The sequence below is a fragment of the Pan troglodytes genome, chromosome 10 (genome assembly GCF_028858775.2).
Source record: "Pan troglodytes isolate AG18354 chromosome 10, NHGRI_mPanTro3-v2.0_pri, whole genome shotgun sequence".
NCBI classification, from domain to species: domain Eukaryota; kingdom Metazoa; phylum Chordata; class Mammalia; order Primates; family Hominidae; genus Pan; species Pan troglodytes.
The window spans coordinates 64,282,209-64,404,104 of NC_072408.2; the positions used below are offsets into that span (position 1 = coordinate 64,282,209).

At 41.9% G+C, this 121,896-nt stretch overlaps 1 protein-coding gene, 1 long non-coding RNA gene and 3 pseudogenes across 2 annotated transcripts; 2 read left to right on the forward strand and 3 right to left on the reverse strand.

Moving 5' to 3' along the window:
- Positions 1-3,507: 3,507 nt before the first annotated feature.
- On the forward strand, positions 3,508-4,572 carry LOC101058642 (uncharacterized; annotated as a pseudogene).
- A 22,984-nt stretch (positions 4,573-27,556) lies between these two features.
- LOC473397 (ovostatin homolog 2) lies at positions 27,557-120,945 on the forward strand. The gene is given in 28 exon segments (XM_063786184.1): positions 27,557-27,794; positions 28,267-28,423; positions 60,017-60,084; positions 79,857-80,025; positions 80,841-80,925; positions 84,481-84,598; positions 88,635-88,755; positions 89,508-89,617; positions 89,959-90,117; positions 90,810-91,037; positions 92,510-92,564; positions 93,682-93,827; positions 94,185-94,334; positions 100,027-100,197; positions 101,018-101,162; positions 102,558-102,663; positions 103,099-103,327; positions 103,573-103,702; positions 105,274-105,396; positions 106,967-107,091; positions 110,430-111,264; positions 112,036-112,182; positions 115,791-116,394; positions 117,691-118,058; positions 118,127-118,321; positions 118,324-118,385; positions 118,960-119,072; positions 120,489-120,945. Coding segments are annotated over 28 exon segments (5,304 nt in total). The 5' UTR covers positions 27,557-27,587; the 3' UTR covers positions 120,667-120,945.
- On the reverse strand, positions 54,641-55,836 carry LOC134807574 (ran-binding protein 6-like; annotated as a pseudogene).
- LOC107967443 (ran-binding protein 6-like) lies at positions 56,521-56,841 on the reverse strand (annotated as a pseudogene).
- On the reverse strand, positions 106,130-113,885 carry LOC134807575 (uncharacterized). The gene is made up of 6 exons (XR_010148331.1): positions 112,080-113,885; positions 111,342-111,492; positions 110,720-110,816; positions 107,086-110,181; positions 106,638-106,813; positions 106,130-106,558 (listed from the first exon to the last, which is right to left on the reverse strand). It is a non-coding gene; the product is annotated as an uncharacterized LOC134807575 (long non-coding RNA).
- Positions 120,946-121,896: the final 951 nt, after the last annotated feature.

A 121,896-nucleotide genomic window follows, 5' to 3' on the forward strand; every position in this document is an offset into this window, starting at 1 on the left:
GCCTTGGGGGCTTCCTTGCCAGGGCTCTCCCCTCCCCTTCCCCTCCTAGGGCAGTTGACCTGGCCTCATCTCTCAGCATCCAGCAGCCTGCCTTGGGAGCTTAGGGGCCTCTTCTGCTGAGCCTCTCTCCCTCTTTGTGCCTTCCTTCTTGACCCTAAGAAGAAGGGCACTGGGTCTTTCCAAGGACTCCGGTAGCTCAGCTCACCTAGGTGCTCAGTGATCCTGGGAAGAATAGCAAACACCACCCACACCCCCAGGCCCTGCTCCCCTCCAGCCTAGGCAGGTGCATTCCCTCTGCTGCTCACTGGCAGTGCCTGGTTCTGGAACTCAGCACACACAAGGGCAGGGCTGGCTTAAAGGTTTTCATTTTAAGTCTCTTAAAATTAAAGGATTTTATTTTAAAGAAATTAAAATTTCTTCCATTTCTCTGAAGGAATGAGGCCTACCCATGCTAGGTAGGCAGCTCCATCAGGCCTGGTGGTAGGGGCCGTCTGTGGAGGTCAGGAGTGTACCCGCATGCCTGCTCCCCTCCACAGCACATTGTGGTTCTCCCACGAGTTTATCTGAGTTCTCCTGGTCTCAGCCATGTTTTATCCTGTGTCATCCCCACGGTAAGGAACTCCTTGCCTTTGCCCGTTGTGTAAAACTCAACTGCCATTTATTTGTCCTTAGATCATTCTTTTGAGCTTCAAGGGATGCCTGGGGTCCTGTTTCAGGTCTGTGTCAGTTCTCTTTATTGTCCTTTGTGATTTTGCAGACTTGATCCAATGCCATCAGTCCTGTTTTTCCAGAATGGAGTTCCTGGCTTTTTGTATTCACCCGTCATGTCTCACCATTTCATGTGCCTCTTGGATGTCTGGTGTGCTTCATGTGTCAGAGTGAGTCTCCCCAGTAGAGTTGGGGTGCCCTGAAGGCAGGGCCTTTATCCCCCCTTCCTAGATCCACCTGCAGCCACACACACGGAAGACCTTCCCACCGCACAGATAGACTCGAGAAGCCCCGTCTCTGCTCCCATTCTAGTCCCAGCCGGACCACGCTGAGGTCAGCTTCTTAGTGGCCACAGACATTGCCCATCCCAGGTTGCCTCAAGGCACCAGGTCCATGACACCAGAACCCTTTCCCGCTGCTGTGACAGGAGTGCTGAAGGTGTGCAGAGCTGGGCTCTTGGACTTCTTCTGTGTGATTTTTGGCTGCCAGGCTCAGGGAGCAGCCAGGTTAGTGGCCGTGATAGGCACAGCAGCCCTGAAGAAGGGCCTTGGATGCTGGGAGGGACTGAGGTGATAGGGTAGCCTATGGGGGTGGCACCAGGCTCTCTTCCATGCACCGCCTCATCTCCTGTCTGCTTCCCCTCCCTTCTCAGCTCCCTTTCTTCCTCATTGTTCTCCTCTTCCTTCCCCGCTGTGCTTTGGGAGTTATCTCAGTCGCAGGCATGCCCTCCCGCCACCCCATCTCCAGGGGAGAGGTCGGAAGAAATTCCTCATTGTTGGCTTCATACTGCCATGGGTTACTTAGAGGCTGGGGCATTTTTGAGATCAAAGGCTGCCGTTAGAGATGGTCAGAGAGCATTGGTGGCATGCAGAGCCACAGCAGAGACCACCTCCAGGACTAAGGAAGGGAGATGACAGTCAGTGTGCACCTGCTGTGTGACACATGCTGTCCACAGGGCCTGGAATCTGGCAGCAGAGGGAGCTGGGTGCTGTGGCCTTCCCAGCAATGAGCTGCCCTGGAGATGAAACCCCTGCACTGTGACACCCTCCCTGGTGTGAGTGTACCATGGGGTCTGAAGGAGGAGGGGCAAGGTTGAGGGCTCTGAGTGGCTGATCTTGACAGATGATGGATGTGTCTGAGAGGGGAGAAGGCCCAGCCTTGCATTCTTGGGAACAGGTGCTGATTGCCTTCAGGGCTCCAGCCTCTTTTCTCGGCCTTTTCAATGCTCAGACACCCTCTTCCTTGCCCTCACCCCTGCTCTTCCCACATCTTCAAAGCTGAAGGAGTCTCCTTATTCTGGAGGTAAGGAGCAGTGAGGGAGAACTGCCTGTAAGTCAGCAGAGAACTGGACAAGGGTGCCTAGCCTTGCGCCTGGGTCAGGTCTGCAGGTGCCTTCTACACCAACCTTGTGCCTAAGTGCCAGGTTTCCAGCTAAATGCTCAACACATTTCTTCACCAAAAAGAGAGCTGAAATGAATGACTGTGGGGTTCTGTCTTGTCCATTCTGATAATGATGACAATGATGACAACAGCATCCAACACCTGTAGAATGTTCACTAGCCACCAGGCACTGTTTCTTATGTTAACTTAGTTTTTTTTTGCAATGATCTTGAAGGGATACATTTAACATATATGAAAAATGAGTTGCAGATAAATTGAGTCGCCAAGGGCTCTGTTTACAAGCATGCCTCCCCGCCATCCTGTCCTTAAAATAGTGATTCCAAGTTAGTTTTCATTAATGATCCATGAGTGATGGCCAGCATGCAGCACATAGTTTCATGTGGACATTTCTCTCTCTGGTTTATGACCACTGCACGGGGTGGATGGTTATTATTATTGGGAATAACCGTGTATCAGAGGGCAGTTCTTAGCCTGGAGAATGGGAAATGGAAAGGACCAGAGATTCAAAGAAGGCAATTTACCCAAGGTCACACAGCCCTTTAAGGCCAAGTAGAGCCTCCTAAGCATTTCTTGCCACACTCTCCCAGGCCCACCCACACCTCTGTTGCAATAGAGGGCCCCACTACCCAGGAGAGCAGGTCTAGGGCACAGTGCCAAGCCTGATGAATGTCCTTCATACCCTTTTCAAACAACAGGCTACGATTAGGCCTAATTATAGGGGCCTGGTCCCTTAATATTCTTCCTGGCATGTCTCTTGCCAATCAAATCAGTGCCATCTGCAGTGTGATTCCTGCTTTAGTGGCATCAAGGGGAGGAGTTAATTCAACCCAATGTAAATAGATTCTGCCCTCACTTTGCAATTCAAGGAGTGTTTTTCCCTCCTGTCCCACACCCCCACATGCACCTCCTTCCTTCTGGCTCCCTAAGCTCTAGCCTGGGTGAGCAGGGTCTGGACACTCTATACCTAGAGTCACTAGCCACTGCCCAGTCTGTGTCAGAAGCAGGCCTCGAATTCCTCAGGGTTAGAGTGGGAAGAACCCATGTGTGCACATTTGCGTTTCCAACCTGGGCACCATTTGGCAGCTGATTCGGGCAATTCTCTCACCACCACCACCCTGCCCATGTACCCCTGTTTCCAGCCTCTATTTCCCTCTTCAGCCAGGGATCCTTTCTTGTGTACCCAAGGTGAGGAGCTGAACTGAGATCGTGTATGGACAGGGTTCCTGGCAGGTACCCAGCACCTTATAAGGGTTGAAGAAATGTTGCCTCTTCTCCGAGCTCCTCCATTGTCCCTACCAAATCCCTGCCCCCTCCCTCCCTCATTCACTCAGCAGGCATCAGCAGAATCCCATCTCCTATGAGCTCCTGGCCTCCCACCAAATGCTTTGTCTCCCATCCCCCTCCCCACCTCCCCGAAGCTGTGCACACAGTTGGGATGAGGGCTGTGCTGTCTCAACACCACGCTACCTGTGGTGAGTGGGTGCCGGTGGGCGTGGGTGGCTCTGATGCTCTGGCTCCCACCCACAGGCACCACGACTCCTGCGAGGACCCAGCATTCCCTGGCAGGTCAGACCTATGCCTTGCCCGTCATCCCACCAGACCTGCAGTGAGAGGAGACCGTCCGGCAGGTGGCAGATGCCTGGCAGTGCCTGCAGAAGGTCTCCAGAGACATCTTCGGCAGGTGGGAGCTGCCACCCACCCCCACCTGATCAGAGGGGGTGGTTCTGGGCAGTCCTCTCTCCAGTCCCAGCAATACACCCTCTGGGAGCAGCTCCTTTGGGGATTCCTGGTCCTGGAAGACCCAGCTGGCTTCCCTGGGTGGGAGGGGCCAAGGTGAGAGCCCAGATTGGAAGCTTTTGCTCCTGAGAGCCTGAGAGCTCACTCCCTTCCACCCCACTTTGCCCCCTGGTTTCCTGTGGTGGCTCTGCTCTCCCAACTCACGCTCTTCCTCCCACGGCGAGGGGGCTAGTCCTTCACTCCTTCCTGCAGCCAGAAAATATTTACCCAACAGTGACTGTGAGCGAGGCACTGAGCAAATCTCTATAGATCCAGTGATGAATAAGGCAGCGTCCCTGTCCAACTGGAGTGCATATTCTGGCAGGAGAGACAGACCTAAATAACCAATGCATGAGCGGTTGTTTAGTTACAGTTGTGATAAAGCCTATTTATAATATTCACTAATATGCATATAGCATTAACCATGCTCCACCATTGATCTGAGTGCCTTAACTCATTTAACCCTCACCACATTTTATGAGCAGGCACTGCTGTTATCTCCATTTTATAGATGAGGAAACTGAGGCACAGAAAGACAGAGACTTAGCTGAGTGGCAGAGCCAGGGTTCAAAGCCAGGGATCGTGGCCTTGGGTTCTGTGGGTTATGATCACCTCTGTGGAGGGGAGATGAGGTTCTGCGAGGCTCATCATGGGGGGCCTGGCTGGGTCAGGGAAGGTGGATGTGAGAAAATAGCATTTGTGGTAAAACCTGAGGGTGAGTGGGTAGGTCAGGGAGAACATTCCAGAAAGAAGGAAGCACATGACCTACAGCCCTGAGGTGGAGGACCTGAAAGGAGGCCAGTGTGGCTGCAGCGCAGAGAGGCCGTTGAGGAAGCCGAGCTGGAGGGCTGCGGTTCTTGTATCGGCAGCGCTGACCCCGCACAGTCCTTTGGCTCCAGTGACTTTTCACTCAGTGTTTATCTAACTCGAGTGAGTGAATAGTGTTTGCTGTTTCCTGCAAAGGTCCCAGGGGTTGTTGGGTACACAGGTCCTGTCTTTGGCCGCAAGCAACCTGAAATGAGGCTTGGTCTTCTTCCCGGGACCTCAGGCTGTGCCTCTTGAGGGACCCCAGCACGAAGTATGTGACTGCCTGACTCAGATCCCTCTCCTGATGCAAGCCACCCTCACCCTGGCCCACACCTGATTGTCGCCAGACCTGGAGTCCCTGCTCCTTCACTGTGCAGCCTCCTCTTCTGTCATGAACTGGAAGCCCACCTCTTCCTGGAAGCCCTCCCAAACTAAAAAATGGGGGATGAAGCATAGTCATTGCCTCCAGATCCTCTTAACTATTCTGCCTCTCCCCTGCCCACTGACTTACTGGCCTGCTTCAAGCCTGTCTAGAAAGTCCCTGTAAACAAGAGGCTTTGCACTGAACTGGCTGAGAGGTTGCCTTGGAGCTGATGCCTTGGCTCAAATCCGGCTTCCCTGTTTGCTTGCTCTGTTCCCTTGGCAACTTACTCAATCCCTCTAAGCCTCAATGTCCTCATCTGTGAAACTGTGGTAATCATGGTATCTTCCTGATAGAACTGTTGCAAAGATTACATAAATTAAAACATGCAAAGGAATGGAACAGTGCCTGGCACCTAGGAAGCCTTCAGGAAATGCTAGCTCTTGCCTGTTGATCTCTACTCGTTGACTGCCCATTGAATGGTGGCCATTCATCAACTTGCTACCAACAGTTACAGAAAGTGTTGGACGCTCCTTTGTGCTTATTGTTATGCTAAATGTGCCCAAGGGATGCCTCGGCAAGAGGACGGAAGTCTTTAAGAGCCATCAGCCCCTGATTATGGCCGCCTCATGTCCAACGCTTGGAATGGAGGGGAAAACTATTCCCTCAGAAACTGTTTCCTCATCAAGATGAGGACTGCATGCTTGCCCTTCTCGGAGGGCAGCCTTAGATTTTGGTGGCTTTCCTTTCCCATCCTGGTACTAGGCACCTGTAGACAGTTGCATGTCCCCTGCCCAGGGATGGGATGAGGAGAAGGCAGGAAGGCATATCCTGGGGAAGGGAGTGCTGAGTTCGTTGAGAGTGGGTGCAGGTTCTCCAAGTGGCTCGCATGGCCCAGGGAGGGGAGGATGTCTCTCAGGAATCCTGGGCCTGTGTCCCAGCTCCCTCACACCTGAGTTCCAGGTCACCACATCCATCTCCCACCGTGTACTCCCCATTGTGCTGGACCCTGAGAGACACCAAAGATGTGGCCAACACGGTGTCCTTAGGAGCTTAGAGGCTGGAATGGGAGAGCACAGGGCGAGGCTGATTCTTCATTGCATAGCATGAATCGCACAGGCCTCCAGGGGTCTAGAGGGGAGAGAAATCACTAAAAATTGGTGGCACCCTGTCAGTCGGAACTCTCCAGACCAGGTTGAGCAAAAAGTAACTAATCAGTAGAGCAGGCTTCGGAGTTCCAGGGCTTACATGATGTCATCCAGGCCTGGTTTGCTTTCCTTCCATGTCAGCTTGCTTCTTTTGGGCTGGCTACATTCCCAGACAGGCCTTGCTCTCGTGGTGGCGAGGTGACAACCAGTGGGGCTGGACTCATGACCCAGGGTTAGGTCTGGCAGGAAAGAATGCTCTCCTTTGTCCCCACTTCCTCCAGAAGCCACACTCACTCATCCCACCTGGCTTGGTCCTCGTGTCTGTCCCAGAATCCATCACTGAGGCTGGGGACTATGACACACTGATTGGCTTAGACTGAGGAGCTCTGCGGGCAGTCTGATCTGATGCTCATGAACTGAGATGGATTCCCCAGAGGAAACAGGGCCATTGCTCGAGTAAGGAGGAAATGGGTGCTGGAGAGGAAAACCACGTGCCTACTCCACACAGGGCAGGCTCCTGGAGGAGGGGGCTAAGGTAGCGAGGCTGGTGTGCAGGTCCCGGGGTGAGGTCTAGAAATGGAGGCCACAGGCTTGGAGAGAAGCCTGAAAGTGGCTGGGAACTCGGAGTATGACAGGCTGCCGGGGAGGCCGGCCTGCACAGGAGCTGGGGCTGGGACTTCTGCACGGGAAGCACAGACAGCGCTGCCTCTCCCTTGCACTCAGCTCCTTCCCTGCAGAGCAGGGGGTTGGAGACTGACTTTCCACATGCCTGTGGGCCTGGTCTCTCTGGATGGTGCCACAGGAGCTTTGCCTTGGTTCCTCTGCGTCCTCCACGGTGCCATGGGAGGCTCCCTGGCAGGGTGTGGGGCAAGGCAATGAGTGAAGTTGGGATGAGTGAGTTAAGGCCCATGGGGTACTCAGGACAGGACTTCAGGTTTGATTCAGGAGGGTTAGAGATTGGGTCCTGAGCAGGGCAGGGATGGGTCAGAAGAGTTTGGGGAAGGTTCATCAAGCACCTGTCACAAAGGGGACAAGAAGGGAGAGAGAGAGCAGATGGCAGAGACACCCAGAGGCTGTTGCTGTAGTCAGGACATGGCGGGGATGAGGCTGCAATCAGGGGACTTGCAAGCAAGGAGGGCTGGGTGAGACATTCAAAGGGACCAACCACAGGATACACTGACAGATTGGGAAGGAGAATGAAGGAAAGGGAGGAGTCAGTGATAATTGGGAGTGGTGTGGGGAGCACCCACACCGCTCCTCCTCCACCTGCCCCCTTCCTGTGGCAATGGAATGGGCGAGTGTGTGGGCTTTTCATTTCCCATGGGCTTTTTCAATGGGAATGTGACCAGTTTAGAACCTCCCCCTTTAAATGTGCTTCACCTGCTCGGAAACCACCTGCACAGAAGAGACAGGTGGGTAGAGGAGAGACTGTCTCTCTCCTCCCCACCACCCCATCTCATGCCCCAGACTGGACCCTGGCCTCATTGGCACCTGTGCCTTGTGACGCAGGCAGGTGAGCTCCTGGCAAATTAGCATTCCTGGCCATGCTCTCTCCTCCTGCTCTGTCGCAATGGGGGAGCTTGCAGAGACTGGAGGGAATGAGAAGCACCTCCCAGGCTCTCTTCAGCCCCACCCTCCAGCCCCTCCCAGCCACTTCTTCCTGTCCCTGCATCTGCCCCCTCCTCACCTGGGAGAAGCTAGGCCCCAAAATATTGGGCCAGATATGTCACCTGTTCCCAAGATATAGATGACAAGGCAGGGCGGGGGATGACGGGTGTTGAGACGGCACGGGGAAGAGGAGGGGACAGACTTCGTGTGTGGAAGTTTGGATGCTGTTATCTGCCTTTTCCCGTCAGCCCCTGCCCAACATCTTCACCCAAGAAGCTGCACCACTGCCCAGCACCTTTCCTCAGAAAAAGGGGGAATTTTCTCTGCAAGGCTCTTGGTCCTTTCCTCCCTCTCTTTCTCCTTCTTTCCCCACTCCCCTTCCTTTCTTCTCCCTTTCTCCCTTCCCCTTTCCCCTTGTCCTTACTTCCTCCATCTGTCCTTCTCTCTCCTTCTACTCATTGGCATCTGGTGGCCCCCAAGTGGCCTGCATAATGAGCAGATCATTCTTTATTTTTTATTTCAATGGTTTTGGGGAGCGGTATACACTACATCCAATGTGTGGTCTTTTATCCCAGAATGGAGAAGGTAAAGGTGAAGGCGAGAGCCCCGGTTCAGGGTCTGCTTCCCTGGGGTCATGACAGAGGCAGGGGAGGAGAAGCAGCGAATCTGGGTCAGGAGTGGGCGCTTTCTGCTCCCTTCTCACCATCAGCCTCTAGGGACTGGCATGATGATGGGCCAGGGCCAGTGGCAGCCCTGCAGAGGTCAAGGGCCAGCCTGGCTTCATAGGAAACATTCTCATGGGGAATGGGGATGTCGTCTTTGGAGGCGGTGGAACAGGGAGCCCAAGCATGGTCCTGGCCATCCCTCTGCCACCCCAAGAGGAGCGTGGTTCCTACAGCGGCTCCTTGAAAGGCACAGCTCCAACCAGAGGCGCTGCTTGCTGTTGCTCTGCTGTTTCGTCCTCCGTGGCGTTCTCTTGCAGAGTGTCTGTCTCCTAAGCCTGGAGCTTCCCTCTCCGTGATCTGCTCTAGACCGCCTCCTCCCTGAAATTTCGCCTACTTTGCCCTGCCCACTTGTGGGAGTTCTGGGTTTCCTGAGTGCCTGAAGCCCCTCACTGCTCCCCGTCTTGCAGGCAATAATAGCAAATGCTGAGGACCTAGCTGTGTCAGCCAGGACAGGAGCACCAGACATCACCAGCTCCTTTTCACCTTCGAGGTAATTCAGTGACGCAGAAGTGACCATTCCTGTTTTTCAGTGGAAGAAGCTGAGGCGTTGACCTGTTAGTGACCTCCTTAAGGTCATGCTGCTGCTAAACAGATGTGAAACCCAGGCTTGCGGGGCGTTGTGCTTACTGATGTTCCTTTCTTCCCTCCCGGGATCCCTGAATCTCTTTGAGAGTGGTTGTGTGTTGTCTGATTCGTCTCTGGCTTTCACGACCCCAGCACTGTGCTTTACAAACTGAATGCACTCAGGTTATCTGTTGAACAGTGAGGGGTGGGGAGGAAAGGAAGAAAGTGAAGGACGCATTGTACAGATTATTTTGACCTTGGAGAGTCGACGACCATGTGTCTTAGGGATGATCTTCTTGTGAAGTATTTTTCAGGGGTCTGTGCATTTCCTGATTTTGAAAGTTGGCCTCTCTAGCTAGCTTGTGGAAGTTCTCATGAATGATATCCTGAAATATGTTTTCTAAGTTGCTTCCATTCTCCTAATCCTTTTCATTAATGCAAACAAGTCATAGATTTGGTCTCTTTACATAATCCCATATTTCTCGGGGGTTTTGTTCATTTCTTTTCATTCTCTTTTCCTTATTCTTCTTGACTGTCTTATTCAGAAAGCCAGTCTCCAAGCTCTGAGTTCTTTCCTCAGCTTGGTCTATTCTGTTGTTAATACTTGCAATTACATTATGAGATTCTTTTAAAGCATTTTCAGGTCTATTCGGTTTGTTCCATTTTTTTCTATACTGGCTATATTGTCTGTCAGTTCCTGTATCATTTTATTGTGATTCTTAGCTTCCTTAGGTTCAGTTTCAACGTTCTCCTGAATCTCAGTGATCTTCATTCCTATCCATATTTCTGAATTCTATTTCTGTCATTTCAGCCATATCAGCCTGATTAAGAACTCTTGCTGGAAAGCGAATGCAGTCATTTGGAGGAAAGAAGACATTCTGGCTTTTTGAGTTGTCATAGTTCTCATGCTGGTTCTTTCTCATTTTTATAGGCTGATATTCCTTCAGTCTTTGAAGTTGTTGTCCTTTGAATGGGATTTTGTTCCTTTTATTCTATTTGATGACTTTGGGGGTTTGATTGTGGTATAAGGTGGGTTTGATTTACTGGCTTCATTTCTGGAAGATATTAGAAGGCCAAGGCTCAGCTCAGGACTCCTGAACTGCATGCACTAGTGCAAAGGGACAGGTCTTAGGTCCTGGCTTTGTTCCCTGGCTCCTCAAGGTTAGGAACCTGATGTGCTGGAGGGACCAAGGTGCTCCCAGACTGCTGGTCACAGCATTCTGATGGGTGGTGCCAGCCAAAGCATTCTGCAGTGCAGTGGCAGCAGGATTCCTCCTCATTAACACATGCCACCACCAGCAGCAGCTCACACATGCCACCAGCAGCAGCAGCAGCAGTGAGGTGGGGTGCATGCTTGTCAGCTTCAGCAAGGTACTAGCAGGTGCTGAGGTGCCAGCCTCTGTGCAGGTGTTCCCAGCAGCAGTAGTGGCAGCACAATTCTATGGGACAGGGGGCCCCTGCTGGTGACTGTATGCTTTCATGCCGATTGTGATGTTAGCATGGGCATAGGGGACTGGTGGGTGCAGGACCATGTGTGCCCTCTGCACATTCGTGTGGATGGCAGTGGCCACTCAGGGCAGGGGTGAGTCTGCTGTTCTCCATGGCTAGTTTTACGTCAGCAACAGTGTTGGCACGGGCACAGGAGCAAGGCACCAGCAGGAGCTGGGCTGGTGGGCCCTCTGCCTGCAAACACTTCAATGACAGTGGCAGTGTGGCAGGGAGGAGGGGCGTGATGTGCACTCATGCCAGCGGTAGTGGCATGGTAGGGTGCGTGTGCACATGCACATTGGTGGGGGAGGAATGCAAACAAAGCAAAGTCAGGGGTGATCATGGGTGAGTGTATATCAGCAAAATGGTATGGGAGAGGCTGCACTTGGGAGGGAACGGGCAGGCTAGTACATGTCCATGAGGGCTGCTCTGTTGGAGCACTGTATTGGTCAGGTGAAGTCCACCAGCTCAGGAGCTATAATGAAGGCCCCCAGGAGGTACTTGGGGGCTGCACTGCAAGCAAGTGCAACCAGTCTGGGCCCCAGAAGAGGCCAGCAGACAAAGGGATGCTCAGGTTGGACTGACCTCATCTCATTTTCAAGACTGTCCCGCAGGGTTCAGGTCTAATACTTTCCCTAAGGCTAAAGTCTCCTATGGGAGCAAGTAAAGCCTAGGAGTGTGGGGGACCCTGGCCATGCTCCATTACAGACACTCCTGCAGCAAACTCTATGGGATCCACACTGACTGAAATTCTGCCCTGCGATGATTAATATTAAGTGTCAACTTGATTGGATTGAAGGATGCTAATTATTGTTTCTGGGTGTATCTGAGCATTTCTGGGTGTTGCCAGAAGAGATTAACATTTGAGTCAGTGGACAGGGAGAGGAAGACCCACCCTCAGGAAGACCTACCCACAATGTGGGTGGGCACCATCCAACCAGCTACCAGCCAGCTAGAAAAAGCAGGCAGAAGACGGTGGAAGGAGCTGGCTTGCTGAGTCTTCCAGCCTTCATCTTTCGTGCTGGATGCTTCCTGCCCTCAAACATCAGACTCCAGGTTTTTCAGCTTTTGGACTCCTGGACTTACACCAGTGGTTTGCCAGGGGCTCTTGGGCTTTCGGCTGCAGACTGAAGGCCGCACTGCTGGCTTCCCTACTTTTGAGGTTTTAGGACTCAGACTTGGCTTCCTTGCTCCTCAGCTTGCAGACGGCCTATTGTGGCATTTCACATTGTGATTGTGTGAGTCAATACTCCTTAATAATCTCCCCTTTTATATATATCAATCCTATTAGTTCTGTCCTTCTGGAGAACCCTGATAATACACGCTGTTCCTGTCATTTGGGCTTATCCCCCAATCCCCAAGAACTGGGATGGAAGCCGTGTTGTTATAGGATAAGAGAATAAGTTTTATTGAAAAATATATAGATATACTGACAGTCCAGCTAGATATACTGACAGTCTCTCTCTCTCTCTCTCTCTCTCTATATATATATATAGAGAGAGAGAGAGAGAGAGAGGAAGAAAGAAAGAAAGAAAGAAAGAGAAAGAAAGAAAGAAAGAGAGAGTCTTGCACTTTTGCCCAGGCTGGAATGCAGTGGCACACTCACGGCTCACTGCAACCTCTGCCTCCCAGGCTCAAGCAATCCTCCCACCCCAGCCTCCTGAGTAGCTGGGACTACAGGTGTGCACCACCACACTCAGCTGATTTTTGTATTTTTTGTAGAGACGGGGTCTCACTGTGTTGCCCAGCTGGCTCTATCTCCTAGAGTCAAACAACCCCCCTGCCTTGGCTTCCCAAAGTGCTGGGATTACAGGCATAAGCCACCATACTCAGACTGACTTATATATTCTTAAAGTACCCTAGGCCCTGTGGATTTTCAGAGACTCCACTTAAGGAAAATGTGAGTGACTCTTCTAGTACAATTTGTGATAAAGGTTCAAGGAAAATGAAGGGAGTGTACTTTGTGGTACATAACACCCCTTTATGGGAAACCTTTTTTTTCTAAGTAAATAATAAATTTTCAGCCCCCATTTTACTTATGTATTTAGTAGTTAACCTGATTACATAATAAAATTGCTCCTCAAATTATAAGCAAGCAAGGAAGGCATAATGAAGTCAGCTATTTGGTATAACTAAAGGCAAAGAAAAAGTCTTGGATTTAAGGTTTATGGTGGAAAATTCTCAGTGTCACAATGAGTATGTAAGGTATTAAGGAACTGAGAGAAAAATACCATCTAAAGAATAGATGTGGGTAGATGAACAATACAGCTCTCTTACTTGCCCTTTTCTTTTTTTTTTTTGAGACAGAGTCTCGCTCTGTCGCCCAGGCTGGAGTGCAGTGGCGCGATCTCGGCTCACTGCAAGCTCTGCCTCCCGGGTTCATGCCATTCTCCTGCCCTCAGCCTCCCGAGTAGCTGGGACTACAGGTGCCCGCCACCATGCCCGGCTAATTTTTTATATTTTTTTAGTAGATATGGGGTTTCACCGCATTAGCCAGGATGGTCTCGATCTCCTGACCTTGCGATCCGCCCGCCTCGGCCTCCCAAAGTGCTGGGATTACAGGCGTGAGCCACCACGCCCGGCCCTTGCCCTTTTCAATAAAACCTTTCCCCAGTTTCTTTTTGAACAGAGTACTGAAGTCATTTTCCTTGTCCAGATTTTTATAGTAAATAATGAACATTTTAATTCAGGAGTGTTGAATGGAAAGTGCCAAGCTTTGATGTGATTATATTCATGTGATTGTGTATGTGTGAGTGTGTGTGTTTAAGAAGAGGTAGTTTAGACTACCACGGAATATTTCATGGAGGCTGTATAGCTCTGATTTGGAGAAGGTTTGTGCTATTGAAGCATCACATGGCACTTTTACGTCCACCCTTCCTGCTCCATGCAAAAGTACTTTGAACAATGGGAATAATAATTAACTGTCTCTATCATTTTCTTATACAGTAATCACATACTTTTTTGCAATTTGAAATAAACTTTGTGTGTATATATATGTATATACATACATACATGTATACACATATATACATACAATATGTGTATGTATATACATATATACGTGGGTGTATATATGTGTATATGTATGTATACATGCACATACACATGTATAGTATATGTAAGTATACATACACATACACATGTATACACATGTACATGTGAATATATGTATGTGTACAGATAGGTGCACCTGTGTATACACATATGTATGTGTGTATGTGCATACGTATACATGCATATGCCCATATATATACACATATATGTGTATATATGTATGTGTGTATATATAAATGTAGATATATATATTTAATGAGTAGCTGAAACCCTTAACACTAACATCTCCTTTGCTATGTTCTAGAAATCTCATCCTGTTTCGCCACCTTCTCATTCCATCAATTTTATTGTATTTCTCTTCTTTATCCTCAGCCTCTTTCTGTTTATTGTTTTCTTTTCCTTCCACCATCACATATAATCCATATCCTAAAGATGGATTATATCCATATCCTAGAGATATGGATTATATTCCCATAATAATCACATTTTCCTTCTCACTTTCTGGATATTTAATGATCTTCATTTTGACCTCACTTTCTCTTACTATTAAATAATTTTTTTATGATTCTATTGCAAACCCTCTTCTCTTCTCACTATACACATTAAATATCCTGCATTTCAGTTACTGTCTGTATTTTTGTGTATCCCAAATATATGCCTCTATATTCACACTTCAGTTCCACATATCCCATGCCTAAGGTGCTTCTTTAACTGAATGTCCCACAGGCACTTCAATAGGATCCATAGTCTACTCCAAACCAGTTTCTCCAACTTAGATCCCCGCTTCAGTGTGTGACAATATCATCACCCATCACCTAAGGGTCAAATTTACCTCCTTCTCTCTCTCATCTCATTTTCTCTCAGTGTTGATAATTGACAATTGTTGATCTACCTCCTGAATGACTCATAGATCTACCTGATTTTATCCAGCACTGCCATGCTGCTTTAGTTCAGACCTCCAGTCTTGAATGCTGATAGTTGCCAAATACTCTTCCTGGTGTTTGGGAAATATCAATGAATGAAAATAGTAAAAACAGCTGCCCTTGTGGTGCTTGCATTCTAATGGGGGAGACAAACAATACGTATAATACAATCAAACGAAATGCGCAAACATAATAATGAACATAATGGATAAGCAAAGTCTAGGAAATTAAGAGGCTATAAGTGCTATGGAAAATATAAAATGAAGAGAAGGGCAGGAGGATATAGAACACTCTGGGAGGTAAGAAGACTGGAAGGCTAAACACAAGGCTTAGGATTGATATCATTTAGGCAACGACATTTGGGCAAAGTCTTGAAGGAGGTTATGGAGTTGGCCACATAGACATCTAAGGAAAATCTAGGCCTGGCAGTGAGATCAGCTAGAAAAAAACAAGGCCCATAAAGTTAAAGTGTGTCTTGTGTGTTCAAGAAACAATTAAGTTAGCATGGCACTAGAGCAGACGGAGCAAAGAGGTGCATACAGTAGTAGGTAGAGAGATAAGAAACATGTTGGGGCACCAAACCAGGAAGGGGATCAAGGGTCATTGTTAGGGCTTTAGATTTCACTCTGAGCAAAACTGGGAATGATTGCAGGGTTTTGGATAGAGCAGTGCCCTGATCTGATTATGTTTTAAAATAATCAGCTAGCTGCTGTGTTGAGTATAGGCTGTAGGAGTGCAGGGAGGTTGTGAAAATAATCCAGGCAAAAGGTGATTGTGGCTTGGACCAGGGTTGTAGCAGGGGAGAAGCTGGTAAGAAGCAATAGATTCTAGGTATATTTTGAAAGTAAAACCAGTATGATTTCCTGATGGACTGGATACAAGGAATGAGAAAAAAAAAGTGATCAGAGATTATTCCCATGCTGTTGGCCTGAGCTAATTCTATGGAAAGAATTGCCATTACCTGAGCTATGCCATGGCTGACATAGGTTTGGGGTAGAAGATTAATAATTCATCTTTGAGCTTTTGATTTTATATACTCAAGTGGAGACATCAGGAGGCTGGACAATCAGTATAGGAGTTTGAGAGAGGGAGAGAGCTCTGAGCTAAAAAATATATATAAATTGTGGAATTGTGAGCACATAGACTGTGGGATGGGAAGAGATTACTCAGGCAGTGAGTCTGAATAGGGAAGAGAATTGGGGCCTTTTCTGTGAAGCTCTTGAATATGTGGAGGTTGGGAGGAAGCAGATTGAGAAGAAATCAGCCAAGGAGACTGGGTAAGAGAGAAACCAGTGAAGTCAGAGGAAGACCAAAACAGTGTGGTCTCCTGGAAGCCAGGTCAAAAACTGTCAGGGAAAAAGGAGTAGTCAACAGTGTCCAGTGCTGCAAGTGTGTCAAGGAAATTGAGGACTGTAAATTGATCATTTACTTACTTAGGCAGAAAAAAAGTTACCCATTTCTTTCATCCCATAGGGGACATCATATGCCAAAATAAGCTGGATTTGTTCTCTTAAACCTCTAGCACAAGTGTACTAGAAGGTCACATTTTTCTTGGGTGGAGTTTCCTTGAACATGCTAGGAGCCTAGGTTTTTTTGTTTGTTTGTTTTTAATGTGACGTCTCACTTCGACCAACTTAATAGGATTGCCGAAGCAAGGCAGTGGTTCTCAAACTCTAGTGTGTGTCAGAATCACCCAGATGGTGAGATTGCTGAGGCTCATTCCTGGAATTCTGACTCAATAGGTCTGGCTGAAGCACAAGAACTTGTATATATATATTATACTTTAAGTTCTAGGGTACATGTGCCCAACATGCAGGTTTGTTACATATGTATATGTGTGCCATGTTGGTGTGCTGCACCCATTAACTCATCTTTACATTAGGTATATCTCCTAATGCTATCCCTCCCCCCTCCCCCAACCCCACAACAGGCCCCGGTGTGTGATGTTCCCCTTCCTGTGACCATGTGTTCTCATTGTTCAATTCCCACCTATGAGTGAGAACATGCGGTGTTTGTTTTTTTGTCCTTGTGATAGCTTGCTGAGAATGATGGTTTCCATCTTCATCCATGTCCCTACAAAGGACATGAACTCATCATTTTTTATGGCTGCATAGTATTCCACGGTGTCCAAAAATGATAGACTGGATTAAGAAAATGTGACACATATACACCATGGAAGAACTTGTATTTTTAAGAGGATCCCAAGTGATACTGGCACTACTAGCCCCAAGACCACAATTTAAATCCCTTGATCTAAGGGCATAGCTTGGACATCAAGGTTATTCCAAGCTTCCCCAGCCATATGTAATGGTGAACTGGGGTTCAAAGGCTCCAGAGCCTTGCTACTCTAAGTGTGGTCAGAAGAGTAGCAGTATTTGCATTGCTGGGAGGCTGTTGGAAATGAATGCAGAATGTCAGGTCCTACCCACATATGCTGAACCAGAATCCACATGTTAACAAGATCATCCTCAGATTGGGTATGTACAAATTAAAGTTTGAGAAGCACTGCTTAGGCCATCTCTGGATTCTTCTTTTAGGAAACTCTGCCCATGTTAATATCATAATTGTTCTTGCTGTTCACTGATCTTTGGGAACTCTCATTTTCTTTTTACTGTACCAAACAATGACATTTTAGTACTTTTATCTTGCTCACAACTTTCTGTTCTCTCCTTCCCATCCTTCCAACACAATGCAATAGTCAAAGTGTCTTGAACAATCCACTTTTCTCTGTTTGTGGTTGCTCACACATGAGATTTTCCTCTTCTTTGTAAGTTTAGAGAATGTGTATTTTGCTCAGGCCTCAAGTGCTCTCAGATGAATCATGATTTTGTTTTTTAAGTCAATCATATTATCACAGTCCCCTCTTACAGTGATTGGAATCCACAGATCAGGTTCCACAAAACAGACTCTGAGATGAAGATTTGTGGGGAGAGGGTTTATTGGAGAGAATTCTAAAGATCAACACCTATAGAGGATGAAGGAAGCAGGATTGTACAGAAAAAGGAGCTGTAATACAAGGCAGTCACAATAAAGTTATCAGTATATCTCGTGGGGAGCTGTGGGGTTGGGGTGATTGTTCAGAGTTGTCCTAATTTAAGGCAACAGAGCTCTGCATTTATACACACATAGTACCCATTATTGTGCACTGAGCTGCCCCTAGAAAGGAAGAGGAACCTGGGTGAAATGTTTCTCTGATGCTGAGGGAGGTTCTCAGAGGTGAATTCATCTGACAGCCAACAGCCACCAACATTCCTGGCAGCTAGGGTCATAAGTGCCTCTGCCATGAAGGGGATTATCTAGAGGGTACACCACAGCATTCACTACTTTGGCCTAGCAATGAGAGATATAAACCAGGCGTGGATAAGGAGCTATACAGGAAAATTTCCTAATATAGCATCTGCAATAGTTTGTAAAAGAGGTGGGGGGCAGGAAAAGGGAAAGAGAGAAGGTGGAGGAGGAGGAGAAGGAGAAAGGAGAGAAGAGAAAAGAAAAGAAAAGAATAGAGAGATGTAGGAGAAGAAATTTTTTTCCTGCTCACTCTTTTCATTCAGATTGAGATATTGCTGGGAAGGAATAATCTTTGCTACTTCAGGAGCCAAAATTGCAAATAATACTGACACATCAAGGAAGTAGGGTGGAAAGAATTTAGGAAACTCTTTGATGGCATGCATGAGCTGCTGAACCAATGCCAGTCCTCTATTCTCAGGATTTGTGCCAAATGAGATTATAAATGTTTGATTTTTTAAAAGTCTGTTTAGGTATTCTGTTACTTGCACCTGATAAAGATGTTCTTACTTTTCTTTTTCAATTCCTTTCCTCCTTTATTCTATAGCATCATTATATAGAACTTACGACATCTCATTTCTTTTTAGTTGTTTCTATATTGATTTCAGGAAAATCATTTTGGAGAGTGCTTGGCTGACATGAGTAATCCATTGTTCATACTAATGCTCTTTATGACTAGAATTTTGTAGGGTGTGTTTGGTGGTTAGGGGTGTAATATTTAGTCTCTGTAGAGGCTTACCCAGTGTTTACTGTGTCAGTAACTGTTCTAATCACTTTAAATATATTACTTGTTCAATTTCCACAACAAGCTTATAAGGTATGATATTGTGATTATTCCAATCTATAGACAAAGGAAGGGAAGCACAGGGAATTCAAATAACTCATCCAAGGTTGATCATCTGAGAAGTGGTAGAACCAAGATCCAAACACTCACCATGAGGCTCCAAGGCCTTTGTCCTTCTCTGTAACTACCTTACAAGGAAAGGAACGAATGTTTTACACACAAACCAAATTCTTAATATGTTAATATTTTAAAGTCAGGTTGAGTAATTGTAGTTTTCTGAAAGCTACTGTCTATGAAAAGAGTCAAACTCTGTAAAATATTTGGAGAGAGTTATTCTGAGCCAAATATGCATGACCATGGCCCATGAAGACACAGCCCCAGGAGATCCTGAGAACATGCTGTGGTTAGGCCACAGTTTGAATCTACATGTTTTAGGGAGACATACGACATTAATCGATACATTTGAGGTACACGTTGGTTAGGTCTAGAAAGGCAGGACAGCTCAAAGGGGGCAGGGAACTGTGCTTCCAGGTCCTAGGTGGATTCAAAGATTTTCTATTTTATTTTTATTTTTTTTCTTTTTTATTGATCATTCTTGGGTGTTTCTCGCAGAGGGGGATTTGGCAGGGTCACAGGACAATAGTGGAGGGAAGGTCAGCAGATAAACAAGTGAACAAAGTTCTCTGGTTTTCCTAGGCAGAGGACCCTGCGGCCTTCCGCAGTGTTTGTGTCCCTGGGTACTTGAGATTAGGGAGTGGTGATGACTCTTAACGAACATGCTGCCTTCAAGCATCTGTTTAACAAAGCACATCTTGTACCGCCCTTAATCCATTCAACCCTGAGTGGATACAGCACATGTTTCAAAGAGCACAGGGTTAGGGGTAAGGTCACAGATCAACAGGATCCCAAGGCAGAAGAATTTTTCTTAGTACAGAACAAAATGAAAAGTCTCCCATGTCTACCTCTTTCTACACAGACACAGCAACCATCCGATTTCTCAATCTTTTCCCCACCTTTCCCCCCTTTCTATTCCACAAAACCGCCATTGTCTTCATGGCCCATTCTCAATGAGCTGTTGAGTACACCTCCCAGATGGGGTGGTGGCCGGGCAGAGGAGCTCCTCACTTCCCAGTAGGGGCGGCCGGGCAGAAGCGCCCCTCACCTCCCGGACGGGGCGGCTGGCCGGGCCGGGGGCTGACCCCCCCCACCTCCCTCCCGGACGGGGCGGCTGGCCGGGCGGGGGGCTGACCCCCCACCTCCCTCCCGGACAGGGCGGCTGGCCGGGCAGAGGGGCTCCTCACTTCCCAGTAGGGGCGGCCGGGCAGAGGCGCCCCTCACTTCCCCGAAGGGGCGGCTGGCCCGGTGGGGGGCTGACCCCCCCACCTCCCTCCCGGATGGGGCGGCTGGCTGGGCAGAGGGGCTCCTCACTTCCCGGTAGGGGCGGCCGGGCAGAGGCACCCCTCACCTCCCGGACAGGGCGGCTGGCCGGGTGGGGGGCTGACCCCCCCACCTCCCTCCCGGACGGGGCGGCTGGACGGGCGGGGGGCTGACCCCCCCACCTCCCTCCCGGACAGAGCGGCTGGCCGGGCAGAGGGGCTCCTCACTTCCCAGTAGGGGCGGCCGGGTAGAGGCGCCCCTCACCTCCTGGACGGGGCGGCTGGCCAGGCGGGGGGCTAACCCCCCCACCTCCCTCCCGGATGGGGCGGCTGGCCGGGCGGGGGGCTGACCCCCCCACCTCCCTCCCAGACAGAGCGGCTGGCCGGGCAGAGGGGCTCCTCACTTCCCAGTAGGGGCGGCCGGGCAGAGGCGCCCCCCACCTCCTGGACAGGGCGGCTGGCCGGGCGGGGGGCTGATCCCCCCACCTCCCTCCCGGACGGGGCGGCTGGCCGGGCGGGGGGCTGACCCCCCCACCTCCCTCCCGGATGGGGCGGCTGGCCGGGCGGGGGGCTGACCCCCCCACCTCCCTCCCGGACGAGGAGGGAGGACGCTCCTCACTTCTCAGACGGGGTGGCTGTCGGGCGGAGGGGCTCCTCACTTCTCAGATGGGGCGGTTGCCAGGCAGAGGGTCTCCTCACTTCTCAGACAGGGCGGCCGGGCAGAGACGCTCCTCACATCCCTGACGGGGCGGCAGGGCAGAGGTGCTCCCCACATCTCAGACGATGGGCGGCCGGGCAGAGACGCTCCTCACTTCCCAGATGTGATGGCGGCCGGGAAGAGGCGCTCCTCACTTCCTAGATGGGATGGCGGCCGGGCAGAGACGCTCCTCACTTTCCAGACTGGGCAGCCAGGCAGAGGGGCTCCTCACATCCCAGACGATGGGCGGTCAGGCGGAGACGCTCCTCACTTCCCAGACGGGGTGGCTGCCAGGCAGAGGCTGCAATCTCGGCACTTAGGGAGGCCAAGGCAGGCGGCTGGGAGGTGGTTGTAGCGAGCCGAGATCACGCCACTGCACTCCAGCCTGGGCGCCATTGAGCACTGAGTGAACGAGACTCCGTCTGCAATCCCGGCACCTCGGGAGGCCGAGGCTGGCGGATCACTCACGGTTAGGAGCTGGAGACCAGCCCGGCCAACACAGCGAAACCCCGTCTCCACCAAAAAAATACGAAAACCAGTCAGGTGTGGCGGCGCGCGCCTGCAATCGCAGGCACTCGGCAGGCTGAGGCAGGAGAATCGGGCAGGGAGGTTGCAGTGAGCTGAGATGGCAGCAGTACCGTCCAGCTTCGGCTCGGCATCAGAGGGAGACCGTGGAAAGAGGGGAGAGGGGAGAGGGGAGAGGGGAGAGGGGAGAGGGGAGAGGGGGGAGGGGAGAGGGGGGAGGGGAGAGGGGAGAGGGAGCTCGGGTTTTTTTTTTTTTTAAAGGTAGGTGGATTCAAAGATTTTCTGATTGGCACTTGATTAACATAGTTTATCTAAAGAGCTGGAATCGATAGGAGGAAGTGTCTGGGTTAAGATAACGGGTTTTGGAGACCAAGATTCTTATTATGCAGATGAAGCCTCTGCGTAGCAGGCTTCAGAGAGAACAGATTGTAAATGTCTCTTATCAGACTTAAAAAGGTGCCAAACTCTTAGTTAAGTCTCTCCTGGATCAGGAAAATGACCTGGAAAAGGATGGCGATTCTCTGTAGAATGTAGATTTTCCCCACAAAAGACAGTTGTGCAGATCCATTTCAAAATATGTCAAAGAAATACATTGTGGATGCGAGGCTTAAAACCTGGATGGTGGATTGATAGGTGCAGCAAACCACCATGGCACATGTATACCTATGCAATAAACCTGAACATTCTGCACATGTATACCAGAAGTTAAAGTAAAATTTTTAAAAAATGATCATGTTCGAGTAAAAAAAAGAAAGAAATATATTTGAGGGTAAAATACTTCAATTTCTTTTAGGTCCTGTTATCTGTCATGTTGATGTCTTATTGCTACAAAGAGTATTTTGTCTTAAGGTCTCTGTTTTAATGTTAATGCTGATCAGCAGTGCCCGGATTCCAAAGGGGGAAGGTGTAATCAGATACATCTGACCTCCCACTCCTATCATGGCCTGAACTAGTGTTTCAGATTTACTGTGGGATGTCCTTGGCTGACAGAAGGGGTTCATTCTATTGGTTGGGGGGCTTAGAATTTTATTTTTGGTTTACACTACAACAAAAGTATAACTTTCTTGTGCCAAGGTGTTGCATTTACCACAGGCCTTTCCCAACAGAGTGCATTCAGTCCTAACCACACTCTGCCTGAGAGATTACCTCTGCTTCCACTAGTAAGAAGCTCTGGAAATGTTTATAACTTGTTGTAACAGCTTTAATGCCAAATAAAACAAGTTTACACACCCTGATTATCTTCAGTAGTGGTAACTCAGAGGAGAGCACTGTGAGCCTGCCCTCATGACACAGCCCCACCACAGATACTTATGCTTGTGGGTCTTCACACAAAGAGAGGCCTTAAGGGAGAGAACAGATGAGCATTGCTTACCATTGGTTGGTATGAACCAGCTGCCTACTGAGGCTCTGGACAAAGGGCTTCTCAAGAACAGGTTTTGCAGAGGGAATGACAGGTTCCCATTTGTCCCATGACTCATGGTAAGTTCCTGGCAAATTTCCCTAAACCCTTCATCAATTGGCTGCGAAGAAACACTGCATGCTTTGCAAAGTGATGACAGCCAAAAGTTGCAAAATGATTTGAATTATTTCCAGAAGCTTTGTATTTTCTTAATATCAAAAATGATCAATACTACCTAAAGAATCATACTTTAAAGAAAGTGAAGCAAGAAAGGTGGTGAAAACACAGGAGAGAAGTTATATTCTGAAAATGACTTTGGAAGAGTGAATAGATCTTCACTAAGCTTGGAAGCATAATTTATTCTTTTTCTTATTTTTCTTTTTACTTTTCATGAGTATATATTAATTTTTATTTTTTAATAGTATATATTACCTATAAACTTCAGTTACTTTGCATTGTAGGGAAAGGCATCTTGAATATAAAATGTTTTCTTATATTAAATATATGAATATTCACTGCCATAAAAGCAGACAATGTTTATTAATAACATTATTCCAAAGTATTCACAATATACTCAGACTTGGACTTATGTCTTACTTGTGTTTTATTTTGACAATTACTGAACTCATTTTTTTAATTTCATAAAATAAATTGCTGCTGTTAAAAAATTATAATAAAAGGCATCCCAGATGCATTTTTTTTAAAACATTAGAGCAATGATCTTAAAGTTAGAAGCATTGATTTAGATTTTGTTTAGAATCCTTTTTTGTAGTAATGGTAAGGAGGCTTTAGCCCAGCATTGCACTTTTATAGTTGTAATGAAACACATCTCTGCTTTACAGGACGAGGAAGTGAACATTGGAATGTATGTGAATAAAGAGGGATTTTTTTCCATATGCTGGAAACGGCATTCCCAGTTTGCCTAACAGACAACCCACACCATCATTTTTCCCACTTTCTCCACACCCTTAACTTTATGAATGAGATCCTTCTTGTCTAGTAAATGATGAAATCTTTTCCCACAGTAGAAGGGGATTTCCCATGCGTAGACTGAGAATTAGAAACAACTGCTCTGTATCCCGTATGCAAATAACATTGTTATTGTACTGTAAAAAACTTATGTGTGTCTGTGTTCATGTGTACATGTGTTCTGTTATTCTTACTGTTTCACATTTAAACAGTTAGAAGACTTTTACCAAATTTAGAAGGTGTATTAGGGAGGTCTATATTTATATCTATCTCTCAATTTGAATAATGTTTATGTACAAAATTCACTTTTGAGATCTGGGGGAAAATCTAAAAAAATGAACAATCATACCTTAAGTCAGATGTAACTTAGAGAGTTGGAGGCAAGTATAAATAATATTAATAGAATTACTCCATATGTATTATAATTCCATGGAATAAGAAAATAAATCATAATTCTAAACATGAGTCCCAGATAGAAGGTTAGGGCATTTACTCCAAATTTTAGGTGCTAATTGGTAATCTAGAAAATTCTCATATATGCAAGTCAATGTAGTATGCTCATATATTCATTTATCAGAGGGGTATTATTCAAATATTTAATAATTATGATTTCTTCAATCAAATCAGATAGATGAGATTGTATGTGTGTTTATATAAAGATGAATTTAATTCTCCTTATAAAAGATAAGTGCACTGCAAGATCCACCTTCTACTCAACAAATTCAAACATTTGTATTAATTTGTCTTTTGGAAATTTCTTATATTAACTTTCCTGTTATCGATGTTAGATTTGGATTTCTAAATTGTAATGGGTTAATAAAGTCTGAGAAAGCATTTGATCTCCAGATGTGCCCTACTACTGGTATGATTTATATTTTGCATTTTAATTAGTAAAGATGCTCTATATGTAAGTACATGCCTGACTGTGTTCCTCAAATAGTAAGTGATCATTTTAGATTCACACTTTGGAATGAGTGTTGTAGCAAGGGGTAACGAAACCCCAAGGAATCAGTAACAGGCAAACATAAAGAGAGGTAGGTTTGGGTGTTGCTTTTCACAAAGAACAACACAAGTAGTCACTAATCTGAGACTGTTAGCCAACTGGGATATAAAGAGGAAGGAGTAGATTGAAAGCATAAAGTCCATTGTCTTAGTCAAATGATTAAGGGCAATTGTCTTTAGATGTGGCCAAAATTTCATAGGTAAAGAAGTGCATGATAACAGGCTTTTTAGAAAGGGTTACGTGAAAATAGAGTAACAATAAAATAAAAACTAATGCCTCATTAAGTTGACCATACCCTAAATACAGATGATGACTGGCTTTAATCTTTTCTAGTTCTCTGTAATATATAGCAGTGGGAAACCAGCAGAAGACATTATTAGTCAGAAAGATGCATCTGCTTCTCACTGCATTACAAAACCTGTGTACAACCTCTGGATAGAAAGCTAGCACCCCAATAATGGGTTTGCTTGAAAAGTCTGGGAGTCAAGAGTGCTTACTTCAAATGCAGCATAGGATGGGTTGAATGGAAAGAAGTGAACGGAAAGAAGCTCTCCTCCTGGGAGGGTTAATATTCTCCTATTTTGCTCCCCAAGAATATGGTTAGTTGTACACAGACACAAGATTCTATGGAAAACCTGAGACTGACTAAAAGTCATGATTGACTCAAGAAGTGCTTGCATTCATATACCACCCATTGGAAATTCAACAATGAATAAAAAATGCAGGCTGTATCTCTGAGATTCCCGTATCTCTGAGATTCCCACAGCCAAGTGGCATGTATTACATAAAAACTAAATATTTGTAGTGTGACATGACATCCTGTAATAGAGATGAGTACCTGTGTTATGGGAGCTAAAAGCAGCAACAACTAACTTCAGCTTGGGAATTATGAAAGTTTGAACCGAATCACAAAAGAACAAGGAGGATATATGTACCTGGTAGACAGGAAGTCATATAAAGAGAGGTTCTAGACAGAAGACTGAGCCCACAAATACACATGTAGAGATGAAAGGGTGTGGCACATTGCTGGTGTTTTCAGGGAAGAAAGCAGAACGTCTGTGGGCAAGCAGTGGGGGCTATAGGTAGATAAGAGCCTTAAGAAACTTTTTTTTCTAAAGAGTTTGGAATTTATCTTGTAGGTAATAGTGGACCATTAAGGATTTTTAAAGAGGATATGATATAATTAACTTGAATTTTAGGAAAAAACAGTTGGTAAAACAGATTTCCTGCTGTTTTCAGTAAAAGGGCAATGTCAGAGGCAGAGCCCGATGAAACCACTTTGTGATACTTGATAAAGTCACAGCAATCGTGCGATTGTCTTCTAAGAGCATCTTATTTAGTCAAAACTCTAAAGACAAAGAAACACAAAATACCTGGCAATAATTTTGGTAAAGGAAAAGAAGAAAGTGAAATGCAAAAAAAGAAAAAGTAATGCTTCAATAAACTTTCCTACCAGGATACTTTTATATAAAAATATGTCGTATGGAAAATACAACATCAACAATTAGTAATAAAAAAGACATGGTAATATTTAATTTTTTTTCAATTAGAGCTTCCTTAAGCCTTTGTTATTTTTACATTGCTTCCATTGTAATAACTATACAGAGCATTGCCAACCAGAAATTGGTACTGAGTTCTCAAAATAGATTTAGCTCTCAACCAAGAAATAATAGTGAGATACAAATTAATTTACAATGTTTGAATTTACTGAAATGGGATTTAATTTGTTCTTGAAATTTTCACTCATAGGCATTGTAAATTATGTCTAGGAAATGCTGATGCAAGACTGTTTTGTAAATTAGATGACACACTTAATGACATGTAACACACTGGGAGATGGCTAAAATTTAAACATGACTTAAACTTTAAGAATGACTCAGGAAATACTGGCAAAATCTCCTGCATGGATATATAGTCCCATACTCGGCTTCCCTGACTAGTGAGAACCTCTGGGCTCCTAGAACACTGACCTGTACGTGGATCTAGCAGACACGGCATATTGACTTTTTCTTCATCTCATTGGATCATGATGTGGAAGATAATACATCTGGGTGTTTTTCTCTTTCATCTATCTCTTTCTCAGTCTCCAAACGTGTCAGTGATTACACAGTTTATTATTTCACATGGAAGGCAAATAGAGCTTGGTATTAAAAATTCAGGCTGGGCACAGTGGCTTACGCCTGTAATCCCAGCACTTTGGGAGGCTGAGATGGGCGGATCACCTGAGGTCAGGAGTTCAAGACCAGCCTGGCCAACATAGTGAAATGAAACCCCATCTTTACTAAAAATACAAAAATTAGCTGGATGTGGTAGCATGAGCCTGTAATCCCAGCTACTCTGGAGTCTGAGACTGGAGAATCACTTAAACCTGGGAGGCGGAGGTTGCAGTGAGGCAAGATCGTGCCACTGCACTCCAGCCTGGGCGACAGAGGGAGACTCTGTCTAGAAAAAAAAAAAATAATAATAATAATTAAACATTACATTTTTATTGCAGTGATTTGATTTTAAATAATTTTATCATTTTACAATATAACCCAAAATATGCTCATGGGAATAGTAAATTTCAAATTTGGTGGGCATCATCATCTCTGCCTCATAGATATCCAGAATGCTGAGTAAGAGCTGTAACAGTGCTATATTTATGTTGAGGAAGAGGTGTCTGACAGCTGCTGGGGAAGGAACTGGACAAACAGTAGGCAAATATAAAACAGAATGTGCTGTGTCAGTTTGGGGGCAAAAGCATTGTACAAGAACACTGATGATGTTAACCTTTATAGAACTAATGACAAATTACCTGCTGATTTTTAATTGGGATTTCCTTTTTGACTTTTAAAAATTTAATTCATAGGCCAACATCTTTCTGTTTCATACAGATTTAGCCATTTGATGTATTTCTAACATTTAAAAATAACATACTTTTCTTAAACTCAAAAATTCTTCAATTAACACAATAATTGCTAAGTAACTAATCACACATTCAATTGTAATGGTCTTGCTTGAATTTTGTAGGCAGTATGTTCTGCTGATTCCTTCTGTTCTACAAGAAGGCTCTTTGGATAAAACTTGTGCCCAGCTTTTTAATCTCACTGAATCTGTTGTTTTGACGGTCTCCCTCAACTATGGTGAGGTCCAGACCAAAATATTTGAAGAAAATGTTACTGGAAAAAATTTCTTCAAATGCATCAGCTTTGAGGTAAATACTTCTTTCTGCTTAATATAGAAAAGAATATTACAGGTGCATGAACACCACCCACATAACTGACTTTTTAGGGACAGAGATCAGGCTGTTTGACTGTATGTGTAAAGTTATTTTAATTTTTAAAAGAATAATATAGTCCTCAGTATGAGATGATGTTAAGTACAGTCATAAATTGTAACAAGGGCAAGAGCCAAAACATTTGATTTTATGATAGAAAATTGTTGAAGGGAATAAGACATATAGAAAGAATGACTCTTGTGCAGAAAAGGGAAGTTTTAAGAAAGGCAAAAGAATCCATTTAAATGGTGAGATAAGGAAGTGACAAAGCAAGAGAAATAAACAAGGTTGGTTATTGAAGAAATAGATACGACAAATTATGAATTAAAACTTTTAGTGATACCAACACACAGTGATAGAGATTTCTTAACAAAAAATCAGTTTCATGGAGTATTTATTTGTTCCCTAGGTTCCTCAGGCCAGATCTGACCCACTGGCATTTATTACATTTTCTGCTAAAGGAGCCACTCTCAACCTGGAAGAGAGGAGATCTGTGGCAATCAGATCCAGAGAGAATGTGGTCTTCGTACAGACTGATAAACCCACCTACAAGCCTGGACAGAAAGGTGAGTGTACCTAAATCAGGTTACCCTCAACTAATGTCACTTATATGATATTTGAATTGATGGTACACAATACAAGCTCAGAAATTTTATTGTATTAAAGTTTATTAGAGAACCTGCTTAAAAATACAAAATAAAAATATAGATTACATAGCCTAAATGTTAGAGATTTCATTTCCATGAGTCTGGGGTGGGGAGCCTCAGAAAGTGTATTTTTAAAGAGCACCTTATTCTATTCTAATAATATCCATATTATTCTAATAATATTCTAATAATATCCGTATTATTCTAATAACATTCTAATCACATATTTGGGGATTTTGAATTTAATTTACACAAACTTACAAGCTTATGGTTGAAATAGAAACAAAAGAGCAACAAAGTATGTCATGAACATGTAATGAGATACCCCTAGTGACTAGAGAATTGCCCAAGTAATAGAATGATCAGCGTGATGTTGAATTAAGCTGAAAAGCCTCCTCTCTCCTCCTGGGTACAGAAGGAGTTGATGAATACAGATTACAGCAGTCAGAAGAAAGACATTTCTGATGAGATGAATGGTACATAAAAAAGCACTGAGGTAGAATTAATTCAAAAACCATGCCGTAAAATGAGAAGTAGATAGACTTACTTGGAGTAAAGAAACCCAAATGTCCATCAATGATAGACTGAATGAAGAAAATGTGGCACATATACACCATGGAATACTATGCAGTCATAAAAAAGGATGAGTTCATGTCCTTTGCAGGGACATGGATGAAGCTGGAAACCGTCATTCTGAGAAAACTATTGCAAGGACAGAAAACCAAACACCACATGTTCTCACTTATAGGTGGGAATTGAACAATGAGAACACTTGGACACAGGGTGGGGAACATCACACAACAAGGCCTGTCGTGCAGTGGGGAGAGGGGGAGGGATAGCACTAGGAGAAATACCTAATGTAAATGACGAGTTAATGGGTGCAGCACAGAAACATGGCACATGTATACATATGTAACAAACCTGCACGTTGTGCACAAGTACCCTAGAACTTAAAGTATAATAATTAAAAATAAAATAAAATGTGATATAATAAAAGAAAAAAAAAAGGAAGGAAAAGAAGCTGCAGTGAATAGAAGAGTTAAAGGAAATCCCTGAATATAGAACTAAAGAGGCATTTTCATGTAGTTAAGTAACACCATGAGGAGTCACTACAGATGTGGGGATCATGGCTTGAGGAGGCAGTCGTGGATGAACTGGGAATCGCAGTAATCAGAGCCTGCTTAGGCACCAACACACTGTGATCCCAGAACAACACAAGCAGAGGGAGGTGAGGGATATGTGCTGGAGATGGAGGAATGCACTGCATGCATTGTGCTATCCCCACCCTTCCACTCCTCTTCCCCTGACCCTTTGCCTCCCTCCCTCACTTCACAAAAGAGGGCATTCAGGTCAGTATTTAGGCACCAGAGAAAGACTGAAGGACTAGACAAGAAAGACAGGGCATGGCTGTACAGTTTGGGCTGGCACCAACAACGGTGGAACAAACATTACGAGAGCATGCATGCTGGCGTGGGAGGTGCTTATGAGGGGGAAGAGTATATGTGCTCGACACAAGAGGATGTCCAAGGAAGGTTTCTAGGATTCTTGCTAAGAAGAGCTATAGAAGGCAGAGGTGGGGAAGGTGGCTGCTACTTCAAAGAGCACAGAAACATTAAACCTTAATTTAAAATTGCTTTTTTTAAATTTCTTGTCCATCCACAGTCTAGTAAAGAGTCTAATGCACAGAGGAAAGGTTATAACATAGCAAAGAAATTGAGCCAGGAGTCTTACACAATTGAGAGATATTCAGTTTTCAAAAAATTGATCATTACAATCTGAGATTATAATGCTACAAATATTCATAATCTACTCAGCATCATGCTTCTTTTTGAATAAAAATATGATGTGATATTAACTATGATTGCTAAAACCTCATTGCACAGTTTATTGTTGCTTCATATTTATAATGCAATATATTAACTACTATATAGTGGCATGAACAAAATATGAAAAAGCATAGTAAACAGATAAAATAGAAAGTGACTAATTCTTCAGTTATTAAAAAATAAGTATATCAAAGAGGATATTTAGGAACGCATTTAGAGAAAGAAGGGATAAGGTACTTGACTGATATACAAAGTCTTCAGCAAAACAGATTCTAGTTATGTTTGGGAGAATTAAGCTATTCAAGCTATTGGGCTATTCAAGCTTCCAATGTCAGGGTAGAAGGGAAAGCAGCCCCTCTGTGTGAGAAGGAAAGGGCTATTATAGAAATAACCATGACAGAAGTAAAGTCAGTACTCATGATGAAATTACTGAGGGTAAGGGATACTGTATAGCTTCAGGTTAGGGGGCTTGGTGGGAATGGCTGGAAAGGAGGCTCTGGTAGAAGGCCAGGTCAGAACTTCACAAAAAGTAATGTGTGACTTGCTACACATTAAGTTATGAAGACACTGACTTTTGTGCAATGTGAGGTTTTCATCAGAGAAGATTCAAGATAAGATTTAGTCTTCAGAAAGTAGCTCTGATAACCATAGAAAGATTAGCTAGGTTATGGCAACACAAATGGCAGTGATCCAGTTAGTGACAGTTGTGAGAGTCCAAATAAAAGACGATTACATCTTGAACAAAGACAGGGACAGTTTTGGAGTTAAAGAGAAATCTTTTTTTTTTTGAAACGGAGTCTCACTCTGTCGCCCAGCCTGGAGTGCAGTGGGGCAATCTCGGCTCACAGCAACCTCCACCTCCTGGGTTCAAGCAATTCTCCTGCCTCAGCCTCCTGAGTAGCTGGAATTACAGGTGTGCACCACCACGCCCATCTAATTTTTTTGTATTTTGTTAGTAGAGATGGGGTTTCGCCATATTGGCCAGGCTGGTCTCGAACTTCTGACCTTGTGATCTGCCCGCCTCAGCCTCCCAAAGTGCTGGGATTACAGGCGTGAGCCACTGCGCCTGGCCAGAATTCAATTTTTAAATGACAGAGCTAACAAAGTAGGTGAACAGATTAGAACTAGAGGGAAAAAATGTTTTAAGATAATTAAGCGGAGACCTGAATGAAGTGAGGATGTCTACCATGGGTGGGGAAAATCATTCTGGGCAAGAGAAATAGCAGATAATATCTTTAAGGTATGTTTTGATGTAGAGTGTAATATAAAGAGGGAATGACAATGAGGGGATGACAAGAATGAGGGAATAAGAATGAGTCTGAAATTTCTAGCCTAAACACTTGGACAGAATTGTCATTTACTAAAATAAGGAAGTGTAGAGCAAGAGGAAATAAATCAGGATTACATTTTTGGGCACACTAAGGATGAGATATCTTTTAAATATTTAGGCAGATATGTCAAGTAGGAAGCAGTATATTTATGAAACTTTAGGTAAGAAGAAAGGGCAGGGCCAGGCGCAGTTGCTCACACCTGTAGTCCCAGCACTTTGGGAAGCCAAGGCAGGCAGATTACTTGAGCCCAGGAGTTCAAGATAAGCCTGGGCAACATGGCGAAAACCCATCTCTACTAAAAATACAAAAAAGTTAGCCAGGTGTGGTGGGGCAAGTAGTCCTAGCTGCTTGGAAGGCTGAGGTGGGAGGATCACCTGAGCTTGGAAAGTTGAGGCTGCAGTGAGCCAAGATTGTGCCACTGCACTTCAACCTGAGTGATGAGAGTGAGACCCTGTCTCAAAAAAGAAAAAAGAAAAGAAAACAGAAAAAAAGAAAGGGCTGAAGATATGAATTTGAAGAACCATTAATGTAGAGACCACATTTAAACCATGATGGGATATGATGGGATCAGCATTTCTCAGCCAATCTTATGAATCCCGTGATAGCCAAACAGCAAGTCTTTTTTCTAAAAAAAATGTTCAGCATTTGACACTCATACTCGCACATACATATGAATAGAATTATGAAATAGGTTATCAATAAAGGCTTTTAAAATTAATGTGTGAATAAATGAATTGAAGCCAGGAGAGGGTCAATAATCTGGAAGAATGAGATTAACAAAGTTGAACTCTAAATGAACCTGAAAACACAAAGGGACAGAAAGTATCTATAGACAGATGACAACATAGACTCTTGTCATCAGCAATTGACATTTTTTCCAAAATACAATAGCTCTGATATGATGACCAATACCAATTTTGGCATGAATCTTCATTTCCCTTAAAGCATGTCAAAATTTCCCATGACAGGCTAAGCAGTAGAAAGGAAGACCATTAGCCAGGTGACATTCTATGACAGCAACCAGAAAGTCATTAGATGACATCAACAGGAATAAATTTTCTGAAACTAGTGGCATCTAAAATAATAATTTCTCTCTTTCGAATTAAAATGCAAGAAAAAAATGTTTTGTTGGAGTTGTGAATTAGGAAGTTACTTATTTCCCTTCTCAAGCCATGTGGAAGATGAGAGGTCTCCACTATAGAGACCTAGAGGGAGAGAGGCAACCTCAGAGCAAAAAAGAAATCAAGTGTTTTGTGAGAGAAATAGGGGCAGAGAGAAACATCTTCAAAAGAGAATGAATTTTACTGACTGGACAGTAACATAAGTTTGACAAGGTCCATCAGGCTGAGAACCAACTCGGGGATAGGACACAGATGGATAAGAATGTGAGAGTGGGAGAATATAGCTGATTGCAGGTGCTTCCGCTGCGGGTTAAGGGAATAAGGGTTTTGGTTGATGAAGGATACACAGAAAACGTACATGCTGAATAAGTATGCATGCAATCTCTGTGAGGAATTGTACTAACAGTTAAGTGACCTGCCTCCTCTGTCTTTCATTTCTTTAATGAAGTCATTAGGCAGCCTGAGCATATGTTGTAAGAATGCATACGAGGAGAAAGAGAAAGAAGCGATGGAAGTACAAAAGAAAGACAAGAAGTTCTTTTACTGAACACTTTCTTGGCAGTATAACTTAATAAGCTCAACCTGGTAACCCCAGGATCCAATATGTCTTACATAAGATGTGCATGTAACTCCTCATCACAGGTGGTAGTAACCTAGTGCTTTTTGATTCACCTAAGTTAATCAATGTAGGAGGAAAGCTGTGATGACACAAAAGTTAAATACTTTCTTTGCATCATTGTTCTTTCTTTCTTCAGTGGTGTTTCGAGTTGTGTCTCTGGATGATCGTTTGAAACCAGTTGATGAAATGGTAAGTTATAGCTAGAAATAGGTAGGTATTTGTGCATGGTTTTGCTTCTTAAAATTAATCCATGAAAATGAGGCAGGCCAGTCTTAGTTATTGGTTTTACATTCTTATTAGCCTATGTATTCCTCCCTTACCATCAAACTTTTTCTTTTTTTCTTCTTCCTCACTCTCTCCCTCTCTCTTTGGTCAACACAATTAAACATATTTCCTAATTACAAATAAAAGTCTGTAATTTACTGAATCCTTACCACCTATAAAAGCACTGTGCTAGGTAAGCCGAGACCCAAAGATACAGAAGAAACTCTTTCTGTCCCCAGAATGATTACATTAGAGCAGAGGTTGTTGGAGAAGAACACAAATGAAGCAACATGCATGACTATATTCCTGACATCTGGAAGAATAGGATACAGCAGATAGTAGGCTAGTAATATTATACCATTATTAAATTATGTATTGAGTGAATGAGTAATGTTATGTAGAGTGAATATTTTATTTATTTATGTATTTTAGTGATGGAGTCTTGCTCTGTTGCCCAGACTGGAGTGCTGTGGTGCGATTATAACTCACCAGCCTTAACTTCTGGGCTCAAGCGATCCTCTTGCCCTAGCCCCCCAAGTAGCTTGGACTACTGGCAGCACCATCATGCCCAGCTAATTTTTTTATTTTTTGTGGAGATGGGGTTTTGCTATGTTGCCCAGGCTTTTCTCAAACTCCTGACCTCAAGCAATTCTCTTGCCTTGGCCTGCTAAAGTGCTGACATTACAGGCATGAACCAGTGAGCCAAGCCACAATAATACTTTATAATGACTGAATGAGTGAATTACATAACCAGTGAATGAAAGCATTATGGCTGCTTCGTATCTGGAGTTACCAGGAGAGGTATTATCTTAGATCAACTTCTCCAGAATCAGATTCTGAGAGAGGGAAAAACGGACAACTGAATTATTAAGGAAGTGCTGCCGGGGGAAACCAATAAGAGAGTGGAGAGAAGCAGGACAGGGGAGGGGAGGAGGCCAAGCATCGGTGCAATCAACTGATTTTGGGCAAAGTCTTCAGACTGACTGGCAGGAAGCTCCGGAGCATAAATTACACTTCACAGTTTGTTCCACTTTAGGAACCAAAGCTGGGCTTTTGTACTCCAGCATCAGGCAGTTATTGGCTCTGGGCATCACCCAACATAGGAGTAAAACCCTAGGAACTTGCCACGAGGCTCCAAAACAGGCCTCTCAAAAAGTTCACAGGTGAAAGCTGTTAGAAGTAAAACACAATGGAGCTGGGGGTGGTTGGAAAGAACCAGAAAAAGGGATCTAAGGGTTCCTAAGGGAACATTGTTCCCTTAGGAACATTGGCCATGCCTGATACAGATGTCACGGGGTAGGTGAAATCGAGACATTCCTTAGGGAACAGAGATGACCAAATGTATAAATTAGGCCTAGAAGATACTGTAGGCAGAGAAAAAATGTTAGTGAAGGCATGTGGGTAGAGAATCAAGAGGATTTAGGGAATAGTCGTAACCCAGCTTTGCTGAAACTTATAACAAATATAGAAAGTCACGTTGAAGGGCTGGGCGCAGTGGCTCACGCCTGTAATCCCAGCACTTGGGGAGGCCAAGGCGGATGGATCACGAGGTCAGGAGATCGAGACCACCCTGGCTAACATGGTGAAACCCCATCTCTACTAAACACACAAAAAATTGGCCAGGCATGGTGGTGGGCGCCTGTAGTCCCAGCTATTCGGGAGGCTGAGGCAGGAGAGTGGCGTGAACCCGGGAGGTGGAGCTTGCAGTGAGCCGAGATTGCGCCATTGCACTCCATCCAGCCTGGGTGACAGAGCGAGACTCCATCTCAAAAAAGAAAAAAAAAAAGGCATGTTGAAAAACGACTTGGAAAGGAGGCTTGGTGCCATATTATGAAGGCACTTGAATTACAGTTAGTCATAGAGGAGCAGTTTTTGTGTAGAGCAGAGAAATAACTTGACTGGGGATGTGTTCCAGGACCCCTTCCAATTTTTCCAGATATTGTTCTTTATTTACACAGGGATGGTAAAGGGGGAAGTGTTGCTACCCATTAGGGAAAGCAACGCTGCCTCACTTTCCCTAATGGGAAATTCAGAGAAGTTATTTCATAGATACTGATGTGCAGTTAGGGAACTAAATACATGGTGGGAACATGGTGACGGTAGTCTAAGACAGTATTTCAGCAGAAGACTACAATCTAGCTAGCGACAATCTGAGAACCAAGGCGATCAACAGTGAAAACTGTCAAAAGACAACGAATCATGACCTGGACTTCAGTCTTTACAACAGGATACCTGACAAATTTCATTTCATGTAGTTTAGAAACCTGTTAGAACTAAGCATTCTTTTGTGGTCTCTCAGATCAATCTATCAACTGAGCGCAGTTACGAAGAAGCTTCTTAAGCTTACAGAAGCTGTGCAGATGGTTTCTCTGTTAGTGCCTTTTCCTCCCTCCAAACTGTACTTCATCCTTAAGACATCGTCACTTTTAATCCACCTCCTTTCCCCATCTTCTATAGTTATGCTACATTCACTAGACTGTTGCTTAATTTTAATTTCCAGAGCAGGAATCCAATTTTTGGTGCTCCAAAGACCTTGTAGTAATCTAAATCCGAAATCACTTCCGTAAGATAGCATGTGGTTCCTGTTCTCCTTGGTTCATGGTTGAAGCTTCTATTTCTTTTTTTTTTTAATTATTATTACTATTATTATTATTATTATTTAAATTATACTTTAAGTTTTAGGGTACATGTGCACATTGTGCAGGTTAGTTACATATGTATACATGTGCCATGCTGGTGCGCTGCACCCACTAACTCGTCATCTAGCATTAGGTATATCTCCCAGTGCTATCCCTCCCCCCTCCCCCCTCCCCACCACAGTCCCCAGAGTGTGATATTCCCCTTCCTGTGTCCATGTGATCTCATTGTTCAATTCCCACCTATGAGTGAGAATATGTGGTGTTTGGTTTTTTGTTCTTGCGATAGTTTACTGAGAATGATGGTTTCCAATTTCATCCATGTCCCTACAAAGGACATGAACTCATCATTTTTTATGGCTGCATAGTATTCCATGGTGTATATGTGCCACATTTTCTTAATCCAGTCTATCATTGTTGGACATTTGGGTTGGTTCCAAGTCTTTGCTATTGTGAATAATGCCGCAATAAACATACGTGTGCATGTGTCTTTATAGCAGCATGATTTATAGTCAAAGCTTCTATTTCTAAGAATGCAACTCCTCTATTTAACCAAGGCAGTGAGAATTTCTACTGCAATCCTTTGACAATCATCCTTGATTGGAAGCACCATGGGGAAGTAAAGGGCTTCTTGAAAATCAAAGCAGCTGCAGCATTATCATAACTCCCTTGTTAGTTCTCACCCCCCAATGTTGACTTATTATTGTCAATTAGGCCAAATATGATTATCCAACTCCCTGCTTTAGTAATAACTACATTTGCATAAGAACAGGATTAATGGACTCTTCCCTCAAATATGGGTCATAGATAAGAAGATCATTTGTACCAAATGTTTATGGCAAGGAGTTTCCACGGCACAACAAACTGCATGTGCTTATGTATAGAGATGGAAACTGATGTAGCATTTCCGAAAATGATGGCAGCTAAGAGATTATGTGGTTTTATCTTTGCAAGCCAGTGTTTCTAATTGCTGGACATTATCCAGTTCAGTATTCCATTTAAATAAATAGATTCAATGCATGGCTGGCCTATGAGATTTGGGCATTCATAATAAATTTGACTACATAATAAAAATATAGTAATGATGCAACTGGGCTCATTATCAAATGAGCCAAGATATAGAGCATATACCTAGTTTCTTCTGGCCAAATCTTACATCGGTCTTTTCTTTCATTTTCTGCAATTTCATTGCTGATGGTGCCTTTCTTTTCCTTTAAGTCAGTGTTTTGTAGAATATTCAAACATACTTTTTCCAGAAAGTTTCATTTGCATCAAGAAGTTTCAGATCTTTCTTTAAACTTATCTTAAGACCTGGAACTACTAGTCCTTTAAAAAGAGGCCCTGTGTATGGACAGGGAGAGATAGTATGAACCAGAAGGGGACATGAAGGAGTTGTTGTATTGGTTCTTGGCTGGTTTATACAAGATTTAGTGCAGACAGTCATTAGTGACTAGAGCAGAATCAGCCTCATTTTAATAATTGTTTTTAGAGAAAAATCAAGCAGCTTAGAACAATGAAAATGTGATTTTACTAGGTTCTTGTTCACTAGCTTTTTGAAATAGACCAAGCTGAGTTAAAAAAAAATCTAAAAAAAAAAGACAAATTAAGTAATAAAAACTAAATTTGTTGAACACAGTTGAAGCCATCTGCATTGGAAGTATTACAAATAGCAAACAAAAAGAGATAGTACTCTAGGTTCATTTCTCATTATTAGAATCTCATCCAAATGGTTAACGTCTTCCCATGGCACCTTTGGGTAATATATTCTTCATTTTCTTTCTATGAGGAAATCTCATGAGAAGCTCTACCTCTCTTAATGCTTGAGTTAATGTTGCAGCAGTAGCTTTCTTCAATACCATCTCAATATTTCATCAAGATTCAATTCCATGAATTTAGAATAACAAGTAGGCCCTTAATTCAACTGTTATATTTCTCAGTTCCAAGAATTCTGGACAAGGTTTATGAATCCTGTTCCTATCTCCAGACACATTACGTTTTATTAGTGAATGAATGCTGCAATTAGTGGGAAGGAGCACTTGGCAACTTGGGGAGTGGGCAAAGGACCCTATGTACTCATTTTTTAAATTCTCATCAGCCTATTCACATGAGGGCTTCTGGCCTAGGAGTCTTTAATTTCAACTTGTTAGTTTTAAGGTCCTGAGAGAAAACACTAAGAGATGAAAGTCAAACTGTTGACTATAGGTTTAGAGGGGGCAATTGTGGTAAACATGGAGAGAACTGAGAGGAGATACAGAGAGGTGGAAGGAGAAGGAAGAAGGAGAGGAAACTCTGCAAGGGAAACTTGGGCAAATGTCTACATTTATTTACTTGTCTGATAAGGAAATGGTGGAGTATAGGAATGGCCAATAATCTAAGACAAAAAAAATTAGTGCTAGATACAGAAATCAAAATTGAAGCATTTCAAAAAGAGGCAACCAGCAGTGTAAAACATTGCAACTGTCAGAGTGAAGACTGACCACGAATTTGTTGATAAGGAAGTTATGATTCATCTAAGAGGGCATTTTTATTATGTTGGAGAGACCCAAGGGCAGGGTTGCTTACTGAGACTGCAGGGTGTATGTTGTGAAAGAGACAGAAGTAAATGAAAATTCTTGAAAACTAGGCAGATGAGTTTCAATATAATCAATAGATATTCAAACTTTCAGTCAGAAATCAGTATTTGTTTGGGTTGTCCTAAATGTGTTTATGTTTCTTTGCTTAATAATAGATTTATAATTAACCTCTTCACTCATCTAGAAAAAAAACCTTGAGTTCATATATTAACATTATTTTTATTTTTATTTCAGTATCCAGTGATCACCCTTCAGGTAAGATAACTAATAGTTGAAGAATTGTTTTCTCATTTTTTGAACATCTCTCCAAACCTCAAAATCAAAAGGCAGCTCACAGGGAAGATTGTCTATTTAAATTGTCGCAGAATTATTAATTTCATGTAGACAGCCTCAAGAGGACAGAAATAGGTTTCCACCCCCACCACCATGTGATTCATATTAGCATGCACCCATTAATACAGACAATAATAATATAGACAACGGGCAAGTATGATTGTATTTAATTTAATGTTTAGTTGTTGAATGTATATAAATGTACACTTAATGTTTTATGCACTGGGGATAAAATATGGCTCGCCTTTAAGAAATCAGAGATTGACACAGAAAATAAATGTAAAAAAATCACAGCTAGCTCTAAAATATACTAAGTGCTGTAATATGCATCTATGTGACCCCAGATACGAGAGTAACCAATTCTCCTTGGGTGATGTGAGGACACACTCATGTTCTGAATCCTAAGTAAGTTGGAAACCTAAGTAGGAAACACCTTGCTGAAACTTTATAATGAATAAAAACATCCAGCATGCAAAAATACACTTTCTTATTCTCAGGATCCAGAAGGCAATCGAATACAACAGTGCGTGAATGAGGAGTCTGTGGGAGGGATTCTACAACTCTCCTTCCAGTTAATCTCAGAGCCCATCCTCGGATGGTATGAAATCACCGTGGAGATGCTCGATGAGAAGAAAACATATCACTCCTTCTCTGTGGAAGAATATGGTAAATAATAGCAATGAAAATATTACCTATTAATAAAAAAATTATAAAATCTTTCCAATTTTGTAAGGGCAGGATTATTAAATAATGAATTTTCAAGTGAGTATCTCTTCCTTTCCTCTTTCCTTGTCCTCTGTTACTATTTTAGGGTTCTCCATCTACTGTGATTTTTATCTCCTAGTTCAGCCCATAATCTTCCTGCAATTCTCTGTTAACCTAGGCTATCTATCGTCCTTTTGTAGTATCTGGATTCTATCTTATATGATAGTTTCTAGGATGTAAAGCACTTCTTATGAGAAGAATGGAATTAACATTAGTCATATGTTAGCCATTAGTCCCTTCATATTTTCTCCTAAAATCTTCATAAAATTTCTATTGTAGTATCTTTATTACTATTTTAAAGATGAAGATATTGAGAAACACTTTCCCAAGTTCAACACCTGAAAAGTGATGAATTTGGAATTCAAAATATGCATTTTCTATCCAATTCCAAAATCCAGTCTTAGGCACTTCAGCGTCCTCCTCACACTGTTTATTAATGGCAAACATAAGCAAAGGTTGATGGTTTGTAAAGGAGAAACAATTGTTTTGTATGAATGTATTTATGTTAATATGTATTTATGTTAATAATATATAATATACACATTATAATATAATATATATATATTTTTTACTGGCAGTGTTACCCAAATTTCAAATGACTGTGGATGCACCAGAAAATATCTTAGTTGTGGACTCTGAATTCAAAGTGAATGTCTGTGCCTTGTAAGTTGAAATTGTACACAATAGAATAATGTATTCGTAGAAAGATATTAGAATGGGATAGATGGCTAAAAAGAAGTAAAATATAAATGTGTAGAAGGTAAGGGAAAAAGAAGGTGTGAAATTATTTTGCTGATTTTATGAATTCTTCCATGCATCTATAATTCTTTTAATGCATGTTATGACACGTGGTTTTATGTAACAGTTTAAGACAACTGACTACTGTCTTTCTTACATCATAAGATAACATATTGTTTTGCACCAGCCAATACAGTAGCCATGACCACATGTGGTTATTTAAGTTTTAATTAAAACTAAATATTCAGTTGCGTTAGCCACATTTCAAGCTGTCACATGTGACTAGTGGCCACTGAATTGGAGAGCATAGACATAAAACATAGAACATTCCATCTCCCAGAAATTTCCATTGGACAACATCTTGTTTATGACGATTTCTCAATTCAATCTTTATGTATTACATGATTATAAAAGAAAACTGAAGCTCAAGATGTATCACAGAGAAAACTGCTGTAAGAGTTACAAGTGGCTCTAGGGTAATGGCGGGGCACAGTGTGGAGGATACTAAGGGCAGACAGGGACTTAGGGGCAAATAGTGAGGATTAACGTGTGGCAGGAGTAGCAGTGAAGCAGGTCAGGTTGTTTTCCCCTCTTCTTGTCACTAAGTTAAGCAACATTCACAGAGTTTATATAACCAGCAAAGAGAGCCAGGGTGCAAACATTAAAACTTTGTCTCCTCAGACCTGATGTGTACTACTTTTCCCTGACTCATGTGTACTACTTTTCCTTTTAATTTTGCATAATTAAAAATAAAAAAGTGACCTGGTAATTTCTAGTTATTAGGAGAGCTTCATTACAGTAATCTAAAATTCCATGCCAAACTTTAAGGTGAAAGCTTTGCCTGTCCTCCTTCCTGTGTCTACTTTAGGCTGGAAGTTTTTAAGAGTCAAGAAGAAGCATGGCTAACTTTTTGATGTCACTACCTTGTGCTTCACCTCCAGAGTTGGAAGAATACAGAAAAGGCAGAGACTGAAAAGTCTCATTGTAGTTGGGTCATAAAGGCAGGGAATTGCCAGCATTGCTGGAAAATCCCCTGAGTAACAGAAATCCCCAAAGCCCAAATGTCTAGGTACTTCCCTATCACAGTGGCTGTGTGTTGGCTCCTGTGTCATTTTTACTGGAGAAGTATTGCATAAGCAAAATAAAGCACTCTAGGACAAGCCAGCTGGGAATCCCAAAACATAAGCATGAATCACTAAATGGTTGAAGATTCTAATGACTTGAAATCAAGGTATTATATAAACAAAAAAAGAGAGCAATATATACCTGAGAAAACTGTTGAACATTAATCAGAAAAAAATTTAGAAATAAGTAAAATGTGTATACTCAGATATGAGTCAATAGTGTAACTTTAAAAATAATTAAAGACCTTGGAATTAGGCATATTATTAATTTAAAAATATATGTGTAGAAAGGCTGACTAGAAGGATCGATGATGCTTAAGAGAGAATTAGTAATTTGGAAGATGAAATTGAGAAATTGTCATAAAACGTAGCCCAGAGGAATCTACTGTTATTCCTTACAAACAATTTTGTTCTTTGCTCTTTCTACCTATTTAAAATTTTTTAAATTATACTTTAAGTTCTAGGGTACATGTGCACAACATGCAGGTTTGTTACAAATGTATACATGTGCCACGTTGCTGTGCTGCACCCATTAACCTGTCATTTACATTAGGTATATCTCCTAATGCTATCCCTCCCCACTGCCCCCACCCCACGACAGGCCCCAGTGTGGGATGTTCCCCACCCGGTGTCCAAGTGTTCTCATTATTCAGTTCCCACCTATGAGTGAGAACATGTGGTGTTCGGTTTTCTGTCCTTGTGATAGTTTGCTCAGAATGTTGGTATCCAGCTTCATCCATGTCCCTACAAAGGACATGAACTCATCCATTTTCATGGCTGCATAGTATTCCATGGTGTATATGTCCATCTATCATTGATGGACATTTGGGTTGGTTCCAAGTCTTTGCTATTGTGAATAGTGCCGCAATAAACATGTGTGCATGTGTCTTTATAGCAGCATGATTTATAATCCTTTGGGTATATACCCAGTAATGGGATAGCTGGGTCAAATGGTATTTCTAGTTCTAGATCCTTGAGGAGTCACCACACTGTCTTCCACAATGGTTGAACTAGTTTACAGTCCCACCAACAGTGTAAAAATGTTCCTGTTTCTCCACATCCTCTCCAGCACCTGTTGTTTCCTGACTTTTTAATGATTGCCATTCTAACTGGTGTGAGATGGTATCTCACTGTGGTTTTGATTTTCATTTCTCTAATGGCCAGTGATGATGAGCATTGTTTCATGTGTCTGTTGGCTGCTTAAATGTTTTCTTTTGAGAAGTGTCTGTTCATATCCTTCGCCCACTTTCTGATGGGGTTGTTTGATTTTTTCTTGTAAATTTGTTTAAGTTCTTTGTAGATTCTGGATATTAGCCCTTTGTCAGATGGGTAGATTGTAAACATTTTCTCCCATTCTGTCAGTTGCCTGTTCACTCTGATGGTAGTTTCTTTTGCTGTGCAGAAGCTCTTTAGTTTAATTAGATCCCATTTGTCAATTTTGGCTTTTGTTGCCATTGCTTTTGGTGTTTTAGACATGAAGTCCTTGCCCATGCCTATGTCCTGAATGGTATTGCCTAGGTTTTCTTCTAGGGTTTTTATGGTTTTAGGTCTAACATTTAAGTCTTTAATAATCTGTCTTGAATTAATTTTTGTATAAGGTGTAAGGAAGGGATCCAGTTTCAGCTTTCTACATATGGCTAGCCAGTTTTCCCAGCACCATTTATTAAATAGGGAATCCTTTCCCCATTTCTTGTTTTTGTCAGGTTTGTCAAAGATCAGATGGTTGTAGATGTGTGGTATTATTTCTGAGGGCTCTGTTCTGTTCCATTGGTCTATATCTCTGTTTTGGTACCAGTACCATGCTGTTTTGGTTACTGTAGCCTTGTAGTATAGTTTGAATCAGGTAGAGTGATGCCTCCAGCTTTATTCTTTTGGCTTAGGATTGTCTTGGCAATGCGGGCTCTTTTTTGGTTCCATATGAACTTTAAAGTAGCTTTTTCCAATTCTGTGAAGAAAGTCAATGTTAGTTTGATGGGAATAGCATTGTATCTATAAGTTACTTTGGGCAGCATGGCCACTTTCACGATGTTGATTCTTCCTATCCATGAGCATGGATTGTCTTTCCATTTGTTTGTGTCCTCTCTTATTTCCTTGAGCAGTGGTTTGTAGTTCTCCTTGAAGAGGTCCTTCACATCCCTTGGAAGTTGGATTCCTGACTTCAAACTATACCACAAGGCTATAGTAACCAAAACAGCATGGTACTGGTACCAAAACAGATATACAGACCAATGGAACAGAGCAGTGGCCTCAGAAATAGCACCATACATCTACAACCATTTGACCTTTGACAAACTTGATGAAAACAAGCAATAGGGAAAGGATTCCCTATTTAATAAACGGTGTTGGGAAAACTGGCTAGCCATATGCAGAAAACTGAAACTGGACCCCTTCCTTACACCTTATACAAAAATTAACTAAAGATGGATTAAAGATTTAAATGTTAGACCTAAAACCATAAAAACCCTGGAACAAAACCTAGGCAATACCATTCAGGACATAGGCATGGGCAAATACTTTATGACTAAAACACCAAAAGCAATTGCAACAAAAGCCAAAATTGACAAATGGGATCTAATTAAACTAAAGAGCTTCTGCATAGCAAAAGAAACTATAATCGGAGTGAACAGGCAACATACAGAATGGGAGAAAAATTTTGTAATCTATCCATCTGAGAAAGGGCTAATATCCAGAATCTATAAGGAACTTAAATAAATTTACAAGAAAAAGCAAACAACCCCATCAAAAAGTGGGTGAAGGATATGAACAGCCACTGCTTAAAAGAAGACATTTATGCAGCCAACAAACATATGAAAAAAAGCTCATCATCACTGGTCATTAGAGAAATCCAAATCAAAACCACAATGAGATACCATCTCATGCCAGTTAAAATGGCAATCATTAAAAAGTCAGTAAACAACAGATGCTGGAGAGGATGTGGAGAAATAGGAATGCTTTTACACTGTTGTTGGGAGTGTAAATTAGTTCAACCACTGTGGAAGACACAGTGGCCATTCCTCAAAGATCTAGAACCAGAAATAGCATTTGACCAGCAATTGCATTAGTGGGTATATACCCAAAGGATTATAAATCATTCTACTATAAAGACACCTGCACACGTACGTTTATTGCAGCACTATTCACAATAACAAAGACTTGGAACCAACCCAAATGCCCATCATTGTTAGACGGGGTAAAGAAAATGGGGCACATACACACCATGGAATACTATGCAGCCTTAAAAAGAATGAGTTCATGTCCTTTGCAGGGACATGGATGAAACTGGAAACCATCATTATCTGCAAACTATCACAGGAACAGAAAACCAAACACCACATGTTCTCACTCAGAAGTAGGAGTTGCACAATGAGAACATATGGGCACAGGGAGGGGAACATCACACATCGGGGCCTGTCGGGGGTTGGGGGCAAGGGGAGGGATAGCATTAAGAGAAATACTTAATGTAGATGATGGGTTGATGGGTGCAGCAAACCACCATAACACATGTGTACCTATGTAACAAACCTGCACCTTCTGCACATATATCCCAGAACTTAAAATATAATAATAAAAAAATGAACAGTTTTACTTCTTTCCAAAACAAACAAACAAAAATAAATTACCCCAAAATCTGATGGCATAAAATGACATTTATAAAAAATAAATAAATAAATATAATTTACATTTTAAAAGTAAAAACCATAAAATATGCTCATAATAGCAGTTTAAAAACAAAAAAACTAAAAGAAGCAAAATGTTATTTTATTTCATTTTTTGTTTTTCAATATTGCATTGCTATCAGTATGCAAAAAATATTATTTTTAATGAAATAATGACTGATTTTTTTTGTTTACATTGTATTTTAGTGACTTAGATATATAACTTCTACATGCCTATTTCAACCTTTTTAATTAAAATATATTTTTGCCTAAAGCATTCAACTCAATTTTAGTCCGTACCATTGTTTTAGATTTCCTCCAGAAAATAAAATTTATGGTAACAAGCTATTTAAATGTTGTTACAGTGCTGGTTTCAGCTACTAAATAAAGGTCTCAAAACCCTATACAGATTAAAAATGACCTTGACCTCTGTAATTGTGTTGTTGTTATATTCTTCTATTAGATATACCTATGGTGAACCTGTGGACGGGAAGGTCCAACTTAGTGTGTGCAGAGAATCTACGGCTTATCATTCATGTGCTCATCTTATCAGTTCCACTCTGTAAAAATTTTACCATTCAGGTAAGAGGTATATCAGCAAAATTATAAATAGGTTTGCATTAACTTTTTATCCTCACCTTCCATTTACCTTCCTTTCTTCTTGTTTTCCTCTTTACAGTTAAAATATATACTTTTATTCTATATTTCTATTCCTATTTGTAAATTTTATATTCCTCTTTTGTCATGCTAAGTTTCATTTTCTATTGACTGACAAAAAAGCAAATTATAGTATCAGAAACTGAGTAGTAAATTTCGATTCTTAATTAAAAATACATTTGGTTTCATATAAAATCTACACCCTATCAATTTACTGGGAACATATGTCCTGTTCTTTATTTTATACTTTGTGAATTTAGTCAGGGAGATGTGATGTTTCTGCATATTCAAGAGTATTAGATGTATAATTATTTTCCTCTCAACCTATTCTCACTGGAAATAAGTGTATATAGGAGCTCCAGATGGGAACCCTATCAGTCAGGTTCTTAACCACTAAAGAGAAGAATCAACTTTTCCAAACTGACAAAGGAGGAATTTCCTAAAAGATCTACTTGGAAGGTTTGAAAACCAACATTCAGAAAACGGACACAAACAGGCTGGTCTAGGATGTAGCAAGGCTTTCAGCTATAATCATGCCAGATCTGACTGTCTAATATACAACTGCCAGCTGCAATCCCCATACTATAGTGTGATACCATTTATCCACACACATGTGTGCACACACACAGAGTCACATATTCCTGTCCTGTTTAGAGAATACTTTAGGTTGGAAATAATTAAGAACCTTCTAATTCTTAAATTAAAAAAATGTGGACAATAAATGCTAACAATAGTAACAATTATAATAATAATAATTGCTAACATTTAATGGATGCTTATTGTGTGTCAGTCACTGAGCTAAGTAGTTTATGTGCATTTGATTCTCAAAACAAATAGTACCCTATGAGGGGGTACTATTATCGCCCCCTTACTGATGAGTGGGTTAAAGCAGAAAGAGGTTAAATACGTTGCTCAAGATCATGGGTGCAGCAAAACTAGATCATAAATACATGTCAATACATATATATTTTTAGACAGTCTCACTGTGTCGCTCATGCTGGAGTGCAGTAGCACGATATTGGCTTACCGCAACCTCTGCCTCCCGGGTTCAAGCAATTCTCGTGCCTCAACCTCCCAAGAAGCTGGGACTACAGGCGTGCACCACCACGCCCAGCTAATTTTGTATTTTTAATAGAGACGGGGTTTCACCATGTTGGCCAGCCTGGTCTTGAACTCCTGATCTCATGTGATCTGCCCGCTTCGGTCTCCCAAAGTGCTGGGGTTACAGGTGTGAGCCACTGCACCCCAACCAAGTCATATAAATATTTAAATAACTAGTGGGGCTGTATCTTTAGGGATATCAGGGATACAAAAATTTTCTCCACAAATTCATTCAACAGATGAATATTGAGGTCTTTTAATATGCAAGAATAATTTTATTTAGAAGCTTCATTGTTGAGCAAGACAGATCAGGTACTATCCTCATGGGTTTTGCACTTTATGAAGCAGTCATAATCTTTAAAGATGCACACTCTAGAAGAGACTAAACCAATATAAGCCGAGTGCACAGGGTAGGTAGATCCCAGAATGCATTATCGAAGGCGGCTATATTATAGAGATGCCCTTCAGGAGATTTGAGAGATCTGGAAATTTAAAATGTACATGTAGGGTGGGAAGGGGTGAGGATCAAAAAAACTACCTATTGGATACTATGCTTATTACCTGGATAGTGAAATAATCTGTACACCAAACCCCCATGACACACAATTTACCTATATAACAAACCTGCACAGGTACCCTTGAACCTAAAATAAAAGATAAAATAATCAAATGCACATGTAAAGCAGGAGTGTGGACTAAATAATTTATCTAATTATTCACCTTTAGTATAGTGGAAATTTTTCTAGATCTTTAAGCTTCTGGAAATGGTTCTAGACCTTCTTATAGTTTCAAGGACCCCCTGAAGTAGCACAGGATTTTGACATCTCACCCACATCTTGAGGACTAGATTTCCTCATATCATCATAAGATGAAGGAGTAGAATAAGAACTCAGTTTTTCCCCAATATTATAGTCCAGGAACCTATGAGCACAATTTATCCCACATTTTAAAAATATTTGACAATTCATCCTGTTTAATTTTCGTTACTAATTGTGACACTTTAAAAATTTCACTTAGTGAGACATTGTCACTTGACTAGACACTGAGAGAAACGTAAAGGAATCTAATTTAAAAATCTACTACCTACTGAATGTTTACTAAGTGCTGGCCCTGTGCTAAATAAACACTTTCCAGTTATTATCTAATGTAATACAATTCTACAAGCTCTTTATTAAGATTTCATTTTGTATGAAGTAATAAGTGGTAAAGCCAGGGTTCAAATTCTGGTGTTTGACTGTAAAGCCTGTGTTCCTAACTGCTGTGTAAATAGTCCCATAAATGTCCAAGGCATGGTAACTAAATAATATAAAACTCAGTTTCAAAACTGTAAAAGAATATGGCTGAAATTACCAAAATTGCAAATATCATGTGTGAATACGTGACTAGTGATGGATGTGTTTATTATCTTGTATAATAACAAAATAATATCACCATGAAGAGTTTTTAAAAACACAATATTGTAAGAGTTAATATTTATTAAAAAATAAATAGTTATAGGTAAATACATGAACTGAAAATATAATTATAGAAACACAATGGATTATTTTAAAAAACTAAAACTTGGGTAATACAATATTCTTAAAGTTGCTTCAGTGAGGTCACACATTTTCCCTATTACAGCTATTTCTTACAGTCTTCCTTTAAAATATAACTTTTTTTTATTGTTCTTTTCAGTTGGGGAAAGATAGCTATGTCTCCAAGTTTATTAACACAGATGCTTTTGAGTTAAATCGGGAAGGATACTGGAGTTTCCTCAAAGTGCATGCTCTTGTTACAGAGGACGGAACAGGTAATGCTCTCTAAGAAGCCAGACCCCAATGGATATCACTGTCTCATTCGAATTGTTACCTGATTGCCAACTATACAATGTTAATACAATCATTTTTTCCCTGAGGGCTTTTCATTGGGTTCATCTGATTCAAATTCTGAATGTTTCATATATCAACCCAAATTTTCACACACATGTTGATGGATGGTCAAGTATTACATTCAAATAAGGCTACAATAGAAGTAAGAATGCCAATTTATTGATTTATAATGGGAGTATCTGGTTTTAGATATAAGCATATTCCTTTTCCTTAATCATTCCACAGATAAATATAATTGAGACATGTAGTTGTCGATTATAAATTTTTTTTGGTGAGCATAGAATTAGAACATGGGAAGTAAAATAGTTTGGGGAGAATATTTTACTAAGCCTCTGAAAATAAATCCAGTGAAAAATCTTTATCTCATCCAGGAAAATCTGTCTCCCTCCCCCCTCCCTCCCTTCCTCCCTTCCTTCTTTTTCTTTTTCGGAGTTTCGCTCTTGTTGCCCAGGCTAGAGTGTGTTGGCGTAATCTTAGCTCACTGCGACCTCCGCCCGCCAGATTCAAGCGATTCTTCCGCCTCAGCCTCCCGAGGAGCTGGGATTACAGGCGCCCGCCATCACGCCCGACTAGGTTTTTGCATTTTTAGTAGAGAGACGGGGTTTCATCATGTTGTCCAGGCTAGTCTCAAACTCCTGACCTCAGGTGATCCTCCCGCCTCGGCCTCCCAAAGTGCGGGGATTACAGTCGTGAGCCACCTCGCCCGGCCAATAATATTTCTAATGACTAATTTCTTGTATCTCCTGGACCTAATACCCCTTCTTCCTAAAGCACAAAATGGTAAGTCTTAATCCTTGAAATGCTTTTTTCTGTGCTGACCACTTTGTGTTACTATAGTATTTTTAAACTTACGCATATGTAACTGATATTTCAGCAAAATTTCTGTTCCTGAAATATTAAATTACTAATGTACTTATATCAGTCTTCAAAGTTTTAGAGGTATCTGTCACATCCAGAGGAAATTCAAGTATTAAACAAACATTTAATTGATAATTAGGTATATTTGTCATACTGAACTAAATAAATAATAAAAGAATAGCCAGGCACAGTGGCTCACACCTATAACCCCAGCACCTGGGGAGGCTGAGGCAGAAGAATTATTTGAGCCTAGGAGTTTGAGACCATCCTCGGTGGCAACATAGTGAGACCCCGTCTCTACAAACAATACAAAATTAGCTGGGTGTTGTGTCATGCAGCTGTAGCCCCAGCTACTCAGGAGGCTAAGGTGGGAGGATCACTTGAGCCCAGGAGGTTGGGGCTGCAGTGAGCCATGATCGCGCCACTGCACTCCAGCCTGGGCAACAGAATGAGACCCTATCTCAAAAAAAAAAAAAAAAGAGAAAGAAAGAGAGAGAAAGAGAGAGAGAGAGAAAGAAAGGAAGAGAGAGAAAGAAAGAAAAAGAAAGAAAGAAAGGAAGGAAGGAAGAAAGGGAAGGAAGGAAAGGAAGGAAGGAGGGAAGGGCTTGCTACATGATAACATATGTCCATATTTATATGAGAAATAATGTAGCAATTAAAAATATACGTTTTTATAAGGTTTTACAAAAACTTTATAAAATAATGATAAAAAACATGTAAAACTACATATACATTTGCACATATTGAGTGTATGTGTGCATGTACACATATACACACACAATCTCAAACATATTAATATAAATGATAAATATAAAGAGAAATAGAACTTGTGGGAAAAAGCCTAAAATGCTAATTTTGGTTCTCTTGGAGATATCTGATATTTGGTAATTTGTATTTTCTTTTTTAAGCATTTCCATTTTTAATAATACACATATATTACAATTCTTACTATTAATAAATTAAAGCATATGTTTTAGGCAAGCAGAGAGTAAAAGAAATGTTGTTAAACAATCACTTAGGAATAATGAGAAATCAACGTTTACTAATCCATCATGAAGAAATGGTAAGTGAATTGGATATTTTATAAAAAGCAGCAACACCAGTTGGCACAAGCATTTTGTGCCATCTTGATTAACTTTCTTTATAAAAACAGCAACACCAGTTGGCACAAGCATTTTGTGCCATCTTGATTAACTTTCTTTATAAAAGACATCTGAAGTACCTACATATTAAAACTGCTTAGGAAAGGGAAGGGAAACTATTAGAAGGAATGGTGAGCTTTTGTGGTTTTTTTCAGAAGCTCTGTTTGTCTGTTTTTGGAAGTGACATTTTCTCAATAATACTTAATTGACTGCAGGTGTGCAGCTTACAGGCTCCAAGTACGTATACATAGACTCATCAGTGATGAAGATTAGTTTTGAGAATACGGATATGTCCTACAAACAGGGACTCCCTTATTTTGGCCAGGTAAGAAAGCAATCATTTTTTACATACCTTATTCATTCATTCATTTGTTCTTTCATTTATCTACTAATCTTCCAACAGCTATTCCCTAAGAAATTACTATGTAGGAATCTCTGTGCTAAGCACTGTAGGGTGACCTACATTGTTGATCTTCATAGATCTGTCCTGGTGTATATGTTTTATCAAGTTGTAACTGTTAATAGTTACAACCACTTCACTCTAAAAGTGTCCAAGTTTGCACAATAAATTATATAGTCTACATCAGTATTAGGAATAAAATGGTGATGTAGAGAGGCACTTTTATCACTGCTTTTATGGAGTTTATAGTGTAATAGAGATAATAAACATTAAACAGATAATTTTACAAAGAATTATTGTAGTGGTGATAGGTGCTATGTCAGTGAAATACTGACCATTTAACTACTCTACATCAGGAGCTGACAAACCACAGCCCATAGGCAAATCAGACAGAGACCTGCCTTGATACAGCCAGTGAACTATGAGTGGTTTTAACATTTTTAAAAGATTATTTAAAAAATAACAAAATATATGAGAGAGAGACCATGGTGTTTTATGAAAGAAGTTTGCTAAAATCTGGACTAAATGATCATGGAAAGTTTCCCTGAGGAAGTAATATTTAGGTTGACACAAGAACACTAAAAAAGAAATACAAAAGTGGGTAGCCTGGCTTACATCTTACAGAGCAGTGGTTCTCAAACTGGCATCAGCATCACCTAAAGGACTTACTGAAACAAATTTCAGTCAAAGTCATTTAATGAACAAATTTAGATTGAAATACAGCTTTGGCAGATAGATAAATTTGATATATGTTCATTTCACTTACTGAATAGTGGTGGATAATGTTAACATAATTTTTTCTAAACTTTCTCTTCACTTTGTACATTTTTGCTTTATATATTTCCATGTTCTGTTACTAAATATATAAAACTGAGAGATATCTTCAAAGAATATAAAATTTTTTCTGAATATAAAATAATTTTATCTAGACTTGAGAATTCTACATTTCCTCCCTCTCATGTTGTTGTTACCCAAGATGATTTCTTGGGTTCCCATTTGTCTCTTGTATCTTTTCTGTGCTATTTAAAAGTGTTTGCTGTGTAAAGAGCATTTTGTGTGAAAATGTTATATTTTAGCTTCCTTTCTGAACTTAATCTTCTGAGGTTTTTGTTATTAGTTTGTTTTATTCGATTGGCAAAGATCTCCAAATTGAATATTAGAGATGATAGTGGACTTCCTGGTTGTATTTTGCATATTTTGGGGAATGCTTTTAAAAATGTAATGCGTAAACCTACTAAGTAACTGTAGCATTTTGTGAGACATACTTTATCAAGTCAAAAAATTTTCCTTTTTTAGTTCACTAAGAATTTTCTATAATATGTTAGTTTCTGTATCTAGATATTTCTTATTAAATTTAGGTTTTAAAATAGAGGGCATAAAAATATGTTCACTTATGATTTGAAAAAATAAATCTATCATAATTTATTTCCCGTTTTTTATTACTAGTTGTGTTTGTGTTTTTTTCCCATTAGTTTTTGGATTTTTTAATTATCTTTATTTTTAATGTTATTTTAAATGATTTTCATTTCATCATTTATTTTTATTATATTTTTTCTTCTACCTCTTTTGGTTTTTTTTTTCTAGCATCTTGTTATAAATACTTTCCATGTTTTCAGATTTATACAATTTTTCCTGAATACTACTTTCCTCCTCACAGGTGTTTTTCTATGCTATTTTTATTTTTTAAATTATGAAAAAATGCACGTATCAAATTTACCATCTTAACAATTTTTAAGTTCAATTAAAATCATTTTTGATGATTTCATTATTTTTATTTTTATTTTTACCTAAGAATTACTTAGACTTTTAAGTTTTCTTCTCTAGTGTGTGTGATTATGGTTGTATATTTTTTTAAAAAGTAATTTTTTCTTTTGTAGTAACAGCTACAATTTATTGAGCACTTACTAGGTCTTAAATATTTGCTAAATACATATACAGTACTCACAATAGCCCCAGGAAATGATAGATGTATTTAAGTTTTGGATCAATGATTAATGATTAGCTGAGTAGAAAGCTCTTTTCTACCCTATAATAAGCTAGACATTAGAGACCGACATTCCAATTAATAGAATTAACCCTGAATTTATAGAACTGTTTTCTCATAATAATGCACATCTACTGCTAAATGACTACTCTCAAAGTTGCTTTCTTTTTCATGTTCAAAGAAAATTACATTTGCTTTCCTCTGAGTTTTACAATAGAATACCCTTCAGTGCTACTATAGAATCTGTTAGGGAATTCTTTGAAATATAAATCAATTTAAGCCCTAACATCAGAGCTTCTCTTCTTGTTGAACTGCTTTGCAGGGGGGAAATGGCATACATATACAAAATAATACTCTCCTGAAACACACAACACTGACTTCCAAGAATACTGATGACTTACTATTTGTCGAACACTGTTACATGCTACCAATGTTAGATGAATCAGGAATCCCTTTTCAGTAACTATGGTTCTTGGAGTCCTGGATAACTTAAAAAAATAGAGACCAGTCTGGCTAAAGAAATTTAAAAGTTCTCTAACTCTCAGCTGGACACCTTGGGAAGTAGAATATGGATATGTCCCACCCAGTTCCCAGGAGAACATCATGAAAAAGTTTATATACATCCCACATCCTCTGCAGTATCTCAAAACTCTCTCCTAGTTCCAGCATCCTCCCATCACCACAAATATCAAGAGTATTAATCAAGGAGGGACAAGCCTGCCACTATATCCTTCACTCACAATTCCAAAGATGTTTGTCCTGGAAATTCTGTCTTATTTTCATGAGCTCTTAGCATATCGTGATAGCATGACATCTTCACATCAAGTATACTGCTTGGCTAGCATTGATAATAGTTCAAACAAATAGCAGCAATTTATATACTTCACATCAACTAGGGGAAAGGTGACAAATATTGTAAGACAGCTTGAAGCACAGGTTATCACCAAGGTCGGTGTTGGGGAGATAAAACATACAAGATAAACAGAGGACTAACATTGACTAATTCTGGAGAAACATGGGAAGAACTATAAACAGCTTAGCAGAGAGAAAACAGTTCCCTGATTTATAATAAAATCCATTCACAACACTTATTTGTAGTTACTTTGATGGTAGATAATATTCAAGTTATATTAAAGTGCTTCAAGCAAAATTTAGCAACTCCTGTAAGGCTTCCTGCTGTTCGTTATCAAGTTGAGATACACATTCCAACCACAAATCTTCAGGAATCTGTACCTGAGGCATGACATCATCTAGGCGTTTGGCACAGGGATCTTCATAGTTAATAGTCCCATTAATTTTTTCTTCTGCAATTATTCTGATTGTTTTGGGAAAATTGGAATTATTTGGACCAATTACAACTGGGTGGTTACTTTCAATTAGGTCACAGAGAAAACTCAAAGTCTGAATAGCTTCCTATTTATCTTCATGCAGTGGAAGCCATGATAGCCAGTATGAAAGAACTTCATCTACATTTACACAGTTAGGCTTAAACTTCAAAATCTTCACTCGTGCAGAGATACAGTTCTCTGTAGCAATGACATTTTTTTTTTGTTTTGGAATTTGCACACTTAATAACTTTTACCAGCAGTGGGACAGCTTCTGAACATAAAGAATGATAATCATCTCCACCAAGCTGTGCCATGACACCCAGGCCATAAGCAGCAGCTTGCCTGACTTCAGGGTTGTTATCTCACACATTTAGTAGCATTGGCCACCAAAAATAGTCTACATATTTAAATGAAGTTGGATTGCAGTGCTCTGTGATGTCATCAAATATACACAATGCCCACTGTCTGCCTAGCCATGGCCTACTTGAACAAATTAGATTTACAGTTAATGGAAGTAGTTGTTCAAATCATGGTAAAATCTTTTCCTTATAAGTACTAAATAATGTGTGCAAAATATCTGATACTTTGGTCAGAATATAAACATCACATTCATCCTCATCTTGCAGAGACATCTCAACCTTTTGATCATAGTTTTCTTCCTGACTTTTAACCTGTCACAATTCTTCGTTTTTAAAGTGCCCTTCAAGTTTTGCTCTCAGTGTTCCTCCCAGTTCTTCCAAGTATTCATCATTTAAGGCAATCATCTCCCATAACTTCAACGAACTTGGCAAAATAATTCATTATTTCTGAGAGCACATCTGTATCTGGTTCAGTACCAATAGCCTTGATTAAGGGGTTATGTATGAATTGCCACATCTGTGCAAGATACTCTGGGCCACAAATTCTTGCACATTCCAGGAGAAAAGGCATGGACTCTGCTGCTGCCACTCGAACACTGTCGTGGAAATAAAATTTCAGTAAAGGAACCATCAGCTTCACAACTTGTTCTGTATAGTTTACAAACCCTTCCCTTAACTCCTTAGCATAGTAAACCAACATCTGGCAAGCAGTTACTTTTGCTTCAAGTCCTGAAGTTTTAATTCCAAAATGCTGTTGGTCTCCAAGATTTACATGTTGCCAGCCATCATCATCATTCATATTCTCCACATCCTGTGTGTCTAAGAGAGCAACATCAAGTTTCGCTGAAGCAGTCTTAATAAGAGGCTCGATAACCAGGGAAAGGTACTGTTGAAAATCTTTTCCAAGAATTTTATACTTTCTAGCCCATGCTGAAACCATGTAAGAGGTCTGAGGGTCATTATCTTCTGTATTATTTAAGTCTGATTGTGTCTTCAACAAGAGCTGCATCACATTTGATGCATCTTACATAAATTTTTTCTTCCCAACAGCAAGACCAATACTGCTAATGCATGCAATAATTTTTCCTCTCAGAAGCTTGAGTTCCTTCTGAACAGCAAGCTCAGTGATGTGCTTTAGTGAGGACATGAATATATCATAATATGGGACAAATTTTTCTTCTATTGTATCTGCAACTGATGCAATGGTTGCCACAAGTTATTCCAGGGCCAACTTAGTTCCATTCCGAATCAACTCTTCAAGCTTAATCACCAAGACAGAATGTAGATTTTTCACCATACTATCCAAATATAGAACTAGGAATGATTTGGGGCAGTCTTCAATAAAAACAGTAAGAGCAGAAGCTGCATGTGATTGCACACACTGATTACCTTGATTTTGCGTGGTACGTAACAGAGCCGGAATCACTGTTTCATGAAATTTCTTTTGGAAATTGGGTGCAAAATCTGTAGCCATCTGTCCAAGTGTAGTACAGGCTGGAGCCCTCACCCTTGGATGAGGATCCTGGGATATTTTCACAGATTTCCTCTGCTTGCCTCCGCACCATACAGCTTGGATTGATCAGGTTCTTCAGAAGCTGATCTTTTGCTTTTCTGACAAGTTCGCCGGCACCCCTGTGGACGTGGTCGCCGCCATTATGCTCTGTCAAAGCTACCATGACTGGGAAGGAAAATAAGTGATTTTTAGATTGCAGACAACACATATATTAACAAGAAAAATAACACTATAAATTAAAATATGAAGGACAATGAGCACCTCTCCCCTCTAATCCCTTCATTTCATGAATACTTCCCCAGAAGCAACTACTTTCAGTCCTCTGTGTTTCCTATAAACCAGTAGTGAGGTTCAGAAGCTTGATCAGATTCAAATTCATTTTTGGTGGGTACAGTAGGCAAGAATATAATGTAGGTAATGTCATGTACTTTTCACAGAGAGCACTCTTCGTCTCTTACTGAGATGTTAGCAGACATTGACAATAATTACTTAGATGCATTGTTTCTCTAAACCATTCTTTCTTAGCCTTGGCACAACTGAAATTTTGGGCCAGATAATACTTTGCTGTGGGGGCTACCCTGTGCATGGTAAGAGTTTAGCAACATCCCAGGTCTCTACCTGGGATGTAGCACCATCCCCTTCCTATTTGTGATAGCCCAAAGTGTTTGCAGACATTGCCAAATGGCAAAATTTATTGGCTAATAAGTTAAAAAGTGATAAATTAGAATTTTGCCACTCTTAGAGTAGTGATTCTCAATGAAGGGTGATTTGAGATATTTTTAAAAAGATTACCTAAATTCTATTATCCCGTCTAAAAAATTAGCAATAATCCACTAAAATCTGCCAGTCAATCATGCTCCAGATTAACTCAGGGGTTTTATTTCTGTCTTCTCTAGCATAAGACATGGTTGAGAGGGGTGTGTGTGTGTGTGTGTGTATGTGTATGTGTATGTGTATGTGTGTACTTAAGCCCTAGCCTAGTCATTAAGGCCCAGCTCCTTCCCATTCCCTCTCAAAACTTCTTGACACTTTAAGGTATAGTATTATCTTATCCTATAATCAGGAACTCCAAGACACCTTTTCCTATAGAGGAGAGCTGGGAAAGCCAGCTGAGGTTGGTAATAGTTTGTCAGGGAGGTAGGGGATAGGTGGTACCTACATGAAGCAGGCATCCGTGGACAAAGTAGTCTGTTATTAATATATTGTAATACAGTACAGTGTCCTGCCTGGACACACCCTCTTCATTAGCATTTGAAAGAATTAGTTCCTGAAAACTCATATATAAGAGCTCTTATCTCCTTGATCATTTTAGGGAGACCAATGGCAGCTATAAACAGATGTGAGTCTCAAACAATAAAATGCTTTAGTTCAAAAATATGGTTGTATAAAGTGGTATTTTTTGGGTTTTTGGCCATTTCACAGTGGTGAATGCTCTGATCACTTCCAGGAGATGTGCCAGGAGAAACAAGTCATTCCTGTTCTACTTTTGGAAAAGGGACTGGTTTCTCTGTGACATAGTGAGTCACTACAGTAGCTGTATTACTGGAAATTAAAAATGGTTTATCTGGCCACGCGTTGTGTCATAAGGCCATCAAACACGTGGCTCAGTATTGCTAGGGAGCGCTTTTAAAGAGTAAGCTTTATTACCAGAATGAAGGTACTATCTGCTTTTTTAGTGTCCCCTACAAATTTCAGGACCTCAGAGGTATGACTCCAAGAGTAACATATGTGGACATAGGAAGCTGGGCAAGGCGGTGGGCTAACAAGGGTATTTCTTCATAAGTGACAGCAGCAGCATCCGTGGATGGCTGAAATGATACTGTTTAAAATTGTAGGACATACGACAAATACCTTTGCCACAAGAAACATCTGCTAATGAAGTGTTGCATACCTGGCCCCGGCAGTTGATAATGGGCCTGGTGTCATCACTTGGGCACTATTTGGGTTTGGGGACAAAGAAAGAAAGGAAAGTGCCCAGAAATCACATGGCTTGTTCATCTTTCTGTGACTGGAAGGGACTCAAAGGATCTTTCTAGTCTAGGTGGACTAAAATTAGAGCAAACCTCTGTGTGATCATAAAGGCATGGTGTCACGTGTCTGTGGCCTGTGGATTGCTGAGACAAGTTGAATTTTTCTTACAAGATCAAGCCTTGAGATGAAACTAAGTTCAAAATCTGTGTAGATGGTGCAAATGAGGCATCAGTCTACAGATGCTGAGCAAGAAAAAAGGATTGTGTTTGCTTGGACCAGCAGGAGAATGATAAGTGGCAGAAATAAGATGAAAGGCTCAAAGCAGAAGTTGTTTCGCAGAAACTGACTGAGCTAAAAAAAAGGATGTCTCAGACAGTCTTCTTCTGGTTGTTGTGGCCTTAGATGTTGTTAAGAAGGTGCCTTTAAAGGCTTCAAACTGGCATAGATACTGATGCAGGCATTGTATCTACTACAAATCATACAATTTCAGAAGGGACTTTTTAAAGCAATCATTGCCTGTACTAGTAAGAGAATGAGAAAGAGATTTCTAGCGAATAACCATGGCCTATCAGAGTAGTCACTACAATGTTTTAGGGAGGATAATGCTAAATTTTGCATTTTAGAAAATTTGGTTTGATGCCAGTATAGAGAAAGAACAAGCAAAAGCAATACAGGAGAGAGAGACTGGATAGAAAAAAATAGAAGACGTATGAGGGAAAAAAGATAAGATATTGATACAAGGAATAGCAACAGGAACAAATGTGATCAGTTGGAAACAGAAAATGTTAAAAAGATACAATTGAAAATATTTGATCAACAATTGAAAATTATAGGAGAAGGAAAATAAAAAGTCTAAGATGTCTCTAGATATTTGACTTCAGTGACTAAGTGAATGGTTGAGGTATTCTCTGAGATAAATAAGAGAAAGAGAAAAAAAGGAAGGTTGGGCACAGTAATAAATCATTCCAATTTGAGAGTTTCTGTAGCATTTTTATTATAAAAAATACTCAGGATGATTAATTCTATGGGCCTGAGTTTTCAGAGATCTTCGTGGGCAGGAGAAACAGAGTTTAGGCTCATTAGTATATTAATGGTACATGTCATACACTCAACAGGAATAGATGAAACCACGCAGGAAGTGCATACGCACCAAGGAGAGCGGGGGTCCCATGATAGAAGCTTGGCAAATGCCATCAAAATGGATTCCCAAATTTACTACATGCTTCAGAAATGTATTTTCTTCCTCTTGTACGGATTAAATTGCTTAATCCAGACAACTCTCCAATCCCAAATGAAGTTGTCCAGTTGCATCTGAAGGACAAAATCGTGGGAAACTACACCACAGATGTAAATGGCATCGCTCAGTTTTTCTTGGACACATATACGTTTACATACCCAAATATCACTTTGAAAGTAAGTTAAACGAAAAGCAAGTAAAATAAAAACAAACAAGCAAACAAAAAACTGCACTGGCTAGCTAAGGTTTAGGTCTATGCGAAATTATATTTATGGAACAGAAATGAAAAGATACACCTTGGTGTGAATCTAGAGTACTGAAAAATAGTTAAATATTAAGAATATAGGCCCTATGAAAAGTAGGTTAAAAATTATTTTAAGAGTCCCGGGAAAAGACAGAAGGATAGCATACATACTAAATTGTATAAAGGAGAATTAGCTGAAAATAAGCAACGCTTCACTTTTATTAAGGAAATAGAAAGAGAATTGTGTTTTTATAGAAGGAAATATTTGAGAAACCCTGTAATCTATTACCTTGGAATAATGTAAAGAATTTCTCTGGATATATTCAAGAGAGAAGTAAACTACTATCTGTAATAATTAAATATCAATCCTTCCTAGATATTTTTAAAGGACTCCTCAGACTTTTTGTGTTGATAATGGTAAATTACTATGGTCAGAGTAAACTCCTTGCTGTATTTCATAAAAACTTTCCCATCTTTCAGCAAAACTTCATATTATGTTATCAGTAGCAAGGTAAACGTTTGCACTCATGGGTTCTTCGTATTATAGTGAGGGAGATATAGCAATCTACGTGCTAGCAAAAGTAATAATTATAGTAAAGAATACAGTAAAATATTTAATGTAATATTATTGAAGTAGGACTTGAATAGACTAAATTGTAAAAACCATAGTGGTCACTCTAGAGTATAACTAGAAAATGAGGAATTGGGTTAGATTTAATGTAGAATGGCTATAAAATTTTCTTGCAGAGATAAAGCAGCATGATGATAAACCATCTTATCAAATATTCTTTCACTCATCCTTTCTCTTTATCCTAAAATACCCGTAATTTTGATTTTTTGTCTAGGCAGCCTACAAGGCCAATGAAAGTTGCCAGGCTCATGGCTGGGTGTTGCCTCAATACCCTCAGCCCGAGTACTTTGCATATCGATTTTACTCCAAGACGAATAGCTTCCTAAAGATTGTCCAAGAGATGGAAGAACTGAGATGCAACCAGCAGAAGAGGGTGCTAGTGCACTACATTCTCAATATGGAAGACTTTGAAGACAAAACCTACACAGCAGACTTCAGTTATTTGGTATGAGCTGAAAATATTCTTCCACAACCAAAATTGTTTCTTTTCTTTAAAACTTCTTTGAACCTAATGAGATCCATGTACCTATATGCCACGAGGAAGCTCAAAGTTAACATAAATGATAAAACGTATATAACTGGTATCTATTTTTAAGAAAGGAGGGAAAAGGCCATGCCACCACAACCCATATGCACTCTGTCATTCTCAGACCCTTTCTTCAGAGTTACCCATTTCTATTTGGACATTGCTGGGATCAAACCAGAGTTCTGATATGTACTAGCTTTGTGTTACTTTTTGAAAGCCACTTAAACCTCTAGAGAATCTTAGTTTTTTGTAATATATTGTCTAATCATCAAGATAATTGTTTAATAATACATATAAAGCCCTTTGCCCAACTTCTGGCACACAAAAGATATTAAGTATTAGTTTGATTTTAATATATTGCTATTATGGATTATTTTACACTGTCTAAATGGATGCATGATACTTCATTGAGATTTAGGAAGATGATATAAAATTAATGAAACATGAATTAATTCAATCAGCCAACACTTATTGAATGTTTTTCATATTCCAGGTGCTGTATTAGCAATTGTAACAATAGAAGAAATAGAAAAAGTATAACTGGGGACAAAACATATATTAGAATTACATAAGTGTTACAAATGAAACATGTATGGCCACTGAGGTGTTACAGAAAAATGAATGATTAACTCTAGCTAGAGTTTAGGACAGTGATTATCAGAGTATATTTCCTAGAGTAGCAGTATCAGCATCACCTGGGAATAATTTAGAAATTCTGGGAATAAGTGGCCAGGCGCAGTCACTCACACCTGTAATCCCAGCACTTTGGGGGGCCGAGATGGGCGGATCATGAGGTCAGGAGATCCAGACCATCCTGGCTAACACGGTGAAACCGCGTCTCCACTAAAAACACAAAAAGAAATCAGCCTGGCATGGTGGCGGGCACCTGTAGTCCCAGTTACTCAGGAGGCTGAGGCAGGAGAATGGCGTGAACCCAGGAGGCGGAGCTTGCAGTGAGCAGAGATGGTGCCACTGCACTCCAACCTGGGTGACAGAGCAAGACTCTGTCTCAAAAAAAAAAAAAAAAAAAAAAAAAAAAAAAAAATTCTAGGAATAAGTTAGAAATCTTGTCCTCCGAAGCACATTAAAATTTGACAACCACTAGTTTAGGAAAAAGATATATGCCTATATATTTACATTTATATGTATATACATATTTTTAAGGAAAAAATACATAAAGAGAATATGCCTAAATAGGGTTTTGTGGGATGAATAGGAGTTTTCTGGATGATTAGAGGATATGAGAAACACATTTAAGCTTATTTTAGGAAATAATATAAGAGGTCAAAGATGTCTGAAGTGTATTATTCTGAGAACTAAAGGTGTTTGAGTCTATGTGAAGAATGAAAGTAGTACCACATGATTTCTCACATTTTGCAAACTTAGAATTCTGGAATAGTCTTTTGATACTTCTTTTTTTCGTGCTATTTACTGCATCACCAATTTCTATCACTTTTTCATTATATTACCTCTCGCATTTTTTCTTTCCTTCATCATTTCCACAAACATTAAAATATTTCAAACCAGCAAGGTATGGACACCAAACCATCAGAAAAGGTATAAGTCATAATTCCACTGAAGCCCTTAGCTAAGCCAAGCATGGCTCATTTAGACTGGGGGCAAAGTGGTGGAAGTGGGAGGAGCTGGTTGTGGAGGAGAGGTTCTAGGGAAGCAGGGAGGGGACTCTGGGGAGCTCAGGGAAGTGGCTCTTTACCAACCGGTACAGAAATCCTTCAACATGTCAACAATAATATTGCCATACTGGGGTGTGAGAAATACCAAGCATCCTTGAGTGAGAAGCTGAACCTCTTTTTTTTTTTTTTTTTTTTTTGAGACAGAGCCTCGCTCAGTCGCCGAGGCTGGAGTGCAGTGGCTCGATCTCCGCTCACTGAAAGCTCCGCGTCCTGGGTTCACGGCATTCTCCTGCCTCGGCCTCCCGAGTAGCTGGGACTACAGGCGCCCGCCACCACGCCCGGCTAATTTTTTCGTATTTTTTTAGTAGAGACGGGGTTTCACCGCGTTAGCCAGGATGGTCGCGATCTCCTGACCTCGTGATCTGCCCGCCTCGGCCTCCCAAAGTACTGGGATTACAGGGAAGCTGAACCTCTTAACTAGTTTTTATAAAGACACTCCCACATGCCCCTGACTTTTGCCTTCTTTTCTGGCCACACCTCTGCTCGACTTAATATCCAATACTTCCTAATCCAGAGCTGAGCCATTTTGCAGGTCTGTGGTGTGAATTGATCTACTTGTCATCAGCTTCCCTCTTGAAATAGCTTAGGTTTGCCCCCCTCTGATCTGATAAGGCCTTTACAATTACTTTACCTCATTTCCATTTTAAATGAGTCTGCTAATAGCCTTTTTCTTCCTCTCTCCCTTCTTCCTTCCTCCCTCCTTTTCTTCTTTCTTTCTTTATTCTGGAAATCTAGAGTGATTTTTTTAAAAAGCAATTAGGATTATTTATTTCACTCCCCTAATTGAAATACAGTTAATGACTGCCTATTTCTATTAAAACAAATACCAGACTCCTTTCTTTTGCCTGCAACACTGTATCTGCTCTGCACCTGTGAAGCTCGCCCGCTTCATTTTGCATCATTCTACACTTCAGCCTTCTTTATTGCAGACACAGAGGGCTTTCATTTTCCTGGACAAGCCATGTGCTTTTCTGGCTCCGAAGCCTCCCACAGGTTTTCCCTTCTGCCCATAACAATCTTCGTTCCCATTTGCTACCACAGTTCCCAACCTGCCTGCACCTCATTTTCCGAGCTGATTCCTCCTCAGCATTCATCTCTTGGCTTAAATGAAACTTTCTAATCTCCTAGACAATTCCAGTCTTCTACATATTCTTTCATAATAGGCTGGGTGGACTTTAATTCTGCCTAGCAGAGTACACATCACAGAGAGAACCCTCAATATCATATTTTAGAATGAATGGATAGAGGCTGAATTAATTTGATTCTCAGGCTTTCAGTAATTAATTTGATACTCAGTCTTTTAAGCTTTTTTCTTAATTGTGTGACCTGACAAATATCAGTACTTCTGTGTGCCTCTTCAGTTTACTCATCTGTTACGAGAGCTGTCTTTCCATTTTGAGAAGTCAGTGAGCTAATATAGCCAACAGTGCTGAGACCTCTCAGGCTCATTAAACTTTGAGCTTTATGCCTTTTTGCAAATGTTCTAGTTCCCAAAACAATATTTTCCAGCTAGTTGAGGCTCAGTTCTTTTTTTATGAACTAATAACCCAAACTTGGCACTTCAGAGATTTAAAGCAATTTTAATATTCAGTGAAATATTAAATGGACTAGGAGTACCAGCTCCTGCAATTTCAAGCTGCAAGATCTTATGGAAGCTTTAAATTTTCTGCAAGTCTCAGCATCTTTTAAAATAATATTCTAAAACTGTAATTTAAAAATTCAAGGAGTTTGTACTAGATTTCAAGTCTCCAGCCTTTGTTTGCACTTTAGAGATCATAACAAAAGTCTGCTGATGCAAATTTGCACACAGTTGCTGATAAAGGTGAAGTGAGAGAAGCTTTTTTCTGGAGCACCCCCAGCTTGCTACTTTATTTTCTTTTCTTTAAATTTTGGGTGGAGATGGATGAACAGGCCTTGCTTATACCTTGCATATCAAACACACCTTTCAGAAAACCAGACAAGCACTGGGAGACTCTTAATGCCTTTGTGTAACTTTGTTTCACTGAACTAAATAAATTTAGATGTAATTCAGCATTTGCAAATATGAATAAAAAGTTGTTTATTGGTCTTAGAAAACTGTTTTGGAATGTGGAACATTAAATTGCTTTATAGCAAGTTTATCTGTGACTCCTAAATTCTCTTGAATATAGCTATTAGAGTCATATGCTTGTTTACTGGTAACCTGAGTTTACTAGTAAACATGTCAATAGTATTGCTCAGACAAGAAAAGGAGGTAAATCACATTCGTTTATAATTAAATGAAATTTAGTTTCTATCCTCTAAACTTTATGATTATATTTTCATTTTCCTAGGTGATTTCAAAAGGTGTAATCATTCTTCATGGGCAACAGAAAATTGAGATCAACGAAAATGGTGAGGCCTCTAATTTTAGCATATAATTTAATACAAATAGAATGCTTTAATTGGGGTATATTTTACATTTTTCTTTAAAAGTCACAATCCTCCCATTTTAGGACTGTTTACTGCCCCCTAAACTACCCTTGGGGAACATGTAAAGACGTGTGAATAGGCACAATGCCAAATGAAAAAATAATTACTTAATAGTGCATTAATTATATTCCAAACACTACTATAATGGGAAAGGGTCATTGTCCTTCCCTTTCTTTTCCAAGAAAGACAGGTAAGTACTTTTACATTCAAACAAGAAGGGATTTTTTAAAAAGAAACAAAAGTAGACTGAAGTTTGACGTAATAAGAAATGTTCAACTATTTCTTTCTTTTATAATTTATGGAATAGGTTATGAACTCCTCCTAGAAATGCTTTATAAATTAAATTTGGTGGGTTGGGGCAGTCTCTTTGGCAGTGGGTAGGATGGCTAGAAACTCAGTGGAGGGTTTCTGCAAGATGACAGTCAGCTATCTCACCAAAGCACTTTTTCGGTTTGAAATTTTCTTTTCACAGGGAGGAAGGGCATATTTTCCATTTCTATAGACGTTAACCCTGAATCAGTGCCCTCAGTAGATATGCTTGTCTATAGCTTGCATCCTGGAGGAGAAATGGTCACTGACAGCACCGAATTCCGAATTGAGAAATGCTTCGAAAATCAGGTAGGTGCCAAAAATGATTCTTTTTTAATTTGGGGGAAAACTAAGGAGAACTTAAGAGAGTGTTGGGTTTAAACTCCCAATTTTTCATAGAATTGCAAAATGAAAAATAAAAGAAAGCTATGGAGAAGTTAATATGTTGGACGATTGAAGAGTAGCAGGATTATAGCATTCACTTTGGATGTTGTTCCAAATCCAGTTGTTCCTAATAATAATAATATTATTAGGTGGGTAAAGCACAGAAAGCCCTTTTAACTTATGTGTGTTTTTAAAAAAGTTAAGAATAGTCTAAAAGATGATTCTTCTCATATGGCTTGCCATCCTTTTGCCCTTTTATTTTCATTTTCAGGTCGACTTAAATTTTTCTAAAGAAAAAAGTTTACCAGGATCCAATATCGATCTTCAAGTCTCGGCTGCTTCAAACTCTCTTTGTGCTCTTTGGGCTGTAGACCAGAGGGTATTGCTACTAAGGAAATTACGGTCAGCTGTCAGCACAAACTGTGAGTAATTAAAACCATCTTTGTTTACCACCAACAGTATAGTTTTATGTCTTTACCTTTGGATAAAAACAGGATACCTTAAATAAACTAGAGGAGAAAAAAATTGTCCAGAATTCCAGGCATAAAAAATATTTTAGGTTAGAAATCATGTACAATGACTCTACTCCAATTATACTGATTCTCTTATGGAAAAAATGAGCAACACTTTTAAAAATAAATAACAATTGCTAAAGGTCTACTATTTGACACTGTCTCTACTGAGTATTCCCGTATCTATTATTTAATTTTATTCTCATATTAATCAACCCTATAGAACTAATGCAGTATTCCCATTTTGATTAATGTCTAATCTTAGGCTCAGGGAGATTTAGTAAATTAACCGAGAACATTCTCTAACAATGTCCTTGAATGAGTCCTCAAAGAGTATTGAGCAGTGCCTTTATCTGGAATGTATTAAAATCCAGTTGAGCCTCATGGACTTTTTGTTAGTTTTAATGTGATTTAGCCAGCAATTATTTAACTGATTAAATAGTATTTCAAAGTTTTTACAGATCTAAGATCCTATACTTTCTCAATATGTGTTTATTTGGTATAGGTATGATGACAGTTCTACACAGGATATTCATAGGATTATATAGGTTATTTATATGCTGCTTGTGGGGAAAAATGAATTGTTTTCTATGAAAAAATACAGTTGATTCTCTTCTACCATCTAGGTGTATAGTCAGCTATATTCCAGCAAACTACATGGCTATTATTTCAGAGGACTTAACTTAGAAGATGGCCTTAAAGTGCCGTGTCTTGAAGATGATCATATCCTTTACAATGGAATTTATTACACACCTGCATGGGCTGACTTTGGAAAAGATGGCTATGACCTTGTGAAGGTAAGGCAACTAAGTCTTAAAATGGTGAATATATGTGACAATATATAAATAAATAGAAATATTCATGGTGTGGGTTTTTAATCTCAGAATTCTTAGAGTACAAATTTACAATTAGTACTAATGTCTGAGAAATAATATCTCAAATAATGTTATAATAGCAAAAAGACTTAATAAAGTTCTTATATTATAGTAATTATATAATAGTTATAATATTATAAAGCTATAATAGTTATTCTATATAGTTATAATAAATTATAAAGTTATAATATATTTTTAAAGTTGTATTAATATAATTTTATTTAAAAGTTATAAAGTTATAATTATAAAGTTATAAGGTTATTATAATGTTATAATAAGGTTAAGTTATAAGGTCATTAGAACTTCATTATAAAACTATAATAATATTTTAAATAACTAATAATATTATAATATTAGGAAAAGAACTAATATGTGAGGGAATTATCAGCTTTCCTGACATAATATTATGTACATTATATACTGGTGTCTAATATAAATCCCCATTTTGCTCCTATGTCTACCCTCGAATTTGATTTCTACTATTTTAAAGTATTCTACTATATTTAAAGTGTTTATAAGTGAGATAATATCCCTAGTTCAACAAAAATGCCAAATTCAAAGTAGTGAAAGTATAGTGGGGTATGATATGAGATGTCTTTTTTTGTCCTCTCTTATTTAAAGGTTTTTATCAACAGCTCTTAATTAGGAAAATAGAGCAAAAGCCATTAGAATTAGAGAAACTAAGGAACTCAAAGACATGGAATTTAGGAAATGTCAGTGAAGTATCTCTAAATATATGACAATTAGAGATGGAGAAATAAATAAGTGGAAACTGAAAATATACATAGAACAAAAAATCAGTCCAGACTGCTAGTCTATGTTGTTATGTGATCTAAAATTGATTTTATCTTGAAAGGCAACAGGATTAAAGATTTTTTACCAACTCTCACCTCCGGAAACCAGTATTGTGCAAGGATTCTAACCATCTTGAATCTACTGATTACATACCCTTAGGTAAGTCACAGTATAATGCGAAGGGCAGGTGACAGGTTATAATCTCTTAATGCTTTTAAACTGATTGGGAAAAGAGGGGAGGTGATTATTTTCTTTTGCTTTGTCTTTTAATTCATTTAATGTGCCTGTCATGTCAGATGTTAGAAATACAGTGAGAATAATGCAGGTAAATCTTTATATTCATGAAGTTTACATTGAATTTGGGATGCAGACAATATACAAATGGCTGCATATTGTCATTTGTATATTTCTTGTGTTGCTGTAAAGAAATACTTGAGGCTGGGTAATTTACAAAGAAAATAGGGGCCAAGTGTGGTGGCTCACACCTATAATCCCAGCACTTTGGGAGGCTGAGGCAGGCAGATGACCTGAGGTCAGGAGTTTGAGACAAGCCTGGGTAACATGTTGAAACCCTGTTTCTACTAAAAATACAAAAAATTAGCCAGGCATGGTGGTGCACGCCTCTAATCCCAGCTACTCGGGAGGCCGAGGCAGAAGAATCACTTGAACCCAGGAGGCAGAGGTTGCAGTGGGCCAAGATTGTGCCATTGCACTCCAGCTTGGGCAACAAGAGTGAAACTCCTTTTAAAAAAAAAAAAAAAAAGGAAGAAAATAGGTTAAACTGGCACACGGTTTTGCAGGCTGTACAGCAAACATGGTGCTGGCATCTGCTCTGTTTCTGGGGAGGCCTCAGAAAACTTATAGTCATGGTGAAAGACAAGGGGGAGCAAGTGTCTCACGTGGCCAGTATGGGAGCAAGAAGAGGAGAGGCATCACACACTTTTAAACAATCAGATCTCACAAGAAGTCACTCACCATTGCAAGAACAGCATCAAGCAATGAAGGGTCTGCCCCCATGACCCAAACACTTCCTGCCAGGCCCCACCTCCAACACTGGGGATAACAGTTCAACCTGAGATTTGAGGGGACAAATATTCAAACTATATCAATGGCATAATTTCAGATGGTATTAAGTGTTCTGATAGTTAATCTTTCCTGAATTATTGCTGCATACCAAGCAACATTCTAAGCATTTTACAAATGCCAACCCATTTATTCATCACAGTCTATAGATTGGAAGCTATTATCTGCAATTTATCAATGAGAAAAATGAAGCTTAGGCAGGTTAAGTAACTTGTCCAATGCAACAGATGCTAAATAACAGAGATGGGATTATAATCCAGACGTTCTGATCCCAAAGACCATGTTTCTCTATCGTGAGTTACTATCTCTCAAAGAACTACTGTAAGGAAAATAAAACAAGATAAAGGAAAAGAGCAGAACATCAGGACGCTATTTTATTTTATTTTTATTATTTTTTTATTATTATTGTACTTTAAGTTTTAGGGTACATGTGCACAATGTGCAGGTTAGTTACATATGTATACATGTGCCATGCTGGTGCACTGCACCCACTAACTCGTCATCTAGCATTAGGTATATCTCCCAATGCTATCCCTCCCCCCTCCCCTGACCCCACAACAGTCCCCAGAGTGTGATGTTCCCCTTCCTGTGTCCATGTGTTCTCATTGTTCAATTCCCACCTACGAGTGAGAATATGCGGTGTTTGGTTTTTTGTTATTGCGATAGTTTACTGAGAATGATGATTTCCAATTTCATCCATGTCCCTACAAAGGACATGAACTCATCATTTTTTATGGCTGCATAGTATTCCATGGTGTATATGTGCCACATTTTCTTAATCCAGTCTATCATTGTTGGACATTTGGGTTGGTTCCAAGTCTTTGCTATTGTGAATAGTGCCGCAATAAACATATGTGTGCATGTGTCTTTATAGCAGCATGATTTATAGTCCTTTGGGTATATACCCAGTAATGGGATGGCTGGGTCAAATGGTATTGCTAGTTCTAGATCCCTGAGGAATCGCCACACTGACTTCCACAATGGTTGAACTAGTTTACAGTCCCACCAGCAGTGTAAAAGTGTTCCTATTTCTCCACATCCTCTCCAGCACCTGTTGTTTCCTGACTTTTTAATGATTGCCATTCTAACTGGTTTGAGACGGTATCTCATTGTGGTTTTGATTTGCATTTCTGTGATGGCCAGTGATGGTGAGCATTTTTTCATGTGTTTTTTGGCTGCATAAATGTCTTCTTTTGAGAAGTGTCTGTTCATGTCCTTTGCGCACTTTTTGATGGGGTTGTTTGTTTTTTTCTTGTAAATTTGTTTGAGTTCATTGTAGATTCTGGATATTAGCCCTTTGTCAGATGAGTAGGTTGCAAAAATTTTCTCCCATTTTGTAGGTTGCCTGTTCACTCTGATGGTAGTTTCTTTTGCTGTGCAGAAGCTCTTTAGTTTAATTAGGTCCCATTTGTCAATTTTGGCTTTTGTTGCCATTGCTTTTGGTGTTTTAGACATGAAGTCCTTGCCCATGCCTATGTCCTGAATGGTATTGCCTAGGTTTTCTCCTAGGGTTTTTATGGTTTTAGGTCTAACGTTTAAGTCTTTAATCCATCTTGAATTGATTTTTGTATAAGGTGTAAGGAGGGGATCCAGTTTCAGCTTTCTACATATGGCTAGCCAGTTTTCCCAGCACCATTTATTAAATAGGGAATCCTTTCCCCATTGCTTGTTTTTCTCAGGTTTGTCAAAGATCAGATAGTTGTAGATATGCGGTGTTATTTCTGAGGGCTCTGTTCTGTTCCATTGATCTATATCTCTGTTTTGGTACCAGTACCATGCTGTTTTGGTTCCTGTAGCCTTGTAGTATAGTTTGAAGTCAGGTAGTGTGATGCCTCCAGCTTTGTTCTTTTGGCTCAGGATTGACTTGGCGATGCAGACTCTTTTTTGGTTCCATATGAACTTTAAAGTCGTTTTTTCCAATTCTGTGAAGAAAGTCATTCTTAGCTTGATGGGGATGGCATTGAATCTGTAAATTACCTTGGGCAGTATGGCCATTTTCATATTGATTCTTCCTACCCATGAGCATGGAATGTTCTTCCATTTCTTTGTATCCTCTTTTATTTCCTTGAGCAGTGGTTTGTAGTTCTTCTTGAAGAGGTCCTTCACATCCCTTGTAAGTTGGATTCCTAGGTATTTTATTCTCTTTGAAGCAATTGTGAATGGGAGTTCACTCATGATTTGGCTCTCTGTTTGTCTGTTGTTGGTGTATAAGAATGCTTGTGATTTTTGTACATTGATTTTGTATCCTGAGACTTTGCTGAAGTTGCTTATCAGCTTCAGGAGATTTTGGGCTGAGACAATGGGGTTTTCTAGATATAAAATCATGTCGTCTGCAAACAGGGACAATTTGACTTCCTCTTTTCCTAATTGAATACCCTTTATTTCCTTCTCCTGCCTAATTGCCCTGGCCAGAACTTCCAACACTATGTTGAATAGGAGTGGTGAGAGAGGGCATCCCTGTCTTGTGCCAGTTTTCAAAGGGAATGCTTCCAGTTTTTGCCCATTCAGTATGATATTGGCTGTGGGTTTGTCATAGATAGCTCTTATGATTTTGAGATACGTCCCATCAATACCTAATTTATTGAGAGTTTTTAGCATGAAGGGTTGTTGAATTTTGTCAAAGGCCTTTTCTGCATCTATTGAGATAATCATGTGGTTTTTGTCTTTGGTTCTGTTTATATGCTGGATTACATTTATTGATTTGCATATATTGAACCAGCCTTGCATCCCAGGGATGAAGCCCACTTGATCATGGTGGATAAGCTTTTTGATGTGCTGCTGGATTCGGTTTGCCAGTATTTTATTGATGATTTTTGCATCAATGTTCATCAAGGATGTTGGTCTAAAATTCTCTTTTTTGGTTGTGTCTCTGCCAGGCTTTGGTATCAGGATGATGCTGGCCTCATAAAATGAGTTAGGGAGGATTCCCTCTTTTTCTATTGATTGGAATAGTTTCAGAAAGAATGATACCAGTTCCTCCTTGTACCTCTGGTAGAATTCAGCTGTGAATCCATCTGGTCCTGGACTCTTTTTCGTTGGTAACCTATTGATTATTGCCACAATTTCAGCTCCTGTTATTGGTCTATTCAGAGATTCAACTTCTTCCTGGTTTAGTCTTGGGAGAGTGTATATGTCAAGGAATTTATCCATTTCTTCTAGATTTTCTAGTTTATTTGCGTAGAGGTGTTTGTAGTGTTCTCTGATGGTAGTTTGTATTTCTGTGGGATCGGTGGTGATATCCCCTTTATCATTTTTTATTGCGTCTATTTGATTCTTCTCTCTTTTTTTCTTTATTAGTCTTGCTAGCGGTCTATCAATTTTGTTGATCCTTTCAAAAAACCAGCTCCTGGATTCGTTAATTTTTTGAAGGGTTTTTTGTGTCTCTATTTCCTTCAGTTCTGCTCTGATTTTAGTTATTTCTTGCCTTCTGCTAGCTTTTGAATGTGTTTGCTCTTGCTTTTCTAGTTCTTTTAATTGTGATGTTAGGGTGTCAATTTTGGATCTTTCCTGCTTTCTCTTGTGGGCATTTAGTGCTATAAATTTCCCTCTACACACTGCTTTGAATGTGTCCCAGAGATTCTGGTATGTTGTGTCTTTGTTCTCGTTGGTTTCAAAGAACATCTTTATTTCTGCCTTCATTTTGTTATGTACCCAGTAGTCATTCAGGAGCAGGTTGTTCAGTTTCCATGTAGTTGAGCAGTTTTGAGTGAGATTCTTAATCCTGAGTTCTAGTTTGATTGCACTGTGGTCTGAGAGATAGTTTGTTATAATTTCTGTTCTTTTACATTTGCTGAGGAGAGCTTTACTTCTAAGTATGTGGTCAATTTTGGAATAGGTGTGGTGTGGTGCTGAAAAAAATGTATATTCTGTTGATTTGGGGTGGAGAGTTCTGTAGATGTCTATTAGGTCCGTGCAGAGCTGAGTTCAATTCCTGGGTATCCTTGTTGACTTTCTGTCTCATTGATCTGTCTAATGTTGACAGTGGGGTGTTAAAGTCTCCCATTATTAATGTGTGGGAGTCTAAGTCTCTTTGTAGGTCACTCAGGACTTGCTTTATGAATCTTGGTGCTCCTGTATTGGGTGCATATATATTTAGGATAGTTAGCTCTTCATGTTGAATTGATCCCTTTACCATTATGTAATGGCCTTCTTTGTCTCTTTTGATCTTTGTTGGTTTAAAGTCTGTTTTATCAGAGACTAGTATTGCAACCCCTGCCTTTTTTTGTTTTCCATTTGCTTGGTAGATCTTCCTCCATCCTTTTATTTTGAGCCTATGTGTGTCTCTGCCCGTGAGATGGGTTTCCTGAATACAGCACACTGATGGGTCTTGACTCTCTATCCAATTTGCCAGTCTGTGTCTTTTAATTGGAGCATTTAGTCCATTTACATTTAAAGTTAATATTGTTATGTGTGAATTTGATCCTGTCATTATGATGTTAGCTGGTTATTTTGCTCGTTAGTTGATGCAGTTTCTTCCTAGTCTTGATGGTCTTTACATTTTGGCATGATTTTGCAGCGGCTGGTACCGGTTGTTCCTTTCCATGTTTAGCGCTTCCTTCAGGAGCTCTTTTAGGGCAGGCCTGGTGGTGACAAAATCTCTCAGCATTTGCTTGTCTGTAAAGTATTTTCTTTCTCCTTCACTTATGAAGCTTAGTTTGGCTGGATATGAAACTCTGGGTTGAAAATTCTTATCTTTAAGAATGTTGAATATTGGCCCCCACTCTCTTCTGGCTTGTAGGGTTTCTGCCGAGAGATCCGCTGTTAGTCTGATGGGCTTCCCTTTGAGGGTAACCCGACCTTTCTCTCTGGCTGCCCTTAACATTTTTTCCTTCATTTCAACTTTGGTGAATCTGACAATTATGTGTCTTGGAGTTGCTCTTCTCGAGGAGTACCTTTGTGGCGTTCTCTGTATTTCCTGAATCTGAACATTGGCCTGCCTTACTAGATTGGGGAAGTTCTCCTGGATAATATCCTGCAGAGTGTTTTCCAACTTGGTTCCATTCTCCCCGTCACTTTCAGGTACACCAATCAGACGTAGATTTGGTCTTTTCACATAGTCCCATATTTCTTGGAGGCTTTGCTCATTTCTTTTTATTCTTTTTTCTCTAAACTTCCCTTCTCGCTTCATTTCATTCATTTCATCTTCCATCGCTGATACCCTTTCTTCCAGTTGATCGCATCGGCTCCTGAGGCTTCTGCATTCTTCACGTAGATCTCGAGCCTTGGTTTTCAGCTCCATCAGCTCCTTTAAGCACTTCTCTGTATTGGTTATTCTAGTTATGCATTCTTCTAAATTTTTTTCAAAGTTTTCAACTTCTTTGCCTTTGGTTTGAATGTCCTCCTGTAGCTCAGAGTAATTTGATCGTCTGAAGCCGCCTTCTCTCAGCTCGTCAAAGTCATTCTCCATCCAGCTTTGTTCCGTTGCTGGTGAGGAACTGCGTTCCTTTGGAGGAGGAGAGGCGCTCTGCTTTTTAGAGTTTCCAGTTTTTCTGCTCTGTTTTTTCCCCATCTTTGTGGTTTTATCTACTTTTGGTCTTTGATGATGGTGATGTACAGATGGGTTTTTGGTGTGGATGTCCTTTCTGTTTGTTAGTTTTCCTTCTAACAGACAGGACCCTCAGCTGCAGGTCTGTTGGAATACCCTGCCGTGTGAGGTGTCAGTGTGCCCCTGCTGGGGGGTGCCTCCCAGTTAGGCTGCTCAAGGGTCAGGGGTCAGGGACCCACTTGAGGAGGCAGTCTGCCCCTTCTCAGATCTCCAGCTGCATGCTGGGAGAACCACGGCTCTCTTCAAAGCTGTCAGACAGGGACATTTAAGTCTGCAGAGGTTACTGCTGTCTTTTTGTTTGTCTGTGCCCTGCCCCCAGAGGTGGAGCCTACAGAGGCAGGCAGGCCTCCTTGAGCTGTGGTGGACTCCACCCAGTTCGAGCTTCCCAGCTGCTTTGTTTACCTAATCAAGCCTGGGCAATGGCGGGCGCCCCTCCCCCAGCATCGCTGCCGCCTTGCAGTTTGATCTCAGACTGCTGTGCTAGCAACCAGCGAGACTCCGTGGGGTAGGACCCTCCAAGCCAGGTGCGGGATATAATCTCGTGGTGCGCCGTTTTTTAAGCCCGTCGGAAAAGTGCAGTATTCGGGTGGGAGTGACCCGATTTTCCAGGTGCCGTCCGTCACCCCTTTCTTTGACTCAGAAAGGGAACTCCCTGACCTCTTGCGCTTCCCAAGTGAGGCAATGCCTCGCCCTGCTTCGGCTCGCGCATGGTGCGTGCACCCACTGACCTGCGCCCACTGTCTGGCACTCCCTAGTGAGATGAACCCGGTACCTCAGGTGGAAATGCAGAAATCACCCATCTTCTGCGTCGCTCACGCTGGGAGCTGTAGACCGGAGCTTTTCCTATTCGGCCATCTTGGCTCCTCCCCTCCACAGTCAGTAATTTTTAAAAAAATCCCTCACAGGTAAATTATCAGCCTCTATCTAAGCACATACAATAATGAGGCATTTTGATTACAGAACTGCTCTGCAATAAATGAGAGTTTTAACATAAAAATTGAAAGTACTCACTTTTCAATGTATATCTTCAACCAAAAATTTAGAGCAACCTTTCTCAACTGTTATATAAGAAAATTGCTTAATTGTTTAACTCCACAGAGAATGTTTCGAGAGACTATTTGATGCATAAATAGTACCATTCAGGATACATAGGAGAGAATGGTACTATTTATGCATCAATAAATGTAATGTTAATTCATTACATTCAGTAGCTGTATTGGAGACTTAGAGATAATTGTGTTACAGAACTCCGGACGATAAGGGCTAATTTAAAGTTCCTAGCTTGTTTTTCTTTTCTTTAATTTTCTCAGAACTCTTAGAAGTGATCAGCCTGGTATCGTTCTGTAGCAGTGGAAATTTGTGGTCCCCAAATGCTTGCTGTCAATAGGCACTTTGTCAATGGCGAACAGGAGATTATTTGATGATCTTTTTCACCAGTGCGTGATAGTGAGTGCTGAATTTTCATGCCTTGATATTTATATAATTTTCATTGGAGTCCACTTCAGTTAGGCAGACACCCATCCCTAAGGTCTCACTCCTATCTTTCTCAAAGATATTCTGCCTCATTACCAAAGCACATGAGTTCCTGGAAAGATAAATATCTAAATATTCTATAAAATACTGAATATCACCTCACTAATAACATCTGAGATGAGAGGCAAAGATTATGACTATCAGGAATAACCAGAATTTGGGGCCAAATTGTCTTCATTGTAGGTCTAACAGAGACCGGATCCATCTTCTGGTTATTTATTCATTTTCCAAATGTGTAGGTATAATTGACAAGTCTAGCAACGATCAGAATTCCCACTGTGGCTCCTCGTGTGTGGAATAAACACATTGGAGTGGATGTGAAAAGGTTCTGCCTATCTTATCCTCAATGAACTAGAAGTTGCCATTATACTCACAGTTCCCTGAAAATAAACTCTTCCATGGCCTCCCCATTTCACTCCCTCCTGATTCCCAGTCTCAGAACAGAGCATCTCATTGGTCGAGCCTGTCATTTACCTGCCCCCTGGATTCAAGGTAATCTGGGAATGGAGTCTTCTAACTTCTTTACTGGAAGTGAAACACATATGTTGGGAAATTACCAAAGTATGTGACAAGTCTACAAATGGCCTGAGGTAAAGATGTACACTCTTTTATAAGCCTTAACAAATGTGTGGCAAGATGATCAGGGATTTAGAACAAGACATATTAAGGGACTAATTCCAAGGAAGTTGACAATGAAATTATATTAAAGGGCTTGTTTCTGTCTCTTCTAGAGATATGTCTGGGAACCAAGGTACGGATTGGTAGTGGCTTTTGCTAAATACTTGTTTTCCATCCTTAGGAATAGGAGTTTTTTTCATTTAGACCTTTTAGGATCCAGGAAAGAAGTATATTTTCATTAACATGCTTAAGAATAGTTTCACTGAATTGGAAGCGGAGACTATTATCTAGCCATTTGGAGATTCCCATATCCAGCTACTTGGGAGGCTGGGATAGCACCCAAACTGTCAAGAAACAATACATTTACTGATATACTTTGGGGACAGGAGGATGAATGCAACTAAATGGATCTCATGGAGCCCCTCCATGTCCCACAATGCAGTCTTCACATTTCATGGAAGGAGAATGTTACCCTCCCACCCCGTTCAAGTGGAACCATCTATGGATCAGATTCCTCAATTTGTGAAATTAAGACCACACAACTGGTAAAGAATCTTAAGGATCTACGGGCTTCACTGCAAGCAAAAAAAAAAAAAAAAAAAAAGGAATAAAAAGATCCTAGTAACTTTTTAATAAATTCCTTTACTCCTCAAGTTAGCAGGAGAGACCTAATACATTTCATCTCTCAACGTAGAGATAATTTACTTCAAGCAGGATCAGACATTTTTTTTTTACTTGTATCGATTGGTCTTGTACAGATCTATAGATTTTTATATTTAAAGAACAATATATTCTATGTAAGTAACATGGATTTAGATATAGAAATTCTGCTTGGCTCTTCTAAGATTATTTCTCCGAGCTTCTCACATACCTAATCTCCAGATAAGAAGGATCTAATAAAAATGAATGTCAAAAATATGAGGGCCCTTCATTGCATTACTTTTGTAACACCCACTAATTCATCCAATCAATTTTGATTAGGGTTGAAGTTCTGATTTCACTCTGATAAGAATGGATTTGCAATTCACAATTCCAGCAGAAAGAACAACCTGGAGCTAATTATCTCTAAGAATGACAGTATTACACACCAAGCCCTGTGAGTCTTCAAGGCCTAGCTAGTTCACAAAACATCTTTAATTTGTTTACTATACAAGTACTTTGTTGATGTACCAGCACTCTTCACTATCAAAATATTGACGCGAAAGGTAGCCCTGTCTTCATATAAAATATAATTCATTATGGATCTTCCAGAATAAAAATCTATCCTAAAACAGTTGCTAAATGAACTTATTATGACAGCTTGTGTGTGTTTATTTGTGTAAATTCAATATAACATTTTGGCAAAATATATATTGAACTATCCATCCTAAACATAATCTAATAGGACTATTTTCTTCTTGAGATTACTTCTGCAACAAGTTAGCAAAACTATAGCAGAGATGGCCAGTTTTATTAGTACATCAAAAAACAGACCTATCAGAATAAACTTTTGGCCTGAATTCCTCATGTTATGTATTTAAATATTTAGACTAGGACTGGTCACTTCTAGATGTAATTCTTCCAAGGGTTCATATTTTTTTTGACTTGGCCTGGGAAGAGATAGAATTAAATATACAAGGAAAATTTAAGTAAGTTTTGTTAATGTGTAATTCAATTTGATTAGAACAACAATTATTAAGCCAACACTTTACTTAGACATCTATACCCTGATTACAGAATGTGAATTGCAGCCATAATGCAAGAAAATTATATGACTATAATAACAAGGAGCACAATGGCTTAAAATTTTAAGCTAATATGGGCTGTGAACATGTCATATACATTTTTGTGCCTTGAGCACTTGGATCAGTCCTTGGAACACATCTGACACTCTACGAGTGTTTTAAAATTTTATTTAATCTGAAAAGAATGAAGAAGGAATGAGTTCTGGTGTTCTATTGCACAGTAGGATGACAATAGTTTACAGTAAGATTTAGCAAATTACAAAATAGCTAGATGAGAGGTTTTTGAATGTCTTCACCATAAAAAAAAAAGATAAATGAATGAAGTACTGGTAACACTGCCCCAATATGATCATTATACTAAATATATAGATATGTGTGTGTGTGTGTGTGTGTGTGTGTGTGTATTGAAACATCAAATTGTACCCCCCCACTTTTTTTTTTTATTTTTGAGACAAAGTCTCACTCTGTCACCCAGGCTGGAGTGCAGTGGTATGATCTCGGTTCACTGCAACCTTCACCTCCCACGTTGAAGCGATTCTCCTGCCTCAGCCTCCCAAGTAGCTGGGATTACAGAGGCACACGCCACCACACCCAACTAATTTTTGTATTTTTAGTAGAGATGGGGTTTCACAATATTACCCAAGCTGGTCTTGAACTCCTTGGCTCTAGTGATCTGCCCACCTTGGCATCCCAAAGTGCTAGGATTACAGGTGTGAGCCACTGTGCCCCGCCAATTGTATCCTTTAAGTATGTACAATTACAATACTTTAAAAAAAGAAAAAAGAATAAAGGCAGTACAAGTTTGTATGACCAAAGCATAGTGTATAATCCTCTAAGATTTATAGACATTAGGGTTCTTAAGCCCTCACAGGCCCTACCAAAAGCTACTTGTTTGTTTCATAAGAGAAAATATTGGCCTAAAATAACCCTTGTGAAAGTATCCGAAACTATCCGAAATATGGCAGCAAAGGGTAATACTCTCATACAAATTCTGATTGTTTATATTTTTTTCATTATTTTCTAGGATCCTCAAAACAATCGGATTTTTCAATGGCAAAATGTGACTTCTTTCCGAAATATTACCCAACTCTCGTTCCAACTGATTTCAGAACCAATGTTTGGAGATTACTGGATTGTTGTGAAAAGAAACTCAAGGAAGACAGTGACACACCAATTTGCTGTTAAAAGATATGGTAACCAGTTGCTATTTGTAGCTGTCCTATGTAGATGAAGAGTTTAAAGGATGGACCAACACAACATTTATGTTAGACTTAGGCAGGAGTAGGTGAAGCTAGAACTGGTTTTCTTTGTCTCCCTTCCTTGACCTGGTTGGCTTTGTCATCAGCACTTTGCTGCTCCTCACTCCTTCCCCAGTATCCTTATTCTGATTCCTGCCTTCTTTTTCCCCCTAGAAAATATACATTTTTTCTAGAATCCCCACAGTCTTCTAGGAGAGATCTAAGAGATTGCAATAGAAAGAAAATGTGAGGCCGGGTGTGGTGGCTCACGCCTGTAATCCCAGCACTTTGAGAGACTGAGGTGAGTGGATCATGAGGTCAGGAGTTGGAGACCAGCCTCACCAACATGGTGAAACCCAGTCTCTACTAAAAATACAAAAATTAGCCCAGCGTGGTCGTGCATGCCTGTAATCCCAGCTACTCGGGAGGCTGAGGCAGGAGAATGGTTTGAACCCTGTAGGCAGAGGTTGCAGTGAGCCAAGATTGCACCACTGCACTCCAGCCTGGGCAACAGAGTGAAACTCCGTCTCAAACAAACAAACAAAAAGAAACAAAATGTGAAATTCTGAGGATAGGGAAAAGAAAAGAAAGAGGAGGAATTAATCATTAGTGAGACACCACCATGTAGAATGGTGCCACACAATTTGGGGCAAATGATACATAGCTCATACAGATGGAGGGTACAAGGAATCATAGTAAGCTATACGACTGCAATAAGGTTTGCTTGCCTGTGATTGTGCAAGCTAACGTATATTTCTCTTCGTTTCCAGTGCTGCCCAAGTTTGAAGTTACGGTCAATGCACCACAAACAGTAACTATTTCAGATGATGAATTCCAAGTGGATGTATGTGCTAAGTGAGTATTTCTTCAGGAGATTTACCTTCACAAGAAAACACAAAGCTCAGAGAGAATGAGAAGTGAGATTAACCATGAAACTTTAATTATTTATATGCTTACATTAATGTTATTAGAGAAGCAATGAATCCTCACTGTAGAAAATTTGAAAAATATAGAGAAAAACACAAGACATTACCTATTATTAATTTGACCAACTGCCATTAACATTGTAATGTCACTAACATTGTAAGTTTCCTCTAATTTTAATGAATATTTTCCATGACTGCAATCATACTTTTCTATTTATAATAATTAAGAAAACATGCCTACATATTATGCCAATCTTTTCATGAATTCCAATTTTCTGCTGCACATGTTTTTATGTGACTATACCCAATTTAATTATTTTATTATATAATATGTCAGCTGTTTCATTTTGTTTTCCTGGTAATTAATAATTTTGCAGTATATGTCTTTGTGTATAACATATAATAGGTAGCTTTTGAATGAAAAATTGTTTACTTAAGAAAGATTTCCAGAAAAGGAATTACCAAGACAAAATATGTAACATTCTTTTAGTCTTCTGATTGCCATACTCCTCACTAAACATGTTGTGCCAGTGTAGGATTCTAGCAGCTGGTGTGAAATTCTCATTGAATCTTTACTATCATGGCATATTTTCATTAAAATTAGAATATGAGCTATTGAAATGGCAAAGTGAAGATAAAGCATCTTATCAAGTTAATCTGAATTATTTGAATTCTCTTAATGTAAAAAAAACTACACGATTTCAGAAATTTGTATTTTGTTTTTGGAAAATTATTTTTATTTTTATTTTCTTTTTTAGTGCCTTTTCTCAAATTTCTAATAATAATTTATAAACAATTGGCCAGGCACGGTGGCTCACACCAGTAATGCCAGCATTTTGGGAGGCCAAGGTGGGGGGGGATCATCCGAGGTCAGGAGATCGAGACCAGCCCGGCTAACGTAGCGAAACCCCGTCTCTACTAAAAATACAAAAAATTAGACGGGCAGGGTGGCAGGCATCTGTAATCTCAGCTACTCGGGAGGCTGAGGCAGGAGAATTGCTTGCACCCAGGAAGCGGAGGTTGCAGTGAGCCGAGATCATGCCACCTCACTGCAGCCTGGGCGACTGAGTGAAACTCTGTCTCAGAAAAAAATAAAATAAAATAAAAAATAAAATAAATGTTTTTTGAATGTCAACTAGTTTGTTAAGCTCTGCATATATCATTACCACAGTGCTATGAGATAGGAGCTATTGTCATCTCTATTTTATAAAGAAAGATAATAAGACACAGAGAATTAAAATAACTTATCAACAGTAATGGAGCTTGTTGATGGCAGAACTAGGATTTAGACCTAGGTTTTTCAGCTTCAAAGCTACTCTCCTAATCAATAACTGTCATATACTTTATAAAAACAGTTAACAATATTAATATTTGCCATATTTGTTAAGCACTTTGTTTAATTTATGACATGAAAATTACTTGCCTTTGAGTATTTCCAGCCGTCTGTTAAAGATACATTGATTAGAGGGCTGTCTAATGAACGTGCAAGCGTGGTTCTTAAGATGCCTTTGATGCCCCAGAGAATCTTGCAAACCAGTTTTCAGCCTTCTTTTTTTTTTTTTCAGTAGCATTTCAAATCTTCTTTTGACTTTAGGAAATGATTATAAATTTTTTTCTAAGTTTTAATGAAGAGTAGTTGAAAATACCAGAATTTAATATACGTAATAGATGAGAGACTGTGTAGATCACTGATGTTAAAAATGATGAGGTGATAAATTCAAGCTGGAAGAAATCCAGAATCCTAAACAGGTTTCACTAGAAAAGCCAAACGCAAAGCCAGAGCTTTCAGTGGCATTAACATCTCATTTATTTATCTGCACAATAGTATGCTAAAAAAAAAAAACCCACAACACATTGGAAGAGCAAAAATGTTTCTCAAGCATGGCCTTTGGAAAATACTTGCAAACCACATGCTAACATGGAACTGGTAGTTCCTTAGCAGTATGTCAGGTTACAATCCATGATCCTGATTTCTTGAAATTTCTTTGATATTGTATTCTGGATAGAGTTACATTAAGGAGTAAATCAGTATCAGCAATAATAATATCCTGCCAGGAGACCAGGCAGCTAGACTGGAGCTGTGCTTGCTACAAAGTTATTTCTGGGCAGATTGTGAGAGCACTGTTTCTAGAAGGTTCACGTCAGTTGTATACTGTGTCTCAAATTGTATGATACTGTGTCTGTGTTTCTTTAGTCTTTTCTGGGATTTAGCTTGGAATGACTAGAGAAAACAAGAAAAAAATTGGATTATTTTAGCAAACAAAGTCAGAGATGACTTAGGCTTTTAAGAGGGAAGAAAATTTACCTACAGACAAAGAGATTTTAATACACTGCATTAGCATTCACTGAAAGCTTTTCAAATCACAAAGGGATTATTCTGTCCTGTTTTTAAAATTTAAGCTACATGTCTTATAGGCATATGTTAGCTTACAGATAATACTACAATAAGACTTTTATTTTATAAATAAAAGACATTAAGTAGAAATAAGAAGAAATGTTCAGGTATAATATGTGTGGCCAGATCTAAGTCTGGCCTTTATATAATCATGAAACCTGACACATGATTTTATTGGTATGAATTGACTCAGAATCTCAAAAGTGTTAGGAATTTTTAAATAGAAAGAGAAAAAGGTGAGTGGAAAGAAAAGGGCACAGGCTATGGAGTGAGGCAGATCTGAGTTCAAATTTTAGTTTCATCAGTTACAATGTGGAGAAGTTACTTGACCTCATTTTACAAATCAGGGTCACTGGGAAAAATAAATGATATGTATCAGTGTCCAACAATTAGAAAAAAGTATTATAATCTGTGAAAATAATATTCACTTTTATTATATGCTAGTTTTACATTTGTTGTCTATTAACAAAACAGAAAACTCCAATTGACTGGATTTGCTTTTGGTTGAACCTTTACAAATCTTGTGTTGTAGTTTTGTGTTTTAGGAGAAAATGAGATACTCAAACCCACCCTGTAAGGTATTATATTTTTGGTCAAAGCATAACCAGTTCATGCCAGCCCCATAGCCTTTATATTTATTGAGTGGTAAATAAAAATTCGTGTTTAAAATGTTGATCTGGAAATGTTTCAAGATCCTGAATCATCCAAGTTTTATATACATATATATTTTTCTGATAAAAGGGAAAGTGCTGCAATGTTATGATGTTTCTATCAGATTAAAATATATTTTTAAAAAACTCAATTTAAGCATTAAATCATATTTAATGAGATTTTAGATTATTTTAGATTCTGCCTTACCCTGAATTCGATTTTTTAAAGGCAGCCAAATCCTCCTGAGATCAAATGCCCAGTTTAACCTGAATTCTGTGGGGAACCTAAACCCTCACCAATAGGGAGAATTCCTAATTCAATTTGGTTAGACTGGGTTACTCACAGTTTAGAGACTTCCTATATAATTTCTGAAGAAGGTCATAAAATATTGCTATGATATTGCTTATCTGTAATCATAACTACACCTTCCCCCATTAGGTACACCTTTGGCCAACCTGTGCAAGGGAAAACCCAAATCCGGGTGTGCAGAGAGTATTTTTCTTCAAGCAATTGTGAGAAAAATGACAATGAAATATGTGAGCAATTTATTGCACAGGTACAGACCATGATCTTTACTCCAAAAAAAAGTTCTCACTCATTTTTTATTCTTATTCTTTCTTTGATTTCATTTATAAGGGGAGCTTAACAATACTATTTTCATTTTATTGATAATGGAGTTTGCAGCTAAATAAAGTGAAGAGAAGAAAATACAGTGCTTAAAGCAGTTTTTTATTCCATAGACCATGTAAATTGTTCTCCACCTATAGATTAATGGGATTTTTAGAATATGAAAGGTATCGTGGGCTTTGTTGTTTTATATATTGCCTAGGTAGCCTTCCTGATTTTTCTTTGGAGAATCGTTAATCATCCTTTAAATGAGTCTGCGATATTACTCTCCATGCCACCTGGATTTTTTTTTAGTGGAAACAGCTTACTTGCAATCAACTGCAATTCAGAGTACCCCCACTATATTACTTTAGACTTGCAGTTCATATGTGAAGTCATCATTTGCTCTATCTGCAGCATCCTAACCTTAAGTGAACAACTCTTCCTATCTCTTTGAAATTGTCTTTTGACTCCCCAAAGTGAAGCTTGTGTACGCCACATAGTTCGTATTTTAAGTCCAATTGTCCTAAAGTTACTCATCAAATTTAGTGAACATCCTCTAGGTAAATATCAATAATGACAAAGACAAGCAGAATCCTACCTTTACATAGGAAATGCAGGCAAAGAAAACTAGGGTGGAATTTTTCCATGTCAGCAGTACATTCTGATAGAGTTCAGTCAACCGTTTTACACAATGATGGGTGTTCCCTCAGCAAATGGTTTATTTTTTTCCCCCATGTGAAAAAAATACCAATAAACAATCTGGTAGAGGCTAGGAGCAGTGGCTCACACCTCTAATCTGAGCATGTTGGAAGGCCGAGGCGGGAGGATCATTTGACTCCAGGAGATCGAAACCAGCCTGGGCAACATAGTGAGCCCCTTCTCTACAAAAATTAGCCAGGCACAGTGGTGCACATCTGTGGTCCCAGCTACAGGGAGGCTGAGGCAAGAGAATCACTGGAGCCCAGGAGGTCAAGGCTGCAGTGAAGTGTGTTCGCACCACTGTACTCAAGCCTGGGCAACAGAGCAAGACCTGCCTCAGAAAAAGAAAAAAAAAAAAATCTGTCTGGTGGAACTATCTTTACATATGAGAGGTTTTATTTACTTGAAATAAATTTCTTAGAGTGAGTTTCCTGAGTCAAAGGAAATATAGATAATGTTCATAGACAGATAATTTTAATTTTAATAAATATTAGCATATTGCTCTCCTAAAAGTTTTTAGGCATTCAAATTCCTGTCAGAAGTACATGAGAATACTATATTTTCCAAATTACTTTCAGCAATATATTTAGAAGTTTTAAAAGTTTTTGTCATTTTGATAGACACAAATTTAGCTTGTTTTAACTTATGCTATCTAATTTCTATTTAGTTTGAGCAACTTTTCATATTTTTGTTATCAATTTGGACTTAAGAACTCTTAATTACCCATGTTTTTCTGTTCATGTGAAATGGAAACTTTCATTGTAAGTACTGCCTTCCATCCTCCAAGCATTTTTTTTCAAGCCTGTTATTTAAATAGGCAACTCATTTACTTTGTCATATTTTTGACATACCCACCTTCCTTATGTTCCTGGGTTTCCAGCCTTAGAAAAAAGATCTCACTGGCCCCTGTGTTGTACATGTGGCTATCTAAGTATGCTCTTAAGATTGTTTACAATTTTCTAATAGACATAAAGTTCACTTCCAATGATGTTCTAAAATGGGAATTTTTCTTCCAGATGTGGGCTGTGTTGTGTTAGCACCTATCTCCCAATTTTGTTCTCTCTCACTCTTTGTCCTAAATCATGCCCACGAAAGTTTCATCTATTTTATTGGTTCTTATTTTTACTATTTTCTTTCTTATATTATTTTGTGTTCCTAAATAATTTATTTTCTCTTTCATCTTATTAATTCTTTTTTCTAATATTTGTAGTTGATTTTGTTGGGGTTGAAAAAATATATTAGCTGTTTCTTTTAGTAATAAGCACATTCAATGTTTTACATTTCTTCTTAACTACAGCTGAATACCATTGACTTTGATGCAAAGTATTTTTTCGTTACTCTAATATCTGGATTCTTATTGGTTTACTTTATGTATTCTCTTTGTTTCAAGGATTCCTGAAAAAAGGCTTTTCTCTTATTTTCGAAATAATTAAGATTCTTCTGATCACTTTCTATGATTTCATTTTAATTTGACTATATTATCATTAGACAAGTAAATTTGCTTTTGTTGTTGATGTAATAGCTGTTAATTTAAGATTGAGAAGCACATACTCTGGAGCCAGAGCAGCTCCTCAGCACCACCGTCTCTTAGCTGTGAGATCTTGGACAGGTTACATGATGGACCTAGTTTAGTTTCTGCATCTATATAGTAAGATAATAACAGTACCTAGCTCATGTAGTAGTTTTGAGTATCAAATAAACTGATATATCCTTATAACATTTTAAATCTGGAATAAACACTGTGTTGTAAAATATAACTAAATTTATATTTCTCTAATTATTGACATTACTGATGATAGATTAACTATAGATTTTTTTTGTTATTTTAAATAAGCAATATACCTTAAAAAGTGTTTGTTTTGTTGTTACACATGTGCTGAGCGCTTCTGTTCCATCTGTTTTAGTGCCTTTCTAGATGATTAGAATTTCTTCCTCTGAAAACACTGTGAACCAAAAGTATCTGAGACAGATGTCAATCAATTTGCAAAGCTTATGTTGCCAAGGTGAAGGATGTACCTATGACAGCCTCCAGAGGTCCTACCAACATGTGCCCAAGGTGGTTGGGGTACAGCTTGCTTTTACACATTTCAGGGAGATGTGAGACATCAACAAATATGTGTAAGATGTACATTGGTTCAGTCCAGAAAGGCAGGACAATCCAAACTAAGGGGGTTTCCAGGTCATAGGTAGATAAGAGACAAACAGTTGCATAAAGAAGAAGTCTTTGAGGCCAGGTGCAGTGATTCACAGCTGTAATCCCAGCACTTTGGGAGGCCGAGGCGGGCAGATCACGTGAGGTCAGGAGATCGAGACCAGCCTGACCAACATGGAGAAACCCCATCTCTACTAAAAATACAAAAATTAGCCGGGCGTGGTGGCAGGTGTCTGTAATCCCAGCTACTCGAGAGACTGATGCAGGAGAATCGCTTGAACCTGGGAGGCGGAGGTTGCAGTGAGTCAAGATTGGGCTATTTCACCCCAGCCCTAGTGACAGAGCAAGACTCTATCTCAAAAAAAAAAAAAAAAAGAATAAGTCTTTGTCTTTGATCAGCCTTTCACTGAATACACAAATTACATGTGAGAGGAGGATAGAGGAATAGTCACTTATGCCTTAGTGTGGCTCAGTAAATCTGCATTTTTACATAAACTATTAGGCAGAGGAAGCAATCAGAGAAATCAGATACGTATTTGTCTCAGGTAAGCAGAGGGATGACTGAATCTGTCTTTTGTCTCACGCCTGTAAAGATAAGCTATGAATTTATATTGCCAGGGTGAATTTCCAAAGAACTGTTTTAAGGAAAAGTTCTTGAGGCCCACAGAGAATTTCCTTGTGGGCAAATTGTGAGGGAGGTATATAGTTTTTATCTTTGTAGCTACCTTATTTGGGAATAAAATGGGAGACAGATTTGCCCAGCTGTTCCCAGCTTGCCCTTTCCCTTTAGCTTAGGGATGTTGGGCTCCTGAGATTTACTTTCCTTTCACAATACCATTCAGCTTCATTTCCATCCTTTAATCTTTTCTCATCTACAATGTTTCCAGGAGAATTTCCTTGAAATCTGTAAAATACAGATTACCTCCTTCCCTTATTTAAAATGCTGATGTAAATATTTGCCTCCTCCTACTCCTCCTTTAATTCTTTGGCCATTTCAACAAGTTTATGAGGTAGAGCCGTGGCACGGGGTGGGGATGTTAATATATTTGTGCAAAAACCATATTTTAAAAGACACTTAAAAAAACCTCTTGGATCTCTAACATTTTAATTATACCTTCTCTTTATTTTTCAGTTGGAAAATGGTTGTGTTTCTCAAATTGTAAATAGAAAAGTCTTCCAACTCTACCGTTTGGGATTGTTCATGACATTTCATGTCGCTGTAATTGTTACAGAATCTGGGACAGGTAATTACTGTATTTTTTGGACGACCTGGGGATATATGTATGGCAACTTACTGGGAGAAGCTTGTTGAGTTAGCACTAAGTACAAAATTCAGATTATTTCTAATTTAATACAACTGGGAATAGTTGCAAGTGCAAAAATTATTACTGAAAAATTTACAAGATTGCACAAAGTGAGTGTTCAATAAGTATTTGTTAAAAGAATGAAAGAAGAGGCCGGGCACGGTGGCTCACGCCTGTAATCCCAGCACTTTGGGAGGCCAAGGAAGGTGGATCACCTGAGGTCAGGAGTTCAAAATCGGCCTGGCCAGCATGGTGAAACCCTGTCTCTACAAAAATACAAAAAATTAGCCGGGCATGATGGTGAATGCCTGTAATCCCAGCTACTCGGGAGGCTGAGGCAGGAGAATCGCTTTAACCCGGGAGGCGGAGGTTGCAGTGAGCTGAGATTGCACTATTGCACTCCAGCCTCCAGCCTGGGTGACACATCAAGACTCAGTCTCAAAAAAAAAAAAAAAAAAAAAACAGAAAGAAGGGAGAAAGAGATTAATTATTTAATTTGGAGTGGGAAAATCAGATTTAACTACTAATTATTTCTTGTTATTTAAAAAGGAGTTTGTGATTATGCCATTGTAAAGTGCTCTATATAAGCATACTTGATCAATATCATGATGCTATTCACACTGGGCAAGCTGGTCACATTTATATTGCTGTGGATGGTAACTTAGACATTTTCACTCTGCTGTGTTCATCATTCCTTACAGGTATGCAGATCAGTGAGAAGACCTCAGTTTTTATCACTCAATTGCTTGGAACTGTAAACTTTGAGAACATGGATACTTTCTATAGAAGAGGGATTTCTTATTTTGGAACTGTAGGTTTGACTAAAGAATACATGCTTCCATTTCATTTTCTTGGATCATAGATTGCCCTTTGAAAATTTCTGGTCACTTTTTTCCTACTTTTGTAATACATTTTAAGCACTACTATGTCTGAGGTGCTAGAAAGTGTCCTAGATTGAAAGAAGCAATAGATAACAGTATCGTTTTTTCCATACTTTATATTATATATCTATGTATTTAATAGAGCATCTTTCTGTCTGTTGGAATTTAGGAAAATGACTAGGGATCACATTTATGAGTAGAAAACTATTTCTCTGTAAAAATGTAAACATTTTGTGTTTTAAGTCATATTAATTATTCTTTTCTTGTACAGCTTAAATTTTCGGATCCCAATAATGTACCTATGGTGAACAAGTTGTTGCAACTGGAGCTCAGTGATGAATTTATAGGAAATTACACTACAGATGAGAATGGCGAAGCTCAATTTTCCATTGACACTTCAGACATATTTGATCCAGAGTTCAACCTAAAAGTAAGACATCAAAGAACAGAAGAAGACCATTAGACATCCCACAGAGGATTTGGATATCAGAAATGTTAAACATTAGGAATATCTCAAAAGATAGCTTGTATACAGAATATATTTTAAAGAAAATTTAAAATGTAACTTATTTTATAAATTTGCTTGTTCACTAAATAATACATGAGAATACTTGTTCAAGAGGATGGGAAGCTAAAAGTCTATCACGATTGTTATCAATTTGCTAACAACTAATATTTTCCTCTAGGAAACAAGAAGTAGCTCATGAGGATGATTTGACTTTCTTCCTCAGATCATTTCATGCATAGATAGGGGAGATCCTATACTTTCTGTTTATTTTCTGCTGCTTAAACAGAATTTTGCAGTTAAATAATTTGTCAATGTTCACATGTAGCTGAAAGAAACAGAACTGAAACCCAATTCTGTGGCTTCAATTAAAGAGTAAAAAACATAACAATTCACCATCAGTCTAATGAAATATTTACACAATCTTTCATGGTCACGTTTTGTATACAAAGAGCAGGGTGCTATTATTATTTTGATTCCAATAACTTAACATTAAAACGTCAGCCACAAGCTGAGATTCCTCCCTACTCTGGAGAGTTGAGAAGCCTCCATTCTCAGTAACAACTGTCTTCGGATGTCATGATACTAAGACCCTTCACTTTCTTTTGTCATCTCAGGCCACATATGTTCGACCTAAGAGCTGCTATCTTCCCAGCTGGTTGACGCCTCAGTACTTGGATGCTCACTTCTTAGTCTCACGCTTTTACTCCTGAACCAACAGCTTCCTGAAGATTGTTCCAGAACCAAAGCAGCTTGAATGTAATCAACAGAAGGTTGTTACTGTGCATTACTCCCTAAACAGTGAAGCATATGAGGATGATTCCAATGTAAAGTTCTTCTATTTGGTGAGTCTCAGTCAGTGGGTTCCTGGAATCCTGTTCAATTGCACGTCTGCTTAGCCCAGCACAGCTTAGAAAGCATGCATCAGTCATGCCACAGTGACCAGAGTAAGGGCAGCCTTCTCACTTTGCTGGTGAATACTGTTCGATCCATTAACAACAAACACATAGAACGATCTAAGGCAATTAAAGTTTCCCTAAGGTTGAAGAACTTGCTGTTCAGAGTCCACTTGTTTAAGCATTCAAATGTAACTCATATCAAGTATTTATGACACTCTGTAATAGTAAAATATTGGGCAGATGCCAGAAAGTAAGGTGGAAAGCTTATTTTGATAAGCAGTAAAAGGGCTTTATTCTCTTGGTTCTGTCCATTTTGTCTTTCTAAGGAGGAGCCCCCAACCTTTGTGGCACCAAGGACTGGCTTCATGGAAGATAGTTTTTCCACAGATGGGGTGGGGATGGTGGGATGGCTTCAGGATGATTCAAGCATATTACATTTATTGTTCACTTTATTTCTATTATTATTACATACTCACCATAATGTGGAATCAGTAAGAACCCTGTGCTTGTTTTCCTGCAGCTAGATGGTCCTATCTGGTGGTGATGGGAGACAGTGACAGATTTTTAGGCATTAGATTCTCATAAGGAGCGCACAACCTAGATCCCTCACATGTGCAGTTCACACCAGGGCTTGTGCTCCTATGAGAATCTAATACCACTGCTGATCTGACAGGAGCTCAGGTGGTAATGCTTGCTCACCGCACTGCTCACCTCCTGCTGTGTGGCCTAGTACCTGACAGGCCATGGACAGGTACCTACCGGTACACAGCCTGGGGACTGGGGCCTTCTGCTCTAAGGCCTGTTGAAGAGTGATAAGACACAGACCTGGAAATTAAGACATTAACTTGAATCCCCCACCCTCTCCTAGTTAGCATGCAAGTTAGTGCATCTTGGACGGATTGTTTGAACTCTAACCCTTGGCTTCCTCAGGTGTACAGTGTAATTGGAGATTATAAGACTTACCTCTTAGGGTAAGTGTTCTGTGTCAGGCACTGTTATAAGGATTGTATATGTGTTAACTCATTTAATTAGCCTTATAGATATCTCCATTTTACAGATAATGGAACAGAGGCAAACAGGTAAAACATCATGTTTTAAGTCACAAAGTTAATGAGCAGGTGAAGGCGTATTTGAAACTGGACAGCCTTGACAATTTCAGAGCTTTATGTGCCACTTTGCACAGTGCATTGCACATAGTTCACAAAGTTTCCAGTACATGATAGAATCTCAATCAGTTTTAGTCACTTTCTCTGCTCTTTTCCAACTTATGCAAAGTCTATTTTTAATATTTGCTTGTGGAAGCTACTCTATCTTATGGAACAGAATTACCATTAAGTAATGAATTACCTAATCACAATATGAGAATATGATGACATCAGATAATATATTGCATGTTATGTTTTCTTTGTTCCACACAGATGATGGTAAAAGGAGCTATCTTACTCAGTGGACAAAAGGAAATCAGAAACAAAGGTATACATAATGTATTCATTTTAAAATATGTGCTCTAACTTCATTTTTTCTTGTTAAGGATATATAGACATTATATATATGGGAATTATATATATTAAGAAAATATATTGGCCGGGCGCGGTGGCTCACGCCTGTAATCCCAGCACTTTGGGAGGCCGAGGCGGGCGGATCACGAGGTCAGGAGATCGAGACCATCCTGGCTAACACGGTGAAACCCCGTCTCTACTAAAAATACAAAAAATTAGCCGGGCGTGGTAGCGGGCGCCTGTAGTCCCAGCTACTCGGGAGGCTGAGGCAGGAGAATGGCGTGAACCCGGGAGGCGGAGCTTGCAGTGAGCCGAGATCGCGCCACTGCACTCCAGCCTGGGCGACAGAGCGAGACTCCGTTTCAAAAAAAAAAAAAAGAAAAGAAAATATATTTATATATAGTCAAACATATGTGTGTGTGTATATATATGTGTGTATATATGTATGTGTATATATATATAGTGAAAAGAAGTTAGAACGAGCACTTATTTCAATTTGTGGATGAAGGGAATAGTTAGCACAGCCTGAGGGAAGCTACTAAATGTCTTGATGAAGGAGAGTTCTACCTGTTTCTTTTATTGTCAGATCATTGAGTACATTAGAAAAGTGGTGTACAACCGCATATTCTCACTCATAGGTGGGAATTGAACGGTGAGAACACATGGACACAGGAAGGGGAACATCACACTCTGGGGACTGTTGTGGGGTGGGGGGATGGGGGAGGGATAGCATTGGGAGATATACCTAAGGCTAGATGACGAGTTAGTGGGTGCAGCGCACCAGCATGGCACACGTATACATATGTAACTAACCTGCACATTGTGCACATGTACCCTAAAACTTAAAGAATAATAATAATAAAAAATAAAAAATAAAAAAAAGAAAAGTGGTGTACAAATCCCAGTATTGTTATTATCTAAATTATGCAGTCTTCTTTATTTGTATATGTACTTCCTATTATTTGATTTATTTGTCTTGAAAACAGGGCCCAATTTACTCTTTCTGTCCATGAGCCATTCTCTTTTATCTAAGTGTACCAGTGATTCAGGAAACTTTCAGCATCGTATCTCTTCATCTCCTATTTACACAGCCTGGAATGGAAACTTCTCGTTCCCAATCAGCATCAGTGCTGATCTGGCTCCTGCAGCCATCGTGTTTGTCTACACCCTTCACCCCAGTGGGGAAATTGTGGCTGACAGTGTCAGATTCCAGGTTGACAAGTGCTTTAAACACAAGGTGATGTTTCTCCTATTTCTGGCCTGAGAAGTGGGAACAGTTTGCTCCCTGCTGTCTTCTCGCCTGACTGCTATCACCTTCACGTGGGAAACTCACACTCAGTGCTGGCATAATTGAATTATTAGGGGATGTGAGAATCACCAAACACAATGCATGATCCTTGGCAGCAGTGCCAATCCTGAGACGGCAGCAGGGTGGTGAAGGGGGTCTCCTGCAAAGAAAGCTGAGGGTGAGAGTGGGCAAGGGAAATACCGCATAGAAATCTATAAGGATTTATTCAGGAGAGATTAAATGTATTCAGATCATCTTTACATAAAATGGTCTCTACTCTCATCTCTTTTTTTTTCTCTACTTTAGGTTAACATAAAGTTCTCTAACGAGCAGGGCTTACCTGGTTCCAATGCTAGTCTCTATCTTCAAGCGGCCCCTGACTTATTGTGTGCCCTCGGGGCTGTGGATAGGAACGTCCTTCTACTGAAATCTGAACAACAGCTGTCAGCTGAAAGTGTAAGCTCTCTGACTTCCTCGTTTTTCATGTTTCTCTGGACTACCAGAAGTCTTATCCTTCAGATGATGTCTTGAACATGTTGAAAATATTGAATGTTTTCTTCCTTTGTTCCTTCATGGATTATATACTTATTTTTCTTGGCTATCCTAAGAACATGCTTATAACAATACAGAATTTGATAGATAATTATAACAGTTTAGGAATTTTACAACTGTGATTTTTAAAAATCATAGGTGTAATGACAGAAGTGGAAACTTGGAATAAAATGAAATCTCTATGTTCAAGGATATGCTTGGATTCAGTGTAAAGTTATTATCTATAAATGGATATTGTATTTTCTTAAACATTTCCAGACCTGGAATTCCAGAAGTTCACATCCAATTTATTTTGCTTAACAATTGTTGGATATTTTCCGTTTATTTCTAACACAATTACCTATAAATAACTATTGAAATGTATGATCATATTTAAATCTAATTTAAATTGTATACTTTGTGCAAAGTATACAAAGACATAAAGAAGGAAATCTTTAAAATCATTTATAGTCCTAACACTTAGGCATCTTTATAGTTTTGCTGTAATTTTTCAAGTCTCTTTTCTGAAGGCATATATATTTTGCAAACTTGAGATCTCACCAAAAAATAGTTTTGTATTTTGCTTTCAACATTCTGTAGTAAGCCCAGTTTTAAGTATAAAATTATAGAATTCAGTAATAATATTGAATAACTATGGATCATTATATAAAACATATTTTTCTCAATGCAAAACATAAATACATTTAAGTTTTCTATTACAGGGAGCAAAAATACTTTTAGTTAGAAGCTTTCAGAATCTGAGGGGGCATCAACAAATAAAGGATAAATTTATCTATAAATATGGAATATGGCCATGTGCTGTGCTCACGCCTGTAATCCCAGCACTTTGGGAGGCCAAGGCGGGCAGATGGTTTGTGCTCACGAGGTCGAGACCAGCCTGCACAACATGATGAGACTCTGTCTCCCCCGAAAATATAAAAAATGAGCAGGGCACAGTGGTGTGCACCTGTGATCTCAGAAACTTGGGAGATTGACATGGGAGGATCACTTGAGCCCTGGCGGGGGCAGAGGTTGCAGTGAACCAAGATCGTGCCACTACACTCCATCCTGGGTGACAGAGCAAGACCCTGTCTCAAAGAAAAAAAAGGAATATGTATATATATATGTGTGTGTGTGTGTACATATATATGTATATAAACATATATATGTTTATATATATGTTTACATATATATGTACACACACACACACACCTTTTTTTTCCCTTGAGAGTTTCATGGATTCAGAGTAAATAGCTTCTGCTCATTCTTTCTACAGTTGGAGGTGGCAATATCTTAGGAAAACTGCCTCAAGAAAAGACCATCAAGGGACCTCAAAAAGAAAATTCTAGAGGCATTTTTCAGGGGTCTCAGAATATATCAGAGCCAAAAGAGGTTGTCCTTGTTTATTATTGATAGCTATATTAATAGTATAAATCAAGTGAAGTTCTATAAATGAGTGAATTCCAATTTATATTCTATAAGTTTATGTTATTTTTTGTACTATCTTATGTAAGCTTAGTTTTTAGTTTTAAATAATTTTTAAAAGTGCAAGAATTACACAGAGAACTCCCATGTACCCTTGGCCTGATTCACCAGTTTGTGAACATTTCGCCGTACTTGTTTTCTCTTTCTCACTCTCTCCACCCCTACACACACACACACACACACACACACACACACACACACACAGAGTTTATGGCATTTCAGTTTTTTCTGAATCATTTGAGACTAGGTTACATACATCAGTCTATTGTGAAAGAAAAATACAAACAACTCCGGACCCCAATTCACGATGCTAAAAGGACAAAAAATGAGGCTGAAAACTGAGTCATGGAAGAAGTTGTTTTTCTTTTGTTCCTAAGCAGATAGCTACTTTTTCTTCCTTGTTAGATTAGTTAGTGGTTTACCTATTTTGCCAAGTTTTCCAAAAACATATAATTTTAATTTATTAATGTGATGTAATATGATGTGAGGTTTTTTGCTACTCCATCACATTAATTTCTATTTTTATCTTTATTATTTCCTTACTGGTGCTGTATTTTGTTGTTATTTTTAGCTTTTTCACTTAGAAATTTACTTCATTTTCATTAATTTATTTTATTGGGCTAGGTGTTTTTAAGCCTATAAGTTTTTCCATGATTTCTACTTTTGAAGTATCTCATAGATCCTGATACATAGCAATTGCACCATTTTTATTTTTCAGAAATTCCGTAATTTCTGTTTGTATTAACCCTTTCACTGAAAATTTACTTACTGGAGTACTTTATAATTTTCATATAAAAAGGAATTTATTTTAGAGTTTTCTTTTAAATTTCAAGTTCTATATCTTCATGGCCAGCAATATTTCCACCGGTATATTTTTGTGCCCAAATATATAATGAGTTTTTGCGAATATATCTCATGTGTTGAGAAGATATAGTCTCTATTATCAGTTTGTTTTCTATCCACGAGGTTGGATTATTTTGATCCTTTGTATTCTTACTTATTTTGTAAAATTTATTTAACCTTCTTCTGCTGAGTGATGTGTTAAAATACCCTACAAATAGTGCTCTGTTTCTTCTTGCATCTTCTGTAGTTTCTGCATAGATAATCATAACTGTTGTGCCTTTATTATGAATTGCAGCTTTCAGCAGTAAGTATTCTTCTCTATCTTGTTTGATGTCTTTTGGCCTTACTTCTACGATTTCCGATAACAGGAGGATTGCAGCCTTTGCATTCTTATTATTTTCCTTTACTTTTCCTTTGGATTTCACCTTTTGAAATATGCACTTCACTTGTTTTTTGTATGAAGTACAGCATTGTGTTTTGTTTTAAATATGCATATCTTTGTCTTCTAAAGGAGAATAAAGTCTATTCACTCTATTGATATGATGTATGTGTTAGGCCTCAGCTCTATCATACTATTTTTCTTATGATTCTGTATTGTATTTAAAGCTACGTTATTTCTTTAGCTTTTATGTTTGTTTGTTTGTTGTTATCTTGCTTAAAGCTTCTTTGAGTATTCAGGCTAGCTTGAATTTTTATTTTAGTGGTTATTTTTATATTTACATATTTTATAATATCCTAATATCCTAATCTCATTTTTTCTTGCTTAACCTTAATATCTAGTCAGTTATGGCCGGGCGCGGTGGCTCACGCCTGTAATCCCAGGACTTTGGGAGGCCAAGGCGGGTGGATCATGAGGTCAGGAGATCGAGACCGTCCTCGCTAACACGGTTAAACCGCGTCTCTACTAAAAATATTAAAAAATTAGCCGGGCATGGTGGCGGGTGCCTGTAGTCCCAGCTACTCAGGAGACTGAGGCAGGAGAATGGCGTGAACCTGGGAGGCAGAGCTTGCAGTGAGCCGAGATCGCGCCACCGCACTCCAGCCTGGGCGACAGAGTGAGACTCCATTTAAAAAAAAAAAAATCTAGTCAGTTATTTTTAATCTTTGAGTCTTAACTGCTACCTACACAACAGTCAGTAATCTCTAGTTTCCACTTTTCTCTCCCTCTTCTCTCATTTTATTGTTGCATCTTTCCTTTTTTGTCAGAATATATAATGTTTACATTCTGTATTGTTTCTCCTATTCATCAAGTCTTACTAATTTCCTGAGTCATCTTTTGGTTACATAAAGCTCATTCTCCAGGAGGCTGGGGCGGGAAGATTGCTTGAGCCTGGGAGATCGAGGCTGCTGTGAGCCATTATCATACCACTGAGCTTCAGCCTGGGTAAGAGAATGAGAACCTGTCTCAGAAATAAATAAATAAATAATTTTAAAAAGTGCATTCTCTACTAGAGTCCTCAGGATATCACATAAGTATAGAATTCTCTGACATTTTCATATTCAGAATTATTTTTTCTAAAGCCTTAATAAATGAAAGACAGGTATTTGTATATTAAATCTTTGGTTTATACATTTAAAAATTTTTTGAAATGCTACCTTACTATTGACTTGCTTTGAATATGGCTTTTAATAGTGCTGACATTAGTTTAATTCATTTTCCATTATGGGCTACTTTATCTTTATGTCTGAAGGCCTTGAATGTTTTTTCCCCTTTATACTTTAATCTAATAGTTTCAGTAAGAATGTGTTATTCTGTAGAAGTTTTGCCAGGTACACAGTGGAGTCATGCAATATGTAAACTCAAATCTTCTTTTATTTTCAGATAGTTCCCCTGAATTATAATTGTAAATATTAGTCTTTCCATTTTTTTTGCTCTAAAAAAATCTCTGTACATTTGTTGGATCTTCCTTGCCTGCTTTCCAATTCAATCACTTTGTGACCTGTTTTAATTCATTCTTTTTCAGTTTTGTTCTTTTGTTTTTCCTCTATGCTGCTTTTAAAGTTTTCTCTGAACAATTTTCTCTTGATGTCCTTGTACTTTAGAGTTTATTTATGATATAATTTTGTCTAGTTTTCCTGAGTTCAGTAAAGCCTCATTTTATTTCTTCTTGGGTTTTGTCAATTTCTGTATTTTCTTAATTGAATTTCTGACTCATGGTGCCTTTTAAATACCTCAAATACATGCTTGAGAATATTTCACTCATGTTAAATTATTTTGGTATGGCTTTTCTTTGTTTACTTATTTATTTACTTAGTGACTTTAGTGGAGAAGTTTCATTAGCTGAAATGTTTTGGTTTGCATTTCCTATTTTCTCTTACAGCAGCTTTGTATGGAGTTGATTTTTTCTAGTTCTTGATATTTTGTGCAGGGTGTTCATAGGTGAAGAGCGCCCTTTCTATTTTTTTTTTTAGTAAAATGCATTATTTTTAAAATGATGGTGATGGAAATGAGGGTAGAGGGAGTTATTTTATCCTATGACATCCTTTCCTTTTTTAAATTCCCTGTCTCCAAGGATCTGCATACCTCTTCTTGTGATCTGATTATTTCCCCTTAGCCATGTTTTTTGGAAGCTTCCACTTCCAGGCCCATTCAGTCCAAGCCCTTTCCCTGTGTGCTGTACTGGGAACTGTTGAGTCCGAAAACTATGATTTGTATTTTTAACAATGCTAGACTTTCTCTTACCTGGAGTTGACTTGGTGTGTGTTTCTTCTCATTTCTCCATGCCATTCTGCTCTCTTTTTCTCTGCAGTCTCTTAAGCCTTCCCTCTGCAATAGCAGTAGAAGCTCTCTTGGCATTTGGTGTTTGTTTCTCTACTAAGAAATAATTTGAAGATCATGGTATTCTCTGTATTGTAGTAATGTTAAAGATATTAGTCATGAGTATCCTTACTTGTTCTCTTTGTTGATTTTATGTTTTCTTCAGAAGATTATGTAAGAAGATTTAAAATCAGGCAGCTAAGATTATTCTCCAGACTTAGAAATTCTAGCATTATAATTGATTGTCTGTACAATGGGCCTTGGATTAATCAATAGTCAGGCATTGCTTTCTTACATTCTCTGTTAAATCCTGCGCCCAAGCTGAGAAATTCTGTGAACATGACATCAGTTGTCTAAAACAAAACTGGTTTGTTCTTTCGAAAGGAAGAGCTTATGTGAAAATACTGGATTAAATATGATGGCCGTGCTCTTAAAGAAAAGAACAAGAATAAATGGTACAGTAGACAATTTGCCAATTTTGTAATTTTAAAAGAAGTGCTGAAAATTATGGCGAAATGTTTTTTCTCATAGGTGTATAACATGGTTCCAAGTATAGAGCCGTATGGTTATTTCTACCATGGCCTCAATCTTGATGATGGCAAGGAAGACCCTTGCATTCCTCAGAGGGATATGTTCTACAATGGTTTATATTACACACGTGTAAGCAACTATGGGGATGGAGATATCTATAATATTGTCAGAGTAAGATCACTAAGGATTTTGGAAAATATTTCATCGCAATTTTTAGTATTCATAATGCATATTAATGTTTTCTTAATTATGTAGTTTTCTTCCTATACTTTGAGATTTGTGTCTGTAATCTGCCAATAGAGTACATAGAAATTGTTCTTATAAAAAGGAGATATTAATTTTGCTGATTTTAAAATTTTCTGCTGAAAATAAATCATGTAGCTATAATTACAAAACCTCACTTACAAAAATGAGACAGTCTCCAATTAATACAATAAATTTTATGCAAAGATAGTCAAATCAAGAGGCTAAGAGAGTGTGGACTCCAGATATCCCTAGGCCATTAATGAGACATGCTGAGCCTTCCATGAAATAATCTTTATAATTAACATCACAAGTGTGTAAGAAAAGGGGTATTGAATCAGACAGACTTTATCAGGTTCCAGTTCTTTAATTTACTGAGTGTGCCGTGTGTGTGTGTGTGTGTGTGTGTGTGTGTGTGTGTGTGTTTGATGTTAATTAGGGTAATGATAGTGCTGATCTCATAAGTATTTTCCACTTAGGATGAAATGGAGAATAATGGAAAATACTTAGAAAAATGCTAGCACATAATAAGTGCTAGATAAATCATAGTGATTATAATTTTTTCTCTAAATTAGGGATTTTCCATAAGTCAAATAGAGGTAAGTTGACTTGTAACTTCTCAGACCTTTGTTAACACAGAAAATATGGATACTTATGATCCATTTATCTTTGCAATATAAATAATAGGCCTTTTATAGTTCTTGCATGAAAAGAATGAACAATATTTTTGTTGTTTGTTTCTTTAAAGAACATGGGTCTAAAAGTCTTTACCAATCTCCATTACCGAAAACCAGAAGTATGTGTGATGGAGAGAAGGCTGCCACTCCCTAAGCCGCTTTATCTAGAAACAGAAAATGATGGTCCAATGCATAGTGTTCTGTCTAGAATTGCATGTAGGTAATCTTACATTTTTTTGTTGGGGGATGACCAAACCGCTTTGTGGAATTTAGTGTATTTGGGATAAACGATACAATTTTGGAATTTTATATGTGAATTATGCCATGTTTTTGGCTACAATTAGACATCCTATAGTTGGATAAAGCAGAATAAGACAGACTAGACATGCTTTTGGCTATAACAAGAAATTAGCTTCAGATGTGAGATGTAGTTTATTTTTATTGATAAAATGCAATGTCAGAAATACAATCATGCTTCACTTAGTGATGGAGAATTTGTTCTGAAAAATGCATTGTTAGGTGATATTGTTGTGCGAACATCATAGAGTGTACTTACGCAAACCTAGATGCTGTAGCCTGCAACACACCTATGCTATGTGGTACAGCCTATTTTTCCTAGGCTACAAACCTCCGCAGCATGTGACTATACTGAATACTGTAGGCAGTTGTACCACGATGGTAACTATTTGTGTATCTAATCGTTGCTAAACATGGAAAAGGCACAGTGAAAATGTGGTATACAAGATAAAAAAAAGTTATACTTTTATATAGAGCACTTCCCGTGAATGGAGCTTGCAAGGTTAAAAGTTACTCTGAGTGAGTCAGGGTACAAATATATTTTCTTTGTTTACATTCTTATTCTATAAGCTTTTTCCTATTTTTTAATTTTCTTTAACTTTTATACTTTTTTGTTTAAAACGAAGATGCAAACACACACATTAATCTAGGCCTATACAAGGTCAGGATCATCAATATCACTATCTTCTACCTCCACATCTTGTACCACTGAAAGTTCTTCTGGGGCAATAACATGCATGGAGCTGTCATCATCTATGATAGCAATGCCTTCTTCTGGAACATCTCCTGAAGGACCTGCCTGAAGCTGTTTTGCAGTTAATTTTTTTGATAAGTAAGAACAGTACACTCTAAACAGTAAACAGTATAGTATAGTAAGCACAAAAACCGGTAACATAGTCATCATTATCAAATATTATGTACTGTACAGAATTGTGTCTGCTATATTTTTATAGGACTGGCAGTGCAGTAGGTTTGTTTACACCAGCATCACCACAAACCCATGACCAATGCATTGCACTACAACGTTATGATGGCTTTGATGTCAATAAGTGGTAGGAATTTTTCAGCTCCATTCTAACTTTATGGGACCACTGTAGTCTAAGTGGTCTGTCATTGATCACAGTGTCATTATGTGGTACCTGACTGTGTAGGGGAACAGGCAATGTATGGTGATACAGGAAAACAGTCATAGTAAGTGACTGTGATACAGGAAAGTGAGGTGTTTTATGGAGACCTTACACCCTGATAATATATAGACCATAATTTGCAGAGTCCAAGGTCTGAATAAGGTACTTCTTCCTTTTTTTTTTTTAGCTAGTGGAATCAGAGGGGAGAATGCTGACTATGTAGAACAGGCTATAATTCAAACAGTAAGAACAAACTTCCCAGAGACATGGATGTGGGACCTCGTCAGTGTTGAGTGAGTTTTAACCATTTTCTCTCCTATGTGTCTTTATTGCTATTTTCTTTTTCTTTCTTCAGGTTTATTCCTGGGTATATAAAACAGTACCATATTTGTAAAATATGTATCATTGATTTGCATGTACTTATCATACATTTTATTTTATTTTTTTCTCTAGCATTGTTTTCCCTTCACCAAGAGTTTCTCTTCTATTCATTTTATGGAGACAGATTTAACCTGCCCCAATTAAAAAAAAATGTGGCGTTTAAAGAAAAATGACCTTTCTATACTCAAATTTTATAAAAATCCAGCTCTCATTATTTTTATCTAACACCCCATCCAAACAATATAACTCACTTTTGAGCTTCAGTCAATACTTTTCTGCTTGCTCTGCACTTAATTTTAAGTTCTTGGTTCAGACAAAGAATGTGTTTTACCGATAACCGCTTCCACTTCCTCAGGCTCTGCCAATCTTTCGTTCCTCATTCCTGATACGATAACCCAATGGGAGGCAAGTGGCTTTTGTGTGAATGGCGACGTTGGATTTGGCATTTCCTCTACAACCACTCTAGAAGTCTCCCAACCTTTCTTTATTGAAATTGCCTCACCCTTTTCGGTTGTTCAAAATGAACAATTTGATTTGATTGTCAATGTCTTCAGCTACCTAAATACATGTGTAGAGGTGAGTTGTTCTGTTTGATCTGGAGGCAAAAATCTAACAAAGCTAAAATATTTCTTAATATTTCCATATTCTGTTTATCCTCAAATGCAAAATGCTACTATAAAGGTATAAGACTTAGGTCCATATTCCTCAAACAAATACAATTGCTTTCATTCACAGTGACAGTTTAAACAGTGTATTGAGCATGGTGTTTCATAGTGATGTGTGTTCCAGTGCTATCCTCATTGCCATGATTGTTTTCTTAGATTTCTGTTCAAGTGGAGGAGTCTCAGAATTATGAAGCAAATATTCATACCTGGAAAATCAATGGCAGTGAGATTATTCAAGCTGGAGGGAGGAAAACAAACATCTGGACTATTATACCTAAGAAATTGGGTAAGCAGCTATCTGTCTACACCAGTCACTCATGGAAAACCAGCCCATATTTATTGTCTCCATTTACTTTCCTTAAATTGTCTATACAAACGTGATTTTCTCCCTCACATTTTTAAAATTCTTATTGTAAATTCTCCATTAGAAATTCTACTCTATAGTAATCTAATTTCTGGTTGTTAATGCTGTGTAGATCAAAACCACCATTCATTTTTACAAGAGCATAATGTAATTAAAATACAATATAAATGCTAACTTGCATGACCTATCATGGACTATATGTTTGGCATATGCCATATCCCAAATGAAGGCCATGCTATCATTAATGCCACCTTAATTATTTGACTTCTCGCTGGGTCCTTCACCTACCATCATGAACCCAGGCCACCTTCACGAAAATTGCTGCTCCATCATGATGACCAATGAGGGAATTGTCAGGTTTGTAAACTTACTAGATGTGCCATGGGGATACCAAAATCACTAAATGATTGGATTGAGATCAAAAACTGAGAATATTGTCTTAGTGCCTATGCTATCTGCAAGATGGAAAAATAAACTTGTCTCCTATTGAAATATTGAAAATACATAGAATGGAAAAAGTTTAAAATTCTAGTAAACAAGGAATGCTAGATACAATGTGCGTGACACTTTTAATCACTACTTTTAAAAAATGGTCATTCAAATTTTCTTTAATGTACTATATTCATTGTATTATTTTAATAGCAAATAATATATCTATGAGATTATTTTAGCTCAGTTGTGATGCTGTTCTCAGACTATTTTTCTATTAGATTTGAAGTTTCTCAATATTTCTACTGCACAAGATCTTCAAAATCCTACCTTGGCAATTGAGACAGAATACTGTACCAACTTGTATAGTTTTATGACATTAAGTGGAAGACACAGTTTTAAGAGTGAAATAGCAAGCTTCCTGAGACAGAGAAACACTAAAACACAACAACAACAACAACAAAAAGAACAATATATTGGTTATGTATATTGGCATATAGTCACGTAAATAATAATAACCTTAAAGAATGATTGTTTTCAATCCTGTAATTTTCACAAGCAAGGAAACTGGTGATCAGTTCTAATTACATAATGTGAAATCAGGAAGTTTAAAAACAATGGATTCCCTGCTAGGACATTATTTCAATCCAGTGCCTATCTACTATATCATATTTTACTATGCTTGCTTGATTTTGGGAAGTTAGGAGCCCTAGTTCGCTGACATTATTAGCCTATATTGTCATAAGTAACCTTTATAAACAATCAATATCAAGAAATTGACTCAGACAACTTTGTAAAATGTTACTTTTCCTAAAATTTCTTAAGTTTTAATTAAGTAAATTTATCATTTAATGTAAGGAATCATTAAAATCATGGAACAGGTGAAATGGAAGATACCACATTATACCTAGGAAGGAGAAGAAATAAGTTATTTTGTTCTAAGCATTAACTTAATGATAGGATTTAGTTAATCCAATTCAAGACATGGTTCACAGACTCTAGTCATTTCTCATTACAGAAGGGACCAATGATCAATTTAATTTATATTTGGGAATGTCTTCCAGGTAAAGTGAATATCACTGCAGTTGCTGAGTCCAAACAAAGCAGTGCTTGCCCAAATGAAGGAATGGAGCAGCAAAAGCTAAACTGCAAAGATGAATTCCCATGGAGGCTTTTCTTCCAACCAGGTGATTAATGTAGGCCTGATATTAATAGCAATATGTTTAATGCAGAAGCTGTAACTCTATGACAAGTGAGATATTAATAGTAAAGCTATCACAACAAACCCTTTCTGAGAAGAAGAATCTTTGGTAATAAGATTCTTATTATCTTATTAATCTTATTTTATTTCCTCAACAATTATTTATTGGCCAGTTATTGTGTATCAGGCACTCTACTAGGAAGCCTCTAAATAGAAATGAATGAAATAAGGTCTCCCGTTCCAGGAATTTATGACCATTTGTATCTTCATTCACACAGCGAACATAGAATAAGTCTAGAGGACATTTTTGTCGTAAGCACCACTCTTGGTGGTACATTAGACACCTGATGATACTCTGTTCAAATTATATACGGGCCAAAAAGAAAGCTTTCGCTCAGTTCTGTGGGCTATACACTGGGAAAAGCAAATGAAAAGAAGGAAAACAGGAGACATGTTGGGTATGAGAAACAATGACATGTTTTTCCTTACTTGGAAACAAATTGAAAATGCAAAAAAGCAGTTTTATTTCCATGAGAAAAATCTTCATTTCTCTTTGTGTTTGGTCTTAGTTTTGGAGTAAAACCATATGCTAATCAATTTCCAAAGATCTTTTCCTGATTCTGAATTCCCTTCTTTGAAGATGAACAGAAAAAAAAGAATTATCCATGGCAGCCACAGTGGCCACTGAATCATAATTCAGTTAAGTAATGCCTTAACTTTTAGAAAAGCTTTGACACCATTTTTAACCAAGGAGGCTATATTTTATTAAAAAGTTTTAGAAAGTAAAAATATAATTAACATTTGTTGAAAAAAATTAATTTAAGTGGAAACAATTTGCACAAGGAAGGATATTTTCCTATCATTCAGGATATTGCTTCTTGGTGTTTTGCTGACCTGTTTTAGGAACATTTCTAAGGGTTGATATGAAGTCCATGGTCAAATGATGACCAATATTGTGTTGTAACTGAGCTTGGATCATTGTTTGTGCTGTTCTGTGCAGGAAACTGCAGTTTGTCTTCTTGCCATAATCCGCTACATAACCCGTGAGGCGGGGACTGAGAGCCAGGAGGGGAAGAGGGGGAGAGGATGATGATAATTTCAGCATCGCCGGCTGTGTTCACCCAGCCTGTGAAATTGTTATTAATATCCTGAAAGGGAGAAAATGATATTACTCCCGATAATAGACAGATATGACTCTGCATAATAGAGCACGAGGTGTACACCCACCCTGTGATATTCTTCCTCATATGCAGAGGCCGAGAAGTTGATATTACTCCCAATATCGCAGGACGTATACACCCTCGTGTTAGATGGTCCTTAATAATATTCCAAGGCGGAGTGGGTGATGTGACTACATATATGGCAGAAAGTGGAAACCCCCCTGGGATATTGTTCCCATGGTCCTGGAGGGAAGAAAATGAGATTACTTTCAATATGAGAGAAGGTGGACACACCCCCACTGATATTGTTTCTAATTGCAACGTGGGAGAGGAGGATATGACACGCGATATCGCAGGGAGTAGCGACACCCCTGTGATACTGTTCTTAATATTCAGGGAGGAAGAGGATGATATTACTCCCAATACAGACGGGTGTACACCTTCTGTACACCAAGGGTGTCCACCTGTCTGTGAAACAGTTCATAATCTCCAGAGGGGGAGATGATATTACTCACAATATGGTAAACAGGCTGTGAGTCCACCGCGGATCCTAAGAGCCAGGCGGGGAAGAGGAGCTGGCTCTCAGTCCCCGACTCGCGGGGGGTGCCTCCTCCCCCCTGCGATGGGGTCCTAATAGCCAGGGGTGGGAGAGGGTCTGGCTCTCAGTCCCCGCTGCGTAGGGGGTGCCTCCCACCCCTGCGATGCCAGTCCCAAGAGCCGGGGGGGAAGAGGAACTGGCTCTCAGTCCCCACCTCGCGGGGGGTGCCTCCTCCCACTGCGATGGGGGTCCTAAGAGCCACGGGGAGAAGAGGGGCTGGATCTAGTTCCCCGCCTCGCGGAAGGTGCCTCCACCCCGTGATTGGGGTCCGAAGAGCCAGCGGGGGAAGAGGGGCTGGCTCTCAGTCCCCGCCTCGCGGGGGGTGCCTTCCCCCTCTGCGTTGGGGTTCCTAAGAGCCAGTGGGGGAAGAGGGGCTGGCTTTCACTCCCCGCCTCGCGGGTGGTGCCTCCCCCACTGCGATGGGGGTCCCAAGGGCCAGGTGGGGAATAGGGGCTGGCTCTCAGTCCCCGCCTCACATGGGGTGCCTCCCCGCCCCTGCGATGGAGGCCTAAGAGCCAGGGGTGAAGAGGGGCTGGCTCTCAGTCCCTGCCTCGCGGGGGATACCTCCCCCCGTGCGATGGCAGTCCTAAGAGACAGGGTGGGAATAGGTGCTGGCTCTCAGTCCCCGCCTCGCATGGGGTGCCTCACCCCCCGGGATGGGGGCCTAAGAGCCAGAGGTGAAGAGGGGCTTTCTCTCAGTCTCTGCCTCGCGGGGGGTACCTCCCCCCCTGCGACGGCAGTCCTAAGAGACGGGGGGGGGGGGAAGAGGAGCTGGCTCTCAGTACCCGCCTCGCGTGGGGTGCCAAGCGCCTGCGATGGGGGTCCTAAGAGCCAAGGGGGGAAGAGGGGCAGGATCTCCGTCCCTGCCTCGCGGGGGTTGCCTCTCCCCCCTGCGATGGGGGTCCTAATAGCCAGGGGGGGCAGAGGGGCTGGCTCTCAGTCCCCACCTCGTGTGGGGTGCCTCCCCCCTCTGCGATGGGGATCCCAAGAGCCGGGGGTAAGTGGATCTGGCTCTCAGTTCCTGCCTCGCAGGGGGTGCCTCCCACCTCTGCGCTGGGTGTCCTAAGAGCCAGGGGGGGAAAAGGGGCTTGCTCTCAGTCCCCGCCTCGCGGGGGGTGCCTCCACCCACTGCGATGGGGGTCCTAAGAGCCAGGGGAGGAAGAGAGGCTGGCTCTCACTCCCTGCCTCGCGGGGGGTGCCTCCCCCACCCGCGATGGGGCTCCTAAGAGCCAGGGGAGGAAGAGGGGCGGGCCCTCAATCCTTGCCTCGCTGGGTGGCCTCCCACCCTGCGATGGGGCTCCTAAGAGCCACGGGGGGTAGAGGGGCTGGCTCTCAGTTCCCGCCTCCCGGTGGGTGCCCCCCCCTGCGATGGGGGTCCGAAGAGCTGGGGCAGGGTGAGGGACTCGCTCTCAGTCCCCGCTTCGCAGGGGGTGCCTCCCCGCACAGCGATGGGGGTCCCAAGAGCCAGGGGGGAAGTGGGGCTGGCTCTCAGTTCCCGCCTTGCGGTGTGTGCCTGCCCCGCTGCGATGGGGGTCCTAAGAGCAAGTGGGGGAAGAGGGGCTGGCTCCGGTACATTGCAAATGAACTGCTGTTTTTCTGATCCCGAGCTGCGTTCGGACCCCTTTCGGATAGTAAATCCCATGTAAGGTAACTGCCGTCGGCAGATCTGATCTTTCTTCTTGGACACCTAAAACCCACAGTCCTCCAGGTGGGTGCTAAGGATCTTAGAATCTGCGGTGCGGGTCCAAAGCCAGGGGGGGAAGAGGGGCCGGCTCTCAGTCCCCGCTTCGCGGGGGGTGCCTCCCCCCCTGCAATGGGGGTCCCAAGAGCCTGGGGGGGAAGAGGGGCTGGCTCTCAGTCCCCAACTCGCGGGCTGTGTCTTCCCCCCTTGCGATGGGGATCCTAAAAGCCAGTGGGGGGGAAGAGGGGCTGGCTCTCAGTCCCCGCCTCGCTGGAAGTGCCTCCCACCCCTGCGATGGGGGTCCTAAGAGCCAAGGGGGGGAATAGGGGCAGGCTCTCGATCCCCGTCTCTCGGGTGGTGCCGCCCCCCACTGCGATGGGGGTCCTAAGAGCCGGGGGTGGGAGGGGCTGGCTCTCAGTCCCCGCCTCCTGAAGAGTGCCTCCCCCGCTGCGATGTCAGTTCTAAGACACAGGCCGGGAAGAGGTGCTGGCTCTCAGTCCCCGCCTCGCGGGGGTTGCCACGCGCCTGCATTGGGGGTCCTAAGAGCCATGGGGTGGAAGAGGGGCTGGCTCTCAGTCCCCGCCTCGCGGGGGATGCCTCCCCCCCTCGCGATGGGGGACCTAAGAGCCAGGGGGGGAAGAGGGGCTGCCTCTCAGTCCCCGCCTCGCGGGGGTGCCTCCCCCCGCTGCGATGGGGGTCCTAAGAGCCAGCGCGGGAAGAGGGGCTGGCTCTCAGTCCCCGCCTCGCATGGGGTGCCTCCCCGCCTGCGAATGGGGTCCGAAGAGTCGGGGGGGTTGAGGGACTGGCTCTCAGTCCCCACATCGCGTGGGGTGCCTCCACCCCCTGCGATGGGGGTCCCTAGAGCCAGGGGGGGAAGAGGGGCTGGCTCTGAGTCCCCGCCTCGCGGGGTTTGCCTCACCCCCTGCAATGAGAGTCCGAAGAGCCGTGGGTGGGAGGGGCTGGCTCTCAGTCCCCGCTTCGCGGGGGGTGCCACGCGCCTGCATTGGGGGTCCTAAGAGCCATGGGGGGCAAGAGGGGCTGGCTCTCAGTCCCCCCCTCGCGGGGGATGCCTCCCCCCCTGCGATGGGGGTCCTAAGAGCCAGGTTGAAAGAGGGGCTGGCTCTGAGTCCCCGCCTCGTAGGGGGTGCCTCACCCCCTGCGATGGGTGTCTTAATAGCCAGCGGGGGGAGAGGGGCTGGCTCTCAGTCCCGGCCTCCTGGGGTGTGTCTCCCCCTCCTGCGATGGGGGTCCTAATAGCCTGGGGGGGGGGAGAGGCGCTGGCTCTGAGTCCCCGAGTCGCGGGCGGTGTCTTCCCCCCTTGCGATGGGGATCCTAAGAGCCAGGGGGGGAAGAGGGGATGGTTCTCAGTCCCCTCCTCGCTGGAAGTGCCTCCCACTCCTGCGATGGGGGTCCTAAGAGCGAAGGGGGGGGAATGGGGCAGGCTCTCGATCCCTGCCTCTCGGGGGGTGCCTCCCCCCCTTGCGATCGGGGTCCCAAGGGCCAAGTCGGGAAGAGGGGCTGGCTCTCAGTCCCTGTCTCTCGGGTGGTGCCTCCCCCCACTGCGATGGGGGTCCTAACAGCCGGGGGTGGGAGGGGCTGGCTCTCAGTCCCCGCCTCGTGAAGAGTGCCTCGCCCGCTGCGATGTCAGTTCTAAGACACAGGCGGGGAAGAGGTGCTGGCTCTCAGTCCCCGCCTCGCGGGGGTTGCCACGCGCCTGCATTGGGGGTCCTAAGAGCCATGGGGTGGAAGAGGGGCTGGCTCTCAGTCCCCGCCTCGCGGGGGATGCCACCTCCCCCCTACGATGGGGTCCTGAGAGCCAGATTGAAAAAGGGGCTGGCTCTGAGTCCCCGCCTCGTAGGGGGTGCCTCACCCCCTGCGATGGGTGTCTTAATAGCCAGCGGCGGGAGAGGGGCTGGCTCTCAGTCCCGGCCTCCTGGGGTGTGTCTCCTCCTCCTGCGATGGGGGTCCTAATAGCCCGGGGGGGAGAGGCGCTGGCTCTCAGTCCCCGCCTCGTGGGGGGTGCTTCCCCCCGCCGCGATGGGGGACCTAAGAGCCAGGCGGGGAAGAGGGGCTGGCTCTCAGTCCCCGCCTCGTGGGGGCTACCTCCCCCCCCTGCGATGGGTGTCCTAAGAGCCAGGGGGAAAGAGGGGCTGGCTCTCCGTCCCCGCCTCGCGGGGGTGCGTCCCCCCTCTGCAATGGGGGTCCTAATAGCCCGGGGGGGAGAGGCGCTGGCTCTCAGTCCCCGCCTCGTGGGGGGTGCTTCCCCCCCCCGCGATGGGGGACCGAAGAGCCAGAGGGGGAAGAGGGGCTGGCTCTCAGTCCCCGCCTCGCGGGGGATACCTCCCTCCCCTGCGATGGGTGTCCTAAGAGCCAGGGGGAAAGAGGGGCTGGCTCTCAGTCCCTGCCTCGCGGGGGGTGCGTCCCCCCCTTGTAATGGCGGTCCTAAGAGCCAGTGGGGGAAGAGGGGCTGGCTCCGGTAGATTGCAAATGACCTGCTTTCCTTCGGATCCCGAGCTGCGTTCGGACCCCTGTCGGATAGTAAATCCCAAGTAAGGTCGGCAGTTCTGAGCTTTCTTCTTGGGCAGCTAATACCCACAGTCCTCCAGGTGGGTCGTAAGGATCTTAGGATCCGCGATGGGGGTCCTAAGCCGGGGGGGAAGAGGGGCTGGCTCTCAGTCCCCGCCTCGCGGGGGGTGCCTCCCCCCCTTGCGATGGGGGTCCTAAGAGCCAGAGGGGGAAGAGGGGCTGGCTCTCAGTCCCCGCCTCGCATGGGGTGCCTCCCCGCCTGCGATGGGGGTCCGAAGAGTCGTGGGGGGTGAGGGACTGGCTCTCAGTCCCCGCATCGCGTGGGGTGCCTCCACCCCCTGCGATGGGGGTCCCTAGAGCCAGGGGGGGAAGCGGGGCTGGCTCTCAGTCCCCGCCTCGCGGAGGGTGCCTCCCCTCCTTGCGATGGGGATCCCAAGAGCCAGGGGGGGAAGAGGGGCTGGCTCTGAGTCCCCACCTCACGGGGTTTGCCTCCCCCCCTGCAATGGGAGTCCTACGAGCCGGGGGTGGGAGGGGCTGACTCTCAGTTCCCGCCTCGCGATGTGTGCCTGCCCCGCTGCGATGGGGGTCCTAAGAGCAAGCGGGGGAAGAGGGGCTGGCTCCGGTAGATTGCAAATGACCTGCTTTTTTTCTGATCCCGAGCTGCCTTCGGACCCCTGTCGGATAGTAAATCCCAAGTAAGGTACCTGCCGTCGGCAGATCTGATCTTTCTTCTTGGACATCTAAAACCCACAGTCCTCCAGGTGGGTGCTAAGGATCTTAGAATCCGCAGTGGGGGTCCTAATCCAGGTGGGGAAGAGGGGCTGGCTCTTAGTCCCCGCCTCGCTGGAAGTGCCTCCCACCCCTGCGATGGGTGTCCTAAGAGCCAGGGGGGAATAGGGGCTGGCTCTCAGTCCCCAACTCGCGGGGGGTGCCTCCCCCCCTGCGATGGGGGTCCTAAGAGCCAATGGGGAGAATAGGGGCAGGCTCTCGATCCCCGCCTCTCGGGGGGTGCCTCCCCCCCTTGCGATAGGGGTCCCAAGGGCCGGGGGGGAAGAGGGGCTGGCTCTCAGTCCCCGTCTCTTGGGTGGTGCCTCCCCCCACTGCGATGGGGGTCCTAAGAGCCGGGGGTGGGAGGGGCTGGCTCTCAGTCCCTGCCTCGTGAGGAGTGCCTCCCCCGCTGCGATGTCAGTTCTAAGACACAGGCGGGGAAGAGGTGCTGGCTCTCAGTCCCCGCCTCGCGGGGGGTGCCACGCGCCTGCATTGGGGATCCTAAGAGCCATGGGGGGGAAGAGGGGCTGGCTCTCAGTCCCCGCCTCGCGGGGGATGCCTCCCCCCCCTGCGATGGGGGTCCTAAGAGCCAGGTTGACGGAGGGGCTGGCTCTGAGTCCCCGCCTCGCAGGGGATGCCTCACCCCCTGCGATGGGTGTCTTAATAGCCAGCGGGGGGAGAGGGGCTGGCTCTCAGTCCCGGCCTCCTGGGGTGTGTCTCCCCCTCCTGCGATCGGGTCCTAATAGCCCGGGGGGGGGGGGGGAGAGGCGCTGGCTCTCAATCCCCGCCTCGTGGGGGGTGCTTCACCCCCCCGCGAAGGGGCACCTAAGAGCCAGGCGGGGAAGAGGGGCTGGCTCTCAGTCCCCGCCTCGCGGGGGGTGCCTCCCACCCCTGCGATGGGGGTCCCAAGAGCCAGAGGGGGAAGAGGGGCTGGCTCTCAGTCCCCGCCTCACGGGGGATGCCTCCCCCCCTTGCGATGGGGGTCCTAAGAGCCAGGTTGAAAGAGGGGCTGGCTCTCAGTCCCCGCCTCCTAGGAGGTGCCTCACCCCGCTCGGATGGGTGTCTTAATAGCCAGCGGGGGGAGAGGGGCTGGCTCTCAGTCCCGGCCTCCTGGGGTGTGTCTCCCACTCCTGCGGTGGGGGTCCTAACAGCCCGCGGGGGAGAGGCGCTGGCTCTCAGTCCCGGCCTTGTGGGGTGTGCTTCCCGCCCTGCGATGGGGGACCTAAGAGCCAGGGGGGGAAGAGGGGCTGCCTCTCAGTCCTCGCCTCGCGGGGGGTGCCTCCCCCCCTTGCGATGGGGGTCCTAAGAGCCAGAGGGGGAAGAGGGGCTGGCTCTCAGTCTCCGCCTCGCATGGGGTGCCTCCCCGCCTGCGATGGGGGTCCGAAGAGTCGGGGGGAGGTGAGGGACTGGCTCTCAGTCCCCGCATCGCGTGGGGTGCCTCCACCCCCTGCGATGGGGGTCCCTAGAGCCAGGGGGGAAGAGGGGCTGGCTCTCAGTCCCCGCCTCGCGGAGGGTGCCTCCCCCACTTGCGATGGGGATCCCAAGAGCCAGGGGGGGAAGAGGGGCTGGCTCTGAGTCCCCGCCTCGTGGGGTTTGCCTCCCCCCATGCAATGAGAGTCCTAAGAGCTGAGGGTGGGAGGGGCTGGCTCTCAGTCCCCGCCTCGCGGGGGATGCCTCCCCCCCAGCGATGGGGGTCCTAAGAGCCAGGTTGAAAGAGGGGCTGGCTCTGAGTCCCCGCCTCGTAGGTGGTGCCTCACCCCCTGCGATGGGTGTCTTAATAGCCAGCGGGGGGAGAGGGGCTGGCTCACAGTCCCGGCCTCCTGGGGTGTGTCTCCCCCTCCTGCGATGGGGGTCCTAATAGCCTGGGGGGGGGTGGGGAGAGGCGCTCGCTGGCTCTCAGTCCCCGAGTCGCGGGCGGTGTCTTCCCCCCTTGCGATGGGGATCCTAAGAGCCAGGTAGGGAAGAGGGGCTGGCTCTCAGTCCCCGCCTCGCTGGAAGTGCCTCCCACTCCTGCGATGGGTATCCTAAGAGCCAGGGGGAAAGAGCGGCTGGCTCTCAGTCCCCAACTCGCGGGGGGTGCCTCCGCCCCTGCGATGAGGGTCCTAAGAGCCAAGGGGGGGAATAGGGGCAGGCTCTCGATCCCCGCCTCTCGGGGGGTGCCTCCCCCCGTTGCGATCGGGGTCCCAAGGGCCAAGTGGGGAAGAGGGGCTGGCTCTCAGTCCCTGTCTCTCGGGTGGTGCCTCCCCCCACTGCGATGGGGGTCCTAACAGCCGGGGGTGGGAGGGGCTGGCTCTCAGTCCCCGCCTCGTGAAGAGTGCCTCGCCCGCTGCGATGTCAGTTCTAAGACACAGGCGGGGAAGGGGTGCTGGCTCTCAGTCCCCGCCTCGCGGGGGTTGCCACGCGCCTGCATTGGGGGTCCTAAGAGCCATCGGGGGGAAGAGGGGCTGGCTCTCAGTCCCCGCCTCGCGGGGGATGCCTCCCCGCGCTGCGATGGGGTCCTGAGAGCCAGATTGAAAAAGGGGCTGGCTCTGAGTCCCCGCCTCGTAGGGGGTGCCTCACCCCCTGCGATGGGTGTCTTAATAGCCAGCGGCGGGAGAGGGGCTGGCTCTCAGTCCCGGCCTCCTGGGGTGTGTCTCCTCCTCCTGCGATGGGGGTCCTAATAGCCTGGGGGGGGGGAGAGGCGCTGGCTCTCAGTCCCCGCCTCGTGGGGGGTGCTCCCCCCCCGCCCCGCGATGGGGGACCTAAGAGCCAGGGGCGGAAGAGGGGCTGGCTCTCAGTCCCCGCCTCGCGGGGGATACCTCCCTCCCCTGCGATGGGTGTCCTAAGAGCCAGGGGGAAAGAGGGGCTGGCTCTCAGTCCCCGCCTCGCGGGGGGTGCGTCCCCCCCCTGCAATGGGGGTCCTAAGAGCCAGGGGGGGAAGAGGGGCTGGCTCCGGTAGATTGCAAGTGACCTGCTTTCCTTCGGATCCCGAGCTGCGTTCGGACCCCTGTCGGATAGTAAATCCCAAGTAAGGTCGGCAGTTCTGAGCTTTCTTCTTGGGCAGCTAATACCCACAGTCCTCCAGGTGGGTCGTAAGGATCTTAGGATCCGCGATGGGGGTCCTAAGCCGGGGGGGAAGAGGGGCTGGCTCTCAGTCCCCGCCTCGCGGGGGGTGCCTCCCCCCCTTGCGATGGGGGTCCTAAGAGCCAGAGGGGGAAGAGGGGCTGGCTCTCAGTCCCCGCCTCGCATGGGGTGCCTCCCCGCCTGCGATGGGGGTCCGAAGAGTCGGGGGGGGTGGTGAGGGACTGGCTCTCAGTCCCCGCATCGCGTGGGGTGCCTCCACCCCCTGCGATGGGGGTCCCTAGAGCCAGGGGGGGAAGAGCGGCTGGCTCTCAGTCCCCGCCTCGCGGAGGGTGCCTCCCCCCCTTGCGATGGGGATCCCAAGAGCCAGGGGGGGAAGAGGGGCTGGCTCTGAGTCCCCGCCTCACGGGGTTTGCCTCCCCCCCTGCAATGGGAGTCCTACGAGCCGGGGGTGGGAGGGGCTGACTCTCAGTTCCCGCCTCGCGATGTGTGCCTGCCCCGCTGCGATGGGGGTCCTAAGAGCAAGGGGGGGAAGAGGGGCTGGCTCCGGTAGATTGCAAATGACCTGCTTTTTTTCTGATCCCGAGCTGCATTCCGACCCCTGTCGGATAGTAAATCCCATGTAAAGTACCTGCCGTCGGCAGATCTGATCTTTCTTCTTGGACATCTAAAACCCACAGTCCTCCAGGTGGGTGCTAAGGATCTTAGAATCCGCGGTGGGGGTCCTAATCCAGGTGGGGAAGAGGGACTGGCTCTCAGTCCCCAACTCTCGGGCTGTGTCTTCCCCCCTTGCGATGGGGATCCTAAAAGCCAGGGGGGGAAGAGGGGCTGGCTCTTAGTCCCCGCCTCGCTGGAAGTGCCTCCCACCCCTGCGGTGCGTGTCCTAAGAGCCAGGGGGAAAGAGGGGCTAGCTCTCAGTCCCCAACTCGCGGGGGGTGCCTCCCCCCCTGCGATGGGGGTCCTAAGAGCCAAGGGGAGGAATGGGGGCAGGCTCTCGATCCCCGCCTCTCGGGGGGTGCCTCCCCCCCTTGCGATCGGGGTCCCAAGGGCCGGGGGGGAAGAGGGGCTGGCTCTCAGTCCCCGTCTCTCGGGTGGTGCCTCCCCCCACTGCGATGGGGGCCCTAACAGCCGGAGGTGGGAGGGGCTGGCTCTCAGTCCCCGCCTCGTGAAGAGTGCCTCCCGCGCTGCGATGTCAGTTCTAAGACACAGGCGGGGAAGAGGTGCTGGCTCTCAGTCCCTGCCTCGCGGGGGTTGCCACGCGCCTGCATTGGGGCTCCTAAGAGCCATGGGGTGGAAGAGGGGCTGGCTCTCAGTCCCCGCCTCGCGGGGGATGCCTCCCCGCCTCGCGATGGGGTCCTAAGAGCCAGGGGGGGAAGAGGGGCTGGCTCTCAGTCCCCGCCTCGCGGGGGGTGCCTCCCCCCCCCTGCGATGGGGGTCCCAAGAGCCTGCGGGAGAAGAGGGTCTGGCTCTCAGTCCCCGCCTCACGGGGGATGCCTCCCCCCCTTGCGATGGGGGTCCTATGAGCCAGGTTGAAAGAGGGGCTGGCTCTCAGTCCCCGCCTCCTAGGAGGTGCCTCACCCCGTGCGATGGGTGTCTTAATAGCCAGCGGGGGGAGAGGGGCTGGCTCTCAGTCCCGGCCTCCTGGGGTGTGTCTCCCACTCCTGCGGTGGGGGTCCTAATAGCCCAGGGGGGAGAGGCGCTGGCTCTCAGTCCCCGCCTTGTGGGGTGTGCTTCCGCCCCCGCGATGGGGGACCTAAGAGCCAGGCGGGGAAGAGGGGCTGGCTCTCAGTCCCCGCCTCGCGGGTGGTGCCTCCCCCACTTGCGATGGGGGTCCTAAGAGCCAGAGGGGGAGAGGGGCTGGCTCTCAGTCCCCGACTCGCATGGGGTGCCTCCCCGCCTGCGAATGGGTCCGAAGAGTCGGGGGGACGGGGTGAGGGACTGGCTCTCAGTCCCCACATCGCGTGGGGTTCCTTCACCCCCTGCGGTGGGGGTCCCTAGAGCCAGGGGGGGAAGAGGGGCTGGCTCTCAGTCCCCGCCTCGCGGAGGGTGCCTCCCCCCCTTGCGATGGGCATCCCAAGAGCCAGGTGGGGAAGAGGGCTGTCTCTGAGTCCCCGCCCCCCGGGGGGTTAGTCCCCCCCTGCAATGGGGGTCCTAAGAGCCAGGTGGAAAGAGCGGCTGGCTCTCAGTCCCCGCCTCGCAGGGGGTGCCTCCCCCCCCCCGGCGATGGGGGTCCGAAGAGCCTGGAGGGGAAGAGGCGCAGGCTCTCAGTCCCCGCTTCGCTGGGGGTGCCTCTCCGCACAGCGATGGGGGTCCCAAGAGCCAGGGGTAAAGTGGGGCTGGCTCTCAGTTCCCGCCTTGTGGTGTGTCCCTGCCCCGCTGCGATAGGGGTCCTAAGAGCAAGGAGGGGAAGAGGGGCTGGCTCCGGTACATTGGAAATCAACTGCTTTTTTTCTGATCCTGAGCTGCTTTCGGACCCCTGTCGGATAGTAAATCCCAAGTAAGGCACCTGCGGTCGGCAGATCTGAGCTTTCTTCTTGGGCACCTAATACCCTCAGTCCTCCAGGTGGGTCCTCAGGATCTTAGGATCCGCGATGGGGATCCTAAGAGCCAGGGGGGGAAGAGGGGCTGGCTCTCAGTCCCCGCCTCGCGAGGGGTGCCTTCCCCCCCTACGAAGGGGGTCCTAAGATTCGGGGGGGAACAGGGGCTGGCTGTCAGTCTCCACCTCGCGGGGGGTGCCTCCCCTCCCTGCGAAGGGTGTCCTAAGAACCAGGGGGGCAAGAGTGGCTGGCTCTCAGTTCCCGCTTCCCGGGAGGTGCCTCCCCCCGCTGCGATGGGAGTCCTAAGAGCCAGGGGTGGTAGGGGATGGCTGTCAGTCCCCGCCTCGTGGGGGTTTCCACCCCCCACCTGCGATGGGGATCCTAAGAGCCAGGGGTGAAGATGGGCTGTCTCTCGGTCCCTGGCTCGCGGGTGGTGCCTACCCCCCTGCGATGGGGGTCCCAAAAGCCAGTGGGGGAAGAGGGGCTCTTCTCTAAGAATCAAAACACTGTCACCTTTAGCAGTGAAGGATCCAGTGAGATTTTCCAGGTTAACGGTCATAACCGCCTACTGGTCCAACGTTCAGAACACAGGCACGTGGACAATACACAGTAGATGTGGAAGGACACGGTTGTACATTTATCCAGGTAACAGAAATCTGCCTAAGAGGGTGATGAGTGTTTGCCAGTAAAAGAGTCAGACCGTCTGTTCAGTTCTACGTGAAGTGTTATTTGACCGTTTTGTGTATTTACATGATCAATAGGCAAAATTGCAACTTACTTTATGAAAAGCTACTCAGCTGTCTAAGAGAAGTTTCTTGAGGAATATTGCTATTAGAAAGTATTCTATCTTCATTAAATTACATTATTCTGAAAACTAAAGAATTTAACCTGATTCCCTGATGATAAAGATGTAAACTGCATTAGTAATAGAAATAAACAATAGGTTCTTTCTTTTTAAAAATGTTTTATTTTTAATTTCTGTGGGTACATAGTAGGTGTAAATATTTACCGGGTGCATGATACAGGCATGCAATGTGTAAGAATCACATCAGGGCAAGTGGGGTATGCATCACCTCAAGCATTTATCCATTGTGTTACAAATGATTGAAGTATACTCTTGGTTATTTTAAAATGTAAAATTACATTACTACTGACTATAGTCAGACTGTATAATTCTTAATACAGGATGAGTTTTCTTATAATTTGCTATCCTTTCTAGGCCACCCTTAAGTACAATGTTCTCCTACCTAAGAAGGCATCTGGATTTTCTCTTTCCTTGGAAATAGTAAAGAACTACTCTTCGACTGTTTTTGACCTCACAGTGACCCTCAAGTAAGTGTCATATTTTGACAGTAACTCCCACGTGAAGAAGATGGTAAAATATTTTAAAAGTTCAAAGAGTAGTGAAATAACAAAATATAAATCATGGTAATATGATGAGTTCTCATGTTGGTGGTGACAATTCTACAGCACAGTCACTTTTTAGCCCTCTGTCCGGACACCACAATTTAGTACATCTTCAGCTAAATCAGAGCTAAAATGAGGCAAGAAAACATGCAGTCTATGTGAGCAGGATTTGAAAGCTTTCACTGCACTGATGTTTCAATGATACTTTTTATTCTGTTGTATGGAAGTACTCCTAGTTTTGAAAAACAGAGATTCTATATTTCTTTCTCAAGACAAGCATGCATGGTCATATAGTAGCAAGCCCACGAATGTTTATTTTGTAACTGTAAAGAGTAACATTTTAGATTTTTACTTTTCAGAATAGAAAAACGAAATGATCCTCTTGAATTCGAGCATGATTTATAGATGCTAAAGGCTTTTAGCCTTAGTTAATATGTGGAAAACATTGAGTAAAATTAGTTTGGGAGATATTTTTTAGAATTTCTAAATAAAAATCGCTTGAGCTCCAGGGCTAAGAACTCAATGAATTGGGGAACTCTTTTTCTTTTTCTTTTTTTTTTGAGACAGAGTCTTACTTTGTCACCCAGGCTGCAGTACAGTGGCACAGTGGCACAATCTCAGCTCACTGCAACTTCCACCTCCTGGGTTCAAGGGATTCTTATGGCTCAGCCTCCTGAGTAGCTGGGATTAGAGGCGTGCACCACCACATCTGGCTAATTTTTCTATTTTTAGTAGAGTCAGTTTTGCCATATTGGCCAGGCTGGTCTTGAACTCTGACCCTCAAGTGATCCACCCACCTTGGCCTCCAAAAGTGCTGGGATTACAGGTGTGAGCAACCATGCCCTGATGAACTATGGAACTCTTAACTTCACACCCCAATAGTCTTATCCAGAAGCAGGAAACTGAGCTAGAAGTTCTCCTGGGGACATATCTACTCTATAATTATGCTTATATACCACCTTTTAAGCAAAGATGTCCTCTAAGTGTTATGCAACTCTAACACTAACCTAAGTATATGTAAAAGATTTAGAAGCTCTGTTTATCAGTTCAAACTTTGAGACTGCAGGTAAGCTTAAAAGCAGGGTTTGGGGAAGATTTCATGTCCAGATAATTCATTATTTGCTCCAATTTCTGTTGCTATGTATCATCTCTTTCATTATCATTCTGGTCGTGCCTATTCACAGATGCTTGAAAATGACTTTCTTCCGATATTTTCTCTTCAGCTTTTACCTGTCCTCCAGATTTCTAGCCAATTAGTATTTATCCACCTGGCACTCTCATTATGAGATAAGTCACTTTTTAAAATTGATATCTAAACGAGTGTTTTCTTAAAATTTTCAGATACACTGGAATTTGCAATAAATCCAGTATGGTGGTTATAGATGTAAGAATGCTATCAGGATTTACTCCAACCATGTCATCCATTGAAGAGGTAAATAATAGAAGCCTAATCTTTCAGCACAAAGACAGCTACATAGAGTATAAAGATAAAATAAATACTTGTTTAGCCGTAGTTTAGCAAAACAAAACTATAGAATTCTTCTTCAACATTCACCTTTGTATTTTTGCGCTAACACTGGAGAGCTGGTTTACTTAATTTGTACCAATTAGCGGTCAGTATTTCCCATGGTTCATCATATATTTTTCTTTAGTTGCTACCTGTGTTTATGAAAACATCATGGCACCAAGGAATGTTCCATAAAACAGAATGTGACGTAGAAAAGAGTGGACATGCAGTTCTGCATTGGCGCTGTCATTTGTTCTAATATCTATTCTCTATCCTTCCCTAACAATTTCTTCAAAGCTGGAAAACAAGGGCCAAGTGATGAAGACTAAAGTCAAGAATGACCATGTTCTTTTCTACTTGGAAAATGTAAGTTTAGCCATATTTTTTTTTCTTTAAAGTTTTTCTTTTTTCCTTCCAAGGATAATTGGATGCTTCAATTTCTTATAGATATGTATGATAGGATTTGTAAAGGGAAAAAACAAGGGACGTTAAGGATTACCAGTGTTTTATCCCACTGATCATCTTCTCCTTGCTAGTTCCAAGGCTATTTCATATATGCCCTGGCTATGTGACTAGATAGCTTTCCATTTTAGAAACATCATCTCCCTATCAAACACAGTCTGGTCACAGAGTAGATATGTAATTATTTTATAAATTTGACTAAACTCTTACAAAGTTTGCCATAATTTTTTGAAATTACAATTGTGTATCGAAGGTATGTGGTGTGACGTTTTGATATATATAGTGAGCTGATTATCATCTAGCGTGACTATATGTGAATTAGCTGACTAACACATCCCTCTCTTAACACAGTTACCTCTTCTTTTTTTGTGACAAAGCACTTAAGATCTACTCCCTTAGGGAATATTACATATACAGTACAGCATTGTTAACTGTAGGCCACTGCTGTACCCGAGATTTGTAGAATGTATTCATCCTGCACAGCTGAAGCTTTCTATCCTTTGACCAGCATCTCCCCATTTTCCCATCCCTGATAACTGCCATTCTACTCTCTGCATCTATGAACTCAACTTTAGATTTAACTTACAGGTGAGATCCTGCAGTGTTTTTTGTGTGTATCTGGTTTGTTTCATTCCACATAATGTCCTCCAAGTTCTTCAGTGTTGTTACAAATGGCAGAAATTTTCTTTTTTTAAGGCTGAATAATTTGTATGTGTATATGCCTCAGTTTCATTATCCATTCATCTGTTTCGAACACTTAGGTTGATTCCTTATGTTGGC